Source organism: Cetorhinus maximus, chromosome 17, assembly GCF_964194155.1.
Source record: "Cetorhinus maximus chromosome 17, sCetMax3.hap1.1, whole genome shotgun sequence".
Taxonomy (NCBI): Eukaryota; Metazoa; Chordata; class Chondrichthyes; order Lamniformes; family Cetorhinidae; genus Cetorhinus; species Cetorhinus maximus.
Window position 1 is genome coordinate 11,539,995 of NC_135895.1, and position 144,179 is coordinate 11,684,173.

The 144,179-nt window shown below is 44.4% G+C and overlaps 1 protein-coding gene and 1 pseudogene across 5 annotated transcripts; both read right to left on the reverse strand.

Moving 5' to 3' along the window:
* Positions 1-227: 227 nt before the first annotated feature.
* Positions 228-19,194, reverse strand: LOC144692820 (interferon-induced protein 44-like; annotated as a pseudogene). Its single transcript, XR_013579399.1, has 8 exons — positions 18,984-19,194; positions 18,551-18,854; positions 18,422-18,461; positions 15,667-15,850; positions 11,567-11,719; positions 8,337-8,508; positions 5,343-5,443; positions 228-1,930 (listed from the first exon to the last, which is right to left on the reverse strand). The product of XR_013579399.1 is annotated as an interferon-induced protein 44-like (transcript).
* Positions 19,195-45,673: 26,479 nt separating this feature from the next.
* LOC144692166 (interferon-induced protein 44-like) lies at positions 45,674-93,685 on the reverse strand. 4 transcript variants are annotated; one of them, XM_078560684.1, is made up of 8 exons: positions 93,464-93,685; positions 81,608-82,111; positions 81,478-81,517; positions 77,344-77,539; positions 70,659-70,811; positions 61,444-61,615; positions 56,642-56,742; positions 45,674-46,455 (listed from the first exon to the last, which is right to left on the reverse strand). In XM_078560684.1, the coding sequence occupies exons 2-8, from the start codon at positions 82,101-82,103 to the stop codon at positions 46,282-46,284; spliced, it is 1,332 nt and encodes a 443-aa protein (XP_078416810.1). In that variant the 5' UTR covers positions 82,104-82,111; positions 93,464-93,685; the 3' UTR covers positions 45,674-46,281. The 4 variants fall into 4 exon arrangements, with proteins under 4 accessions (XP_078416810.1, XP_078416812.1, XP_078416811.1 ...); XM_078560686.1 differs by having other exon boundaries at positions 77,344-77,536; positions 93,464-93,676; XM_078560685.1 differs by lacking the exon at positions 93,464-93,685 and adding an exon at positions 93,274-93,376.
* Between the last annotated feature and the right edge of the window lie 50,494 nt (positions 93,686-144,179).

The following is a 144,179-nucleotide window of genomic DNA, read 5'->3' on the forward strand; positions in this document are numbered from 1 at the left end:
CACTCACGGGATAGTTATGAGGTGGTATGGGAACAGGAGTCATATATAGACCAGAATGGATAAAGATGGGAGATTTTCTTCCTTAAAGAATATTTGTATCTGGCTGCCATGGTAACCAATCTACTAATAAGCTACTGGATGGTCTGAATATACTTGAGAAATGGGTGGTACTCCTAAATTCTCAGAGGTACAATCACCAAGGTCTAAACATCATCAAAATAGATTGATGATAGGAATGTAGTGAATTCATTAAAAGACAAAATAATATCTAAACAATAATCCACACATTTATCAGTTACATACCACATAAAAAGCAATTTTATGAGATATTCAATTCCTCCCAAGTAAAATATATTCCAAAGAGGAAGAAAGATGGTAAGAGGGGGAAAAAGCATCCATGGCTAAGCAAGGAAGTTAAAGATAACATAAAGGCAAAAACTGAGGCATACCAAATTGCAAAGGTCAGTGGCAGGCTGGAGGGTTGGGAAACTTTTGAAGATCAGCAAAGGGTTGATAGAAAAATAATAAAAAGAACAAAAGTAAATTATGGAAGAAAACAAGTGAAAAATGTAAAAACTGATAGCAAAAGCTTCTGCAAGCATATATAAGGAAAGAGAGCAGCTAAAGTGAATGTTGGTCCCTTGGAGGATGAGACTGGGCAGCTAATAGAGGATATGTTCCTGCGAATGGGTTGGAGGGGGGAGGGTTTCCGGGCAGGGATGGTGGGAGAGAGGTGATCCTAAAGGGCGGGGATGGTGCTGTCTGGGCTGGGGTCCTGGGGATTGAACTGAGGGTACTGGGCAGCGGAGGGAACAGTCACAGTGAGATGGGGCTGCGGTAGGGTGTGGCAGGACAAGAGTCATGGCCAGGTAGCGGACAGTCTCATGGTGGTGGAGGGGTGGGGGGGGGTCGGTGGGGTGATCACAGGAATGGACAAAAACAGGTCCAGCAGAGCAGGAAGTGGCATGGGTGTCGACAGCCTGCCTGACCCCACAGCAGGATTCGCTGTGCATGAAAATCTAATGCACTGACCACCGTTTAATCACGTGAGAAAAGCCATCCTGCCCCCAAGTGGGAGTGTTGCTCACTTCTGTTCCTACCGCCAAACTTTTACTCCAGAACAAAAGATTCCGCTCAGTGTCTGAAAATTAGATCTTAAACTGCCCATTGCTCTAAGGTCAGTCTTAATTCAACAGTTCAGTGGGCACTGCATCAAAATTGGCCCATACTTCCTTATTGATCTTGGTCAGATGCTAAACTTACTGCAATGTAGGGAGAAATCAGCAGGGGTACAACATTAACAGACATTACAGCAGTCTGATGAATTCTTTCCTTACACTATCAACCGTAGTATCTCTCTCATTTACATTTAATTAAATAATTCTGCACACAACTGGGTGTTCGGGTCTGGAATGCACTGCCTGGAAGTGTGGTGGAGGCAGGTTCAATCGAGGCATTCAAGAGGGTATTGGATGATTGTTTGAATTGAAACAATGTGCAGGGGTACAGGGGAAAGGCAGGGCAATGGCACTAGGTCATAATACTTATTTGGAGAGCCAGCGCAAATACGATGGGCTGAATGACTTCCTTCTGTGCCATTAAAATCCTGTGATTCAGTGAAGACTGTGAGAAGGCGGAGATGCAAGTGGAAAAGATTGTTAACAAGTTTTTTAGTTCAGTCAGACTCGAGGGGAAACTATTCAGTTACTATCAGAGGAAAAATGGGACAGAGTAGTTAGAAACATATCTACTACGCTGGAGATGAATTACCAAGGTTCTCCAAAAAACCATCTGCATATCGTAACATTTGCTGCAGTGCAGACAGCATTAAAATATCTGTAGCACAATCTAGCTCATGACTTGACCAATAATTTTTCACTGGAATTATGCATGTAATTGGAATACTGAGTTGCTTCTCAACTTCCAACACCTAGGAAAAAAAACATTTCAATTATGATGGAGATATTATAAGGAATAAGACATTTGCCTCATCGAGCCCATCCTTACCCAGGGCAGTTCAATATCCGTTTAATCACATTATCCACATTTTCTCCACATCCCATAATTACCAGACTTCCCAAGTAGGTAACTATCTCCTTAGAGTACAGGAGGAGGCCATTCAGCCGATCTCATCTATGTTGGCTCTTTGCTAGATCGGTCCTTCCATTGTCGTGCTCTCCCTCCATGGTCACCGCAGGTGGTGTGCCCATCATCTTTCCTCTGCCAAGCCAGCTTGCCAGCAGCCAATTAAGGGCCTCATCTCGCCCCCCCTGCTGGCATTTTGCCAGCACTTGATGTGCCCTCTGCCATACGGAAGCCCACCAGGTAAGCCCTGACAGTCCCTGGTGGGCTCCTGGGTGGGGGGTGGGGGAGCCCTAATTTCCAGACACTTATTTGGCCCACATTGGAGTGCCCCAGTGGCAATGGCCACCTTGCAGTAATGGCACGACTGTCCATCTGCGCTTCCCACACCCCCTCTCCGCGACGGGGCCTGCCCAATGCGCCCTCATCCTCCAGGTGTAGCCCCATGCATGGCCACTGTGCCCAATGGCACTGCCAAGCTGTCAGCCCTTTGGTTGGCCGGCAACTCTTGGGGTCAGTTGACAGTCCTTAATTGGGAAGGCAGTCCCTGCTGCTACACTAACAATCTGCGGCCAGGGATCCGCATCCACTGAATCAGGTTCACTATCGAAACCTTCAGCCGGAGCAGTGGGGTCCCTGCCACCATCATTAAGTCCAGCCTCTTATTCACGTGACCTGAACCAGAGCTGCATCTTGAGTAACCACATTCTGCAGAGTGCAATCCAGAAACTCCTCCCGTGCTCCACATCTATGCTTTTCTGGAACAATGTACCCCTGTGTGCATTATACTTTAGCCATTTGAGTTCTAATTCCAAGCTACTGGATCCTTGTTTTTGCTCATTCACTGCAGGGAAGAGCCATTCCTTATAGACCTTTTCAATTACCTTCATTGTTTTACACAGCTCAATCAGATCACCCATTGGCCTGCTCATCTCCAAGAGATACAAAATCTGTTCACTGTTATCAAAGCCTTCATCCCAGATATCAATTGACCTTCTCCAAGGTTCATATGCTGCCACTTGCAACAAATAAAGGCTCAAATTTTAGTTAAAGTGCCATGAACACCTTGAACCATCAAAGAATTAGAGAATATTACAGCACAGAAAGAGGTCATTCAGTGCATCATACCTGTTCACAAGAACACAAGAAATAGGAACAGGAGTAGGCCATTTGGCCCTTCGAGCCTGCTCCGCTATTCAATATGATCATGGCTGATCTTGGGCTTCAACTCCATTTTCCCACCAGCTCCCCATATCCCTTAATTCCCTGGGAGACCAAAATTCTGTCTACCCCAGCTTTAAATGTATTCAACAATGGAGCATCCACAACCCTCTGGGGTAGAGAATTCCAAGTATTCACAATCCTTTGAGTGAAGTAATTTCTCCTCATCTCAGTTTTGAGACCCACCCCAGCTTTTTCCCAATAACCCTGCAAATTAGCCCCCTTCAAGTACATGTCCAACTGCCTTTTGCAAGCTCCCTTGGAATCTGATCTCACCATCCTTCAGATGGTGTGTTCCAGATCTTAGCAATCCTCACGTGAAGAAATTTCTCCTTAGTTATTTTCTTGTTATTTTCTTGTTATTTTGCCAATTATTTTAAATCTATGATCTCAGGTTATGAGCCCGTTTGCCAGAGGAAATGGTTTCTCCCTATTTGCTCCATCAAAACCCATTGTGGTTTTGAGTATCTGGGAAGTCTCCAGTAAGCTTCCTCTGCTCTAGGGAGGACAATCCCAGATTCTCCAACCGTTCCGCATAATTGATGTTCTTCATCCCTGATATTGTTGTAGGGTGGCTGAGTTGATACTCTATTAATGATAGAGTTGATCAGCAGACACTTCTTGTGTGGAAACATTAAGTTTATTTACAATATACTCAGCAGCAACTACACATGTGCTTTCAATTCCAACTCCATCTCTACACTGACTGCTGAGGTAGCCTGCGCTGCCCTCCTATTGGTTACTACAGCTTAACCAGTATTATTCTTAAAGTTACATTACACACTAAATAAAACCATAATTACTACAGATACCTCCTCTGTACTGTCTCCAAGGCCTTGACATCCTTCCTAAAGTGTGCCCAAGGTTGGACACAAGACCCTAGCTAAGGCCTAACCAGAGTTTTGTATATTTGTACAGGAAGGATGTCAAGACCTTGGGGACAGTACAGAGGAGGTTTCCCAGGATGTAGCAATTATGGTTTTATTTAGTGTGTAATGTACCTTTAAGAATAATACTGGTTAAAGAAGATCACATGATCCATAGTAACCAATAGGAGAGTAGCACAGTACCTCAGCCATCAGTGTAGAGATAGAGTTGGAGTTGAAAGCACACGTGTAGTTGCTGCTGAGTATATTGTAAATAAACTTAATGTTTCCACACAAGAAGTGTCTGCTGATCAACTCTATCATTAATAGTCAGCTCAGCCACCCTACAACAATATCAGGGATGAGGAACATCAGTTATGCAGAAAGTTTGGAGAATCTGGGGTTGTCCTCCCTAGAACAGAGAAAGCTTACTGGAGAATTCACAGATATTCAAAACCACAGTTTAGCACAGTTTCCTGATTTTTCTATTCAATTTATAAAGCTACATATCCCATATGCTTTCTTAACCACCTTAACAATTTCCCCCGCCACCTTCAACAATTTGTCAGGTCCCTCTGTTCTTGCGCCCCCCACCCACCCCCCCCTCAAAATAATACTATTTAGATCATGCTGCCTCTCCATGTTGTTTCTCACAAAGTGCTCACTTCACATTCATCTGCAGTAAACTGACTCTGCCACCCGTCTGCCCATTCACCAGTCTGCCTCTGCCCGCTTGAGATTTGTTACTGTCCTGCTCACCATTTAGCACTTTGCCACGTTTTGTATCATCTGCAAACTTCAAAAGTGTACTCCTCATAGCCAAGTCCTAATTCCAATGCCTGAGGGACCCCACTGCAAGCTTTTCTTCAGACAGGAAAGCAGCCATTCAGCACTACTATCTGCCACCTAACTCTTAGCTAATTTTTTTACCCAAGTTCCCACCATTTCTTTAATACCATCTGCTTCTATTCTCTGAATAAGTCTACTGTGAGGTAATTCAGCAAATGCCTTGTGTCCATATGTACATCAAATACACTGCCTTCTTTAAAGAACACAATTAGATTAGTCAGACGCGATATGCCTTGAACAAATCTGTGCTCTCTGCCCCTTATTAGCAAGCGCGCGTTGTGAATGATGAAGCCGCCACAATTGGCTGTACCATGGTACACGCACCTGTTTTTCAATCAGATCACTCCTATAGACATTTTCCACATTTTTCCAAACCAGGGAGCACTCTTTATCCACCTTGGTTAACAAAACAATCTGCGGTATCTCTATGTAATGAAAGAAATCAATTTTTTATTAGTATATCTGCCATTGGGATTGCTCACAACAGCTCAGAGGATAAGGACAGCAGTATCATATCAGGGAATGCACATTGAAATCTATTTTGTGGCATTAAAGAGATGGGATCTGATAACACACAATTCCACGATGGGAAGAGAATAACTGCACTTCACAAGCACATCTTCACGTCAAGTAGCGACCCATTGTTATTGGTCGAGCATGTCTTTTGAAGGTTCACAGCTGCTCATCCATAACCAACTCCTCCCCAGGGTCAGAAGAAACCAATAGCAAATGAGTGACTTTCTTTCTGATTTTTAATATTTTTTTAAAAATTATGACAGAGAGATAAGCAAGTGTGTTAAACAGCTCTGCCTCAAAGGTGTCAGACGTGCACTGGATGTAAGATGTGAAACGGACCTCTTTTGATATTGTCCTTAGTTTAAAAGAAAGCAGAAAGTAATTGCAATTATGTAACATCTCACATCTCCTTAGGAAACCCCAAAATGCCTGACAGTTAATGAATTAATTTTGAAGTTCAGTCCCTACTGTTGTGTAGGCAAATGTGGCAGCCTATTTAAAACCAGGAAGCTCCCACAGATAGCAACGGGATAATGACCACGTAAGTTGTTTGTCACGTGGGTCGTGTGAAAAATATTGGCCAGGATAGTGGAGAACTCCTTCCTTTTACTTGGTGCTATGGGTTTTTTTTTTACAGATGGGACCTCAGATAAATGCCTCAGCCAAAACATGATACCGTTGGCAATATACAGACTGTAATGCATGACTCCATTTTAAAATTCATGAAAAAACCTTTTCAATAATTCTACATAATTTGGAGTCTATATATTGTCTTTCATGTGAAAAGCACCATAAGTATGCAAGCTCTCACTTCTTTCTATGTCCAGCACAACAATCATTTATGGGGGAGATAGTGGTGTAGCAGTAATATCACTAAATCAATAATCTAGAGCTAATACTCTGGGGACATCCCACCATAATTAATTAATAAATCTTCAATACAAAGTAAGTCTCAGTCATGATAACTAACATCAATTGTTGTAAAAATACATCTGATTCATTAATGTCCTTCAGGGAAAGAAATTTGACATCCTTATCTGGTCTAGCCTACATGTGACTCCAGACCCACAGCAATATGGTTGACTCTTAACTACCCTGCCCTTTGCAATGGGCAACAAGTGCTGGCCTTGCCAGTGACCCCATATCCCATGAAACATTAAAAAATGTGACTGAATGGAGGGACTTCCACCATATATGAAATGTAAATTGTTAGATAATTACTAATATCAAAATTTGGAAATTACACTGAAGACATTTCCAATACAAATGGTTTAAATTAAATTCCATTTACATTGGATTGTGAGATTAGTTTTCCACTGTGTGGGTTGAAGAAAGGCAGAGGGGTTCTCCCCAGTGTTCTGGTCAACATTTATACCTCAAACAACATCACTAAAACAGATTATCCTGTCAATTATCTCATGGTTGTTTGTGGGATCTTGCTGTGTAAAAATTGGCTACCCCATTTCTACAAGGCACAATTCAGGAATGTGATAGAATACTCTCCAGTTGCCTGAATGAGTGCAACTCCAAAATTACTCAAGAAACTCAACACCTTCCAGGATAAAGCAGCCTTTTTGATCAGCACCCCATCCATCACCTTAAACAACTGCCCCATCCACCACCAACGTTCAGAGGCAGCAGTGTGCACCATCAACAGAATATACTGCAGCAACTCACCAAGACCCCCTCCACAGCACTTTCCAAACTCATGGCCTGTAACACCCAGAAGGACAAGGGCAGCAGATGCATGGGAACACCACCACCTGCAAGTTCCCCTCCAAGGCACACACCATCCTGACTTGGAAATATATCGTCGTTCCTTCATTGTCACTGAGTCAAAATCCTGGAGCTCCCTTCCTAACAGCACTGTGGGTGCTTCTACACCACGCAGAGTGCAGCGGTTCAAGAAGGGTCTCACCACCAGCTTTTCAAGGGCAATTAGGGATGGGCAATAAATGCCAGTGACACGCTATCCTATGAAAGAACAAAAAAGCCTAACGGAAACTTCACTAAGTATGGTTCATTGGCTGTGAGGTTCCTATTGTTTTGTTATCTGAGGCGAGAGAGTCATAGTGAGCAGTGAATTATTCCAGTGAATAATAAGGAAAGCAGATAATCATTCTTGAGCTAATACAAGTTATACTGTGTGTTGAGGCATAAAGGACGGGAATGCAAAAGGGGCAATGGACAATTGGTAACCACACCACCCGATTTTCTTCTCAGTTGAAGTCAATAGAAAATCAGTTAACTCAACTTCTCTGCTTGAGATTCCCCTCGGCCCTTTTGGCTAAAGATAAGTGTTGGAATGAAAAAGCTGTCGCTCCCAGAGGAACCACTGTGACTTTACATAATTGTGACTAACCTAATTGATCCCCTGTGAGACTGATTACTTTGCTCTAATCTTTACTCCGTCCATTCCAGTTAGGCTCTTCAGGATACCTACAATAGAGACTTTCCCAGAAACTTCTTCAGAAATATCCTGCTGATGGCAGGGGGGTGGGTGGTGGTCAATGGGGGGAGGGAGAATGAGAAGTGAGGAGTGAAAAATTCACCCTTAACCCTCTCCCAACTGAAATATGAAGCTCCCCTGAAAATTAGGCAAAATCCAGGTGAAAGCAGGCTCCATCTGTGTCCATCCCCAGCTTGTCTGGTGCCAGAAATTTCACACTTCAGCAACTTTGGATCTTGGAGACTAAAGCTGCTGTTTCTAGGTGTACATCAGTACAAGCTTGGCAGACCAGAGCACAGGCCGCATTTAGCCTATGTCCTACTTCCTGAACAGTCACGGACTACAACACTCACCAAGCCGATTTATCTGTGATCGAATGGCACAAATTTTCTTTTCCATTTTGTTAGAGAGGATGGTGCCTTTGTTTGCATCAAACACATACACAACACAGTGTATCTTCTCACTGACAGGCACATGTTTAATGCAGCTCTTGGTATCAGACTGAATTGGCAAAGTTGATTTAAACTGCAAGAAAAACAACATGATGTCAAAAGAATACCTTATTTTTAAATCATTTTCAGGATGTAAGCATCATTGACAAAGTGGGCATTGATTACCCATCCTACTTGCCCCTCAGAAGTAGGGCTAAAGAGCTCCAGGATTTTGACCCAGTAACAATGAAGGAACGACAATACATATGCAAGTCAGGGTGATGTGTGACTTGAAGGGGAACTTGGAGGTGCACCTTGTAGACAGCACATATTATGGCCATGGATACACCAGTAGTGGAGGGAGTGGGTATTTAAGGTAGATATTAATGGGGGATCGGTCCAGGAGACTGTTTCCTCCTGAATAGTGTCAAGCTTCTTTTGAGTGTTGTTGCAGCTGCACCAATCCAAACAAGCGAAGGGTATTCCATCCCACTTATGCCTTTTATGTGATGTTATGGAGGATTACCAGGGAAAGAGTAGGGCCCATTAGCGACCAAGGGGGCAATCTAAGGATGGAGCCAGAGGACATCGGTAGGTTGATGAACGAATACTTCACATCCATCTTCACCCCAGAGAATGAGGATGAAGGTATTGAACTCGGGGAGAGAGACTGCGAGGTTCTTGCGCAAATTGATATAGGGAGTGACAAGGTATTGGAGGTGTTGGCAGGCTTAAAAGTGGACAGATCTCCAGATCTGGATGATTTGTGTCCCAGACTGCTGAGGGAGGCAAGGGGGAAGATCGCAGGGGCTCTGACCCAAATTTTTAATTCCTCTCTGGCCACGGGGGAGGTGCCAGAGGACTGGGGAACAGCTAATGTGGTTCTGCTACTTAAGAAGGGTTGTAGAGATAAGCCAGGGAACTACAGACCAGTGAGTCTCATGTCAGTGGTAGGGAAACTATTGGAGAAAATTCTGAAGGAGAGAATCTATCTCCACTTCATCAGGGATAGTCAGTATGGCTTTGTCAGAGGGAGGTCATGCCTAACAAATTTGATTGAATTTTTTGAGGAGGTGACCAGGTGTGTAGATGAGGGTAGTGCAGTTGATGTAGTTTATATGGATTTCAGCAAAGCCTTTGACTAGGTCCCACAAGGGAGACTTATAAAGAAGGTAAATGCACATGGGATACAGGGTAATTTGATAAGGTGGATTCAAAAGTGGCTTAGTTGTAGGAGACAGAGGGTGATGACAGAAGGATGCTTTAGTGACTGGAAGCCAGTGTCCAGTGGCGTACCACAGGGATCTGTGCTGAGTCCCCTATTATTTGTCATTTATATAAACGACATAGCTGATTATGTGGGGGGTAGGATTAGTAAGTTTGCGGATGACACAAAGATTGGCTGGGTGGTTAACAGTGAGGTTGAGTGTCCTGGGCTACAGGAAGATATAGATGGTCAAATGGGCAGATAAATGGCAGATGGAATTTAACCCTGAAAAGTGTGAGGTGATACACTTTGGAAGGAGTAATTTGACAAGGAAGTATTCAATGAATGGCATGACACTAGGAAGTTCTGAGGAACAAAGGGACCTGGGTGTGTGTGTTCATAGATCTCTGAAGGCGGAGGGGCATGTTGATGGGGTGGTGAAAAAGGCATATGGGACACTTGCCTTTATCAATCAAGGCATAGATTACAAAGTAGGGAGGTCATGTTGGAGTTGTATAGAACCTTGGTGAGGCCACAGCTGGAGTACTGTGTGCAGTTCTGGTCGCCACATTATAGGAAGGATGTGATTGCGATGGAGGGGGCGCAGAGGAGATTCACCAGGATGTTGTCTGGGATGAAACATTTAAGTTATGAAGAGAGGTTGGATAGACTTGGGTTGTTTTCGTTGGAATAGAGAAGACTGAAGGGTGACCTGATCGAGGTATACAAGATTATGAGGGGCATGGACAAGGTGGATAGGGAGCAGCTGTTCCCCTTAGTTGAAGGGTCAGTCACGAGGGGACACAAGTTCAAAGAGTGGGGCAGGAGGTTTAGGGGGGATGTGAGGAAAAACATTTTTACCCAGAGGGTGGTGACGGTCTGGAATGCACTGCCTGGGAGGGTGGTGGAGGCGGGTTGCCTCACATCCTTTAAAAAGTACCTGGATGAGCACTTGGCACGTCATAACATTCAAGGCTATGGGCCAAGCGCTGGTAAATGGGATTAGGTAGGTAGGTCAGGTGTTTCTCATGTGTCGGTGCAGACTCGATGGGCCGAAGGGCTTCTTCTGCACTGTGTGATTCTGTGTGTGATGGTGAGACTTTGGGGAGTTAGGGGGCGAGCAAAACACTATAAAATACCAGGCCCCTGAACTTTCCTAGTAACCACATTGTTTATATGCATAATCTAAATGTCTTTCTCATCAATGGTAACCTTCATTTTGATGTTGATGATGTAGGTTTCAACAATGTTAATCCTCTTGCTTATTACAGATGGTTATTGCCTGGCACTTAACATGGCATGGATATTACTTGCACTTATCAGCCCAAGTCTTGCTGCATGTTGGCACCAACACCTTCATTATCTGCGAATCTCCTGTGTCAGTGTCTCTTTATAAGTACTCAAGTAACCATCCAATCAAATGCTCCCCACTTGTATATACTTAACTTCAATTCATATAATTAACACAAGTTTTCAATACTGCAGCTAGAATGTTGTCAGGGCCCAGAGACTTTGCTGTATCCAATGGCTTCAGCTGTTTCGTGATATCACGTGGAGTGAATCGAATTGGCTGAAGACTGGCAGCTGGGGACCTCCGGAGGAGGCCGAGATGGATCACCCACTCGGCACTTCTGGCTGAAGTTGGTTGCAAATGTTTCAATCTTATCTCTTACCCTGATACATTAAATCAGGACCAGAAAGCCGACCGCATTGTTTCTGTCAATCCAGAATCGACAAGTGCACTTTTATATTCAAGATATTAATAACTAGCTCACAAACCTTTAATAAAAGAATAGCAGAAAGCAAAACCAGTCTTTTCTCACAATTCTCAGAGTAACTGGTAATACAGAGCAGCACCACAGAATTCTGTTTACTTGTCTGGTCAGGGATGGTGCATGGGAAAAGAATAGACAGATGAAATATGATATTGTTAATAACAGATTACCTGATATTTGGTCGGAACAAGTCCTTCGATTATGTTGAAAATATCATCACTGTGTATCCCAGAGTCTGTGCCTTCTGTAAGTCCCATTGTATCACAGAGAATAAGAGGGGCGCATATGCCATCCTCTTCTCCTCTGAAGGAGTACGTTGAGTACTGCAATTAAACAAAGGTACCAGGGTGTTTTGAGTGCATCGTCAAAATGAAATCAGTGACAAAATCACTTGAAAACATACCAGAAAAATTTCCAAACTTCTAACATGAGAATTTCTTAAATTAAAAAAAAAGACAAGACCCATCTAGCTTTCCTTCTATCATCTGTGTTGTCACCTGATACAGCAATAACGGCTGATGTTGGCCGATTTTAATTGTAGGAATCAATATTTGCAGTCCCATCCTTCACCCGGGCAGATTGACTACTTGGCCAGCAGTCTGGAGTGAGAATTCTGGCAGCAGGAGGCCATGGTAACGTTCCCCAGCAGTTATTGCTTGAGGAGATTCCCTGACTTCCATGTGGAAGGAACAAGACAAGGTTCGAACTTCCTGACAGATCAAGGAATGGGTTTTCCCTTGCTGGGACATTGTGCTGGTGATGCCCCAAAAACTGGGAGAATGCCAGTGTTGGGGATACCCGAAGAATGTTAGTGTGCCAAGGCCTGAGGGGCTGGGAGGGGCCAGGGGAGTCCTCCTGTTCCTCAAAGCCTACAAAGAGTTCAAAAACAGGCAAAGCTTTTAAGCTTACCAACATACCAGTTGGTTACAATACCAGTCACATCATCAGCCAGCTCATTTTGAAACTTAAGTAGGTTCCTGTCTGCTTTTAGCAAAGGCTTAATGAGGAGCTTCCGTGAATATTACAATAGCTGAAAACATGGCAGCTCAGTTACAGGATCCCAATTTTTAAGATTTAAACCCCTCACACACAAGGACACAAAGAGATTGGACCAGGAGTAGACCATATTCCCCGTCGAGCCTGCTCTGCCATTCAATGTGATCGTGGCTAATCCTGCGCTTCAACTCCACTTTCCCACCCACTCCCCATATCCCTCGATTCCCTGAGAGACCAAAAATCTGTCCATTCCAGCCTTAAAATATTGAACGATGGAGCATCCACAACCCTCTGTGTTAGAGAATTCCAACGATTCACAACCCTTCCCAAGTGAGGAAATTTCTCCTCATGTCAGCCATAAATGATCAGCCCCTTATCCTGAGACTGTGCCCCGTATTCTAGATTCCCCAGCCAGTGGAAACAACCTCTCAGTATCTACTCTGTCAAATCCTTTCAGAATCATATATGTTTCAATGAGATCACCTCTCATTCTTCTAAACTCTGGCGAGTATAGGCCCAATTTACTCAACTTCCCATCATAGGACAACCCTCTCATCTCAGGGACCAATCTAATGAACCTTCGCTGTCCTGCCTCCAATGCAAATATGTCACAGAATCACTGAATTGCTGCAGCACAGAAGACGACCATTCGGCCGTCGTGTCTCTGCCACTCCCTGAATGAACAATGCACCTAGTACCACTACCCTCCACGTCTCCCCGTAAATCTGCAAATTCTTCCTTTTCAGATAATAATCCAACTCCCTCTTCAATCTCGATTGAATCTGCCTCCACCACACTGTCAGGCGGCACATTTCACGCACTGCCTGAAAATGTTTTTCCTCATGACTCTATTGCCCCTATTGCTAATAACCTTCAATCTTCTTGTTCTTTTCTTAAATGTGGAGACCAAAATTGCAACCAGTATTCCAGATGTGATCTCTCCAAAACCCTGTACAACTGCAACAAGATTTCTTTACTCCTGCACTGCAATCCCCTTGCAATAAAGGCCAAAATGCCTTCTGCCTTCCTAATTGCTTGCTATAGTTCCTTATTTGAGCATACCCAAAGTTCCCTGAACATCAACATTTACAAGTTTCATGCCTTTTTAAAATTATTCTGTTTTTCTATTCTTACAGTCAACGTGAATAGCCTAACACTTTCCCACATTATACTCCATATGCCACCTTGTTGTCCACTCACTTAACCTATCCATATCTCTTTGCAGCCTCTCTGTGTCCTCTTCACAATTTGCATTTCCACCTAGCTTTGTATCATCAGCAAACTTAGGTGCTACTCCTTGTCTCTTTGTCTAAGCCATTAATATAGTTTGTAGATAGTTGAGGCCCCAGCACTGATCCTTACTGCACTCCACTAGTCACAGCCTGCCAACTTGAAAATGCCCCACTTATGTCTATTTTTTGCTTCCTGTCTATTAACCAATCCTCTATCCATGCTAACTTATTACCTGCAACCCCATGAGCCTGTATCTTGCCTATTAACCTTTAATGTGGCACCATATCAAATGTCTTCTGGAAATCCAGGTATACTACATCTACTAGTTCTCCTTTATCTACCCTACTAGTTACATCTTCAAAAATACCTAATAAATTTGTCAAACATGATTTCCCTTTCATAAAACCATGTTGACTTTCCCTGATCATACTATGATTTTCTAAGTGCATTGTTAAGATTTCTTAATATGACCCTTTCATGCCCAGAGGGTGGGATGAGTCCACAATTTCCACAGATTTTTTTGATTTTACCCCCTTTCAAGCACAGCTCAGTCTGCTGATCTAGACAAGGAAAACTGACTTGTTATGGTCTATGTAATCTAGTCTCTTTAGTATCCTAAGAACCACAATCATAATACCTTTCAACCACCTCTTTTCAATTGTAAACGTGCACAACCTATATAATTGCTACTCGTAATCCATCTCTCCATCCCCTCATTTATTCTAATTGTTCTTTTGTATGTCCTCCCAATAGCTGCTATATCCTATTTTGCATTGTGATGACCATAATTATATTCCTTATTCTAAGTGTGGTCTAAGTATTGCTGAAAAAAGACACTTTGTTGAAGTTTTTCATCTTGCACTCATCAGGACAATCACAAGAATACCAATGTCAGGGGATGCAACAACTTTACATTGTATGAGAAGAGAGTACTGATTGGTTGGCAAGTGGACTCTGATTGGTAGAGGTGTTGCTTCAACAAAGCTTCAATAAAAAAGTCTTTTTTTCAGCAATACTCAAGTTCTGCGCTACCAAACGACTATTTATGATCTAAGTGTAAAACTCAGGATTCTCACTCTTGACCACCAACAATGGGCAGAATTTTACCGCTGGCGAGCAGGGGGCGGGGCCTGCTCGCCAACGTGTAAAACGACGCGGGATGATGTTGGGCGGAACCCCCGATGTCATCCCGCCCCATCTAAATTTACAGGAAGGCGGGGGCACAGAAAAATCAGCTGCAGGCCCGCCGACCTGTCAATGGCCAATTGAGGCCATTGACAGGATCACTTAAGCAATTAAAGGACCTGCCCGTCCAACTTTAAGCTTGGCGGGCAGGCCAGGAGCCCCAGTGGCAAATAGAGAAAACATGAAACCTCATCCAGCGGCGGGATGAGGTTTCATGTACGGTTTTAAAAATTTTAATAAAGTTATTATGTAAATTATGACCATGTCCCAGCTCATGTGACATTGTCACATGAGGGGGACATGTTAGGGAAATTTCTTTTCTATTTTTAATATTTTTAAAAGTGTAAGTGATCTCCCTGAGGCAGCACTTAGCCTCAGGGAGATGTGCGCTCTTTCATGCGCATGCGCGAAAGAGTGCACTCTCGCTTTTAGGGAATCCCCCCCTGCCCGCACAGGGAGCAAATAGCACTTCCCGTCGGATGTCATGCTGGGCGGGCCTTAATTGACCCGCCCACATAAAATGGCGGCGGGGCCCGCTTCTCCAGCGGGGATCAGCTCCCCGCCCACCGGAGATTGGGTCGGGCCCGCCCAACAGGCAGAAAATTCTGCTCAATGACCTATATTGATATAACATCTTTAACGTAATAAAATGTCCTAAGCTGTTTCACATAAAACAAAATCTGACATCAAGTCACATAAAGCGACATGAGACCAGGTAGCCCCCAACACATAACGTTGATGTTGACACGTAATTAACAACGGATGAATAAGCCCATTGAATTATATCTCAACATGGGATGGAAAAGAATGAAATACATTAGCAAGAAAAGATATAAAGCCCTTCAGGTTGGTTTACCATTGTTGTTGCTCCACTTCCAGCCAAAGCTTGACTAGTAACATAGCTACGGAAAACCGAACTGACAGAGTTGATGAAGCTAGACTTGCCTCCACCGACTGGTCCAATTAGTAAAACCCGTGCTTTAGGTACGGAACTTCCATACAGCTTAAAGTTCTTAATGCCGTCCATCAATTCTTGTCTTCTGTTGGCAAGAACATTTATATTAACAAAGACCATAATTTTTATAGACCAACCTGAACATAGCTCACAGTGAAATAGAACCAGGAAATACTGGAAAAACTCAGCAGATCTGGCAGCATCCGTGGAGAGAGAAACAGAGTTAACGTTTCGAGTCCGTATGACTCTTCATCAGAGCTAAAAAGCAGTAGAAATAAGATGGATTTTATACTGTTTAACAGGAGGTGGAGCAGGTGGAATGAGCTAGAAGGTCAGGGATAGGTGACAGCTAAGGAGAGATTGACAAAAGGGTCATGGACACCATGACCAAGGGAGTGTCAATGGTGGTGGTGAAGAGTAAAGAAGGTGCTGGTAGTGGCATAAAGGATAGCAGAAGATGTTAATAGCAGAGCAAGGGTCAATGCTCTGTGAAAGCAAAACATAAAAACAAGTGACAGGTAGGCATGTGAAGAGCCCAGGCGGCCTTCACATTTTTGAGGAACCCTCATCCATGGGCGGGATGGGTTTCCTGAAGGTTTTATTAAATTAATAAATAATTTTTGCTCAATTCATACACATGTGCCAGCTCATGTGATACTGTCACGAGGGGAGGTGTGTAAATAATTTTTAACTTTCTTTATTAAAAATTCTCAATATGTCCTTAATCTCCCTGAGGCAGCTACGTGCTCCAACTCTCCCTCCACCCCCCCCGCCCGCACAGGTACCATCTCAGTGCTACTGACCATGCATCACGCTGGGCGGGCGTTAATTGTCCCAGGTAAAATGGCAGCACCGCTCCCATTTGGGGCCCACCCAGCCTGACATGGGGAAACTTCTTCCCCTGGTTATTTCTTGCACATGGTGGTTTTCCCCTGGGTATACAGATCTTGTCCTCCTAGGTGGTAGAGGTCACGGATTTGGTATCTGCTGACAAAGGAGCCAAGGCGAGTTGCTGCAGTGCATCTTGTAGATGGTACACACAGCTGCCACTGTGCATCGGTGGTGGAGGAAGTGAATGTTTGTGGATGGGGTGCCAATCAAGCGGGCTGCTATGTCCTGGATGGTGTCGAACTTCTTGAGTGTTATGGGAGCTGCACTCATCCAGGCAAGAGTATTCCATCCAAGTACTCCAAGGGGTATTCCATCTCATGGGACTTAATTGGCCCACCCAGCAGGAAATCACAGCCTGGCCCCAATCGCTGACCACCGCCCACCCGCCCCCACCGAGCCCACCCGACAAGGGCAAAATGCTACCCATAAAGAATGCGCACTGGGGAAGGTGTCTGAGGGGCACTGGCACCTGTGGAATTGGACCTTCACCAGAGTAAGGAAGAAAAGGACACAGATAAATCAGATAATGACTAACTTCAACCTAAAGATCTACTATGTTTATCACGGCCACACTGAAATGGGTTATGGGCCCAAGCACAGAAACAGAGGGCTGAATTTTCCCCCCATCGGGGGGGAAGTTGATGGATGGGAGCATGTGGGCGTGCTTCCGATCGGCGCCCCCAATCGGAGGCGCGGCGCCATTTTACATGGGCGGACCAATTAAGGCCCACCCAGCATGACATCCGCAGGGAAGTGTTATGCGCTCCCTGTGCAGGCAGGTGGGGAAATCCCTAAACCTGAGAGTGCGCTCTTTCACGTATGTGCACGTAAGAGCTCACTCATCTACCTGAGGCTAAGTGCTGCCTCAGGGAGATCGGCTGTAAATGTGAAAAAGCTCAAAATAGAAAAATAAAATTTCCCTAACATGTCCCCTCGTGTGACAATGTCACATGAGTTGTGACATGTTCATAATTTCCAAAAAAGATTTTATTAAAATTTTAAAAACCCTACATGAAACCTCATCCCGCCAGTGGATGAGGTTTCATGCTTTTTCTAATTCCCGCCAGGGCTCCTTAAGGTTGGATGGGCAGGTCCTTTAATTGCTTATTTGTCTCTGTCAAAGGCCTCAACTGGCCGTTGACAGCTCGGCGGGCGTGCAGCTGATTTCGCTGCGCCCCCACCTTCCTGAAAATTTAAATGGGGTGCGGTGACATCGGGAGTTCCGCCCAACGTCACCGTGTGTCATTTTACGCGTCAGTGAGCGGGCCCCGCCCCGCCCCCCCTGCTCGCCGACAGTAAAATCCAGCCCAGAAACTAGAGAGTGAATAAACAAAAACAAAAATAGCGGGAAAAACTCAGCAGGTCTGACAGCATCTGCAGAGAGGAAGACAGTTAACGTTTCGAGTCCGTATGACTCTTCAACAGAGCTAAGGAAATAGAGAAATGAGGTGAAATATAAGCTGGTAGAGGGGGGGGTGGTGGGGGACAGGTAGAGCTGGGTGGAGGGCCAGTGATAGGTGGAGGCCAAGAAGAGATTGCCAAAGATGTCATAGACAAAAGGACAAAGGGGTGTTGACGGTGGTGATATTAGCTCAGGAATGTGCTAATGGGGACATTAAGGGTAGAAAGCAGGACATGTTAGTGGCAGATGGCCTTAGTGGAGGTGGGGTGGGGGGAAGGGATCAATAATGGGGACATTAAGGGTAGAAAGCAGGACGAGCAAGTTAGTGACAGAAGAAGCAGAAATGCCCATGAAGGAACTTACTCTGTCATCCAATTTAGACTTCTCCAGGGAGCTTTCAAATCTGGAAAACACGGGTAAATACTGCATGAAAGAAATTCAGTAACAATTAGGTGGTGCATCCCGTTCCCGGTATAAAGACGGAGTCCTCACCTTCCACGCATTAAATTTCACATTCTACAAGCTCCCACATCACATCCATACAGGTCACGCTGAGTAAAACTGAAGGACTGGTCAGAATACTGTTCGATCCTATTGCCGTGCTGCATAAAATCCCAAGACCTACGAAAATGGGACCAGAATCCGACATACGAACAGCTTTGGAACCTGGCTTCACAGGGGAACTTTAATGGCTCGCCCCTTGCCTCGCTTGCACGGACGAAAGAGAAAGGACTTATCATCCGGAGCTTTAACATAACGCTCCAAATCTTCACTTGTGTAACCTCCAAAAATGTAACTCTTTCGAGTTATCAACAGTCACAGATTGTAACTCTTTCGAGTACATTCACAGTTCTTGGTTTCCGGGAGTGGGACATGAACCCACAACCTTCTGATTCAAAGGCTAGGGTGCTATGAACTGAGCCACAGCTGACAGCCAGCCTCGTTGTACCCCACGGTTAATGTTGGTACTTGCTCTTCACATCTGGTTTGGACAGAGCTCCCACTGAAACCATGGACACTCGCTTTGAAAAGTAAATGTTAAGTTTACATTCTCGAGAAGCTGGCACCGTTGTTTTCCGATCTTGGTGTGTGAGCCGTGATGTTAACCCGAGACATTTCCGAAACCTACAAAACATTTGACGAAAATGGATATTTTAAGTGACCCGACGTAACAAAAAGTCGACCATAACCTGAGTGCGCTCGGCCTCGTCCCGGAGGAACACTTCACCTGGCCGTCCCTGCGAGATTCCTTTAAAGAACTCACTCTGCTAATTGCTCCGTTCGCTAAACACACTGGACGCTAAGTTGCAATCAGTAACAGTCACAGGTCTAACCTCCTCTCCCACAAACATCAAACGATCCAAGTTTCACAATCTGCAAGAAAAATAAAAGCTAGACTAACAGAATTTGCATGTACATGGCACAGTCTGACAACTGCAATGGCCAACCAAGATAAAAACAAAAAACTACTGCGGATGCTGGAAATCCAAAACAAAAACAAAAACAGAATTACCTGGAAAAACTCAGCAGGTCTGGCAGCATCGGTGGAGAAGAAAAGAGTTGACGTTTCGAGTCCAATGACCCTTCCACAGAACTGAGTGTAGTTAGGAGAGGGGTGAAATATAAGCTGGTTTAAGGTGGGGGGTGGGGTGGGGGGAGAGAAGTTGAGGGTGGGGTGGTTGTTTGATCCTTTTGTCTGTGACATCTTTTGATTCTCTGCTCCTATCACTGCTTGCTTGTCCCTACAACCACCCCACCCTCAACTTCTCTCCCCCCACCCCACCCCTCACCTTAAACCAGCTTAAATTTCACCCCTCTCCTAACTATACTTCAGTTCTGTTGAAGGGTCATTGGACTCGAAACGTCAACTCTTTTCTTCTCCACCGATGCTGCCAGACCTGCTGAGTTTTTCCAGGTAATTCTGTTTTTGTTTTTGTTATGGTCAACCAAGAGTCGTTTCAAATCCTTTGGCTCTGATTTAAGTGAAACGAAAGTGAAAGTGAAAGTGAAACTGATGTTCCCTTCTCGGGAACATGATGGTTTCTTTCAAGAAATGGTTACAAGTTCCTTTCCTTGACTACAAATTATCCTGAGATCGAGTTTTCAATCGTGACATTAAAGATGAAGCTCCAGAGAACTCGAATCTAACCCAGCAGATGAAACTGAGATCAATATTTTATTAATGATATTTCACATTGCACCCCCTGTAAATATTATCGCATCCCTGATCCCCTGTAAATATTAACGTACTCCACACATTGTAAATATTAACACACTCCACCACCTGTGAATATTAACACACTCCACACACTGTAAATATTAACGCACTCCACACATTGTAAATATTAACGCACTCCACCACCTGTGAATATTAACACACTCCACACACTGTAAATATTAACACACTCCACACTGTCTTTAAATATTAGTACACTCCACACTCCGTCTAAATATGAACGCACTCCACACTCCCTGTAAATATTAACACACTCCACACTCCCTGTAAATATTAACATTCCACACTCCCTGTAAATATTAACACACTCCACATCCCTTTTAAATATTAACACAATCCACAATGCCTGTAAATATTAACACACTCCGCACCCCCTGGAAATATTAACAATCTCCACACACCCTGTAAATATTAATACAGTCCACACCCCCTGTAAATATTAACACACTCCAAACCCCCTTTAAATATTAACACACTCCAAAACCCCTGTAAATATTAACACTCCAGACTCACTGTAAATATTAACACACTCCACACTCACTGTAAATATTGACACACTCCACATTCCTTGGAAATATTAACACACTCCACACTCACTGAAAATGTTAACACACCCCACAACCCTCTAAATATTAATACAGTCCACACCCCCTGTAAATATTAACACACTCCACACCCCCTTTAAATATTAACACATTCCAAAACCCCTGTAAATATTAACACTCCAGACTTACTGTAAATATTAACACACTCCACACTCACTGTAAATATTGACACACTCCACGTTCCTTGGAAATATTAACACACTCCACACTCACTGAAAATGTTAACACACCCCACAACCCTGTAAATATAAACACACTCCACACCCCTTGTAAATATTAGCACACTCCACCCTCCCTGTAAATATTAACACACTCCACACTCCCTGTATATATTAACACACTGCACACCCCCTGTAAATATTAACACACTCCACACTCACTGTAAATATTAACACACTCCACCCTCCCTGTATATATTAACACACTGCACACCCCCTGTAAATATTAACACACTCCACCCTCCCTGTAAATATTAACACACTCCACCCTCCCTGTAAATATTAACACACTCCACACTCCCTGTAAATATTAACACACTCCACCCTCCCTGTAAATATTAACACACTGCACCCTCCCTGTATATATTAACACACTCCACCCTCCCTGTAAATATTAACACACTCCACCCTCCCTGTATATATTAACACACTGCACACCCCCTGTAAATATTAACACACTCCACACTCACTGTAAATATTAACACACTCCACCCTCCCCGTATATATTAACACACTGCACACCCCCTGTAAATATTAACACACTCCACACTCCCCGTAAACATTAACACACTCCACACTCCCTGTAAATATTAACACACTCCATACTACCTGCAATTTTAACACACTCTGCAATCTCTGTAAATATTAACACACTCCACTCCCCCTGTAAATATTAACACACTCCACTTCCCCTGTAAATATTAACACACTCCACACCCCCTGTAAGTATTAACACATTCCAAACCCCTGTAAATATTAACATACTGTGCTCCTCCTGTAAATATTAACACACTCCACACCCTGTAAATGCTAACACACTCCACAGTCCCTGTAAATATTAACACACTCCACATTCACTATAAATATTAACACACTCCACACCCCTTGTAAAAAAACAATACACTGCGCTCCCCCTGTAAATGTTAACACACTCTGCACCCTGTAAATATTAACACACTCCACACCTTGCAAATATTAACACACTCCACTCCTGTAAATATTAATACACTCCACACTCCTTGCAAATGTTAATACACTCCACATTCCCTGTAAATATTAATACACTCCATGTAGACACACATATGGACATACAAATTTGAAGCAGGAATAGGCCACTCGGCCCCTTGAGCCTGCGCCACCATTCAATAAGATCATGGCTGCTCTGGTCGTAACCTCAACTCCACATTGTCACCTACCCAGATAACCTTTCGCCCCCTTGATTATCAAGCATCTATCTACCTTTGCCTTAGAAATATCGGAAGAATGTTCTTCCACTGCCTTTTGAGGAAGAGAGTTCCAAGGCTAATGACTTCCTGAAACAAAAGATTCCTCCTCACCTCTCTGTTAAATGGGCGATCATTATTTTCAAACAGTGGCCCTTTGTTCTGGATTCTCCAACAAGAGGAAACATCCTCTCCACATCCACTCTGTCAAGACCCCTCAGGGTCTCGATATGTTTCAATCAAGTCGATCCTAACATTTCAAACTCCAGCAGATACAGGGGTAGACTGTCCAACCTTTCCTCATAATACAACCTGCCCATTCCGGGTGTTAGTCTAGTAAATGTTCTTTAAACTGCTTCCAACACATTTACATCGTTCCTCAAGTAAGGAGAAAAATATTGTGCACAATGCAGATGTGGCCTCACCAGTGCCCTGTATACCTGAAGCATAACCTCCCTACTTTTGTATTCAATTCCCCTCACAATAAACAATTCCAATCTATTAGCTTTCATTATTTGGGTTCCACCAAGGGCACTCGGCTCCTGATCTCACTACAGCTTTGGTTCAAACAGGGGACTGAATTTTCCCAGAATTGCACTAAGTGCGGTAGCTGGCGGGAAAAATGGAATCCTACCTGCCGACGAAAATGGCGGGTTTTCACGCCGTATCGTCCTGAGCCCGCCACATTATTTATTCACTCCCGTGAAACGCGCCGTTTCCATTGCGGCAGGCTGTCATTCGCCCGCTCGCCATCACCCCGCTGTTGCATCACGCCGGCCGCCATCTTTAAAAAGCAGCCGCAAGCAAAGCGCTCATCGCCACCAGCTCACCACCGCTGCCCGGGAACATGGCCAGGAAGGGAAAAATGGCTGCAGCCCCCCACCCCACCATTTCAACGATGGGACCCTTGGGCGACTGCTGGATGCCGTGGAGGTCCGCCGGGATATGCTCTACCCCCGCTCTGGCCGCAGGATGGGTAGAAATGTCACAATCTGGCTTGGGAGGTGGTGGCAGCGGTGGTCAGTGCAAACACCCTGCAGAGGACAGCCACCCAGTGCTGCAAAAGGATGAATGATCTCCTCCATTCCGCCAGGGTAAGTCACTCTTTTCATCACTCCCGACTCACACCCTCACAAACCCATCACACATCCACAGGGCCCTCGCTCACTGCCAGTGCATGGGACATCACCAAGCACTCTTTCACACACACCTGCAATGTTCTCAGCCCGTCCATGGAACCACTCACCACCAAACAGGGCTACCATACTTATCATCTGGCCTGGCAGGCGTCTTGATACAGCCTCCCCATCTCTATCCATGCAGGACAAACTGGCACACAACAGGAGGGAAAGGTCGCAGACAGGTGGAGAGATGCCAGAGATCAAAGTTCTGACAGAATTCAAGGAGCCCTAGCAAAACTGGGGTCAATGGGAATCAGGGGGAAACTCTCCTACTTGGCACAAAGGAAAATGGTTGTGGTTGTTGGAGGCCAGTCATTTCAGCTCCAGGACATCACTGCAGGAGTTCCTCAGGGTAGTGCCCTCGGCCCAACCACCTTCAGCTTCTTCATTAATGACTTTCCTTCCTTCATAACGTCAAAAGTGGGGATGTTCGCTGATGATTGCATAATGTTCAGCACCATTCATGACTCCTCAGATACTGAAGCAGTGCATGTCCAAATGCAGCAAGATCGGGACAATATCCAGGCTTGGGCTGACAAGTGGTAAGGAACATTTGCACCACACAAGTACCAGGCAATGACCATCTCCAACAAGAAAGAACCTAACTATCGCCCCTTGACATTCAATGGCATTACCATCACTGAATTCACCCACTATCAACATCCTGAAGATTACCATTGACCAGAAACTGAACTGGACTAGCCATACAAATATTATGGCTACAAGAACGAGTCAGAGGCTAGGAATCCTGCAGTGAGTAACTCACCTCCTGACTCCCCAAAGCCTGTCCACAATCTGCAAGGCACAAGTCAGGAATGTGATCGAATACTCTCCTCTTGCCTGAATGAATGCATTTCCCACAACACTCCAGAAGCTTAACACGATCCAGGACCACATCCACCCTCCACCACCGATGCATGGTAGAAGCAGTGCATACCATCTACAAGGTGCACTGCAGGAATTCACCAAGGGTCCTTAGGCAGAACCTTCCAAACTCACAACCACTTCCATACAGAAGGACTAGGTCAGCAGATACATGGGAACACCACTACCTGGGAGTTCCCCTCCAAGCTATTCACCATCCTGACTTGGAAATATATCACTATTCCATCTCTGTCGCTGAGTCAAAATCCTGAACTTCCTCCCTAACATCACTGTGGGTGTATCTACACCACATAGACTGTAGCAGTTCAAGAAGGCAGCTCACCATTACCTTCCCAAGGGTAATTAGGGGTGGGCAATAAATGCTAGCCTAGCCAGCAAATTACTTGCTATACCTTCACACTAACCTTTTGCAATTCATGCACTAGGACATCTAAATCCTTCTCCATCTCAGTGCCCTGCAATATCTCACAATTTGGATAGTATGCTTCTTTTTTATTCTTCCTGCCTAAATGGACAATTTCTTCACATTTTCCAATATTGTACTTAAGCTGCCAGATCTTTGGCCACTTACTTAATCTATCTATATCCCATTGTAGCCTCCTTATGTCCTCTTCACATCTTACTTTCCTACCTATCTTTGTTTCATCAGCAAATTTAGCAACTATACCTTCGGTCCCTTCATCCAAGTCACTTATTGCTGAAGAAAGTGACGTGTCGAAGCTTTTCATCTTGCACTCATCAGGACACTTTGTATTATGACCGATGCAGTTGGTACAGCTGATTTATTTAAAAATCCCAGAGGGAAACTTTAAACAACTGTCATAACCTATAATTTTAAGTGTTATGTTTGAGATGTGACTCTAAATTCAGGAATCAGTCTACCAGTTCTCGAGTTTTTACATTAAACTAAATGAAACATTTTATTAATTTACACAGGTTAAAATATACATACACATGACTACAAATGACTACTTATCATAACTTTAAACAAATTCTGAAACTAATCTCCAACAAGGCAACAAAAACCCACAGACTTAACCAGACACTGGGCAAAGCCTTATGAATTCAAAATGAGGTTCTTTTCACTTTCGTTTCTGTGGAGACAGTGGGCGGATCACAGTTGCTTTGATGTTACATTGCCTCTGCTCTACACATACCATACTGCTGAAGTTATACCTAGCAAAGCCCATTGAATGTAAATTCTCATTGTTATCACCGACTTCTGAACTAAACCTCTCTAACAATCAAACCCCTTTCATAGTACCAATTTTATTAGTAATATAAACATATTGCTTGGTATCTGCTAGATAGGTATCAGTTTTCACCCCACTTCTTGAATGCTCTATTCAAAAAATGCAAATGCACGCTATCTCTCTTACATATCAAAACTAGTACACATCAAACCACCCGGACTAGCTGGCTTTAATCCAATTAAAACACATCCACAGACTAAACCTCTATTTTAAAAGAAAAATAGTTTCCAATAATATTATATACATTAATAGCTTCATGACACTTCACAAGAATTCCAATATGGGGGAAAACAACAATTTATACTGTATGTGAAGAGTACTGATTGGTTGGCAAGTGGACTGTGATTGGTAGAGGCGTTGCCATGGAGAGTGAACCAGTGATGGTGACTGACAGTTAACTTCCAAGCATCGTTTGAAATTTAAACTTGACAGCTTGACCTTGATTGGTCAAGATGTTTCCCTGAGGAATGAGTCAGCGAGTGGCTGTCACTTATTTTGTTTAGCTGAAACAGGCACAATGTGTGCACATATTCTTTCTTTCTGCAAAGAACAGTATCTGTGTATTAATATATGTAGCTTCCAGTACACGCAAATGTGCCATACTGCAAGCCTGACTGACAATCTTAAATTGGTTGTCAACATAATTCTTCACACACTGAGGATTATTTAGCAAATGTTGTCCAATCGCGGAATCACATCTAATGTTGGACACTGTGTTTTGAGTTTTGCAAGCATGGGCTGGTTGGGTACGGTCTGTATCCTGCCCATTGTGAACAGTGGCTGGGACATGCTGTTTGATACCACCCGCCAGTCTTTGTGACATATGGCCTACATACCTAGCATCACACTGGCACTGAAATTCATATACCACATTCCTCATTTGTGCGATAGGCAGAACATCTTTTTAGGCTTGACAGCAGCATCCTGTTAGTGGCGTGAAACAGCTAACTTCACCTGTTTCTCAACTTTTTGAGGCACCTTACCCTTCCAGGATAATGTGAGGTAGACTGGGCACTTTCCAGGGCTGAAAGTGATGGTCTCAGGCCCATTCATGAGTTTGCGTGATAAACAGCATGAAATGATCTGATCAGGGTAGCCATTATCTCACAGGGTGTGTTTGATGCACCCTATTTCAGCATCAAACTTGCATGGTGAGCAAGTGGCTCAGGCTTTATTTAGAAGGTTGCTGATAAGGCCAATCTTATAGGGTAGGAGGTTAGGTGTCATTGCGTCAAAACATGTTTCTTGTGGATCCCAACAAAGCGAGAGCTGTGTCCAAGTTTTGTGCTACAAAATGACTACAAGTTATTTATATAAATCGTAAAAAGTTGAGACTCCCGCACTGATCCCTATACCACACCACTCATTGCATCTTGCCAACCAGAAAATGATCCATTTATGCTTACCCTCTGTTTCCTATTAGCTAGCCAATCTTCCATCCATGCCAATATGTTACCATGAGCTTTTATTTTCCGCAATAACCTTTTACGTGGCAGTTTATCAAATGCCTTCTGGAAATCTAAGTACAGTGCATCCACCAGTTCCCCTTTATCCACAGCACATATTCCTTCAATAAATTGGTTAAAGATGATTTTCTTTTCACAAAGCCATGTTGACTTTGTCTGATTACCTTGAACTGATCGATGCCCTTCTTAATGTCTTTAATAATAGCTGCTAACATTTTCCCTATGACAGATATTAAGCTAAGCTGTGCTGTAGTTTCCTGTTTTCTGTCTACCTCCCTTTTTGCTATTTTCTAATCTAATGGAAGCTTTCCTGAATCTAAGGAATTTTGGAAAATTAGAACAAACGCATCAATCATCTCAATAGCCAGTTCTTTTAGGACTCCAGGATGAAGTCCATTAGGACCCGACGACTTTTCAGCCTGCAGCTTAATTTGCTCAGTACCACTTCCCTGGTGATTGTAATTTTCATGAGTTCCTCTCACCCTTCCATTTCCTGATTTACAGCTATTTCTGGAATGTTACTTTCATTCTCCATAGTGAAGACTAATGCAAAATACCTGTTCAATTCATCCACCATCTCTTTATTTTTTTCTTATTAATTCCCCAGTCTCACTTCTAATAAGACCATCGCCCACTTTGCTAATTCTTTTCTTTTTTACATATGTATCGAAACTCCTACCATCTGTTTTATTTTTCTAGCTAGCTTTTTCTCATTCTTTAATTTTTCCCTCCTTACCAATCTTTTAGTCATTCTTTGCTGTTTTTTTTTTATTCTGTTCAATCTTCTGACCTGCCACCCATCTTTGCACAATTATATGCTTTTTCTTTAAGTTTGATACTATCTTTAACTTTTCTAGTTAACCATGGATGGTGGGTGCTCCCCTTGCAATTTTTCTTTCTTGTTGAAATGTATCTATTTTGTGTATCCCCTTCAGTGTGTGCCACTGCATCTCTATTGGCCTGTCCCTTCTCTAATTTGCCAGCTCGCTTTAGCTAGCTCTGATTTCATGCCCTCATAATTGCCCTTTTTTAAGTTTAGAAAACTAGTCTTGAACCCACTCTTCTCTCCCTCAAACTAAATGTAAAATTAAATCATATTATGATCACTGCTACCTAGGGGTGCCTTCACTATGACATTATCAATTAATCCTATCTCGTTGTGCAATACTAGGTCTAGCCTAGCCTTCTCTCTGGTTGGCTCTAGAACGTGCTGTTCTAAAAAATATCCCAAAAACATTCTATGAATTCTTCATCTAGGCTACCTTTGCCCATCTGATTTTTCCAGTCTATATGTAGATTAAAATCCTCCATGAGTAATGCCATACCTTTCTGACAAGCTATCATTATTTCTTCCTTTATACTCTGTCTTACCGTATGGTTACTCTTAGCAGGCCTGTACACCACTCCCACAAGTGACACTTTGCCCTTATCATTTCTCATCTCTACCCAAAGCGCTTCTACATACTGGTCTCTTGTCCCCCTTCAGAGGTCCAAGGTACAGCAGCCATAGTGATGGTGAAGGCTGGCAACAAGGAAATGCAGCTAAAGGTGAGTAAATTGGTCAGTCAGTGAAGAGTCTTCCAAGCCTTCCCCACTTGGAAGTTTCACTGATGAAGATCACGTGCTCAGCACTTACCCCAGTGACTCGAGTGAATTTTTGAACTTCTGACAGCCAGTTGGGTGAAGGAAAAGGCCAGAAGTCAATCTTCAGTCAGATTTATTTATTCACTTTAGATTTATTCGCAAAGCGAAACATTACGAGTGGAATCTTGTGAAGCACCTGGGAGTGGGAAACAAGGCAGGCGGGAGCACTTCATTGACCAGGATGCAAAATGTCAGCTTCCCAACAGCAGGATGAAAGTTGATGAAGTTGGCAGCGGATTGAGGGCAGATCGCACTTCCCAGAGGGAAGCGATGGGATCCTCTCTTTAATACATTAGCATGTCATGCATACTCATTAAAATCCACATTCATTAACACACAACTTCGCCAGGTTAAATTCTATCTTTGGAATTAAGTATGCAGCAAATGAGAAACACCTCCATTCAGATTCACAAATGGTTAAGGTGGCGTGCAGCAAGCGAGGTAGTCTTCCTAGCGGAGTTGGACTGAGTACAAGTTGCTTTTCTTGTACAGGAAATTTTGTTGAACCAGGGGAGAGGAAGCATTGATGATTGAGATCGGACGGTGGCTGTGAAAGGGGAAATGGGCATGGCTGACCGAGGGAGGGAGGTGGAAGCCCAACAAAGGCTCATGAGGGAAGGTGGACTACACAGGGAAGACCAATGTCTACAGACGATAGGTCAAGCCTGATTGTGAGGAGATCAAGTATGATGAAGGTACTTCCACATTGTGCTGTTAGGTTAGGAGCTCTAGGATTTTGACTATTGATGAACAGACGTTGGCATATTTCCAGATTGGGATGGCGTGTGACTTGAGAGTGGTGGTGTTCCTGTGAGTCTGCTGCCCTTGTTCTTCTAGATGGTAAAGGTCACACGTTTGGGAAGGGTTATCAAAGAAACCCTGGTGCGTTGCTGCAGTGCATTTTGTAGATGGTGCACACTGCTGCCACTATGCTGTAAGGCATTTTGATATTTTGTGTATTTTTGTCATGCTGTAAGGCCTTTCTTTGTTTCTTTTTAACCTGCCCTATCTTTATACTTGTATTAAAATGTAACCAGTTGTGAGGTGGACCAACGTCCTGAGCTCAAAACTGGGCGACAGGAACAGGGAGTGCGGAGGACATCAGACAAAAGGAAAATAATTCACACCAAAGACATCGACGCCGAGGCTTATATCGAACTTTTAAAAGTAAAGACTGAACAAGTACACACAGACAGGCACAGACATACCAGGACAGGCCAGTGGGGCGGTGACTAACCACCAGACGCCCTGATTACAGAAACTGACCTGGACAATGGTCTCTCGGGAATGTATGACTGGCGCTCCTCCTGCCTTACCAAGATGCAGAAATCACACCCATCGCTGGAGACACACCTCCTGCTGAGAGCAGGAAATGACCACGCGCAGGTTGTGTTTGCATGGCCAGGGTGGGATTGATGATCCAATCAGATGACTCAGTTTTAGACATTGCCTTGTGTGCTGAGAGACCAGAAAGGGGCAGAAAGCCACAGATCCCAAGGGCATTGCTGCTGCAGCCAGGAAGCGTGACTTGGTCAGTCAGAGCAAGTCATGTAGAAGAAATCGTTCAGCTGTCCCACCACCCAAGAACGAGCTCCTGCATCTGGGCCTTATGAAGCAACTGGTGTTGTAAGTATATAGCATTGCTTGATAAAGGTTTTCCACATAAAGTGGAAATTATATCCATAGCTTGTTCCGTGTTGTTGATACCATGGTACACGGTAGGGACCTTGGAAGGTAGTGAGACCCCCTGCAGTACGCTGGCAGTGGAGGGAGTGAATGTTTAAGGCAGTGGATGGGGTATGATCAAACAGGCTGCTGTATCAAGCTTCTTGAGTATTGTTGGAGCTGCACTCCTCCAGGCAAGTGGATCATCAAATCGGTCACACCCTTGACTTATGCTTTGTAGATGGTGGAAAGGCTCCACCACAAAGTGGCACTGTGCAGCAGCTTATAGAAGTCTCTCTTCCTGACCCAGCCACCAGCTTCTTTTTGAAACAAAGTCATATTTTTCAACTGTCAACATCCAGCAATTTGCTGGTAGATTCTATATTTGTTGAGTAACTGTTCTCGTATCAACGAACTCCATTGTTAGCATTTTTACCTCTGAATCAGAAGGTTATAGGGTCAAATCCCACTCCAGCAATTGACTATTAGTTTTAGGTTGATATTCCAGGGCAGCACTGGGGTATTGCTGCATTGTTGGAAGTGCATTACTTTGGATGTGAAATAAAGACCCTGTCTGCCTGTTCCTTGTGGTTCAGTTGGAACTTATGGCACTATTTGAAGAAAAGCAGGGCGTTCTCCTGGTATCCTGGCCAACATTCCTCCCTATTGAATGGCAGAGAAGCAATTTAACAACCATTTATCTTGTGGCTGATTGGTGTGTTCAAACTGACTGTTTCATTTACCTGCATAACATTCTTTTAAAGCAGTTTGTTACTTTTGAAGTGTTTAAAGATGCTCCTGAGACCCCTGACATCTTGCCATATTCACGCAAGACCTTATTTATCTTCATAGCAGCAATGACATCGTAACACAGCAGAGACGAAATTTGGGGACCTTCAGGCCCCCACAACCACCAGGTTGACCTAAATATGGTTTAATATTTTTGTAGCTTCCCTCACATATCCCACAGAAGTACAACTGACATGTCCTTGTGAATGCAGTTAAGCAGGTTATTAGAGATTTCTGTCTATTTGATGCCAAGCTTATTCGTAAATACATTTTTCTTAAATTAATTCTTGGGATGTGAGCATTTATTGCCCCATCCCTAATTGCCATTGAGAAGGTGGTGGTGAGATGCTGTAGTCCGTGTGGTGTAAGTACACCTACGGTGCTGTTCGGAAGGGGGTCCCAGGATTTTGACCCATTGACAGTGGAGGAACGGCGATATTGTTCGTAGTCAGGATAGTGTGTGGCTTGGAGGGGAAATTGCATAAACATTAATGTTTCAGATCATTGACCTTTCTTTAATTAAAGGGTATAAGTCACTATAGATGACGACTGACCTGCTGAGTATTTCCAACATTTTCAGTTGATCCATTTTTAAACAACAGCTTTTTTTTTGCTCCCTCGATAGTTCATTTGGAAGAGAACAAATATTTACCTCAGTTAGACAAACCAAGAAGGCCCAAGGTCCTGGCTTGTGCTGTTGCCCACAGTAACAGTGGTGGATGCTACAAATGGCCTCAGTGCTCCCAAGCTAACAAGGGGCAAATCTGGCAGGTGTGTCTGGGTAGTCAGTGACCCTGGGAAAAACTCCTCTCTGAGTGCCAACTCTCACTACTCAAGCTCACAATGGCCACTTGGGTGAGGTTCCAGGAGGCAATTTAAGGAAATGGAAAAGGCAGAAAAACTGGTATAAAAGCTCAATCATCACAACCTTATTACTATCATACGATTTAAAAACAGCACCTTATTTCCTATTTTAGCTCGCCTTTGGCACAGTGGAGCTATCGATATTCTAAATTACACTTCTCCCACATCCTGAAATTTAGGCCAAACCTAAGGCCCTACATCTCAATACAGAAATTCAAAGCAATCAGAAGGATTCTGCAGAAGCTTGACTGAACTATCCACGTCAACTCAATGGCTACAAAGGCAAGACAGAGTCTGGATACTCTCTGTAGCTCACCTTCCGATCTTCAAACCCTCTCCACTATATTACACAGCTCAAATTAGGGGCGGAATTTTAGGACCCCTCCCACTGGCGGGATCTTCCGGTCCCGCCGAAGTTAATGGAGTTTTGAACGGCTCGCCAAATTTTCCGGCCCGGCCCCACTGCGCCAAGCCTGTAAGATTCCACCCAAGGAGTACAAAGGTTAAAAAGTTTAATAAGTTAAAGACAGCCTCAAACTTAAAGAAAAAAACGCATAATTATGCAAAGACAGGTGGCAGGTCAGAAGATTGGAAAGAATATAAAGAACAGCAAAGAATGACAAAAAGATTAATAAGGAGGGAAAAATTAGAGTATGAGAGAAAGTTAGCTAGTAATATGAAGACAAAGTAAGAGTTTCTATGGAAAAACAGTTAACAAAGTGAGTGTTGGTCTTATAGAGAGTGCGTTTGGAGAATTGATAATAAAAAGTAGGTAGATGGCAGGTGAATTAAACAGGTATTTTGCTTCAAGTCTTCGCTATAAGAGAACACAAGTAACATCCCGGAAATAGCTGTAAATCAGGAGATGGGAGGGAGGAACTCGGGAAAATCACCATCACCAGGGTTGTGGTATTGAGCAAATTGTTGGGGCTGCGGGCTGACCAATCAATCCCCGGGTATGGATGGGCTTCACCCTGAAGCCTCGAAAGAAGTGAGATAGTTGATGCACTGGTTTTAATTTAACAAAAGTTCGGGGAAGGTTCCATTAGATTGGAAAATAGCAAATTCTTTATTCAAACTCCTTTATTCAACTCCTTTATTCAAAAAGGGAGGGAAACAGAAAGCAGGAAACTACAGGCCTATATTATTAAAGATGTTATAGCAGGACACTTAGAAGCTTCAAGGCAATCAGGCAGAGTCAACATGGTTTTGTAAAAGGGAAATCACGTTTAACCAATTTATTGGAGTTCTTTGAAGGAGTCACATGTGCTGTGGATAAAGGGAAACCGGTGGATGTACTGTACTTAGATTTCCAGAAGGCATTTGATAAAGTGCCACATCAAAGATTATTGCAGAAAATAAAAGCTCATGATGTAGGGGGTCACATATTGGCATGGATAGAAGATTGGCTAGCTAACAGGAAACAGAGGGTAGGCATAAGTAGGTCATTTTCTGGTTGGTAAGATGTAACGAGTGGTGCACTACAGGGATCAGTGCTGGGGTCTCAACTTTTTATGATTATATAAATGACTTGCAGTCATTTTGTAGCACAGAACTTGAACACAGCTCTTGCAAACATCTTTGTTGGGTTCCATGCTTCGATGGAATGACAACTAACCTCCGACCCCTCACATATTTCCAATATGCATATGATACATTTGCTAGATTTAAATCCACAGCTGCATGTAATAATTTCCTCACATGTCTTAATGGAGAGTTGGCACAAATTGGTCTTTTTATGGTTGGCAGGATGTGATGAGCGGTGTGCCACAGGGATCTATGCTGGGGCCTCAACTTTTTACAATTTATATAAATGACTTGGATGAAGAGGCCGAAGGAATGGTGGCTAAATTTGCTGACGACACAAAGATAGGTAGCAAAGTAAATTGTGAAGAGGTCGTAAGGAGGCTACAAAGTGACAGCAAGGTTAAGTGAATGGGCAAGGACCTGGCAAATGGAGTATAATGTTGGCAAATGTGAAATCATTCATTTTGGCAGGAAGGATAAAAAGGAAGCTCTTTATCTAAATGGCAAGAGATTGCAGAGCTCTGAAATTCAGAGGGATTTGGGCGTCCTAGTGTATGAATCACAAAAAGTTAGTGTGCAGGTACAGCAGGTAATTAGGGGAGCTAATAGAATGTTATCATTTATTGTGAGGGGAAATAATTACATAAGTAGGGAGGTTATGCTTCTGTTGTACCGGGCACTGGTGTATTGTGTACAGTACTGGTCCCCTTATTTAAAGAAAGATGCAAATGCATTAGAAGCAGTTCAGAGAAGGTTTAATAGACTAATGTCAGGAATGGGCGGGTTGTCTTATGAGGAAAGGTTGGACAGGTTAGGCTTGTATCCACTGGAATTTAGAAGAGTAAGAGGCGACTTAATTGAAACCTTTCAGATCCTGAGGCGTCTTGACAGGGTGGATGTGGAGAGGATGTTTCCTCTTGTGGGAGAATCTAGAACTAGGGGTCACTGTTTAAAAATAAGGAGTCGCACATTTAAGACAGAGATGAGGAGAAATGTTTTCTCTCAGAGGGTTGTGAGTCTTTGGAACTCTCTTCCTCAAAAGGCAGTGGAAGCAGATTCTTTGAATATTTTTAAGGCAGAACTAGATAGATTCTTGATTAGCAAGTGAGTGAAAGGTTATCGGGGGTAGGCAGGAATGTGGGGTTGAGGTTACATTCAGATCAGCCATGATCTTATTGAATGGCGAAGCAGGTTCGAGGGGCCGAGTGGCCTCCTCCTTCTCCTAATTTGTATGTTCGTACATATAATCATGTGTACTCACTACTCTCTTGGATGAGAGTAGCCATGGCACTCAAGAGGTTTGACATAGGGCACTGAAATCAGCATCATCGCCTCCATGATTGGCACACTCACAAACCCATCACACATCACATGCCAGTGCAAGGGACATCACCAAGCACTCTCTCACACACACCTGCAATGTTCTCAGCCCATCCATGGAACCACTCACCACCAAACAGGGCTACCATACTTATCATCTGGCCTGGCAGGCATCTTGATACAGCCTCCCCATCTCTATCCATGCAGGACAAACTGGCTCACCACAGGAGGGAAAGGTCGCAGACAGGTGGAGAGATGCCAGAGATCAAAGTTCTGACAGAATTCAAGGAGCCCTAGCAAAACTGGGGTCAATGGGAATCGGGGGGAAAACTCTCCACTGGTTGGAGTCATACCTAGCACAAAGGAAAATGGTTGTGGTTGTTGGAGGCCAGTCATTTCAGCTCCAGGACATCATTGCAGGAGTTCCTCAGGGTAGTATATGCTATCCACAGGACGCACTGTAGCAATTCACTTGTTACTTCAACAGAACCTTTGCCCCCTGTAATCTCTACCACTGAGAAGGACAAGAGTATCATTATCGTGGAAAGACCAACTCCTCCAAGTTCCCTTCCAGATCCCATTCCATCCTGGCTTGGCTGTATATTGCTGTTCCTTCCTTCGTGGATCAAAATCCTGGAATTCCTTACCCAAACGATCATGGAAAACACCATCAGCACGAAAGACTGGTGTAGTTCAAGAACGTCCATCAACATCTTCCCAGCTGGACTTACTGATGGACAATAAATGCACTTTTGTCAATATTGAACAATTGAGAATGTTGAGAACCAATATAAAAAGATTAAGAATTTGGGCAGTCTCAATCCAGTTCCTTCTGGATCACAGCCAACTTCCTCCTATATCAACACCGAGCCACTCATATTAACTCTCAAAGGCAGTTAGCTGTGTGCCACAAGGTGTCAGGTGTAAGATGTAGTAAGTGGTACATTTCTGAAGTCGGAACTGAAGCTCTCAATGGGGAACAGTACTGGCATCTTTCATTTGTATCCAGCTATGTTGAGCCTGACGTGAGTGTGCTTGATTCAGGCAACTGGATGCCTGACATTGGAAATTTTTCTGTTTACCAGTCCTGAAATGCCTCATTTGATTAAGAAAAATTCAAAGAAAAAGCGCTCACCTTTAACCCTAATCTAAGCGGACACGGCTCTGTGTGTATCTGCAGGCCTCATAGAGTTGAATTAGTGACTATAAAATATTTACCCAGTACATTTGTGAAACTAAGGACGCAACAAAGCATCTGCATCACAGAGTAACTCACCTGCCTGAGGCATATTACTGCACTGAATGAGACGTGAAAATCAGGGCCAGGGTCTGCTCTCTCAGGCGGACTGAGAAACCATTATGGCACTATTTGAAAGAGAGCGGACAAGTTCTCTATGGTGTCCTGGCCAACACTTATCCCTCAATCAACATCATTAAACTGATCATTTGACCATTTATCTCATTGTGGTTTGTGGGATCTCACTGTGAGCAAAGTGGAGGTTGCATTTCCGTGCATTAGAACAGCAACTAACACTTTGACTGCAAAGCACTTACTGTCTTCCCGATGATGTGAAAGGCGCTGTTTAAACAAACACAAGCTCTTCCTGTTTTTCGTTCTCTATTATTGACTGCCACTGATAAAGGTAAGTAGGTAAGGACTTCCCTGAGATACATGGCGTTTTGGCTGCTACAGTAAGCCCCCAATCTACGAACGAGGACACTGGACACTCGGTTAGAAACAGTGGGCAGGATCGTCCCAGATTGGCACAAAGTGCGGGAGCAGGGGGGAAAACCGCACGATTTACCCGGCGGCTGCAATGGTGGCTTTTCGCGCCGTATTGTCCCGTTCCCAGCATTGACAGGGGACAGGCCAGCTTGCCGATGGGCGGGCTCAGAATTCCCCGCCAAGCCGTGACCTCAGCACTTCCTCGCTCTGGCCGCCATATTTAAAGAGAGCCCAGAGTGCAGCTCGCTTCACGGCCAGAATTTTTACCTCGCCAGGCCTGCGTGCGCCTGACCCAAATGCACGTAAAATGACGCGCGGCGACGCTGGGCAAGCGTCCCGATGTCATCGCGCACTTAGCGATATTTCGATCGGCAGCTGACAATTAACCGGCCTATTAAGGCCATTAAACTACCAATGAAATGTAATTTTTTGCTGCCCACTGGCGGGATGAGGTTTCCGACAGCAATTAAAAATAAAATAAAAATTTTAACTTTTCATCAATGACAAGTCCCTGCCCTTGTGACAGAGTCACATGAGGAGGCGTGTCCTTTAACCTTTTTAAATTCTTTAGTTTTAATTTTTTTTACATCTTCAGCTCCCTGAGGCAGCTCTGTCCCTCATGGAGATTTACCTGCGAGCATGTGTGAAGCTCCCCGCTCACCCTCCACACCCCCCACCCCCCCCAAACACACAGGCAGCGCTGAGCACTGCAGCACGCGTTTCACACTGGGCGGGATTTAATTGGCCCGTCCGCGTGAAATCGCGGTCACGGCCCAATCGCGGGCAGTGGTGGGCTTCCTGGCCGCTCCCGCTCGCCACCGCCAAGCCCACCCGACGAGGGCAAAATTCTGCCCCATGGCTTCAGACCAGGACTGCTCCAGGTGACAGGGGGCCCCAAAAGCAAAGAAGACAGCAACTCCCAAATTTACCAATGCCTCTCTGGGGCGCCTGCTGGGCGCAGTGGAAAGCCGCCGTGGGTCTCTTCTAATCCCGCTCGGGCCACAGGAGGCCCACCAGAGTCACCAATCCGGCCTGGGAGGTGGTGGCAACGGCGGCCAGTGTCACTGGAACACAGAGGAGGTCAACCATCCAGTGCAGGAAGAGGATGAATGGTTTCATCCACTCCACCAGGGTAAGTCAACCACCTCAACACTCCCAAACCCATCACACATTCACAGGGATCTCACACCTCAAGGGACAACACCACTAACTCTCTCACACACCCTCACATCTCCATCAGGCTCATATCCTCTGGAGCTTGTGTTCGCATCCCATCCATGGCTCCGCCCACCACACAAACATTCCACACGGTGCCAAGTGTCCTGCTCACACTCTCTCCATCTGTTTTCATGCAGGAGAAGCTGTCTCACAATAGCAGGGAGAGGCCCCACACCGAGGGTACAGTGGCCCACATTAGGCCCCTCACTCACTTTGAGGTGTGTGCCATCACACTGACTGGTGAGGATGGGGACCATGCCTGCGGTGATGGTGAGGTCGGTGGTGAACACCCACATGAGGATCCTGCACCACATCATCCCTCTCTCAATGCAAATTTGAGTGCTCTCTCTCCTACTTTTTACCCTACTGACATGCACTAATTATCGCTACTTTGGTCCACAGGGAGCTCTGCCAAGCGACTGACACCCTCAGCCAGCCAGTCCCTCAGCTCCATCCACGTCCTCACCTCCAGCCAAGAGGACACCTCCTCCATTGAAGAGCTGGAAATAAGCAGCCTGGAAGACCCGCCACAGCGCTTACCCACACCCTCCACCAGCGCAGAGACACACACCTCGGTGGGACCTAGATCTAGAGCAGGCTCGGGTCCACAATCTGGTGGTCACCACATGGACACGTGTCCACAGCAGGAGGAGGCAGGTTCAGCCGAGCTCCCCGGCACTCAGAGGACTGCTGGGGAAGAGGCATCTGTGAGGTCCGAGTCAGATGACGGGCTTCTGGCTTCAGCCTTCCAGCTCATCGTGGAGAGTCAGGAGAAGGCGGGGGAACATCACACAGAGCTGTTGGAAGCCCTCAACAGAGTGGCACGTGAGGAGTGTGTCCACCTGCTTTCTGATGAAGTAGTGCCCACATGTGCGTGTATGGAGGTCTCCATGGGAACAATGGCAGACATCATGGAGACCCTAGTCCAGCAGAGAACACAAAGATGTACACAGACTTGCACTCCATCGCAGTAGCCATGGATGAGTTCCTGCAGTGGCAACGTGAGAGGGAGACAGGGCACCTCAACATCCCTCCAGGTGCTCCTTCCCCTCAGGGTGTCAGCCCGAGGCCCTTAGACACCCGAAGGGAGGAGGAGCGGCAACTGGACATCCCTGGATCATCCACTCAGGAATCTCAGAGGATGTCCTCTTCCTCCGAGTCCCCTTTGCCTGTGACCCCCTTTTCACCACAGAGGGAGCCGTTGGCCCACAGGAGCACTAGAGTGCTGCTTTGGGCTGCATTAGGATGCTAAAGTTGGAACTTGGTGGGAGAGGGACTTTTAAGCGTTAATTTCTATCTAAAGTCTAGTCTTTCTATAATTTTGCAATTTACTAAAACTCGCTCTTTGGGTTTGGAGAAAGTGGGTTTTAGTCCAGCTTAAAACAGGGGTTATACAGACTCTGCTTACTGCTGCAGCTAGTTAATCAGATAACTAGTTTGAACAGCTTTCAGAAGCTAAATTCAGGCAGCATAAAAGCGGGCCATCTTACAGTGCTGCTTTTGTCTGTGCTGGAGTGCTGCTTTGGGCTGCATTAGAGTGCTACAGTTGGAGTTTGGTGAGAGGGGGAGTTCAGTGAAGAGGGAAGGAGGTGATCCTTTCATTTTCTTCCTTTCGTCAGAAAGAAGAGCAATGGCCTTGGTAAGTAGGACCTGGTGAGTATTTCTTCTGTCCTTAATATTCTCTAAACTAGAGGAAGTAAATGCAGAGGGGGTAATTTAAGGGTGAGTCATAGCAGGGCAGCTCGATCATGTGGAATGCTCCTCCTGTGCAAAGTCAGGGACACTTCCAGCGACCAGAATGGCCACATGTGCAGCAAGCGTCTCCAGCTGCAGCCACTCGAATTCCGCGTTTTGGAGCTGGAGCTGCGGTTGAAGTCATTGTGGAGCATCTGCATGGATGAGATCTTCGTGGATAGCACGTACAGAGAGGTGGTCACACTGCAGGTAAAGAGTGCACAGGCAGAAAGGGACTGCGTGACCATCAGACAGAGTGAAAGCACTAGGCAGGTAGTGCAGGAGTCCCCTGGGTCCATCTCCCTCTCCAACAGGTTTCCCATTTTGGATACTGCTGGGGGAGATGGTTTCTCAGGGGAATGTAGCAAGAGCCAAGTCTGTGGCACCACGAGTGGCTCAGCTGCAAAGGATGGGAGAAAAAAAGAGAGGGAGAGCAATAGTGATAGAGGAATCCATCGTAAGGGGAACAGGTGGGCGTTTCTGTGGCTGCAGATGTGACACCAGGATGGTATGTTGCTTCCCTGTCGACAGGGTCGAGGATGTCACTGAGCGGCTGCAGGACATCCTGAAGAGGGAGGGTGAACAGTCAGAGGTTGTGGTCCTTATCGGTACCAATGACATAGGTGAAAAGAGGGATGAGGTCCTGAAAGCAGAATATAGGAGATAGGGAGCTAGGAAATAAATTAAAAAGCAGGAACTCAAAGGTAGTAATTGCAGAGTTACTCCCAGTGCCACGAGCTAGCGAGATCAGGAATAGGAGAATAGACCCAAATGAATGCATGACTGGAGAGATGGTGTAGGAGGGAGGGATTTAGATTCCTGAGGCAAAAGCAAAATACTGCGGATGCTGGAAATCTGAAATAAAAAAAGAAAATGCTGAAAAAACTTAGCAGGTCTGACAGGATCTGTGGAGAGAGAGAGAGAAACAGAGTTAACGTTTCGAGTCTGTATGACCCTGTATGACAGGTGCTGTCAGACCTGCTGAGTTCTTCCATCATTTTCTGTTTTTATTTTAGATTCCTGAGGCACTTGGGCCAATTCAGGGGAAGATGGGACCCATATAAGCTGGATGAGTTGCACCCCAGCAGGACCCGGACCAATATCCTCACAGGGGTATTCCTGGTACTGTCGGGGACGATTTAAGCTCGATTGGCAAAGGGGGTGGGAACCTCAGCAGGGAGACAAAAGAGAAGGAAACAAAGATAGGAATGAAGGGCAGAAAAGTAGAAAGCAAAAGTGGAAGGCAGAGGAAACAAGGGCTAGCAGCAAATAGGGCCATAGTGCAAAAGAAATGTGTAATAATGTTTAAAAAAAACAAGTCTAAAGGCACTGTATCTGAATGTATGGAGCGCTCGCAATAAGGTAGACGAATTAACAGCGCAAATAGATGTAACCGGGTGCGATATGATTGTGACTATGGAGACATTTCTGCAGGCTGAGCAAGGCTGGGTGCTGAATACACAAGGGTTACCTAATAGTTAGGACGGACAGGCAAAAAGGGAAAGGAGGTGGTGTGGCGTTGTTAGTTAAGGATGAAATCAGTGCGATAGTGAGAGAGGATATTGCCTCAGAACATCTAGGTGTAGAATCAGTCCGGGTGGAGCTAAGAAGCAACAAGCCCCTTGGGAAACATTAGTGGGAATTGTCTATAGGTCTCCAAGCAGTAGTGATAAGGCAGGGAACGGCATTAAACAGGAAATTAGAGATGCATGTAACAAGGGTGCTACAGTAATGATAAAAGACTATAATATATATATATATATATATATAGACTGGGCAAACCAAATCAGGTTTGGGGTGGGATGAATTCCTGGAGTGTATACGAGATGGTTTTTTTAGACCAGTACGTCAAGGAACCAACTAGGGGACAGGTTCCCCTAGATTTGGAACTGTGCAATGAGAAGGGGCTAATTAGTCATCTTGTGCAGGGTCATTTAGGGAACAGTGACCATAACATGCTAGAATACTTCATCAGGATGGAAAATGAAGTAGTCCAATCCGAAACTAGGGTCCCAAATCTAAACAAAGGAAACTGCGAAGGTAAGAGGTATGAGTTAGGTAAGATAGATGGGGAACTTCATTAAAAGGAATGACAGTGGATGGGCAATGGCTAATATTTAAGGAACAAACGTACAAATTGCAACAGTTATGCACTCTTTCCTGGCACAAAAAACACAGCAGGAAAAGTGGCCCAACCATGGCAAACAAAAGAGACTAAGGATAGTATTAGACCCAAAAAGGAGTTATATAAAGTTGCTAGAAAAAGTATCAAGCCTGAGATTGGGAGCAGTTTGGAATGCAGCAAAGGAGGACCAAGAGATTAAGAGGTGAAAAATAGGGCAGAATTTTGCCCTTTTTGGGTGGTCTCAGCAGGAGTGGCCAGGAAGCTGACTGTCGCCTGCGATCGGGGCCGGGCCGTGATTTCACACTGCCGGGCCGGTTAAGGTCCGCCCAGCGTGAAACGCGCGTGGGGGGAGGGAGGAGAGGGGAGTGGGAGGAGCGTGAGCGGGAACTTCACGCATGCGCACAAGTGCGCGCTGGAAAAGCCCCCTGAGGGGGCACAGAGCTGCCTCAGGGAGGTGAACAGTTTTCAAAATAAAAAATAAAGAATTTTAAGCTGCAAAAAAAAAAACGTGTCCCTTCATGTGATTCTGTCACACGAGCAGCGACATGTTATGGACAAAATGTTTTCATTTTTATTTTATTTTTATCTGCTGTTAACCTGCCCGTGGATGAGGTTTCCTCATTTTCACCTGCCCACCAACCATAAGATTGGACTGGCAGTGAAAAATTTATTTCAATCCCCTTTTTAATGGCCTTAACAGGCCTTTTAATTGTCGGCGGACATGCTGCCGACTCCAGCACATGCCCGCTGACCGAAATATCACGCAAGTGTGCGATGGCATCGGGACGCTCAACCTGACATCATCGTGCATCATGTTACGCTCAAGCGAGTCAGGTGTGCGCCCGCCCAGCAAAAAATCCTGGCCGTAGAGCATGAGAGTAAACTTACAAGGAACATAAAAGCCGGACTGTAAAAGCTTCCATAAATATGTAAAAAGAAAAAGATTAATGAAGACAAATGTAGGTCCCGTACAGTCTGAAACAGGAGAATCCATAATAGGGAACAAGGAAATGGCAGAGCAATTAAACAACTACTTTAGTTCTGTCTTCATGGATTAAGACACAAAGAACTTCCCAGAAATGCTAGGGAACCCAGGGTCCAGCGAGAAAGAGGAATTCAAGGAAATTAGTATTGCTAAACGGTGGTGCTGGAGAAATTAATGGGACTGAAAGCCAATAAACCCCTCGGGCCTGATAATCTACATCCCAGATACTAAAGGAGGTAGCTATGGAAATAGTGGATGCGTTGGTTGTCATCTTCCAAAATTCTGTTGATTTGGAACAGTCCCGGCAGATTGGAGGGTGGCAAATGTAACCCCACTATTTAAAAAAGGAGGGAGGGAGAAAAAAGGGAATTATAGACTGGTTAGCCTAAAATCAGTAGTAGGGAAAATGCTAGAGCCTATTATGAAGGATGGGATAACAGGTCACTTAGAAAATATCAATGGGATTAGACAAAGTCAACATGGGTTTATGAAAGGGAAATCATGTTTGACAAACCTACTGGAGCTTATTGAGGATGTAACTAGCAGAATAGATAAGGGAGAACCAGTGAATGTGGTGCATTTGGATTTTCAGAAAGCTTTTGATAAAGTCCCTCATAAGAGGTTAGTGTGCAAAATTAAAGCACATGGGATTGGGGGTAATATATTGGCATGGATTGAGAATTGGTTAGCAGACAGGAAACAGAGTAGGAATAAATGGGTCTTTTTTGGAGTGGCAGGCAGTGACTAGTGGGGTATCAGAGAACAGTGCTTGGGCCCCAGCTATTCATAATATATTTCAATGGCTTGGATGAGGGAACCAAATGTAATATTTCCAAGTTTTCTGGTGACACAAAACTTGGTGGGAATGTGAGTGGTGAGGAGGGTGTTAAGAGGCTTCAAGGCGATTTAGAAAAGTTGAGTGAGTGGGCAAATACACGGCAGATGCAGTATAACATGGATAAGTGTGAAGTTATCCGCTTCAGTAGCAAAAACAGAATGGCAGAGTATTATTTAAAAGGTGATAGATTGAGAAATGTTGATGTAGAAGGGACTTTGGTTTCCTTGTACACCAATCACTGAAAGCAAGCATGCAGGTGTAGCAAGCAGTTAAGGAAGCAAATGCAATGTTGGCCTTCATTGCGAGAGGACTTGAGTACAGGAGCGAGGATGTCTTACTGCAGCTGTACAGGGCCGTGGTGAAACAACACCTGGAGTATTGTGTCTTCTTATCTAAGAAAGGATATACTTACCATAGAGAGAGGGCAGCAAAAGTTCACCAGACTGATCCTGGGATGGCAGGATTGTCGTATAAGGAGGGAGTGGGTGGATTAGGCCTGTAATCACTGGGGTTTATATGAATGAGAGGGGAATATCATTGAAATGTATAAAATTCTGACATGGCTGGACAAACTGGATGCAGGGATAATGTTTCCTCTGGCCGGGGGGTCTAGGACAAGGGGTCACAGCCTCAGGATATGGGGTAAGCCATTTAGGATTGAGAGGAGGAAAAACATCACCATTCAGAGGGTGGTGAACCTGTGGAATTCTCTAACACAGAAGGCTGTGGAGGCCAAGTCACTGATTATATTTAACAAGCAAATGGATTTCTAGACTCTAAGGGCATCAAGTGGTATGAGGAGAGAGTGGAAGTACAGCGTTGAGATAGAGGATCAGCCATGATCATATTGAATGGCGGAGCAGGCTCGAAGGGCCAAATGACCTAACCCTGCTCCTATTTTCTATGTTTCTATGTTTTAAGACCTTGGCTCTCCAGAGAACGCATGCCAAAGGCATCAGAGGCAACCATTGCACAGGCTGCCTCCAATCCTCCTGCGGATGTCAGGGCAGCACCTAGAAGAAGTGTTGGGCCTAGAAAGGTTAAGAAATTCTGATCACAAGTGTTTGCACGGGTGAACACATTTTGTCACTTTATAATCTGAAAATATATCCGCTTCCACTGAATAATGTGTAATGGGGTCTTTCAGCTTCATTGACAGGCTTCGCGAGTCCTCCCTCTGCATCCCTTAGCAGTTCAGCTGCATGCAGCCGGCCCACGAGTGATTCTGGAGGGAGAAGTGTGTTTGTGACAGGGCTTTTCAGAGCCTCGTGCAAGCACTCTCCCAAGCACGCGGAGCCTTCCTCCATCACACTCATCTCATTGTCCTGAGCATTTTCATTGCTCCCTGCCGGGGTTCTCTTTCAGTTGTCCATCTGAGCTGACCTGCTTCTCCGCCCACCCACTGATCACACTCCCATGCAGCACCTGTGCCCGTCCAACATGAGGCGCCGCTCACTTACAATTTGAAAAACATGGTCGTGGTAAAGTTTCTTCTCAGCTACCCCATCCTTTCCCCTACCCAGTCATCCATGTCCTTTCCCTCATCACTGTCAACCCTCCTGGGATCACCTTGCACCTCCCCACCGTCACCTATCAACCAGAACTCTTTTCTTTCCAGGATTTCCAGGTGAACATGAACTTTCCCTGCCTTCCTGAGAATCTCATTCCCCCTTATTCAAATTTACCTCCCCAACATCCTCCTTTCCACCCCCCAGGTCTGTGTTTGCCTCCGAGTTCCCACCAACCACCCTCGCCACCCCTTCCTCCGCTACCAACGCACCCTCACCTTCCCACTCTTCCGGTTCACTCTGACCTCTCTCATACTAACCATTCCTTCCTACCATGCCCACCCTCAGTTCACTCCCCAGGAGTCATCGGCTCCACAGACCCCTCTCTTGTACATTCACCAGAACATCTCCCCCCAAACTCCCTTCTCAGCCCTTACTACTTCCTCGACCCTTACTCCCTCCTCCCGCCGGACTCCTTACCCCCTCAGACTCCTTCCCCAGTTCCATACTAAGCACTGGCTTCTCAAAAGGATGATGTGTTTGCATATGTTTCCTCCTGTAGAACTTCTTATCAACAAATTAATGATCTCTCAAATGTACCAGTATGCATTAGAATATTTTTTAATAAGATATTAAACTGACCATTACATTAAGGTCAGTCATAATTCAACAGTTCAGTGGTTACTACATCTAAAATTACTTAACGGGCAAAATCTAAAGGTTACTACAGCTACAATAATAAAGATCATGCAACAGCATTCCCCTCCAAGACACTCGCCACCCCGACTTGGAAGTATATCGCTGTTCCGTCACTGTCGCTGGGTCAAAGTCCTGGAACTCCCTCCCAACACAGCACTGTGGGTGTACCTACACCACATGGACTGCAGTGGCTCAGGAAGGCACCTCACCACCACCTTCTCAAAGCCAATTAGAGATGGGCAATAAATGTTGGCCCAGGCAGCGGCACCCACATCCCAGGAACAAATAAAAAAAAAGCAGATTTCAGGACGTTCTGATTCATCCTTCCCTTAATATCAACACTAGGATTCCGCCTAAGCTACATCTTTAAAATTATTCTTTCCAAGAGTGCGAGATCACAGAAATGCAAGAGAGGGAATGATTGATAGCAGTATTTAAATTATTTCAAACCAAAGGTAAAACTATTCAGTAACTATTTATGACTCAAAAAAACACAGAGTCATTAGAAAGCATCCTAACAGGCTGCATGAAGATTCTCAAAATAATCATCTGCATATCGCAGTATCTGTACCAGCGCAGAGAGTATTAAAACATCTGTGGCATAATCAAGCTCATGATCTGACCAGTAATTTTTCACAGGAATTATGCATGAAATCGGAATACCGAGCTGCTGCCCAATTTCCGTGACCTAGAAAAAAAGCACAGAGCTTATTAATGACGTAAGAACACAAGTAAGACATTTGATTCATCAAGCCCGTCCTTACCCATTTCGATATCCATTTAATCCCCTTAACGAGCTATCTTTACTCCACGCCCTTTACAAACCAAACTGCCCAAGTGAGTATCGATCATGCTTAGAGCCACGGAAGTTCACAGCATAATAGAAAGACATTCAGCAGAATTGTCCCAGATTTGCACTAAAGTGGGGAAAAAGGACGTTTTACCCGCTGGCTGCAATGGCGGGTTTTCAAGCCTTATCATCCCATTCACGCCTCATTTATTATGAAGCCAGAGGAAACACGCCTTCTCACTGATGGGCGGCCTCCGATTTGCCCGCCACACAGTTACCTCACTGCCGCCTCATGCTGGGCGCCATATTTAAACTGCATCCATATGCACACACTTCTCAAAGCTTACAGCCCAGGAGGACACTGGTGAATACATGGCCCCAAAAGCCAAGAAGAGTGCAGCCCCCCTCACATCAACCTCCCCCCACCCAACCCCCACCCCCACCCCCCCACCCCCTCGATTCAGTGACGTATCTTTGATCTTTGGGACACCTTCTGGACATGGTGGAGGCCCACCACGATGTCCTCTACCCCCGCTCAAGCCTCAGGAGGCCCATCGATTTCACCACTCCAGCTTGGGAGGCGGTGGCAGAGGTGGGCAGTGCCAGTGCTGCACACAAGAGGTCGGCCATCCAGTGCAGGAAATGGATGAATGATCTCATCTGTGCTGCCAGGGTAGGGCAACCATCTTATTGTTCTAAACTCACACACTCACAAGCCCATCACACGTGCACTGGCATCTCACTCACTGCCAGTCCAAGGGACATCACCACTCACTCTCTCACGCATACCCTCACATCTCCATCTGGCTTCAACTCCTCTGGAGACTGCCTCCTCAGCCCTCACCATCTTGAGGCCACTTCCCCAGTCCAGCCCTCACCCTGCAGCCTCTTCCCTTGCCTGAGGTCACTTATCCCCCTTCCCCAAGCAAGCCCTAGCTTTGCAGCCGATGAAAAGCCACCCCTACCTTACGGCTGGCCTGATAGAGTAATAGAGGTCTACAGCACAGAAAAAGGCTCTTCGGCCCATTGAGTCTGGGCCGGTCAAACAAGTACCAAACTATTCTAATCCCATTTTCCAGCACTAGGCCCATAGCCTTGTATGCCATGTGGCATCGCAAGTGCACATCCAAATACTCCTTAAATGCTATGAGGGTTTCTGCCTCTACCACCCTTTCAGGCAGTGAGTTCCAGATTCCCACCACCCTCTGGGTGAAAAAAATTCTTCCTCACATCCCCTCTAAACCTCCTGCCCCGTACCTTAAATCTATGCCCCCTGGTTATTGATCCCTCCACCAAGGGGAAAAGTTCCTTCCTCTCTACCCTGTCTATGCTCCTCATAATTTTATACACCTCAATCATGTCCCCCCTTCAATCCCCTCTGCTTCAGGGAAAATAACCCCAGTCTGTCCAATTTCTCCTCATAACTAAAACTCTCCAGCCCAGGCAACATCCTGGTAAATCTCCTCTGCACTCTCTCTAGTGCAATCACATCCTTCCTATAATGCGGATTCCAGAACTGCATGCAATACGCTAGCTGTGGCCTATCCAGCGTTTTATACAGTTCCAGCATAACCTTCCTGCTCTTATATTCTGTGCCTCGGCTAATAAAGGCAAGTATCCCATATGCATTCCTAACCACCTTATCTACTGTCCCACTACCTTGAGGGACCAGTGGACAAGGTCTCTCTGATCCTCGGTACTTCCCAGGGTCCCACCATTCATCGAGTATTCCCGTGCCTTGTTTGTCCTGCCCAAGTGCATCACCTCACACTTATCCGGATTAAATTCCATTTGCCACTGATCAGCCCGTCTATATCCTGCTGTAATCTAAGGCTATCCTCCTGACTATTTACCACCCCACCAATTTTCGTGTCATCCACGAACTTCCTGATCAACCCTCCTACATTCAAGTAGGTAGAGACTTGCCCGGGAGCCCCCCTAAAAGTGATGTGGTGCTGCCTGTGAAGCCTGGCGCTGATGACTGTGAGGCTAATGAAGGCAGATAGTCAAACAAACCATGAAGTCCTGAGTGAAGTGCAGCTCGCCAGGTACATGTCGCTTATGTACAGTTCTGAAACACGGCGGCATAGTTGGGGGGGTGATTCCGGCGAGCAGGGCTTATCATGAGATGCTAAAGTATTGAAATGATGTTCCCGACGTAAGGTGTTGGGAAACGCAGCCACCATTGATGGGTGGAGTCGACGATCGCAAACTGGTTTCACAACGACATAAAACCAATTTTTGACCTTCTCACCGTATTGTCCTCCTCACCCGCCATGACACCCGACACCAACAGGGCCAGAAAATTCCAACCTTTGAGTCTAATGTTTCCACACTGGCCCTATGCTAGAACAATCCAAAATTGATCCATTGCCTCGTTCTCTCCCCATGGCTCTCTACTAATCCCCACTGTCCTGCTCTCTCCTCATGGTCCTGTAACAATCCAAAACTAATCCCATTCCTCAACTCTCTCTCCATCTCCCTGAATCTTTCTCTGCTACAAATATTTATCCAAATTTCCCTTAAAAATTCCAAAAGCCTCTGCCTCAAATATTCCCAATGACAAAAAGTTCCTCACTCCAATCATCCTTTGTGTAAAGACACTTTTCCTAACCTTTGCCCTCATTCTTCTCATGAGAATTTTAAATGCGTAGCCCCATCACTTATTCTCACAAGAATTTACCCTCAGGGTGTAGGCGATGCTGACACAGATGCGCTGGATGGCCAATGCACGTACACTTTCTTTCCTGAGTAATGTATTCAACCAGTTAGGACACCCAAAGGCTGTGAAATAAATGCATAGCTTGTATGGGCTGGGTTTAAAGTCACAACCTCAAGGCCTCCTAGTCTAGTACCACTGCCACTGCATTACTGGATCAATGGGGGGACAGTGGCATAATGGTATTGTTGCTAGACTGGTATTTTAGACATCTAGTGCTCTGGGGGCCTAGGTTCAAATCCCACCATGGCAGATGGTGAATATTAAATCCAATAAAAATCTGGAATTAAAAATCTGATGATGACCATGAAACCATTGTTGATTGTCATTAAAAACCCATCTGATTCACTAATGTGCTTTAAGGAAGGAAATCCTTACCTGGTCTGGCCTATGTCTGACTCCAAACCCACAGCAATGTAGTTGACTCTTAAAATGTCCCCTGAGCAAGAGCAATTAGGGAAGGGCAATAAATGCTGGCCTAGCCAGTGGTGTCCACATCCAATGAATAAAAAAGGATGTGCCACATCTATGCTTTTTCTGGGACAGCGTGTTCTTCAAACTTTGTGTGAAGATATTTTTCCTGCATTAACTTTTAACTAACTTTTATTTCTAATTAGAAGCTATTGATCTTCTTTACTGCAGGGAGAAAACATTCCCTGCCCATCCTTAAACAGCTTAATAACATCGCCCTTTGACTTACTCATCTGCAAGAAATGGAAAAGCGTGTTACAGCAGAGTGAGACCAACAGGGGTTTAATGAGTTTGGCGGTTTAGAGCCAGCCCTATTTAAAAAAAATCAAGAAAAAGGGGTCTCCTATTTAAGACAGGGATGAGGAGAAAAGAGAGCCATTAGTCTGTGGAATTCTCTTCCCCAGAGAGCTGCGGAGGCAGGGTCACTGAATATTTTTAAGGCTGAATTAGACAGATCCTTGACTGAAAAGGGAGTCAAAGGTTGTAGGGGGTTGGCCAGGAAAGTAGAGTTGAGGCTACATTCAGCCATGATCTTATCAAATGGCTGAGCAGGCTCGAGGGGTCGAGTGGCCGACTCCTGCTCCTAATTCGTATGTTCCTATGCTCAGGCAGTTGAAACCTGTCCCTTGCAATTCCTGTGCCAGGAGGGAACTTCATGACACTTCATGTGTCTTGGGGAATCACATCTGTCGGGAGTGTCTCCAGCTGTTTGAGCTCGAGCTCCGGATTCCCAAGCTTGAGGTGCAGCTGGAGTCGCTGTGGAACATCAGGGAGGATGAGAATCTCCTGGATCCCACAGGCAGTAAGAGTTCAGGATAGCAGATGGGTGGCTAGCAGGTAGGCTAGGAAGAGGCAGAAGGGCAGAAGTCTTCAGGGTGTGTACTACTCTCAAACAGCTGCCCAGCACTGGAGACTGCTGGTAGTGATGACACCTTGAAGGAATGCATTTCAGACCATGGCACCAATGGACAAGGGACTGCATAGGAGCGATGTGTAGAAATGCAGTCATTATGGGAGATCCCATAGTCAGGGGAACAGTCAAGCATTTCTGTAACCATCATTATGAGTCCCTCATGATATGTTACCTCCCTGGTGCCATGATAAAGGACATCTTGGGGAGGGTGAGAATACTCTGCAGGATGAAGGGAGTGACCTAGAAGTTGTGGTCACCTTGGTACAAGACATAGAGAGGGAAAATATTGAAGTTCTATGGTCAGATTTACAGGAGCTAAGAAAGAAGTTAAAAGGTAGGCCCTCAAAGGTAGTGACCTCTGGATTACTGGGTGGTGATCTCTGCTGCATACTAGTGAGAGTATAACTAGGAAGGTAGGGAGGATCAAGATGCAACTTGAGGCATAGCGTTGGAGGAAGAGTGTTAGATTCTTGTCATTGGGACCAGTTCTGGGACTATTCAAAAGGGATGAGCTTCACCTCAACAGGACTGGGACCAAATTCCTCACGGGGAGGTTCACTGTGTGACTGGGGGAGGGTTTAAGCTAAATTGGCAACAGGGAGAGCAGCAATAGCATATAGAAGTAGAAAAGAGAAATAAGGTGCATAAAGTGAATGTGCTAGACAGTACCAGAGAAGAAAGTAGTGCTGTATTAGATAGGAGCAGACTTGGTGGTGTAGTTAATAAGAGTGGTGAACTACAAATAGCTGTGTGGGAATATGTTGCAGTTGCAATAACGGAAACATGGCTTAAAAATGTGAAGACTATTCATTTAATATTCAAGGATACAAAGGGCAGGAATGAGAAAAGGGATGTGGGGTGGCTGTTCTGATTAGGGAAGAAATTGTACCGTTGGAAAGAAAGGATGTCGCTGGGGTGGGGGGCAAGAAACTCCATTTAGTTAAGAGTTGAGAAGTAAAAAAGGTATGATCACACTAATGGGGTGTTCTATAAACCCTCTAGTGAGGGAGAGAGATAGAGAAGCAAACCTGCAAGGAAGTCACAGAGATATGCATAAACTGCAGAGTGGCGATATTGTGGGAATTTAATAACCCAAATATTGATTGTGATAATGTCAGAATAAAGAAGAAAGAGTGGTGGGGGTGGTGGGGTGAATTTTGTGAAATGTGGTCAGAAGGATTTCCTTAAACACTATGTTCCTGTTACAATGAGGAAGGGAGCATTGATGGATCTGGTGCTGGGGAATGAAGTGGACCAAGGGGTGAATTTTACAGGCCCTCCCTTGCCACTAGCATGTTTGAAGGCGAGTATGCTCCTATAATGCAGCGTGTGATCTGTGTGCCACCATCCAGCCCACCCCTGACCTGGCTCTCATTTTACAGCGAGCGGTAAAAGTGTTGGATGGCCAGCACACCCTCGGGCCTACTGAGGCTCTGAGGTAATGAATTAATGGCTATTTAAGTGTCTCATGCTCCCTCTACTGCTATTTTACCCACAACAGGGGGGGGGTCCCACGCCATGCAGATAGCCCAGCAGCTTTTACTAGGCGAGCTGGTGTTGGGCGAAGTGGGGTAATTCCCCCTTTGGAGCTCCACTGTGCGTATCGGAGGCATCCCCACTCCAGGTCATATCCACACCCCCTCCCCCAAGCTTTAGCCCCACCCCCATGGCCTCTCAAACCTGAACGCCAATCCCCTCAACTTCCCAGGGTCTGCCAGCCAAGCCCCCCTATCACCCAGGGCTTTCCTTCAACCCGGCCTCCATAACCTCCTCTTCTTTGGCACTGCCAGTAGTCCCAGTAGTGGTCGCTGCTCGAACCAGGTGCTGCTGGAACTACCGAGCTGCCAGCCAATCAGATTGACCACCAGCTCTCTAATGGGGCTTCCTCCCCAGATGGGGGCAGAAGTCCCACCCTGAGCCAATTAATGCCCCGCCGAGTGTAAAATGCCTTTTTGGTGGGCAGGCTTCCGACCGATTTTTTCGTTGAAGGGGGCAGGGAATCCAGCACTCCATAAAATCCAACCCCAATGTATGTGAGGAAACACTGGGATAAGGGTATCATCATACCCTAGGGTTGAGAGCAGGGATGGAGAAGAGCAAGGACAAGTTAAAATAGGGCTTCTAAATTGGAAGAGGGCTAATTTCAATAGGATGAGAAGGGATTTAACCAGGGTAAAATGGAACCAAAGACTGACAGGGAAAACTGTAAAGGAATAATGGAATAATGGGGGAGGCGGTGGCATAATGGTAATGGCGCCGAGCTTGTAATCGTCTGTTGTTAATAGTCGGGGGCGTGGGTTCAAATCCCACCATGGCAGCTGGTGGAATAAAAACTCAATTAATAAATTTGGAATTGGAGGCTAGTCTCAGTAATGGTGACAATGAAACTATCCTGACTTGGAAATATATATCGCCATTCCTTCATTGTCACTGGGTCTAAATCCTGGGATTCCCTCTCTAGCAACACTGTGGTTCAAGAGGGCAGCTCACCACCAGCTTCTCAAGGGCAATTAGGGAGGGGCAATAAATGCTGGCCCAGCCAGCGACGCCCACATCCCATGAATTAATATATATAAACTATCATCAATTGTTGGAAAAACCCATCTGGTTCACTGGTGCCCCTTTAGGGAAGGAAATCTGCCATCCTTAATCTGGTCTGGTCTGGCATACATGCAACTCCAGACCCCCACAGCAATGTGGTTGACTCTGAAATGGCCTAGCAAGCCACTCAGGTCAAGGACAATTAGGGATGAACATACATAGGGAGCAGGAGTGGACCACTCGGTTGGCTTTGCCAGCGATGCCCACATTCCATGAAAAGAAAATAATGGGTGGTCTTTAAGGTCAATGTTTCAGGTACCTTTAGCATAGGGGAAAACAAACTTGGATGACTGAGGGAGATGGGGAATATGATGAAACAAAAATGAGGGAGTACGATGCATAATCAGGTGAATTCTTCAAGGGAGAACCAGGCCAAATACAGTAAGTTGAGAGGGGAAAGTGAAGAGGAAAATAAGGCAAGCAAAGAGAGAATATGAGAATACAATGGCAATCAACATAAAAGGGAACCCAAAAACCTTCTAATGTGATGCAAACAGTAAGAGGCAGAGTGGGTCCTTTCAGGGACAAAGAGGGAGATATAAGCTTTGAGGCACAAAGCAAAGCCAGAATACCTAATGAGTACTTTGGATGTCAACGTTTACTAAGGTAGAGGAAGCTGACAAGTATTGGTCGAAGCAGAGATGGTAGAGCCAATGGATGAGGAGAAAATTGATAAGCAGAAGCCACTGGAAAGGCTGGTTATGCTTAGAGTGGACAAGTCACATGGTCCAGATGGCTTATATCCCAGGTTGTTAAAGGAAGTTGGGATGGAGATAACGGAAAGGCTTTCCATAATCTTTCAATCTTCTGTAGGATTAGGGAGAGGATTGAGGAGTGACAACTGTGGCACACTTATTCAAGAAAGGCCTAGAAACTATAGGCCGGTCAGCTTAACACCTGTGGTACATAAAGTTTTAGAAACAAGAATCAGGGAAAAAAATTGTAAAGAAAATATCATTTTTCCAATATTACTGTGGGATACTGTGAAGCAGACTTGTGGGGGCTATGTGTATGTTGTGTGTTTGTTGTGTATGTGTTGTGTGTGACTAATTTAACAAAACTGAAGACAGTGAGACTGCAAGGTTTCAGTTATCAAAGAGTTAGGTGCAGAAGCAGGCATTTTGAAGTGGAGATGGACAAGCTAAGATGGGAAACCAGTAGAGAGAGCATGAATTGGAATTTGCATTAGGAGATAAATGGGGAGTGGATTTTTAGCTGTTGAATTTCAAAGAAAAAAGGGAAGTTTTAAAACTGGCAAAGATCATGAATGAATAAAGCATGGTTATTAAGTTGATTTTTCCTGGAAGTAGTGGCCATAAAGACAGCATGAAAAAATTTTATATTTTGAGAAAGGTACCTTCCAAAGAAAGTTAAGAAAATTGGATTTAAAGATGAAAGAGAAAAAACATATTTAAGGAAAGATTGAAAGCTGTTTGGGGTGTGTGACCATATGAGATCTTGAAGAGTGTGCTGTGCGAAGACAGACCTGTGAATTAATCAGCCTCTAACCACCCCAGAGAAGTGTTTTTGTTCCAGAAACAAGGTTTTGTTATAAGCCTTGGATTTCCATGTTTGAGTGAGAGGGAGGTAGAAGCTTGTGAAATACCTCCCCTACAGCAACAGTGGGTGCCTTGCGGTAACACTACTGGATGTTTTATAGATTAAGAATCTATGGGGACTGTTGCCTGGAAAAGGGTATTTATTTGTGAGTCTAGCTAAGTAGAAATCTTTTGAGAAGTGCTATAAGACTAAATTTAACTGTGTAACTGTAAACTTGTGTGTTTAAGTTTTTTTTCTTTTGTTAATAAATATTTTAATTTAATATTTAAAATCTCCAGAAGTGGTAGTGGAATCTTTACTTCTAACTTCAGTACACATACCTTCTTGTAATAAATACAAATTGCAAATCGTTGTGATATCTTTACCAAGTTTCCCTTTGGGATTTGATCAGCCCGGCAATCACCATCTGCTACATCAGAACAAAATCAACAGGTACTTGGAGAGGTTAATTAAGGAGAGCTAGCACGGATGTGTAAAAGTCAGTCGGACTAATCTAACTGAATGCTTGATGAAGTAACAGAGTAAGTTGATTAAGGGAATGCAGTGGATGTTTTCTGAATGAATTTTAAGAAAGCATTTGACAAAGTACCACATAAAAGGCTGGTTGGCAAAATTGGAATAGGAGAGTCAGTAGAAACTTGGATAAAAAATTGACACAAGGACAGAAAACAGTGAGTCGTAGTAAATGGTTGTTTATCAGACTGGATGATGGTAGACAGTGCTATTCCACAAGGTTCACTGCCAGGACCACTGCTGCATTTGATATATGTACAAATGACTTGGATACTGGAATACAAAGTAAAAGTTAAAAACTTCTGATGAAACCAAACTTGTAGGAGGGGCAAACAGTGGGGATGATATGACTGCAACAGGATATAGATAGGCTAACAGAATGGGCAGAAATGTGGCAGATGGAATTCAATACAGAAAAGCGTGAATTGATGCATTTTTGCAGAAGAGATAGGGAGAGGAAGTTTGGCTTAATGGCACAGTTCTAAATAGTGTGCAGGGGCAGAGGGACCTGGGGTGCATGTGCATGGATCTTTGAAGGTGGCAGAACATATTGAGAGATTGATTAGCAAAGTAGAAGGGATCTTGAGCTGCATGAATTGAGGTATTGAGTGCAAAAGCAGGGAAGTTATGCAGAATCTTTATCAAGCTTTGGTTAGGCCAAAACTATAGTATTGTGTCCATTCCTGGTCACCACACCTTAGGGAGGATATGAGGGTCCTTGGGAGTGTGCAGAAGGGATTTTACCAGAATGGTTTCACGGGATGAGGGATTTTAGCTACACAGCTGAGATGGAGAATCTGGTGTTAGTTGTCTTGGAGCAAAGGAGATTGAGGGGAAATTTGGTTGAGATGTACAAAAGCATGACAGGTTTTAAATAAAGTAGACAAGGGGAAGCTGTTCCCATTAGTTGATCATAAAGGACAAAGGGATGCAGGTTTAAGGTTTGGGCAAGACGTGCAGGGGGAATGTGAGGAAGAACTTTTTTTATGCAGTTAATGATAACGACCTGGAATTTGCTGCCTGTGAGGAAGTGATTTCAAAAGGGAATTGGATGGAGTTTTGAGGAAAATGAACTTACAGGACTACAGGGACAGAGCTGGGAAATGGGACTGACTAGATTGCTCTACAGAGAGTCAGCATGGACTCAATGGGTCGAATGGCCTCCTTCTGTGCTGTAATGACTCTACGATTAGTATGGCACCACTTACTAGGAATAAAGAAAGCCCCAAATTCATACCTTAAACACCAACAAGTGCACATTGTGAATGATAACGCTACTGAACTTGGTAATATGGTAGAAATGGTACCTTATTTGAAATGAGGTCACTGCGATAGACCATTTCCAGATCGTTTGCAACCAAAGGGCATTCTTTATCCACTTTTGTTAATAAAACAATCTGTGGTATCTCTATAGAATGAAAGAAATCATTTATTTATTAACAGATCTCCCATGGGATTCTCACTATGACTTAGAGGGTAAGGACAACAATATTCCATCATGGAATGCACAGTGAATTATTATCTTTCAAAGGTGGAGCTGTGTATTATCAGGCCCACCTCATTAATGGCTTAAAGTCTAAGTTGCTCTCCATAGGCATAGCTTGAAGACATAGCTAACTGCTATTGGTGGGAACATGTCATCGTAGTTCACAGCTGATTATAAAGATCAACTCCTGCCAAGGACAGAACCAACAGTAGGGAATGACTGACTTTCTGATTTTTAATATATTTAAATACAACCCAGTGATAAGTGCTCTGCCTGAAATGTGTCAGATACACATCAGATGCATGATGTTAAGCAAAACAAATGGAACGTTGGCCTTTATTGCAAGGGGAATGAAGTAAAAATGTAGGGAGGTCTTGCTACAACTGTACAGGTCATTGGTGAGACCACACTTGGAGTATTGCATACAGTGTTTGTCCCTTTTGGAGGAAAATGTTGTATACACTACTTGCTGTGTGTGGTGGTGGTAGAATTGGTTGAAACAGGTCCGCGACGTGAACGCTTCTACCTTGGTCCCTCAGAAACCGTGAAGCCAAACGCCAGCTTAAAGTAACCTGGTGTGGAGCAACACTGACACATTGCGAGCACCCTATCTACTTAGGAGTCACCCTTAACAGATGCCTCACCTTCCAGAACCACATCGAAAAGACAAAGGCAAAAGTGAGCGCACGAAACAACATCCTGAATAAGCTCACTAACACAAAATGGAGAGCAAGCTCAAAAACATTGCGAACCAGTGCACTTGCTCTTTGCTATTCCACTGCCGAATACCCCTGCCCTGCATGGGAAAGATCTACTCATGCTAAGAAGATGGATGCCATTCTGAATGCAAGCTGCCGACTTATCACAGGTTGTTTAAAACCAACAAACACCAACAGCCTATATATCCTGGCGGGTATCGCTCCCCCTGATATAAGAAGAACGGTAGCCAGCAGAAAAGAGCGACTCCGTCAAACATCAGATGAGAGGCACCCTCTACATGGTCATACACCTACACCCAGCCACCTAGAATCAAGGAAGAGCTTCATGAACAATGTTGTTCCATTACAATCAATCCCATCTGAAGCTCGCATCGCCTTGTGGAAAGATCGGCTCGCCAGTCTCAAACAACCCCCAGCGATGGAAATGCTACGGATGAAAGCCTTCCCCCAGGAGCTAATTGCAACTGGGCAACCTGGAAGTGCCTTAACAGACTTAGGACTGGTGTAGGTCGTTCAAAGCTGTCACTAAGCAAATGGGGATATACAACCTGCCTGACGACTTGTGAATGTGGAACTGAGCCACAGACTATGCAACATCTCCTGCAATGCCTATCGCTAGGGGAACCCTGCACTGTTGCAGATCTTGCCGAATTCAACAACAAGCCGCAAAAATGTGTCCAGTTCTGGCTGGACCACGATTAGACTGTCCATGGACATGATAAGAAGAAGACTTTGGAGGAATATACTTGCATTGGAAGCACTTCAGAGAAGGTTCACTGGGCTGATGGCTGGGATAAAGGGATTGTATTATGAGGCAAGTTTGAGCAGATTGAGACTATATTCATTGCAGTTTTGAAGAATGAGAGGTGATCTCATTGAAACATGAAGCTTCGGAGTGGGCTTGACAGGCTGTTGCGCTCATGGAGGAAACTAGAACTAGTGGTTTCAAAATAAGGGGGTCTCCCATTTTAGACAGAGATGAGGAGGAATTTCTTCTCTCAAAAGGATCATTAGTCTTTGAAATTCTCTTCCCCAGTGAGTATGGAATCTGGGTAATTGAATATATTCCAGGCTGAGTTAGACAGATTTTTGATCGACAAGGGAGTCAAGGGTTATGGGAGACATGCAGGAAAGTGGAGTTAAGGCCACAATCAGATCAGCCATTGCCCTACTGAATGGTGGAGGAAGCCGAATGGTATCTCCTGCTCCGACTTCTTATGATCTTATGATCAGACCTCCTGTGGCATTATGCTTAGCTTGCAAAAGAAAGAGGAATTGAAAGAAGGATTTGCATTTATGGGCGGAATTGTCCAGTCCCATTGACACCAGGCATCATGCAAGCATGAGCAGACAATATGGTGATCAGGCCAAAAAGCAGATTTAGGCCATCATGAAACCATCCACTCCACCCATCAATGGCAGGCCACATTTCCCATGGCTGCACGTCGGGAAACTAATTTCAATACTTTAGCATCTCATTATAAGCCCTGCTCGCCGGAATCATCGCCCCCACCGCTGGACCATCTGGGCACTTTCACAAATGTAATAAGTGACGTGCACTGGGCGGGCTGCACATCGCTCAGGACCTCAAGGTTTGTTTGCCTACCTTGCTTCGGGCAGCACTCACAGTCATCAGCGCCAAGCTTCACAGGCAGCACCACATCACTTTTAGGGAGGCTCATGGGCAGGTCTCTGCCTACCAGATCAGCCAGAGGGCAGAGGCAGCTTTGTATGGCTGCAGGGCTTAGGCTTGCTTAGGGAGAAGTGGCCTCAGGCAAAGGGAAGAGGCTGCAGAGTGAGGGCTGTACTGAGGAAGGGGGGGTTATCCCAGGGCGTGTGTGAGGGCACAAGTTGATCTGTGCAAGTGGCCTTAAGATGGTGAGGGCTGAGAAGGCAGTCTCCAAAGGAGATGAGGCCAGGTGGAGATGTGAGGGTGTGTGTGAGAGAGAGCGAGTGGTGGTGTCCCTTGAGCTGGCACTGAGTGAGATGCCAGTGAATGTGCGATGGGCTTACAAGTGTGTGAATTTAGAGTGATGAGACAGTTGCCTTACTCTGGAAGAATGGATGAGGTCATTCATCCATTTTCTGCACTGGATGGCCGACCTCTTGTGTGCAGCATTGGCACTGACCACCTCGGCCACCATCTCCCAAGCTGGAGCGGTGACACTGATGGGCCTCCTGCGGCCAGAACGGGGGTAGAGGACATTGCGACGGGTCTCCATGGGGGTCCAGAAGGCATCCCAGGGATGCATCACTGAATCGGGGGGTCTGAACTCTTCCTGGCTTTTGGGGCCCTGTCTTCACTGAAGCAGTCCTGGGCTGCTAGCGTTAAGAAGTGCTCACGCAGCTGCAGTTTAAATATGGCGCCCAGCGTGAGGAAGCGGTGAGGTAACAGTGTGGCGGGCAAATCGGAGGCTGCCCGCCAGCAAGATGGCGTGTTTCCTGTGGCTGCATAACTACTGAGGAGGGGGAGGCGATGATATGGTGTGCAAACCCCACCATTGCAGCCGGCGGGTAATACGTCTTTTATCACACCCACTACTGCATGTAGTGCAAATCTGGGAAGATTCCACCTTCTTTGACGTCTTCCATGTTCTCAGGATGTTGCAAAGCACCTGCCAACTAATTACTTTGGAAGTGTAACCCCCTATTATTGTTGTTAAATGCAGCAGTAATTTGCATGCAAAATGATCAATTAACTTGTTTCTTGTGTTGGTTGAGGGATAAGTATTGTCCAGTACACTAGGAACATAGGAAATAGAACAGGAGTAAGGCCATTCGGCCCCTTGAGCCTGCTCCACCATTCAACTAGATCGTAGCTGATCTTCTACCTCAACCCCATCTTCCCACAATATCCCCATATTCCTTTACTGTCTAGAAATCCATCAATCTCTGCCTGGAACATACCCAATGACTGAACCTCCACAGCCCTCGGGGGTAGAGAATTCCAAAGATTTTCCACGCTCTGAGTGAAGGAATTCCTTCCTCGTTCTCCTATTCTCAGACGGTGTCCCACACCACCACCCACCATAACCTCCCCCGCCCCACCCCACCCTATCCCCAGCCAGGGGAAACATCCTTCCTGCATCTACCCTAGGATAACCCTCTTTCCACAGCTTAGTGCCATGAGATCTTTTACACCCACCGAAACAGCGGATGGGGCCTCAGTTTAAAGTCTTGGCCTAAGGACCTCTGACAATGTACAAATATAGTAATGCGTGATTCATTTTCAAAACAAACAGACTTTTAAAAAAATTCTTCATAGAATTATAGAATCAAACATAGAAAACAGTGACAATTTTACACATGGCGCCTTCACATGAAAGATAATATACGAATTAAAATTCTTTCCATGTCCAGTGCAACTTTCATAATTTGGGCTTAATGGACAGACCCTCATCATATATAAAATGCAAATTAATGGACATCCACTCATCCCAAAAGTTTGGACAAAACAGTGAAGACATTTCCAATAGAAATAATATAAATTAAATTGAATCTTTAATGGATTCAAAAGTTAGTTTCCTGTCTCACAATTTGAAGAAGAGCGTATGTGCCCTGTTCAATATTTATTCCTTAACTAGTGTCATGGAAAAAAGATCATTTGGTCAATTTTTATCATTGTTGTTTGTTGGATCTTGCTGTGTGCGTATTGGTTGCCAAATTTCCTACATAATGACAGCAACTTCACTGCAAAAGTTCTTAATTGGTTGTGAGGCATTTTGAAATGTGCAATGGTTGTCAAAGGTGCTATATAAATGCAGGACCTTTCTTCAGATTATCTAAGGTAGGAGAAGAGCAGTGGACAGGACAATTGGAATCAATTGGTCGTGGGCCAGGTCATGAGCTGCATTTGAACTCTGATCTATTTCTTAGACAGTCAGTCTTGGAATACAACACTCACCCAGTTGATTAATCTGCGATTGAATGGCATGAATTTTCTTTTTCATTTCAGGGGAGAGCATGGTGAGTTTGCTTGCATCAATCACATATGCAACACAGTGTATCTGCACACCAATAGTTGCTGATTTAATGTAGCCATTTGTATCAGCTTGAATTGGACAAGTTGGGTTAAACTGCAAGAAAAAGAATATATTTTTATTCATTCTCAGGATTTGTTACAAAGTGTAAATGCAAGATAAACTAAATCTAAAAGTAAATAAAATATATAAATCCACCCAAATACTTGATTGAAACATATAACATAAGATGCTGAGGGTAGATGTGGAGAGGGTGCTTTTAGAATAACTTAACTATTATCTATCTTAATGTTGGACCCCCTTTGTTTGAGAGATTCTTAAAGATCAAAATCACGTTTCTCTAAATGCAGGTGCATCTGTTCAACTGCAAACAGATTCAAAGCCTGTCTCCCTGTCTAGAAAAGCCTCTCCTCCAGGCCTTTGTGTCTGCAGGCGTATGTGGAATCACTGGCCAGAATTTTCAGGTGGGTGGGTGCGATTGGCTGGCCTGGGGAAATGGACTGCCAACCGTGATCGCCCCCCCCCCCGCCCCCCCCGATCGCGATTTCACGCTGGCTGGCCAATTAACGGGCAGCCAGCGTGAAATACGCGCTGAAATGCTCAGCGCCGCTGGGGCGGGAGGAGGGCGGGCGCTGACGTAAGCGCTGGAGTGGGTAAGCACAGAGTGAAAGCATCCTGAAGGCAGAGAGCTGCCTCAGGGAGCCGAAGACTTCAAAACAATTAAAGATTTTAAAGTCAAAACAAAAATGCCCAAGCATCACAGACAGTCACCTGAACATACGCATGTTAAAAATTCTGTCCATAGATTCTTTTTTTAAATTTAATAACGGAAACCTCATCCCACCCTTGGACGAGGTTGCATGAAAATTGCAACGGCCGCCTGGCCGATTCGCCTGTCCGCCAACCATGAGGTGGGGCAAACCACGAAAAACCTTGGACAATTGGAACTTTAATTGTCCTCTTTAATTGCTTGACCATAAGACCATAAGACCATAGGACATAGGAGCAGAAATTAGGCCAATCGGCCCATCGAGTCTGCTCCGCCATTCAATCATGGCTGATAAGTTTCTCAACCCCATTCTCCTGCCTTCTCCCCGTAGCCTTTGATCCCCTTACCAATCAAGAACCTATCTATCTCGGTCTTAAATACACTCAATGACCACTGCCCTCAGGACAACATCGGGGTGACCGCCTGACGTCCGTCTCCTGCGATTTTGAGTCCACTCAGGTCAGGCGCGCACCCACACACTGATCTGAAAATCCTGCCCATTGTGTGTGAATTTTTCCAAGAATTTTTAGCTGAGCTTTTAGCCGAATTAAATGTTTAACCCATTCATTAGCTGGGTCAACCCCTTAACAGAATAAACTATAAATGCTAAGCATTTAATTATAAAGTATACACACATGAATGCTATAAGTATTGAAAAGGAGATACGTGAACATGGGATACCTGAACTTCAAACTCTTTCAAAGGCCTTGACACACTTTCTTAAGTGGAATTCCCAGAATCCTACACAACACTCCAGCTCAGACTTAATGAGTATTTAGTTTAAAATAAAACAGAAAATGCTGGAAAAACTCAGTAAGTCTGCATGGCAGCATCTGTGGACAGAGAAACAGAGTTAACATTTCAAGTCCACATGACTCTTCTTCAGAGTCATATTGTAGTAATTATAGTTTTGATAAACTTAGGACTGTAGCTTTAAGAATAATCCTGTGTTGTAAGATCACATGATCTATGTAAACCAATTAGTTAGCAGCACTGAGAACCTCTAGGCGGAGCTCTTCTTTAGTTATAGAGTTTGATGCACACATGTAGCTGCTGCTGCTGTCTTATAAATAAAGTTCAATGTTTCCACCAAGAAACGTTGCCTAGAAAATCAACTCTAGAGCAAACTAGCCATGAGGATGGGATCAGATCCAGTACTGTCCCTTGCCCAGCGATTGTGAGTATCAAAGGTAATTAAAAAGAAAGGAAGATATGCTCATCTGAGATGCCACAGTTTGGCAGAATCAATCCCTTTGAGCCAGCCACAGACGACGGGTGTCAATATATAGAACAGCTTCAGTTCTGCTTTCAATCCAATGAGATTATGGGGGAGGAAAAGAGGAGAGTAATTCCCCTGAGTATTTGTGGGAGCAAGACCTACAGTTTCATTTGAAGCTTGGCAGCTCCCAGTGCCCCTGATTCGAAGATCTCCAGTGAATTAGTAGACCTTGTTAAGCGACATTTTCAACTCAAGCCCTCAGTCACAATGCAGAGGTTCAGGTTCAATTCACAGAATAGAGGGCAGGCCATTGCTACCTATGTGGCGAAATTAAAACAACTAACGGAATATTGAGATTTCGGTGAAACCCGTCATGAAATGCTCAGGGAATGTTTGGTCTGTCGTGTGCAGAAGGATGCTATTGAGCGAAGATTGCTGGCTGAAGCGGATCTTGATTTTAAGAAAGCGCTAGAAATAGCGCTTGCGATGGAAAACGCTGTAAGGGATTCACAAGCAATTCAAGGTACACAAAATGGTGCCGTTCTCTTAGTTGGATGGGAACAGTCAGCCAAAAGCGGTGTGAAAAGCCAGGACTCTGTCGCGGATTGGGAAACAGCCCCGCTAATCGAAAATTTAGAGGAAACAGCTCAGCAGCAAATTCGAAAACAACATGGAAACCATCATACTCCTAACGATTGGCAATTTAAAAAGGTGGAATGTTATTTTTGTAACAAAAGTGGACACACATTGAAACGTTGCAAAGCGAGATTAAAAGAGGCTTCAAGGCAACAAATGAATCCCAGTAAAGTATATAGTGTGGAAGAGCCAGAAACAAACAATTCTGACATTTATTCCTTATTCAACATGAAAGTTGGGAAGACAGGGCCAATTATTGTCACAGAGCAGGTGAATGGTAAACCCTTAAAAATTGAAGTAGACACTGGTGCTTCTACCACTGTAGTAAGAGAACACACTTTCAGATATTTAAATAAAGGTGTCAACAAATAAATTTGGAAACTTCTGCCAAGTTGAAAACGTACACAGGTGAAAAAACCCAGGTAAAAGGCATCACCAGAGTAACTGTTCATTACAGACGCCAAACAGCACAACTACCAGTGATGGTATTAGAAGGCAGAGGACCAAGCCTTCTAGGTTGAAATTGGTTGAGGGAAATTAACCTTGACTGGCCAGTGAAATTTCACAAGGAAGCAGGAAGAGTTCCTGGGTTGGAAAAGGATCAAGGCAAGGTACTTCAGAAAGAGCCTGGAGAGTCCAAGGACTGCAATAGGATGAAAAAGGTGTGTGTAGCCATTCAGCAACCTGAAGAAATGAAGACTGTCTTAAACAAGGACATAGAAAAACAGCAGAATAAACTCAAGGAGACTCTGCTGAATGACTGGATTCAAGATGAAGTGAGTGAGTTTTGCAAAGTAAAGGAAAACCTGTTGAAAGACCTTCACACAGTACAAAGATCACTCAGGTCAATTGTACCTCCGAAGAATTACGAAGAGAAACAGGGAGAATTTAATGTCACTCTGAGCAAACTGAAGAACCAACTGGCAGAGAAGACGCAGCAACATTCAAGTTTCCAGGAGGAAGACAACAGATACAAGAAGGAGACAGAAGAGCTGAAGAATCAGTTGAATGAAGCTAAAGAGGCTTTGAAAGCAAAAGTCGCAGAACTTTCCAAGGTGTGAGTAGATAATGAAATTAAGGGTAGCTCAACTACCGAACGAAGACAAGTTGAGATTTCACCTAAGAGAAGTCTGGCCGACAGTGAAGTCAAAAAGAAGGCCGAGACTAAATTCTGTGGTAGAAAGGAGACACGTAGGAAAAGGATGCAGAATTACTGATGAGGCTCAGTCTTTGAACAAGGGTAAGCTTGATGCTTCCCAATTTGGAGGGGAAGGTGGAGAAAAGTCAAGGGAACTAAAAAGCAACTCATGATTTGTGCAGTCATGGACGACAATTTATTGCTGGAGAAGCAGTTTATGTAAGGAATTTCTGTGGAGGACTGAAGTGGTTACCTGGTAAAGTAAGCTCTGTGATCAGACCATTGTTGTACCCCGTGGAAGTGGAGGGCCATGTGGATCATTTAAGAAGAAGAGAGATACCCCAACAAAATGATATTCCACCTGTAACCATTGCTGAATCTGTGGTTCCTGTTGAAGTTGCTCAACCAAGGTTAGACATGCCCAGTGTCTCTGTCAGAGTGGAAGACACTGAACTGCCTGTGCCTAATGATATACCTAATGTTAATGCGGTTCCTGAGAATGTGGCTCCTGTCAAAGATTCGGAAGTCGTGGAGCTACAATAGAAACATAGAAACATAGAAACTAGGAATAGGAGTAGGCCATTCGGCGCTTCGAGCCTGCTCCGCCATTCATTATGATTGTGGCTGATCATCCAACTCAATAGTCTGCTCCCGCTTTCACCCCATATCCTTTGATCCCTTTCGCCCCAAGAGCTATATCTAACTCCTTCTTGAAAACATATAATGTTTTGGCCTCAACTACTTTCTGTGGTAACAAATTCCACAGGTTCACCACTCTCTGGGTGAAGAAATTTCTCCTCATCTCACTCCTAAGTGGTCTACTCCATATCCTCAGACTGTGACCCCTGGTTCTGGACCCCCCCTACCATCGGGAATATCCTTCCTGCATCTACCCTGTCTAATCCTGTTAGAATTTGATAGGCTTCTATGAGATCCCCTCTCATTCTCCTGAACTCCAGCGAATATAATCCGAACCGACTCAATCTCTCCTCATATGTCAGTTCTGCCATCCCAAGAATCAGTCTGGTAAACCTTCGCTGCACTCCCTCTATAGCAAGTGCATCCTTCCTCAAATAAGGAGAACAAAACTGCACACAATATTTCAGGTGTGGTCTCACCAAGGCCCTGTATAATTGCAGCAAGACATTCCTGCTCCTGTACTCGAATCCTCTGGCTATGAAGGCCAACATACCATTTGCCTTCTTTACCGCCTGCTGCACCTGCATGCTTACCTTCAGCGACTGGTGTACAAGGACACCCAGGTCTCGTTGCATATTTCCCTTTCTCAATTTATAGCCATTCAGATAATAATCTGCCTTCCTGTTTTTGCTACCAAAGTGGATAACCTCACATTTATCCACATTATACTGCATCTGCCACGCATTTGCCCACTCACTCAGCTTATCCAAATCTCACTAAAGCATTTCTGCATCCTCCTCACAGCTCACCCTCCCACCCAGCTTTGTGTCATCTGCAAATTTGGAGATATTACATTTAGTTCCCTCATCTAAATCATTAATATATATTGTGAATAGATGGGGTCCCAGCACCGATCCCTGCGGTACCCCACTAGTCACTGCCTGCCATTCGGAAAAAGACTCGTTTATTCCTACTCTTTGTTTCCTGTCTGCCAACCAGTTTTCTATCCATCTCAATACACTACCCCAAATCCCATGCACTTTAATTTTACATGCCAATCTCTTATGTGGGACTTTGTCGAAAGCCTTCTGAAAGTCCAAATAAACCACATCCACTGGCTCCCCCTCATCAACTCTATTAGTTACATCCTCGAAAAATTCCAGTAGATTTGTCAAGCATGATTTCCCTTTCATAAATCCACGCTGATTCTGTCCGATTCTGCCACTGTTTTCCACATGCTCAGCTACTGAATCTTTTATAATGGACTCTAGAATTTTCCCCACTACTGACGTCAGGCTGACTGGTCTATAATTCCCTGTTGATGTTCCACATGGATCAGGAAACCACCTGAAAGACTGAACTTGTAATTTCATGACCTGTGTAAATATTGTAATGTCATGAGATCAATATCCTTGTAAATGCAGAATGTACAGAAAAGTTAAAGGGGGAGGAATGCAGTAATTATAGTTTAATAAGTATAGGACTGTAGCTTTAAGAATAATCCTGTGTTGTAAGATCACATGATCTTTGTAAATCAATCAGTTAGCAGCGCGGGGAACCTCTGGGAGAGAGTTTTTCTATAGTTATAGAGTTAGATGCACACATGTAGTTGCTGCTGCTGACTTGTAAATAAAGTTCAATGTTTCCATCAAGAAAAGTTGCCGGGAAAATCAACTCTATAATACAAAAACAGAATTACCTGGAAAAACTCAGCAGGTCTGGCAGCATCGGCGGAGAAGAAATCAGTTAACGTTTCGAGCCTTCATGGCCCTTCGGCAGAACTGAAGCATAGTTAGAAGAAGGGAGATATATAAACTGGTTTAAGGTGGGTGGGGTGGGGGGGGGGGGAAGAGAGACATTGAGGGTGTGGTGATTGTGGAGATGAGCAGATAATCAAAAGATGTCACAGACAAAAGGGTCAAAGAGGTGTTGAAGTTGGTGATATTTGTCTAAGAAAAGTGCTAATTAAGAATGGAAGACAGGATATTGAAAGTACAGCTCTAGTGGGGGTAGGGTGGAAAGACTAACGAGGTTTTAGTTTTAGATTTAAAAATAATGGAAATAGGTGGGGAAAGAAGAATCTATATAAATTATTGAAAAAAAAAAGGCGGAGGGGTGGGGGGGAGAAACGGGGTGGGGATGGGGGGAGGGAGTTTAAGATCTAAAGTTGTTGAATTCAATATTCAGCCCGGAAGGCTGTAAAGTGCCTAGTCGGAAGATGAGGTGCTGTTCCTCCAGTTTGCGTTGAGCTTCACTGGAACAATGCAGCAAGCCAAGGACAGACATGTGGGCAAGAGAACAGGGTGGAGTGTTAAAATGGCAAGCGACAGGGAGGTTTGGGTCTTTCTTGCGGACCCGCAAGAAAGACCCAAACCTCCCTGTCGCTTGCCATTTTAACACTCCACCCTGTTCTCTTGCCCACATGTCTTTCCTTGGCTTGCTGCATTGTTCCAGTGAAGCTCAACGCAAACTGGAGGAACAGCACCTCATCTTCCGACTAGGCACTTTACAGCCTTCCGGGCTGAATATTGAATTCAACAACTTTAGATCTTAAATTCCCTCCCCCCATCCCCACCCCGTTTCTCCCCCCCACCCTCCCGCCTTTTTTTTTTCAATAATTTATATAGATTCTTCTTTCCCCACCTATTTCCATTATTTTTAAATCTAAAACTAAAACCTCGTTAGTCTTTCCACCCCACCCCCACTAGAGCTGTACTTTCAATATCCTGTCTTCCATTCTTAATTAGCACTTTTCTTAGACAAATATCACCAACTTCAACACCTCTTTGACCCTTTTGTCTGTGACATCTTTTGATTATCTGCTCATCTCCACAATCACCACACCCTCAATGTCTCTCTTCCCCCTACCCCCTCCCCCCCCCCACCCCCCCACCCACCTTAAACCAGTTTATATATCTCCCTTCTTCTAACTATGCTTCAGTTCTGCCGAAGGGCCATGAAGGCTCGAAACGTTAACTGATTTCTTCTCCGCCGATGCTGCCAGACCTGCTGAGTTTTTCCAGGTAATTCTGTTTTTGTTTTGGATTTCCAGCATCCACAGTAGCTTTTAGCTTTTTGTTTTTAACTCTATAATACGTATGGACTCAAAACATTAACTCTGTTTCTCTCTCCACAGATGCTGCCAGATCTGCTGAGTTTATCCAGCATCCTCTGTTTCTATTTCAGATCTCCAGTCCTGAGTTTATCGCTTGTCACGTGCGCGTGATCAGTGGGCCCGGGAGCAGACAGGAAACTGTCCCCCCAACCACAATCGGCCCCCAGCCGCAATTTCATGCTGGCTTGGCCAATTAACAACCAGCCAGCATGAAGCGTGCACTGAGAAAGGCTCAGCGCTGCTGGTGGGGGTTGGAAGAGGGCGGGTATTGACGTCACCGCGGGTGCTGGGTGAGCGCTTCCAGTGAGCACCCTGAAGGCAGACAGCTGCCCCCGGGGAGCTGCGGACCCGCACAGAATAAACAAAACAACAAAAATGCTGCAAAATACGTCCGTGCATCACAGCCGAGCACCTGAAATCATACCTCATAAAAAAACCCGTCCCCAGATATGTCTTCTTATTTCCCCATGAGGATTTCACCCTGCCCTGGATCGAGGTTTGAGCCAAAAACGTAAAGGCCGCCTGGCCGATTGGACCGTCCGCCAACTGTAAAATTGGACAGGCCGCGAAAAATCGCTTTCAATGGGCTTAATCGCCTGCTTAACTGTCAGCCGGGGGCGCTTCCCACAGCCACATGCGCCTGCCAAGGGAGATAGCGTGCAAGTGCGCAATGACGTCGGGATGCTCGCCCATTGTCATCTTGCGCTAGTTTGCGGCCAGACAGGTCGGACGCGCAGCCGGACAGGTTGGGTGCACGCCTGCCACTCCCTGGGACTTGGAACTCTGGCCCCTGTGTTTAGTTTAACTTCCTTGATTGAGGAACATTGGAAAATAGGGGCAGGAGTAAGATTTAGTTGGAAGGTTAAAAATTTGGTCCGGTGGGGGGAGAAAGTTATAAGCCAAATGGATAGTTTTAAGAATATTTAGTCAAAGCTAACAGCGTGAGTATATGCTACTCTCCAACAGGTCAAAAATAAGGAGATTATTTATGCTACGAAGTTATGAGCGAAGCGATTAATTTAAACAGGAATCTCAGTTGGAAAAAACTAGGTGGTTCAGAGTATGAGTTAATAAATATCACTTACGGCTGCTTCACAAGCTAATTTGTCAGGGCACCCATTAGATTTTAAACTTAAAGGAGCAATTGAGTAGGCTCACTGGCTTGTGATCCTCCATGTCCAGCTGGTCCCAGATAAAGAACCAGGTAAACCTACCTCGATGTCTCACTCCTGCAATCATTCTCCCCGGCTTGAAACTCGCTGATTGAACTTACACAGGCTGAACCCATGATACTATCCGGGAAGGGATACTGGGGAGGTGCTTATCCTGATCAATGCATAAGGACTGGAAAATCACCTAGAAAGTTCCTGTAAATCCAGCTGTAGTGATTGTATCTCTGTCTGCACCGACATTCAGAACATGAACAAGCAGTTAACAAGCCCTTAACAACAGTATAGGCAGTAAAGTGAGGGCATCAAGCCCACCTTTCTCTCATACCTTTCAGGGTAACTGATCATAGAGCAGTAACACAGAGATAAGACTGTTTGAATGTTTAGCAAGGGGGATAATACATGAGAGAGAGAGAGAAAAGCAGAAGAAATATGATTTTGTTAATAACATTACCCGATACTTGTTAGGGACATGGCCTTTGATGATGCTGATAAGATCATCACTATGCATCCCCGATTCTGTGTCTTCTGCAAGTCCCATTGTATCACAAAGAATAAGAGGAGCAGATGTGTCACCCTTTCCTCCTCGGAAGGTATACGTTGAGTACTGCAATTAAACAAATACACCAGGGTGTTTTCAGTGCAGAATGAAATCACTTTCAATGCTAAAATCGCTTTAAAACATACAAAGAGAATCTGTCAACACAGAATATGGCAAATGCTTAGACAAAAAGAGACAAGGGCTGGGATTTTCTGTGCCCGCTGGCGTCGGGCGTGTTTGACGGCATGAGCGGACAATGTGGCGAGAAGGCCAAAAATCGGTTTCACAATGTCGTGGAACCAGTTTGCGATCGCCGCCCTGCCTGCCGATGACAGGCCGCATTTCCCGCCATCAGACGTCGGGAACCTCGTTGTAATACATCTGCAGGTCATTATAAGGCCAGCCCGCCGGGATCGCTCACCCCCCCTACCCCCCCGCTGGACCGTCTGCCCACGTTGGTGTGATTGCATGTCAACGTGTTTCACAACAGCATATAAAAAGCGTGCACTTTGAGGTGAACTCGGAGGTGAGTGCAGAGTAACACGGATCACCTGTTGGACTTCAAACCTGAGGTGCGTTGGGGGGTGGGTGGGTGCCAAGGGCTGACCTGCGGTTGAAGGTGCCGCACAAGCAGGTGCAGGGTGAGGGGTTTCATGAGGGAAGCAACCACGCATTAGGGAAACCTTGTATAAAGTGACCATTCCTCTGCAACTGAGGCAGTTCAGGCACAGCTACCTTGACATGATTGGAGTCGGGCCTCTAGCTTATCTGCCCACTCAAGCAAAGCAGGGGCATCAAAGTGCCACCGAGTGCTGCAGAGCTTTTCACGCCTCGGACACAGACTGCAAACTAATGAGCATTTTAGTGGACTGCAGAACAGTTGGAGGACTGGGCACGTTGTATAATCTCCTTGCTAAACCTAGCCATGGAGCAGTCACTGGTGGAGGTGCTCACAACCCCTTGCAATGTCAGCATCCCAATTTGGACAAATCTCCCCCCGGTTCAAGTTAACCCACCTTGCAGCGTGGGTTAGGAGAATGCCTGAGCCTGAGCTGAGAGCACAGCATGCAGTCCAATGGCCAAAGCTGCCACCAATCGGTCAGATGGAATGGGACGGAGGTGGGTGGGGTTTTGGGCAGCCATGCAGTGCACTACACTCTGGCCATCCAAGTGGTGGCCAGCGGTCTCCAGGATGTGTCAAGGGTCTTGAAGACTTAACCAAGAGAAGTTCTTATAGCACCCAAGCTAACCCACACGTCCCTCTCTTCCATCCTGCAGGAGGAGTACATCAGGATCATAAAGCCTGGTGAACTAGCTTTTTTTTAATTCATTTACAGGATGTGGGCTTCGCTGGCTGGACCAACATTTATCGCCCATCCCTAGTTGCTCTTGAGAAGGTGGTGGTGAGCTGTCTTCTTGAACTGTTGCAGTCCATGTGGTGTAGGTACACCCACGGAGTTGTTAGGGAGGGAGTTCCAGGATTTTGACCCAGCGACAGTGAAGGAATGGTGATATATTTCCAAATCAGGATGGTGAGTGACTTGGAGGGAAACTTCCAGATGGTGGTGTTCCCAACTATCTGCTGCCCTTGTCCTTCTAGATGGTAGTGGTCGTGGGTTTGGAAGGTGCTGTCAAAGGAGCTTTGGTGAATTCCTGTAGTGTATCTTGTAGATGGTACACACTGCTGCTACTGTGTGTCGGTGGTGGAGGGAGGGAATGTTTGTGCATGTGGTGCCAATCAAGAGGGTTGCTTTGTCCTGGATGGTGTCAAGCTTCTTGAGTGTTTTGGGAGCAGCACTCATCCAGGCAAGTGGAGGGTATTCCATCACACTACTGACTTGTGCCTTGTAGATGGTGGACAGGCTTTGGGAAGTCAAGGGATGAGTTACTTATCACAGGATTCCTAGCATCTGACCTGCTCTTGTAGCCACAGTATTTATATGGTTAGTCCAATTCAGTTCCTGGTCAATGGTAACTCCCAGGATGTTGATAGTGGGGGATTCAGTGATGGTAATGCCATTGAGCATCAAGGGGTGATGGTTAGATTCTCTCTTGTTGGAGATAGTCATTGCCTAGCACTTGTGTGATGCCAATATCACTTGCCACTTGTCAGTTCAAGCCTGGATATTGTCCAGGTCTTGCTGCATTTGGACATGGACTGCTTCTGTATCTGAGGAGTCACAAATGGTGCTGAACATTGTGCAATCATCAGCTAACATTCCCACTTCTGACTTTATGATGGAAGGAAGGTCATTGATGAAGCAGCTGAAGATGGTTGGGCCGCGGACACTACCCTGAGGAACTCCCACAGTGATGTCCTGAAGCTGAGATGACTGATCACCAACAACCACAACCATCTTCCTTTGTATTAGGAATGACTCCAACCAGCGGAGAGTTTTCCCCCTGACTCCCATTGACTCGAGTTTTGCTAGGGCTCCTTGTTGCAACATTCGGTCAAATGCGACCTTGATGTCAAGGGCAGTCACTCTCGCCTCACCTCGGGAGTTCAGCTCTTTGTCCATGTTTGAATGAAGGCTTTAATGAGGTCAGGAGCTGAGTGGCAGTGCCAGAACCCAAACTGGGCATCAGTGAGTAGGTTATTGCTAAGCAAATGCTGCTTGATAGCACTGCTGATGACCCCCTTCCATTACCTTACTGATGATCGAAGGGGCGGCTGGGGCTCCCACACACGCTGGTGAAGAGCCACCACGAGCTGTCGCTGGTCGGCACCTAGCTAGAACCAGTGTCTACAGACGCCGCCTTCAGTCCTGTAGGTGACCAAGAACCAGTGCCCTCAAAGACTGCACATGTCTAGGGAACTTGTCTTTTGAAAATAACGTTGAGGTTTGAAACTGTCAGCAATCAAGATGGATAGACTCACTGCCAGAGCCAGCAGAACAGCTCCAAAGGGTTTTGCGATCCAACTATTCCACATTGCAAGCCTGCTTTAAGCGCTCTCAAAGGGTGGTGACAGCTGGTTAACTGAAGTGTTCTGTTTCTGACAGTGGTGCTCTAGTTTATTCCAAAAAAACAAATTTCTTCAAGAGTAAACTGTCTCTATTTTATCGGAATCGACATTTTAAGAGACATGGAAGGGGAAAGCTTCAATAAATCTGCATATTGACTTCAGCATTCTGACTCTTGCCTTAGTTACGCTCTGTCACCTGCCATTTCTGAACTGTGTCCAGACATTTCATAGACTGTTATCTCATGGCCAGCACTCTATAACTTCTCCTTTTACCCCAATTGCATTCTATTTCTTTCAATTACTCATTTCAACAGATCTATTAAGATGAAGCCTGGGCACATTTGGAGGTGGCTGCACCACTCCAGCTTGCCAAGGTTACACATTTCAACCCTCATCGGCAGCCATTCAGCACAGTCCATCGCTCACACACCTCAACTGTTAAGTGAACACTGCCAACTACCACCTAAGCAAAACCAAATTCTTCAGTTGGCATCTCCTGGGTCACTAGGTTCTCCGTGAAAATTTCAAGAACAATCAGACCACTTTTCTTCTGAAGGCTGGTCCTGCTTTACAAGCACTTCACAGAGTGGTCTCACAGGTGTAAACGTATCATCATTTAGAGGGAGAACAGGAACAGAGAAGGTAACAATCAGTGGACTATTTTTCTTGTTTCCTTGAGGAAGTGCCCCTTCTGCTTCCAGGTCACTAGAAACCTGAAAACTGAACTATATTCTGACATTTTATATACTGCATTTGTTGGGCAGATGGTAGTGTAGAGGTAATGTCACTAGGTTGGTAATCCAGAGGTCCAGGCTAGTTCCCAGAGCACAGGGTTTCAAATCCCAGGATGGTAGTGGGTGGAGTTTGGATTTGAAAGCTAATTTTGGTAATGGTGACCATGAAACTATCATCAACTGTTGTAAAAGCCCATCTTGTTAATGCCTCCTAGGAATGGAAATCTGTCATCCTTACCAAGTCTGGCCTACATGTGTACTCCAGCGATGTGGTTGACCCTAGAATGGCCTTGTTCACACAAAAACCTCTACGGAAAAGTCAAAAGGATGAAAACAGAACTGACCAACTGGTGACAAGGGCACACCCAGCCTGTCGACCCTTCAACATCCACTGGAGAAGAGACTCTGATATATCTGAACCCTGATACATCATTAGTCAATTTAATGGTCTCTTACCTTTTAAGGACAGTGACCTACGATCAATCGTTTTAGTGAAAATATACTGAAATAATCATTGCATTATGACAGCTGAAGTTAGCAAGAGCTTTTAAACTTACTCGTCAAAAGGTTCTTGTAAAGTGGCTTGCACCAGCTGTTTTTCATGGCATTACAAATCTTTTCAGTGATCTCAAGAGAGTATCATCGGAAAACCGGTAGTAGGAAGTGATCAAAGATGGTTTTTACCTGTGATAGGCACAATGGGAGCTGTGAAGCCATGTGAGATAGTGAAGCCAAGTGGGTGGCCCAAATATGGGTAGGGGAGTTAATATGAAAGTAGAGACAGAGCAAGGATGGCAGGGCAGTGAACTCAAGAAGAGAGAGAGATTATGGGCAGGAATTTCAGCTCGGCGTGCAAGAGCGTGAAATAGCGCGCGCACTCGTGCAATATTTTGGCCGGCGGGCAGGCACGACAGTTGGCAGGACGCCAGCCGGCAATTAAGAGTCCTATTAAGGCCCTCAATCAAATGATTATCAGCTATTTTTCGCTGCCCGTCCAAACCTTAATGGCTGGCAGGCAGGCGAATCGGCCAGATAGCCTTTGGATTTTTTCATGAAACCCCATCCACGGGCGGGATGAGGTTTCCAGCAGTAATTTTCCAAAAAAAATTTTACATGCCGTTTTTAATATGACCCTGTTCACGTGACTGGGTCACGCGTGGGGACACGTTCCTCTCATTTTTAAATTCTTTATTTTTCTTTCCATAATTCGTCAGCTCCCTGAGGCAGCTCAGCGCCTTTCCCCGCGCAGGCGCAGACTTTGGCACTCGCACTCCTCCCACACCCCGCGGCAGCGCTGAGCTCCTCGGCGGGCCTTTCGTGCTGGCTGGCCGTTAATTGGCCTGCCAGCCAGCCAGCCAGCGTGAAATCGCAGTCGGGGCCCGATCGCGGGCAGCGGACGGTTTCCTGGCCGCCCGACGACAGGAAAATCCTGGCCCATGAGTTGAGACAGAGTTTGAAATCATTGTATCCCGTCAATATACAGGGGAGGTGGTGGCATTGTGGTAACGTCGCTGGACTAATGACCCAGAGTCCTCAGGCTAATGCTCTGGGGACATGGGTTTGAATCCCACCATGATAGCTGGTGGAATTTGAACTCAGTTAATAAATCTGGAAAATAAAGCTCGCCATAGTGACCCTCAAACTATCATCAATTACCACAAAAACCCATCTGGTTCACCAATGTCCTTAAGGGAAGGGAATCTGCCGTCCTTACCTGATCTAGCCGACATGTGACTCTAGACCTACGGCAAAGTGGTTGGACCTTAACTGCCCTCTGAAATGGCCTAGCAAGGGTAATTATGGATGGGCAACAAATGCTGGCCTTACCAGTGATGCCCACGTCCCATGAAAGAATTTTTAAAAATGGCTGCAATATACTTTCTTCAATGAGCAACCAAAACTCTACACAGCGTTTTCAGTAATTCCCAGTCTATATAATACAACCTAAACTATCTTTAAAAAGCTCTAAATTGCCTTTAAAAAAGCACAACTAAATACGGCATCCAGTTCTGTTCACCACACACTTTAGGAAAGATGTGAAGGTCGTTGAGAGGGTGCAGAGGAGAATTACCAGGTTGGCTTCCAGGGATGAGGGATTTTATCTACAAGATTAGAAGAAGCAGGAATTGCTCTCCTTGGAGCTCAGGAGGTTGAGAGGACATTTGATAGAGGTGTGCTAGATTATGACAGGTTTAGATAAGGCGGACAGTGAAAAACTGTTTCCATTAACTGGTAGTAACAGGACAAGGAGACACAGATTTAAGGTTTTGGGCAAGAGATACAGGCAGGATGTGAGGAAAAACAATTTTAAGCAACGAGTGGTAATGGCCTGGAATGTGTTGCCTACAAGGGTGGAGGAAGCAGAGACAATCAATCATTTCAGAAGGAAATTGGTTGGGCACCTGAGGGAAATAAACAAACTTACAGGGCCACAGGGACAGAGCAGAGGAATGCAGTCGAGTGTCAGCAGGGAGTCGATGGACCGAATAGCCTCCTTCTGTTAGTAATGTCTCTGGGCCAAACTATCCAGTCCCCAGATCACTGAAGACTGGGCGTACAAATGAAGATGCACATCATGACTATATGGAAATTCTGACTTGCGGAGCTACCTTGGAATTGCCCAGGAGTTTAAACTTTTGATGGACAATTCCTCTGCTGCCTGACAACCTCTGCGAATGTCTGCAACTTTGAGCTAGAATCGGAGACCATGGGGAGTGTTGGTGGGTTTTCCATGTTGGATTGAGACCCCCTCCGCAATGTTCACTATCGGTGTTGATACATAATGAGCAGTGTATCAAAGGACGTCTGAGTCTACTCCACAATATCTCAGCAAGGGATGGAAGGGAGCAAAATACATTGACAAGAGAAAACATTCTGGCTGCATTTCTGGATTTACCATTGTAGTTGTGCTTGTCGGTCCGCTTCCAATCACAACCCGATTGGTGACATGTCCACGGAAATTCGAATTGACAGAGTTGATGAAGCTAGACTTTCCTCCTCCAACTGGTCCAACTAGCAAAACCCGTACCTTAGTAGCAGAGCTGTCATATGGCTTATAGCCGCTGACGAACTCAAGCAGTTCTTGTCTTCTCCTGAAAGCAAGGATATTTATATGAAAGAAGTCACTAATGGATCTGCCTTAGCATTGCTCACAGGAAGCTGAATGATACTCTGGTTGATAAGAATAGCGTTATTTCAATGGGGCTGATTTTAACTACTGGCTAAGAACAGAGCAACAACGGGCAAGGGATCTGAGTCACTCTGTGGCCAGCATCTTGTTTACATTCCACCGGTGAACTGCAACTATCAAGCAGGCACACAACTGGTTCTGGGAGGGTAGAGCATTAGCTGACTCCATCACACTGCCCTCTTTGCTTTAAAACTCTTATGATTCTATAGAAATAAAACATAGGACAGGGTTTTTAGGATGGCAGGATTTCCCTTCCTGTACTCCGAAGAGGAACACATCCCCGCCAACACTGCCTGCCCCTCAGCGATTTCATGCTCCAACGAGCACCCCTCCCTCAGGAGGAAGTCCCGCCTCAGAGAGCTGCCGGTCAATGTGATTGGTCGGCAGCTCTCTAGTCTATGCAGTGGTTCGGGCTGGGACTGCTAGCAACCCCCGGTGTCTAAGTCCAGGGATTCCAGGAACAGGTAAGTTTTGGGCGTCTCAGAGTGGGGAGGCCTGGGGGGAGTTGACAGAGGGGGATTGTGGTGACGACGGAGAGGCTGGGGGCCAAGGGAGGTCCTGAGTTACCGGACCGTATGGGTGGAGGCGCCCGATGTTATAAGGAGGTGACCCCCTGCCCTCTCGCCCCCCCCCATCCTGTCCGAGGCCCGAACCTGATTCCTTTTCCGGCTTCCCCTATACCCCATAACCCTTCCCAGCCAGCCTGAAAATTGAGGCTGGCAGTAAACGGCCCCAACGCGTTCAATACTTGGCCACATAAGGGCCTCAATAGGGGCAAGGGCGGGCGGTCCGGCCAAGGCCTCGCCTGCCCCAGCGTAAAATAACAGGGAGGTCGAGGGGTGCAGGAACTCAACCGAGGCCTGAATTTTATGCTCACCAACCTCCCACCCACAAGCCCGGCGGTGGGGGTGCATAAAATTCTGCCCATAATCATCACTAAAAAAGGCAGCTGAGACAAGAAAATGTAAAAGAGCAAATCCATCCAAAAGAAAATCAAAAGAGAAAACTAATACAGCCAGTCAAAAAAGGCACTCAGTTTTAATCTTCAGCAAGCCGTACAAGATTGGACCCGTGCTCACTAGAGGTACTGATTCACACCGCGTGCATTACTTGGGCCTGGAAATATCAGAGGTACTTTCTGGTTGGGATTAAGAGGAGTGGGTGGTGAACATCAAAATTCAGGGCTGACATAATCAGAGATGTTGAGAGAACGGAGCCAAGTTAATGAAAATGGAAATGGGAAAAGATAGACAGAAAGAAGCCAAATAGATGGATTAAACGAAAGCATGTAAGAAAGGAAAGGTAAAGAGAAAAAAGTTGTTCTTTTCATTATTTCTTGGCAAATGATAGTATTTTTTGTTAAACTTGTGTTGGGAGGTATTTTTGCTTCTATGTCACTCTGGTAATACCAGTCACATAGGTTTTAGTTGTGATTACAATAAAAACAAATGTGCAACCCAACCTGTTAAATTTCAGGTATTGTCGATAATTATTGAGTCAATACTTCTGAACTCCAGGGTGAGTATATTTGGGAGGGTAGCCCAAAGATGTGCTGGGGAACCGCCCCCCTTCCCCTCACCCCGGAGGTTCCCAGGTAAGGATTGCATGGCAATTGCTTGGGAAGTGCAAACTTCCGATGGGCAACTTCCCTGCACGGGAAACCATCCAAAAATGAGATTTAAATCGTAAACTTTGGATTGTTCCGACTGTATTGCAGCAAGAGCTACCCAGCAAAAGATAGAAACATTAAAACCGCTTCTAGCTTCTGGGTAAATATTGTACTTACCCCACCGACGACCACCGACTAGACACCACCACCACCCACCCCAACTCCCCCACGGACTCCCCGCAGCCCCCTGCTATCCACCTCCAAGCTACCCCCCCCCACTCCACCGACTACCCCCCCAACCTGCGAATACTCTCCCACCTGCCAGGCCTAACTCCCCCCACTCAACCCCCGACTCTCCGCCCAACCCCCGACTCTCCGCCCGACCCCCCCACTCCCAAGCTCGACTCCCGAACCCAGCCTCCCGACCCAATTTCCCCCACACCCCCACTAAGGACCACCCTCACCCTACCACTTGTCAAAGGCCTAGAGGGACAAGGGAAGCGGACACATCAGAACACCACCACCTGGAAGTTTCCCTCCAAGCTACACACCATCCTGACTTGGGACTATATCGGCATTCCTTCACTGTTGCTGGGTCAAAATCCTGGAACTCCCTTCCTAATAGCACTGTGGGTTTGCCATGAAGCTATTAATGTATATAATGTTGAATTTTTTTTTAAATAGAGATTAAGTGGGTGTGTCTGTGTGTGTCTTAATTGGATTAAAACCAGCTAGTCTGGGTGCTTTGATGTGTACTAGTTTTGAGATGTAAGAGAGGCAGAGTGCATTTGCATTTTGTTGAATAGAGTATTCAAGAAGGGGAGTGAAATTTGGCACCTAGCTAGCAGAGACCAAGCAACGTTTATATTACTAATAAAATTGGTACTATGAAAGGGGTTTTATTGTTAGAAGAGGCTGGTGACTCAATGAGAATTTACATTCAATGAGCTGTGCTGGGTATAACCGATAGCAGTTTTGTGTGTGCAGGGCAGAGGCAATGTAAGATCAAAGCCTGTAACCTTACCATTGCGTTTGCAAAGGAGCCAAAGTGAAAGGAACCTCATTTTGAATTTGTAAGGCGTATGTGCTTTGCCTGGTATCTGCTTAAAGTTTATGGGTTGCTGTTGCTTTAGTGGAGATTAGTTTGGGCATTTGTCAAAAGTTACGGTAGTAATAATTTGTAGGCATGTGTATATATCAAACGTGTAAATTAACAAATGTCTCATGTGGTTTGATATAAAATCCTCTCGAGAACTGGTGGTCTGATTCCTGAATTTAGAGCTGCATCTCAAACATACCACTTAAAAATGTAGGTTATGACAGTTGTTTAAAGTTTCCCTCTGGGATTTTTAAATAACTCAGCTTTACCAACTACTGTGTTATAACAGTGTACCTACACCGCATGGACTACAGCGGTTCAAGAAGGCAGCTCACCATCACTTTCTCGAGGGCAGCTAGGGATGGGCAATAAATGCTGGCCCAGCCAGCAAAGCCCACATCCCTGAAATGAATTTAAGAAAACCTTTACACTTGGCTGGACCTTTAATCTTACCTGCTTAATGGAAGCTAGTGCCATAAAAAAGTGGGTGTGACTTATTTACCTGTGATTGACCTGGCCTCGACTGCAGGCCCCGGGAGCACGCTGCACTGCATAGATTTCACCCATCCTGAGTGGGAAGGTCAGGCAGGATAGATCGTCTGGATTTCTAGGTAAATAATTTTGAGCGGACTGGCAATCCAACTCAATTGCCACTCCATCATAGCTTAAGGCCCATTGTATTCTGGGAAACTGTGCACATGTGTCATTTTACAATTTAATGGAAAAGTTGTTTTTTCAAGTGGGGAGGGAGTGTCGTACATTGTAAGAGCTGCTGTCTCTGCTGCCCTCTCTGCTGGAGCGGTGTAAATAAAGTGCCTTCAACATGGCTGCTTACAACTGAGTCCACATGCATGAGTATTTTTTTAGTGCAGTACACAACATGGACCTTCTTGAGAGGAAAGGAGAAAACCAGTGAAGATAAATCGGATAATGAGCAGCTTCAACTTAAATATCACATTCATCACAGCTACATCAAAATAGATTCTGAGCCCAAGCAACAGAAATGGAAACTAAAGGATGAATAGTTAAATTATTAAAATACCCAATGAGGGGTTTTCATTTATATTATCTCATTTTTTTAACTTACTTTTGCACCTATTCATTAATCAGAAATGCCCATTAAGAAACTTACTTTGTCGTCCAAGTTACATTTCTCCAGGGAGCTCTTAGCTCTGGAAAACACGGATAAATAGAAATCAGAGTTAGTGTCAGAAACGTAACTGCACCTCAGCCATTCCTGGAAAAAATGAAGGAGTCCTCACCTTGCACGCGGTAAACTTCACATTCCACAGCATCTACATCGCAGCCAGAGAGGTCACCTTCATATAAATTGTAGGACAATGGATGTTTCAATTGGAGTACAACAGCTTTGCCTTTGAACAGAAAATGAAGTATTCCTCCGAAATTGGGACCATAGGAAAGATGATTACGAATAGCAACAGCACCTTGGTTTACGGCAAACTTCTTTGGCGTTCCTCCTGCCTTTTTGGCACTTAGTCGAAAGAGAAAAGCCTTGTTATCCTTCACTTCACATCCATAAGTATCAAAATCTTCACTTGTGTAACCTCCAAAAATGTAACCCGCTTTGTTGTACCCGACAGTTAATGTGGGTCCTTGGCTATCACATTTAGCATGGAAAACATCAGCTCCAAAACCTTGAACACTTGCTTTGTAAAGTAAATGTAAGTTTACTTTCCCAAGAAGTTGAGACAATTCTTTCCGATTTGCTGCGGTGAGCCAAGGCTTTACATCAGGCATGCTGAAACCTAGAAAACATTTGATTAAAATATATTTTATTCAATGCGATGGCTTGAATTTAGTTTGCCCAAAAAAAAACACCTCGTGGAAATAATCCATCGGGTTCTGTAAGGGGCTCTCTGTGGTGTTAACGTTGGCTCAGTTGTAGCACTCAGGCCTCTCGGTCAGAAGGCGGTAGATTCAAGATCTACTAGAGAAACATTATCACATAACCCAGTCCAGCAGTTCAGTGCAGTACTGAGGGGGAGCTGCACTACTGGAGCTGCTACCTTCTGGCTGAGACGTTAGGGCCCCGTCTGCCCTACATGATCCCATGGCATTATTTTGAAGAAGTTCCTTCACTGTCGCTGGGTCAAAATCCTGGAATTCCCTCCCTAACAGCACTGTGGGTGTACCTACACCACATGGGCTGCAGCGGTTCAAGAAGGCAGCTCAGCACCCCCTTCTCAAGGGGCAACTGGGGATGGGCAATAAATGCTGGCCCGGCCAGTGACGCCCACATCCCGTGAATGAATTTTTAAAAAGTGCAGGGGTATTCTCCCCGGTTTCCTGGCCAATGTTCATGCGTCAAATTTTATGATGCATTTCCTACATTACAATAGTGACAACACTTCAAAAAAAAGTACTTAATTTGCTGAAACTTGAATGACCTTTTTAAGCGAAATGGCCACAGGTTTGCACTAAATGCGGTAGAGGGCAGGAGAAAGAATGTTTTACCCGCCGGCCGCAATGGTCGGTTTTTCACGCCATATCATCCCAATCCTGCCTCAATAATCAAGCTTCCTGGGGAACATGCTGGGTCACTCACTGGCAGTTGGCTTCCAATTCACCTGCCTCAAGGTCACCTCGTTGCTTCCTCACGCTGGGCGCCATACTTAAAGTGCAACTGCACACACACCTCTCAGTGCTTCCGGTAACACAGAAGACAAGGCCCGAAAGGCAAGGAGGCTGCAGCCCCCCCCCGCTTTCACGTCACTGGAATGCCTTTTGGACTCAGTGGAGTACTGCCGCAGAGTCCCCTAACCCCCCCTGCTCTGGGCAAAGGCCAGCAAGCAAGGTCACCAATCCAGCATGAGAGGCGATGGCAGCAGTGGTCAGTGTCAGCGCCCTGCAAAAGTGGACAGCCAACTGGTGAAGGAAGAATGGTCTCTTCCGTTCCACCAGGGTAAGTCACTCTTCTCATCACTCTCAACTCACACACTCATAACTCCATCACACATTCACAGGGATCTCACACCTCAAGGGACAACACCACTAACTCTCACACACACCCTCACATCTCCATCAGGCTCATATCCTCTGGAGCTCGTGTCCTCATCCTGTCCATGGCTCCGCCCACCACACAAACATTCCACACAGTGCCATGTGTCCTGCTCACACTCTCTCCATCTGTTTTCATGCAGGAGAAGCTGACTGACAACAGCAGGGAGAGGTCCCAGACCAGGGGTGGAGTGCCCCACATTAGGTCCCTCACTCACTTTGAAGAGCGTGTCATCGCACTGAATGGTGAGGGCGTGGGCTGTGCCTGCGGTGATACTGAGGTCAGCGGCGAACACTCACGTGAGGATCCTGCACCTCTCTCAACACAACTGTAAGTGGTCTCTCCATCTCCTGTATTTGACTCTGCTGCCAAGCACTAATTAGCTCTAAAAGAAACAAAAATTGCTGGAAAAACTCAGCAGGCCTGACAGCATCTGTGGAGAGAAAGACAGAGTTAACATTTCAAGTCCATATGACTCTGAAGAAGAGTCATACCATTGACTCTTCCATTGAAGGACTAGGAATAAGCAGCCTGAAAGTCCCATCACAGCGCTTACCCACACCCTCCACCAGCGCAGAGACACACACCTCGGTGGGACCTAGATCTAGAGCAGGCTCGGGTTCACAACCTGGTGGTTACCGCATGGACACGTGTCCACAGCAGGGGGAGGCAGGTTCAGTCAAGCTCCCCGGTACTCAGAGGACAGCCGGGGGAGAGGCATCTGTGAGCACTGAGTCAGATGACGAGCCTCTGGGTTCAGCCTTCAAACTCATTGTGGAGAGTCAGAAGGCAGGGGAACATCACACAGAGCTGTTGGAAGCCCCTTATAGAATGGCCTGCAAATAGGAGTGTGTCCACCTGCTCTGTGATGAAGTGGTGCTCACATGTACATGCATGGAGGTCTCCGTGGGAAGGATGGTGCGGTGAAGTGAGGTATCCTGTCCCTTTAAGAGAATGCAAGTGTAATAAACATGTGACAGCACTGACGAATAAAGTGTGGGAATCTGTGAACTGTAAGTCTAGTCTGGGGGCACAGCCTCAGAGTAAAGGGAAGACCTTTTAGAACAGAGATGAGGAGAAACTTCTTTAGCCAGAGAGTGGTGAATCTGTGGAATTCATTGCCACAGAAGACTGTGGAGGCCAGGTCATTGAGTGTATTTAAGACCGAGATAGATAGGTTCTTGATTGGTAAGAAGATCAAAGGTTACGGGGAGAAGGCAGGAGAATGGGGTTGAGAAACTTATCAGCCATGATTGAATGGCGGAGCAGACTCGATGGGCCGAATGGCCTAATTTCTGCTCCTGCGTCTTATGGTCTATGGTCTTCTGGAGGTTTCTGAGTGAGCACATATGATCTGGTGCTCTGCCCTATGTCTCAATAAACCATCACTGTTTATTCTTACATCAGTCTCTCCCTATTATTGATTGCAAGCAGCAATTGAGAGAATGTAGGAAGGTGTGCAGTTAGAGCTCGGTTGGCCAATGAGCTCATTTACCCAAGACAGAAAAGTGACGACGAGGATAAAGAACAAAAGAAGATAAATTTCAAGACGGGTGAGCAAAGCATTGGAAAGAGCATCTGTGCTTATCTTGTAAAATAGGCGACAGCCGGAAATCGGAGCAGAAAGCAGTGCTGCAGTTTAAAATTTTTAAAAAACCCTGCAGAATCGCGATCGCAGGGATCCCGCCAAAACTCAAAAAGAGCATGAAACACAGCAGAGCAAAGTGAACAGCTGCAGAGACAGGGTTAAAATAAAAAAAGTAACTGCTCTTAAAGTGCCAATACATTTAAACTGGTAAATCCATGAAAAATGGCTATGGGCAGAGACAATTGTAAGAGATCCCAGAGAGAGTGAGACTCGGCGGTAAGTCAAACACCTAAATCCGTCATTACCTGGAAAGCCTATCGGAAGTGCAGTCCCCTTGCAGTCGTTCGCGATGCCGCAGTTCGGGCGTGTCGATCCATTCGACCCCTGGCCTCAGTGTGTCGAATGCCTAGCATTCATTTTTACCGCTAATGACATCGTGGGGAGGAGAGGAAGAGGGCAGTTCTTTTGTCCACATGCGGGAGCAAAACATATGGGCTAATCCGCAGCCTCCCGTCACCTAAACACCTCCCGACTCGAAGACTTTCGACGAGTTAATAAAAATTGTACAGAGCCACCTGAGACCAAAGCCCTCAGTTACTACGCAGCGTTTCAAGTTCAATTCAAGGAACAGGCTTCCAGAGGTGACAATAGCTGACTATGTGGCATTAACTGAGCATTGCAAATTCGGAACGTCCATTAGTGATATGTTGAGAGAACGGTTGATATGCGGGATTGGAGATGATACTATCCAAAGGCGTTTGCTAGCCGAACCTAGTCTAGACTTCAGTAAGGCATTAGAATTAACCACCGTGATGGTGAGTGCTGTTAGAAATTCTGAAGCTATAAAAGACACACAAAATGGCGCCGTCCATCCGGTTGGTTGGGACAATCCAGCAACAAAAGACACAAAAACTTTGAACTCCAGGGAAAGGCGGGAAACGGGCTCTAGCTCCAGGCCATTGAAAAACAACGGCACTGCAGTGAAAAACCCATGAAATGAGTGAGAGAAATACATCCAGGCCTCTAGTGAGCAAATGGCAACTCAAACAAGTCGAGTGCTTTTTTTTCTGCCACTGCTATTTGTCACATAAGGGGGCACTGCGGAGAAAGGCTAAAACAACACTATAAAGGCAGAAGGGAAAAGTCATGAAATATGCCTCATGGAAGAGCCAGAAGAAATAGAATCAGACGTCCATTCGTTATATAACCTCCAAGCAGGTAGAACCGAGCCAATCCAAGTAGCCATTACAGTTAACGGACAAGCCATTAGGACGGAAGTTAATACGGGAGCATCGATGTCCATCATTGGAGAGCGTACATTCAGATATCCAAGTAAAGGAATCGATCCTTTGAAGTCAGAAGTTTTGGACACAAAGCTGAGGACATACACAGGTGAAGAAATAAGACTGAAAGGGTTATGTCAAGTCTCGGTGATGTAGGGAGATCAATCTGAAAGGTTTGGTGGTTGGAGAGGGCCTCAGCTTAATAGGCCGCAACTAGCTCGAAAAGATTAAATTGAAATGGGCCGAAATTTTCCAAATTACAAAGAAAGGCCTACAGGAATTGTTGCACAAGTATACTTCCGTTTTCAAAGACGGGTTAGGAAGGATTCGAGGGCTACAGGCCGAGATCCATGTCGACCCAAACACAATCCCTAGGTTTATAAGAGCCAGACCAGTTCCTTACGCTCTATGGGACAAAACTGAAACCGAACCGGATAGAATGGAAAAATCGGGCATCTACAACCAGTACAATTCTCTGAGTGGGCGGCACCCATCATCGTACCTGTACTGAAGCCGGACCAAAATGTGCGTTTATGCGGTGACTATAAGCTAACTGTCAATAAGGTGGCCAAACCTGATAGACGCCCAATACCCAAGATTGAGGAATTGTATTCGAAGTTGGCAGACGGCACCACAAATTCGAAATTAGACATGAGCCATGCCTACCAGCAGGTAGAGTTGGAAAAGGAGTCTAGGGAATTCATCACCATTAATGTGCACCAAGGATTGTATCAATGCACACGTCTACCCTTTAGGGCCTCCTCGCGTCTGCTATTTTCCAAAGAACGATGGAAAACTTGCTCCAAGGATTGCTCCATGTTATCGTTTACTTGGATGACATATTGGTCACGGGACTGACCAACAATGAACACTTAGCAAATCTAGAAGAGGTGCTCAAACACTTCGCACAAGAGGGGGTGCGTTCAAAACGAGAGAAGTATCTGTTCCAAGCTGAGGAGGTAGTTTACTTGGGCCACAAGGTTGATGCGCAGGGCCTGCATCCTGTGGAAGACGAAGTCCAGGCCATTCGCAAGGCACCTGCCCCAAGAAATACCACCGAGCTCAAGGCCTTCTTCAGCATGGCAAACTACTACGGCCGATTCCTCCCAAACCTGTCGACTGTGCTGGCTCCATTGTACGGCCTGTTTAAGAAGGATCAGAAATGGAGTTGGCAAGCCCTGCACCAGGATGCCTTCCTGAAAGTGAAATGATTCTTAAGATCGTCGGCCTTGTTGGTCCACTTTGACCCCAAGAAATAATTAATTTTAACATGTGATGCGTCCCCCTATGGAATAGGGGCTGTCCTTTCACATTGGTTGGTGGATGGCTCTGAACGACCCATTGGTTATACATCTCGCACCCAGTGTCGCAGAGTGACGATATTCCCAGATTGAAAAGGACGGCTTATCTATTTTGTTTGGCATCCAGAAGTTTGATCAATATTTCCACGGTTGCCATTTCCATATTATAACTGACCACAAGCCCCTACTGGGATTATTTGGAGAAGATAAAGCGATACCACCTATCTCACCAGCTCACATCCAGAGATGGGCACTAATATTAGCCGCCCACGAATAGACTTTTGTTCACCGTTCGGGAACTCAAATCGCACAGGCTGACGCACTAAGCCACCTTCCCCTGCCAGCTAATAACAGGGAGGCTCCGATTCCCCAGGAACTAGTCTTAGTGCTAAATTTTCTGGATTCCTCCCCTGTTCAGACGAGACAAATCCCTGAGTGGACAAGCCAGGACCCATTATTGTCTAACGCCTGGGGGCAGGTCTTGAATGGATGGTCAGGTGGATCTAAATCCGAGGTGATGAAGCCCTATCCTGATCGCAGATATGAACTCTCCTGCCAAGACGGCAAATTACTCTGGGGAGCAAGGGTTATCATGTCCCCGAGGGGCCGAAGGCCAATATTAGCCGAGCTACACAACGCTCACCCAGCCATTAGCAGAATGAAGATGCTCACACGCAGCTATTTGTGGTGGCCAGGCAGTGACTTGGATATAGAAACCCTGGTCAAAAGCTGTCCTCAAAGCCAACAGGTGCAAAAGATCCCCCCCAACCCTTAGCTCCATTACACCCATGGGAATGGCCCGGGCGGCCATGGTTGCCCCACCACGTCGATTACTTGGCACCGTTCTTGGGCACAAAAATCCTCTGATTGATTGCCTGTCACTCCAAATGGATGGACGTCTATAAAGTCCGGTCATACACATCGGCTGCCACCATAGACCGTTTGCGGCAGGGTTTTGCAGTGTATGGGTTGCCGCAGCTCCTTCTGTCCAACAACGGGACCACTTTTACCAGAGGGAGGAGTTCCACAGGTTCACGACCCCTAACAGCATTACCCATATCAAAACCTCATCCTACCACCCAGCATCGAACGGCATGGCCAAGCGGGCAGTCCAAACCTTTAAATCCGGGATGGAAGGGGATTCCATCAGCACGAGATTGTCCCAGTTCTTGTTCATACACCGGACCACACCACACACGCCAACCGGCATTCCCCCTGCAGAACTACTAAAGAAGAGACATCTCCACACCCACCTGACCCTTATCTGGCCGAATTTAGGGGGTAGGGTGGAGAAAAGCCAAGAGGTGCAGAAGACCAGGCACGATGGTCATGGTCACGGATGGTGGGAGATGCAGTTCTTGCGAAGAATTTTGGAGATGGGCCCAATTGGCTGTTAGGCGAGGTGAGTGCAGTAACTGGACCCATCTCCTATAATGTATCGGTAAACGGCCGGATAATTAGACGACTCATGGAGCCGCAAAAGAACATCAGTCCCACAAGAAGAAATGCAGTCTTCATCTTGAGTTTGTGCCGCATGTAGAGGACAAGCCACACGATTTGGAAGCACTGGTGGGGCCTGTGGGACCCGAGGGGCTCGGGGAGACAAACCTGCCAATTTCCACTGAGGAACCAGTGGACAACTGTCCCCTGAGAAGGAGGTCTCGGAAACACCAGCCGAGGTTGTTGAACTGAGATGCTCCACACATCCTTGAAAGCCTCCTGAGAGACTTAACGTGTAAATAGTTATTGTGTAAATAGTTAAAATGTTTTAAGGTTGTTAGCTGTATTTTTGAGTAAAGGGTGTGGTAAAGTGAGGTGCCCTGTCCCTTTAAGATAATGCAAGTGTACTGATCATGTGATAGCACTGACGAATCGCTGTACAGTGCGGACAACTGTGAACTGTAAGTCTAGTTCTGGAGGTTTCTGGGTGAGCATGTATGATCTGGTGCTCTGCCCTATGTCACTATCAACCATCACTGTTTATTCTTACATCAGTCTCTCCCCCTTTTTCATTGCAAGCAGCAATTGATGAGAATATAGAAAGGCGTGCAGTTAGAATTCAGTTGGCCAACGAACAAATTTACCCAAGACATAAAAGATGGCAGATGCCATGGAGACCCTGGTCCAGCAGAGCGCGGAGATGCACGCAGACCTGCACTCCATCACAGTAACCATGGGTGACCTCCTGCAGTGGAAATGCGAGGGGGAAACGGACCACTTCAACGTCCCTCCAGGTGCTCCTCCCCCTCAAGGAATCAGGCCGGGGCCCTCAGGCACCCGAAGGGAGGAGAAGCAACAGCTGGACACCCCTGGGTCATCCACTCAGGAATCTCAGAGGCTGTCCACTCCTTCCGAGTCCCTTTTGCTGTGACCCCCTCAACCGCATCCTCTGTCAGCACAGAGGGAGCAGCTGGCCCACAGGAGGACAGCCAGAGCAAGCCGGGGCCCTCAAGGCCTCAGCACTCCAGAGGCTGCTCACCGAAGTCATCAGAGGCAACATGGCCACCATTGCACAGGCAGTCTCCACCCCTGCTGCGGATGTCAGGGCAGCACCTAGACGTGTTAGGCCTAGAAAAGTTAAGAAATTCTGATCATAACTGGTTGCATGGGCGAACACATTTTGTTACTTTATAATATAAATATATTCACTTTCAATCAACAATGTGTAACGGTGTCTTTCAGCTTCATGCACAGGCTTCACGAGTCCTCCCACTGCATACCCCCCCCACCCCGCTACCAGTTGTTTAGCAACATGCAGCTGGCCCACAAATGATTCTGGTGGGAGAAGTGAGTGAGTGAGTGTATGTGTATGTATGTGTGTGTGTGTGTGTGTGTGTGTGTGGTAGGGCCTCTCTGAGCCTCGTGCAAGCTCTCTCCCCTGCTCACAGATCCTTCCCCCATCACACGCATCTCAATGTTCTGGGCATTTTCAATGCTGCCTGCTGGGTCTCTCTTTCAGTTGTCCATCTGAGCTGACCTGTTTCTCCGCCCTCCCACTGACCTCACTCCCATGCAGCACCTGCTCCTGCCCAACACGAGACCCCGCTCACTTTCGGATTTAGAAGCATGGTGCTGGTAATATTGGTCTATAGCTCCCCCCAGTCACCCACGTCCTCTCCCCCATCACTGTCGAGCCCCCGGGCATCACCTCCTCACCGTTATCTACTAGTCTCAACCCTTTTCTTTCCGGGATGTCCAGGTGATCGTTCACCTTCCTTACTGGCCCAAAAATCCCAGCCCCATCCCCATTGACCACCCCAACCTCTTCCTCCCCACCCCCAGGGTCCGTGTCTGCCTCTGAGTCCCCACCAACCACCCTCGCCGTCCCTTCTACCGATACCATCATGCCCTCTCCCTCCCACCCTACCACCTCACTCTAGCCTTGGTCATTCTCACCATTCCCTCCTACCATGCCCACCCCATCCTCATTTTGCTCCTAAAGAGGCAGCCATTGGCTCCACAGAGCCCTCCCTTGCACCTTCACCTGGACATTCCCACCCCTTAGTCCCTCCTCCCCCCTTACTCCTTCCTCCCGGACTCCTTCCCCCCTCCGAACTTCTACCCCCAAAGTCCTGCCCCCCCTCCGAACTGCTTCCTCCACCTGAAGTCCTCCCCTCTCTGAACTCCTTCCCCCCTCCGAACTCCTTCCCTTACACCTTCCTCCCCCCTTACACCTACCTCCCCAGTTGCCGTATTCTCCTCCGTTACACCCTCCTCCCACCGTACTCGCTCCCCCCCGCAACCTCCCCCTCCGACACCATCATTCCCCGACTCCCAACCGACACCCCCAACACCATCGTTCCTCCCCTCCCAATCTCACCACCCCCCATCCGATACGCCTTCTTCTCCCAACCAAACCTGGGCCTTCCTCTCCCGCCCTTCTTGACGATAAGTCACGGCTTCCACACGTCACACTTGCATTCTACACCAGCGTGTTTTCCCGCCGACGTGGGCAGTGAATTTGACGTGGGGGGTGGCGGGGGGTGATTCCGGTGAGCAGGGCTTCTAATGATATGCAGATATATTGAAATGAAGTTCCTGACATGCGGCGGCAGTGGGAATCGCGGCTCGTCACTGATGCGTGGAGCGGACAATTACAAGCTGGTGGAAACTAATATTTGGCCTTCCCGTCATATTGTCTGCTCATGCCGCTGTGCCGCCCGACGCCAACAGGCACAGAAAACTCCGCCCTTAAACTCCCAAATGAATGTGCTAATTAATTATACATCAGCTAACACAAATTCCACAAACACAATCAGTTACTTATAGGCTCTCAGCATTCTCAATTGCCAGTGTTTTTAGCAAAGGCAATCCTCAATCCCAGCACTTTGCACCAACTATTCGAATTTATCTTAATATCTATACTACCGCCCCCCCCCTCCCCCACCACCCCAACCCGCCCCCCCCCGCCCCCCCACCCCCCCCGCCCCCCGACCCCACCACCACCCCCCCACCGGATTACTTTAGTAATCTCCACCTCCTGATTTTCTCATCGTATTTGAGTTTATGCGTCCTTGCTGTTATACAGCACTCTGGTCCGCAGCCAATCACTCACCTGCTGAACACAGATCACAGGTTCATCATTGTCACAGGGTGAGCTTCCTCGAGTTCTGTACCTAGCAGACCTATGAAAGCAGGTTCAGCACAAGAGCTGCACTGGTTTAAGAAAGGGGTGTATCGCCAACAGCTGGTGTAGCTTTCGGAATAGAATTTGATCCTTCCAGCATTTCCCACACCCCCAAGGACAAAGGTCTTTTTAAGCCCTCCCCCAATACTTCATCAACTGGGTTTCACCATCAGCAGCGACTGGCCTATCACTGTCAGGACCTATACAAAGTCATGTCAACATCAAAATAACTTGAACTTCAATCTAATCAATTGCTCCCCAATGCTTGGCTCAGTGCTGGACCCAGCACACAATGGGCAAAATTCAGGCAAATTTCTACTTAATTTAGTCTCCTCTTGCATAAAAAGACATAAAAGAGAGACTTGCATTCATTTAGTGCCAGGCGTCTCAAGCCAATGAAGCACATGTGAAGCTACACAGCTGTGAAGTGTAAGTCACTGTTGTAATGTCGGACACACAGCAGCTGAAAAATCGTGGAGCCAAATGCCAAAAATGGAAGGAAGATAATGAGCAGATAATCTATTAACTTTTGCATTGTTACTCGAGGGATAAATATTGGCCAGGACACCAGGGATAACTCTTCAGCTCTTCTTCAAAAAGCGCAATGGATCAGTTACAGGCTGGCCAGATGGGGCCTTGATTTAACATCTGATCTGAAAGACAGCAGCTCCAACAGTGCAGCGCTCCCTCAGTACTGCACTGGAGTGTCAGCCTTGATTTTTATGCCAACAAGCCCTGGAGTGGGACTGAAACCCAAAACCATGTGAGGCAGAGGCCGAGAGTGCCTTCAACTGACTGACATGCATCGCACTCGTTAAGTGCAACAGAGAGAAAAAAAAATCAAGGTTATTACATATATACCCTTTCAGTTCATTTCAGTACTTTACACACCACAATCAGATCCCCTTATTTCCAGAGAACATATGATCAGACGTAGGCCATTCAACATTCAAACCTCTTTGACCCTTAGGTTAGATTAACGGTGACCTGTAACGCAAATCTGTTTACCTGCCATGGGTCCAATTCCTTTAGCATCCTTACGTAAGAACTCTAGCATAAACGGGGAGTGAGTCTCATTTCTTAAACAAAAAACGATCACAGAACACTCACCCCTTAAAGCGTCCCTGTCTTTAAAAGATTGAACCTGTGGCTGCACCAATTCTCAATGCACAGGCGCACCCTGTTCTCAATGAGAGACCTGATGTGCCTGTCCCACACAATGCACAAACTCAGAAAAACCGTAACACCAACCAAAGCCGCTGATAACATGTTACCTTGACTTCAGCATACAATTACCTACCCGAGTTTTCGAACAGGCTTAGAAATCTGCAAGTGACTGTTCCGAAAACAAACTCCTGGCAGACTGAGATTCAGGATTAGTTTCAGTTTCATTTCCAGCAAAACCAAACCAAGAAATCGAAATCGCATCTTATAGAGGGATCCAGCTGCAAGTCATTTCATAATCTCGAAGAAACACTCCCTGTAAATATTAACACACGCCACACTCCCTGTGAATATTAACACACTCCACCCTCCCTGTAAATATTAACACATTCCACACTCCCTGTAAATATTAACACACTCCACACTCCCTGTAAATATTAACACATTCCACACTCCCTGTAAATATTAACACACTGCACTCTCCCTGTAAATATTAACACACTGCACCCTCCCTGTAAATATTAACACGTTCCACCCTCCCTGTAAATATTAACACGTTCCACCCTCCCTGTAAATATTAACACGTTCCACACTCCCTGTAAATATTAACACACTGCACCCTCCCTGTAAATATTAACACACTCCACCCTCCCTGTAAATATTAACACACTCCACACTCCCTGTAAATATTAACACATTCCACACTCCCTGTAAATATTAACACACTCCACCCTCCCTGTAAATATTAACACACTCCACCCTACCTGTAAATATTAACACACTGCACCCTCCCTGTAAATATTAACACACTCCACCCTCCCTGTAAATATTAACACATTCCACACTCCCTGTAAATATTAACACACTCCACACTCCCTGTAAATATTAACACACTCCACGCTCCCTGTAAATATTAACACGCTCCACACTCACCAAGACATAGCGGCAGGGTTAGGAATGTTAAGAAGGTGTAACTCTTGTGGGAGTCAACCAATTAAACTAAGTCAACAAAATAAGGGGTAAAACAAGCACAGCCCCTAAGTCAGGTCAGCTATAAAACCAAGGACAAAGTTTAAAGGAAACTTACAAATATCAAACCAAAATGTGATTAAAGGGGTCGATAAAACACCCCAGTTCCCGTGGTCGCCCACTGGGCACGGAAGGCCTCGAGGGTGCCGGCAGACGCCGCGTGCTCCCTCTCCAGGGACACCCGGCCGTGGAAGAGGGCCAAACAGTCGGGCGGGACGACCCCCTCGATCGCCCGCTGCCCAGACCTGCTAATGGCCAACTTGGCCAGGCCCAGGAGCAGGTTCACGAGGAGGTCCTCCTCCTTCCCGCCCCCCCCCCTCTCATCGGGTGTCCGTAGATCAGGAGCGTGGCTCCGAAGTGCAAACAAAACAGTAATAAAAGGTTTTTTAAGTAACTGAAAAGGGAGTGCAGCCTATGACACCCTATGTAAACGTAGTCCACGGACTCCACAAGACCACAAAAAGGGCAGGTATCTTGGGAGTCCGTGAACCTACACATTCTCCGATTGTAGGGGACTGCTGCGTGCAACACCCTCCAACCCAGGTCCCCGATAGAAAGCGGGAGGACACCTCTGTAGAGGGCCTCCCACCGGGGACCTCTGCCGCCGGACAGCAACAAGGCACGCCAGGGTGTGTCCGGACGGCGAACCAGGGCGAAAAAATGGAAGGTGTGCAGCAACAGCTCGTACAGAAAGCTCCTCCGCGCCGTGCCAAATGGCACAGAGGGCTCATATTATTGCGGGGCACCGGCACCCGAGGGATGGTTCAGGGCTTGGGGCCAATGTGGAATTCCGTCCGAACAGGGGAACGTTCAGGCGGAAGACCACTGCGCACCTGGGCCACATCGAGACCTAAAATTACGTCGGGTCCGAACACGACCGTCCTTAGGTTTAGGATGGCATCGGCCGCGAGCCAGACACTCACAGACGCGCCAACTCCTGCGGGAGCATCCAGCCCACTCCTCCACCACTCAGCACGTCCCCGATCCTGGTCACCCCGGCAGCCACAGCACTCCTCTCCGCCAGCCACTGAAAAGGACGGAGGGGCGGATTCCTGAGCAGCGGCTCTCTGACAATAGCCGCTACTCCTGATGGGGGAGAGCTGCGTCACGAGGCGACCACGTTCCAGACTTTGATCAGGTCCTGGTAAAAGACGGGCAATGCCTGCAAGGAACCACCAAGGCCCCTCTGCTCTATAAACAGGAGCTGCACATCATAATTCAGGCCATGCACCTGGCGGAAGAAATACGCGTGATAGTGGGGTTGGTAGGCACGCGGCATAGCCGGCACCCCCGCCAAGGGCAAAATCCTACCCAGAGTTCTCTCATTCCCTCGATGTGCTCTCAGTACCTCTATGGATGGGCTGTCCCCCATCTCTTCAGCGTCTGTGATCACTGATGCTGCGCTCCAGCTCCTGAAGGGCTGAGGTGCTGAAGGCAGACACAGCATCAGTTGCTTCTAAAGTTTCTTGGCTGCGTCTCTATGATCTGACCCTGATCATGGAGCACAAGTGAGCTGCCCACAGCCAGACAGGAGTCAGACATTCTCAGAGGCTATGTGAAGATCTATGGAGTGTCCTCACTGCATGTTGTCATGGAGTGACTATTAGGGCCTCCACTGTGTCCCCATGACAGGAGCATTCTCACAGAGGGTATTGGTGCTGCCATAAGCCAGACTGGAGTCAAATGTTCACAACTGCGATGTGAGGATTTATGGGGTCACCTCACTGCATGTCGTCATCATCCTCCACAAATCTGGCAGCTATGAGGGCCTCCCAAGCACACCTGCCTCATCTAGCCAGTGCGAGAGCCTCATCCCCATTCATTGTCGCCTCCGAGGACCTCCTCACCCTCATCCCCATTAGCGTCCCCCTCAGCGGAGGAGATGTGCAGCTCCTTCATCTCCTCCTCAGCCAGCTCCTCTCCCCGTTGCAGTGCCAGGTTATAAAGCGTGCAGCAGACAATGATGATGTGTGACACCCTCTGTGGACTGTATTGCAGGGCTCCACCAGACCGGCCCAGGCACCGGAATCTCATCTTCAGCATCCCGATGGTCTGCTCCACCAAGTTGCGAGTTGCTGCATGAGCCCCATTATGCCGTCGCTCTGCTGCAGTCTGAGGCCACCTCACGGGTGTCATCAGCCACAGCCTCTGCGGGTAGCCCTTGTCCCCGAGGAGCCATCCCTGCAGCTCCTGTAGACCCTGGAAGACTTCAGGGATCTGTGACTAACTGAGGATGTAGGTGTTGTGTACACTCCCTGGAAACTGTGCGCACACCTGCAGGATGTGTTTCTGGTGGTTGCACACCAGCTGCACGTTCAGTAAGTGGAATCCCTTGTGGTTGATGTAGTTCACCGAGAGTAGCGATGGAGACCTGAGCGCCACATGGGTGCAGTTGGTCGCAACCTGAACCTGTGGGAATCCCGAGATCAGGGCGAATCCAATGGCCTTTGCATCCTGGCTGTCCCGATCCCGGGCGAAATGCACAAAGTTGTGTGCCAAGGAGAAGGTGGTATCCGTGACCTCATGGATGCAGTTGTGGGTGGCGGATTGTGAAATCGCACAGAGGTCGCCTGTGGAGCCCTGAAAGGAGCCACTGGCATAGAAATTGAGCACCGCAGCCACTTTCACAGCCACTGGCAGTGGATGCCCTCCATGTCCCCTTGGCGCCAAGTCCTGCAGTAAGTGGCAGATGTGAGTCACCAGGTCCCTAGACATGCGCAGTCATCAACGACATTGGTTCTCAGTCATCTGCAGGAATGGCAGGCGGTATCTATAGACCCTGGGTGTCGCTAGGCACCGACCAGCTACGGCTCACTGTCGCTCCTGGGCAGCGTGTGTGGGAGCCCCTGCTGCCCCTTCTTCATGAGGTTGATGCTCCTGCCTTTGAGCAGCCAGGAGCCTCAGTCACTCTCTTCTATACCCTTTGCTCCCTGTAGGCCATCAGGCATACAGCTAGGTCACCAGGATCCATGATCCTGATGTGGTCCTCCTGCGGCATGAAATAGAGAGAGAGACGTGGTTATCATGGCTGTACTTAGCACCTTTCCTGGCCCTGTGTGACCGCCCCTCAACGCTTCCTGGAAAGTGTTGACCCCCATTGGATGCCACAGACAAGTGGGCTGCGTGGCTGCCTTGTCAGCCTGCAACGTGGGGGAGACAGGTCACAACTGGAGTGCTGAGATTGCAAAGGGCTGTGAGCACCTCCAGCAGTGACTGCTCCATGGCCAGTGTTGGTGAGGAGATTGTACAACGTGCGCAGTCCAACTGCTCTGCGGGCCAATAAAGTGGTCACTGGCTCACAGTCTGCCCCGGTAGGGTGGGGTAGGGTGGCAGGGTAAGGCCTGGAGCGCTGGGTGGCCCCTCTGGTGCCTCAGCGTTGCTTGCATGGGTGGGCAGGCTAGGAGACTGACCCCAGTCATAGCACTGTGGCTGCGCCTGATCTGTCTCAGTTGCAGAGGGTTGGTCAGTTTATACAGGTGTCCCGAATGCGTGGCCAGCCCCCTCGCCTACCCTGACCCCCACCTCGATTTCTTGTGCACGGGATCCATCGCCAGGATAGCAGTTACCCAACCACCCAACCACCTCTCCCCCCCTCTAACCTCTCCACTGCCCCCCTCCACCCCGCAGACAACAGCAATAGCTCCCTCCGAGCAGGGAAGCAATTGCCCCCGCCCCGGACATCACCGCCCTGAAAGCAGTCGCCTCCGAGGCAGAGTGGCACTTCAACCCAGGTGCCCCGGCACATTGAAGCCGGCAGAGTAACAGGCGACCCTGGCGAGCTGTGGAGAGCGATGCAGCTCAGTACCCCCTAAGTGAAGGCCGCCAATTGCACCTCGCCTGCGTGTTGTGGTGAAACATCGGCGTGCTTTCCCGCCGACATGGACGGACTGTCCAGCAGGGTCCAGGAGACTGGCGGGATGGCCTTTTAATGAGAGGATAATGAGCTCCCAGATGACCGTTGGCAGGAATTGCGGACCACCATTGGCGGGTTGAGTGGACAATCGCGACCTGCCTTCCTGCTGTTGTGAAACCGCTCACGCCATAGTGTCCGCGCATCAACTATCAGCGTCATTGGCAGCGGCATGGAAAATTCCACCTATTAACTCCACATTCCCTGTAAATATTAACATAATCAACACCCCCTGTAAATATTAACACACTGCACTCTCCCTGTAAATATTAACACACTCCACCCTCCCTGTAAATATTAACACACTGCACTCTCCCTGTAAATATTAACAAACTCCACCCTCCCTGTAAATATTAACACACTCCACCCTCCCTGTAAATATTAACACACTCCACCCTCCCTGTAAATATTAACACACTCCACCCTCCCTGTAAATATTAACACACTCCACACCCCCAGTAAATATTAACACACTGCACTCTCCCTGTAAATATTAACACACTGCACTCTCCCTGTAAATATTAACACACTGCACCCTCCCTGTAAATATTAACACACTCCACCATCCCTGTAAATATTAACACACTGCACCCTCCCTGTAAATATTAACACACTCCGCCCTCCCTGCAAATATTAACACACTGCACCCTCCCTGTAAATATTAACACACACCACCCTCCCTGCAAATATTAACACACTCCACCCTCCCTGTAAATATTAACAAACTCCACACTCCCTATAAATATGAACACGCTCCACATTCCCTGTAAATATTAACATACTGCACCCTCCCTGTAAATATTAACACACTCCACCCTCCCTGTAAATATTAACACACTCCACCCTCCCTGTAAATATTAACACACTCCACCCTCCCTGTAAATATTAACACACTGCACCCTCCCTGTAAATATTAACACACTCCATGTAAATATTAACACACTGCACCCTCCCTGTAAATATTAACACACTGCAACCTCCCTATAAATATTAACACACTCCACCCTCCCTGTAAATATTAACACACTCCACCCTCCCTGTAAATATTAACAAACTCCACACTCCTTGTAAATATTAACACACTGCACCTTCCCTGTAAATATTAACACACTGCACCCTCCCTGTAAATATTAACACACTCCACCCTCCCTATAAATATTAACACACTCCACCCTCCCTGTAAATATTAAGACACACCATAGCCCCTGCAAATATTAACACACTCCAACCTCAGTGCAAATATTAACACACTCCACCCTCCCTGTAAATAATAACACACTCCACCATCCGTGTAAATATAAAGACACACCATAGCCCCTGTAAATATTAACACATTCCACCCTCTCTGTAAATATTAACACACTGCACCCTCCCTGTAAAAATTAACACACGCCACCCTCTCTGTAAATATTAACACACTGCACCCTCTCTGTAAATATTAACACACTCCACCCTCCCTGTGAATATTAACCCACTCCACCCTCCCTGTAAATTTCAACATACTCCACCCTCCCTGTAAATATTAACACACTGCACCCTCTCTGTAAATATAAACACACTGCACCCTCCCTGTAAATATTAAGATACACCATAGCCCCTGTAAATATTAACACACTGCACCCTCCCTGTAAATATTAAGACACACAATAGCCCCTGTAAATATTAACACACTGCACCCTCCCTGTAAATATTAACACACTCCACACTCCCTGTAAATATTAACACACTCCACCCTCCCTGTAAATATTAACACACTCCGCACTCCCTGTAAATATTAACAAACACCACCCTCCCTGTAAATATTAACACACTCCACACTACCTGAAAATATTAACACACTCCACCCTCCCTGTAAATATTAACACACTCCACCTTCCCTGTAAATATTAACACACTCCGCCCCCCCCTGTAAATATTAACACACACCACCCTCCCTGTAAATATTAACACACTCCACACTACCTGTAAATATTAACACACTGCACCCTCCCTGTAAATATTAACACACTGCACCCTCCCTGTAAATATTAAGAAACTCCACCCTCTCTGTAAATATTAACACACTCCACCCTCCCTGTAAGTATTAACACACTCCACCCTCCCTGTAAATATTAACACACTGCACCCTCTCTGTAAATATTAACACACTACACCCTCCCTGTAAATATTAACACACTCCACAGTCCCTGGAAATATAAACACACCCAATACTCCCTGTAAATATTAACACACTACACCCTCCCTGTAAATATTAACACACTCCACAGTCCCTGGAAATATTAACAAACCCCATACTCCCTGAAAATATTAACACAAACCACACTCCCTGTAAATATTAACACACTCCACACTCCCTGTAAATATTAACAAACTCCACCATCCCTGTAAATATTAAGACAGATCATAGCCCCTGTAAATATTAACACACTCCACACTCCCTGTAAATATTAACACACTCCACCCTCCCTGTAAATATTAACACACTCCACCATCCCTGTAAATATTAAAACACTCCAGACTCCCTGATAATATTAACACACTCCATAGCCCCTGTAAATATTAACGCACTCCACCCTTCCTGTAGATATTAACACACTACACCCTCCCTGTAAATATTAACACACTGCACACTCCCTGTAAATATTAACACACTCCACACTCACTGTAAATATAAACAAACTCGACCCTCCCTGTAAATATTAACACACGGCACCCACCCTGTGAATATTAACACACTCCAGCCTCCCTGTAAATATTAACACACTGCACCCTCCCTGTAAATATTAAACACCCCACACTCCTTCTAAATATTAACACACTCCACACTCCCTGTAAATATTAACACACTCCACCCTCCCTGTAAATATTAACAAACTGCACCCTCCCTGTAAATATTAACACACTGCACACTCCCTGTAAATATTAACATACTCCACCCTCCCTGTAAATATTAACACAATCCACACTAGTTGTAAATATTAACACACTCCATACTACCTGTAAATATTAACACACTCCACCCTCCCTGTAAATATTAACACACTCCAGCCTCCCTGTAAATATTAACACACTCCACACTCCCCATAAATATTAACACACACCACCCTCCCTGTAACTTTTAACACACTCCACCCTCCCTGTAAATATTAACACACTCCACCCTCGCTGTAAATATTTACACACTCCACCCTCCCTGTAAATATTAACACACTCCACCCTCCCTGTAAATATTAACAAACTCCACACTCCATGTAAATATTAACACACTGCACCCTCCCTGTAAATATTAACACACTGCACCCTCCCTGTAAATATTAACACACTCCACCCTCCCTGTAAATATTAACACACTCCACCCTCCCTGTAAATATTAAGACACACCATAGCCCCAGCAAATATTAACACACTCCAACCTCAGTGTAAATATTAACACACTCCACCCTCCCTGTAAATATTAACACACTCCACCCTCCCTGTAAATATTAACACACTGCACCCTCCCTGTAAATATTAAGACACACAATAGCCCCTGTAAATATTAACATACTGCACCCTCCCTGTAAATATTAACACACTCCACACTCCCTGTAAATATTAACACACTCCACCCTCCCTGTAAATATTAACACACTCCGCACTCCCTGTAAATATTAACACACACCACCCTCCCTGTAAAAATTAACACACTCCACACTACCTGTAAATATTAACACACTCCACCCTCCCTGTAAATATTAACACACTCCACCTTCCCTGTAAATATTAACACACTCCGCCCTCCCTGTAAATATTAACACACACCACCCTCCCTGTAAATATTAACACACTCCACACTACCTGTAAATATTAACACACTGCACCCTCCCTGTAAATATTAACACACTGCACCCTCCCTGTAAATATTAAGAAACTCCACCCTCTCTGTAAATATTAACACACTCCACCCTCCCTGTAAGTATTAACACACTCCACCCTCCCTGTAAATATTAACACACTGCACCCTCTCTGTAAATATTAACACACTACACCCTCCCTGTAAATATTAACACACTCCACAGTCCCTGGAAATATTAACACACCCCATACTCCCTGTAAATATTAACACAAACCACACTCCCTGTAAATATTAACACACTCCACACTCCCTGTAAATATTAACAAACTCCACCATCCCTGTAAATATTAAGACAGATCATAGCCCCTGTAAATATTAACACACTCCACACTCCCTGTAAATATTAACACACTGCACCCTCCCTGTAAATATTAACAAACTGCACCCTCCCTGTAAATATTAACACACTCCACCCTCCCTGTAAATATTAACACACTCCACCCTCCCTGTAAATATTAACACACTCCACACTCCCAGTAAATATTAACACACTCCATACTCCCTGTAAATATTAACACACTCCGCACTCCCTGTAAATATTAACACACACCACACTCACTGTAAATATTGACACACTGCACCCTCCCTGTAAATATTAACACACTGCACCCTCCCTGTACATATTAACACACTCCACCCTCCCTGTAAATATTAACACACTGCACCCTCCCTGTAAATATTAACACACTCCACCCTCCCTGTAAATATTAACACGCTCCACCCTCCCTGTAAATATTAACACACTCCGCCCTGCCTGTAAATATTAACACACTGCACTCTCCCTGTAAATATTAAAGACCCCACACTTCCTGTAAATATTAACACACTCCACCCTCCCTGTAAATATTAACACACTGCACTCTCCCTGTAAATATTAACACACTCCACCCACCCTGTAAATATTAACACACTGCACTCTCCCTGTAAATATTAACACACACCACCCTCCCTGTAAATATTAACACACTGCCCTCTCCCTGTAAATATTAACACACTGCACTCTCCCTGTAAATATTAACACACTGCACTCTCCCTGTAAATATTAACACACTGCACTCTCCCTCTAAATATTAACACACTGCACTCTCCTTGTAAATATTAACACACTGCACTCTCCCTGTAAATATTAACACGCTCCACACTCCCTGTAAATATTAACACACTGCACTCTCCCTGTAAATATTAAAACAGTGCACTCTCCCTGTAAATATTAACACACTGCACTCTCCCTGTAAATATTAAAACGCTCCACACTCCCTGTAAATATTAACACACTCCACAGTCCCTGGAAATATTAGGACACTCCACAATCCCAGTAAATATTATCACACTCCATACTCCCTGTAAATATTAACACACTCCACCCTCCCTGTAAATATTAACACAAACCACACTCCCTGTAAATATTAACACACTCCACACTCCCTGTAAATATTAACAAACTCCACCATCCCTGTAAATATTAACAAACTCCAAACTCCCTGTAAATATTAACACACTCCACCCTCCCTGTAAATATTAACACACTCCGCCCCCCCTGTAAATATTAACACACTGCAACCTCCCTGTAAATATTAACACACTCCACCCTCCCTGTAAATATTAATACACTCCACACTCCCTGTAAATATTAATACTCTCCACAATCCCTGATAATATTAACACACTCCATAGCCCCTGTAAATATTAACGCATTCCACCCTTCCTGTAAATATTAACACACTCCACCCTCTCTGTAAATATTAACACACTCCACCCTCCCTGTAAATATTAACACACTTCACACTCCCTGTAAATATTAACACACTCCGCACTCCCTGTAAATATTAACACACTCCACACTCACTGTAAATATTGACACACTGCACACTCTCTGTAAATATTAACACACTGCACCCTCCCTGTAAATATTAACACACTCCACCCTCCCTGTAAATATTAACACGCTGCACCCTCCCTGTAAATATTAACACACTCCACCCTCCCTGTAAATATTAACACGCTCCACCTTCCCTGTAAATATTAACACACTCCGCCCTCCCTATAAATATTAACACACTGCACTCTCCCTGTAAATATTAACACACTGCACTCTCCCTGTAAATATTAACACACTGCACTCTCCCTGTAAATATTAACACACTGCACTCTCCCTCTAAATATTAACACACTGCACTCTCCCTGTAAATATTAACACGCTCCACTCTCCCTGTAAATATTAACACACTGCACTCTCCCTGTAAATATTAACACACTGCACTCTCCCTGTAAATATTAACACACTGCACTCTCCCTGTAAATATTAACACGCTCCATACTCCCTGTAAATATTAACACACTCCACAGTCCCTGGAAATATTAAGACACTCCACACTCCCAGTAAATATTAACACACTCCATACTCCCTGTAAATATTAAAACACTCCACCCTCCTTGTAAATATTAACACAAACCACCCTCCCTGTAAATATTAACACTCTCCACACTCCCTGTAAATATTAACAAACTCCACCATCCCTTTAAATATTAAAAAAACTCCACCCTCCGTGTAAATATTAACACACTCCACCCTCCCTGTAAATATTACACACTCCACACTCCCTGTAAATATTAACACACTCCATAGACCCTATAAATATTAAGGCACTGCACCCTCCCTGTAAATATTAACACACTCCACCCTCCCTGTACATATTAACACAATGCACCCTCCCTGTAAATATTAACACACTCCACACTCCCTGTAAATATTAACACACTCCACCCTCCGTGCAAATATTAACAGACTCCACCCTCCCTGTAATTATTAACACACTCCACCCTCCCTGTAAATATTAACACACTCCACCCTCCCTGTAAATATTAAGACACTGCACCTTCCCTGTAAATATTAACACACTCCACCCTCCCTTTAAATATTAACACACTCCACACTCTCTGTAAATATTAACACACTCCGCCCTCCCTGTAAATATTAACACACTCCACACTCCCTGTAAATATTAACACACTCCACCCTCCCTGTAAATATTAACACACTCCACACTCCCTGTAAATATTAACACACTCCACCCTCCCTGTAAATATTAACACACTCCACCCTCCCTGTAAATATTAACACACTGCACCCTCCCTGTAAATATTAACACACTCCACCCTCCCTGTAAATATTAACACACTCCACCCTCCCTGTAAATATTAACACACTCCGCCCCCCCTGTAAATATTAACACACTGCACCCTCCCTGTAAATATTAACACACTCCACCCTCCCTGTAAATATTAATACACTCCACACTCCCTGTAAATATTAATACACTCCACACTCCCTGATAATATTAACACACTCCATAGCCCCTGTAAATATTAACGCACTCCACCCTTCCTGTAAATATTAACACACTCCACCCTCTCTGTAAATATTAACACACTCCACCCTCCCTGTAAATATTAACACACTTCACACTCCCTGTAAATATTAACACACTCCGCACTCCCTGTAAATATTAACACACTCCACACTCACTGTAAATATTGACACACTGCACACTCTCTGTAAATATTAAAACACTGCACCCTCCCTGTAAATATTAACACACTCCACCCTCCCTGTAAATATTAACACACTCCACCCTCCGTGCAAATATTAACAGACTCCACCCTCCCTGTAATTATTAACACACTCCACCCTCCCTGTAAATGTTAACACACTCCACCCTCCCTGTAAATATTAAGACACTGCACCTTCCCTGTAAATATTAACACACTCCACCCTCCCTTTAAATATTAACACACTCCACACTCTCTGTAAATATTAACACACTCCGCCCTCCCTGTAAATATTAACACACTCCAACTTCCCTGTAAATATTAACACACTCCACCCTCCCTGTAAATATTAACACACTCCACACTCCCTGTAAATATTAACACACTCCACCCTCCCTGTAAATATTAACACACTCCACCCTCCCTGTAAATATTAACACACTGCACCCTCCCTGTAAATATTAACACACTCCACCCTCCCTGTAAATATTAACACACTCCACCCTCCCTGTAAATATTAACACACTCCGCCCCCCCTGTAAAAATTAACACACTGCACCCTCCCTGTAAATATTAACACACTCCATCCTCCCTGTAAATATTAATACACTCCACACTCCCTGTAAATATTAATACACTCCACACTCCCTGATAATATTAACACACTCCATAGCCCCTGTAAATATTAACGCACTCCACCCTTCCTGTAAATATTAACACACTCCACCCTCTCTGTAAATATTAACACACTCCACCCTCCCTGTAAATATTAACACACTTCACACTCCCTGTAAATATTAACACACTCCGCAGTCCCTGTAAATATTAACACACTCCACACTCACTGTAAATATTAACACACTCCACCATCCCTGTAAATATTAACACGCTCCACCCTCCCTGTAAATATTAACATACTCCGCCCTGCCTGTAAACATTAACACACTGCACTCTCCCTGTAAATATTAAAGACCCCACACTCCCTGTAAATATTAACACACTCTACCCTCCCTGTAAATATTAACACACTGCACTCTCCCTGTAAATATTAACACACTCCACCCTCCCTGTAAATATTAACACACTGCACTCTCCCTGTAAATATTAACACACACCACCCTCCCTGTAAATATTAACACACTGCCCTCTCCCTGTAAATATTAACACACTGCACTCTCCCTGTAAATATTAACACACTGCACTCTCCCTGTAAATATTAACACACTGCACACTCCCTGTAAATATTAACACACTGCACTCTCCTTGTAAATATTAAAACACTGCACTCTCCCTGTAAATATTAACACGCTCCACACTCGCTGTAAATATTATCACACTGCACTCTCCCTGTAAATATTAAAACACTGCACTCTCCCTGTAAATATTAACACACTGCACTCTCCCTGTAAATATTAAAACGCTCCACACTCCCTGTAAATATTAACACACTCCACAGTCCCTGGAAATATTAAGACACTCCACACTCCCAATAAATATTAACACACTCCATAATCCCTGTAAATATTAACACACTCCACCCTCCCTGTAAATATTAACACAAACCACACTCCCTGTAAATATTAACACACTCCACACTCCCTGTAAATATTAACAAACTCCACCATCCCTGTAAATATTAACACACTCCACCATCCCTGTAAATATTAACACACTCCACACTCCCTGTAAATATTAACAAACTCCACCATCCCAGTAAATATTAACAAACTCCACCCTCCCTGTAAATATTAACACACTCCACCCTCCCTGTAAATATTACACACTCCACACTCCTTGTAAATATTAACACACTCCATAGTCCCTGTAAATATTAACGCACTGCACCCTCCCTGTAAATATTAACACACTCCACCCTGCCTTTAAATATTAACACACTGCACCCTCCCTGTAAATATTAACACACTCCACACTCCCTGTAAATATTAACACACTCCACCCTCCCTGTAAATATTAACACACTCCACCCTCCCTGTAATTATTAACACACTCCACCCTCCCTGTAAATATTAACAGACTCCACCTTCCCTGTAAATATTAACACACTCCACCCTCCCTGTAAATATTAACACACTCCACCCTCCCTGTAAATATTTACACACTCCACCCTCCCTGTAAATATTAACACACTCCATCCTTCCTGTAAATATTAACACGCTGCACCCTCCCTGTAAATAATAACACACTCCACCCTCACTGTAAATATTAACACACTCCACCCCCCCTGTAAATATTAACACAGTCCGCCCCCCCTGTAAATATTAACACACTGCACCCTCCCTGTAAATATTAACACACTCCACCCTCAATGTAAATGTTAAGAACCTCCACCCTCCCTGTAAATATTAACACACTGCACCCTCTCTGTAAATATTAACACACTCCAACCTCCCTTTAAATATTAACAAACTCCACGCTCCCTGTAAATATTAACACACACCACCCTCCCTGTAAATATTAACACACTCCGCCCCCCCTGTAAATATTAACACACTGCACCCTCCCTGTAAATAATAAAACACTCCACCCTCCCTGTAAATATTAAGAAACTCCAGACTCCCTGTAAATATTAACACACTGCACCCTCTCTGTAAATATTAACACACTCCACCCTCCCTGTAAATATTAACACACTGCACTCTCCCTGTAAATATTAACACACTGCACTCTCCCTGTAAATAATAACATACTGCACTCTCCCTGTAAATATTAACACTCACCACCCTCCCTGTAAATATTAACACACTGCACTCTCCCTGTAAATATTAACGCACTGCACTGTCCCTGTAAATATTAACACACTGCACTCTCCCTGTAAATATTAACACACTGCACTCTCCCTGTAAATATTAACACGCTCCACACTCCCTGTAAATATTAACACACTGCACTCTCCCTGTAAATATTAACACACTGCACTCTCCCTGTAAATATTAACACACTGCACTCTCCCTGTAAATATTAACACGCTCCATACTCCCTGTAAATATTAACACACTCCACCCTCCTTGTAATTATTAACACAAACCACCCTCCCTGTAAATATTAAGACACTCCACACTCCCTGTAAATATTAACAAACTCCACCATCCCTGTAAATATTAACACACTCCACCCTCCCTGTAAATATTAACACTCTCCACACTCCCTGTAAATATTAACAAACTCCACCATCCCTTTAAATTTTAACAAACTCCACCCTCCGTGTAAATATTAACACACTCCACCCTCCCTGTAAATATTACACACTCCACACTCCCTGTAAATATTAACACACTCCATAGCCCCTGTAAGTATTAACGCACTGCACCCTCCCTGTAAATATTAACACACTCCACCCTCCCTGTACATATTAACACACTGCACCCTCCCTGTAAATATTAACACACTCCACACTCCCTGTAAATATTAACACACTCCACCCTCCGTGCAAATATTAACAGACTCCACCCTCCCTGTAATTATTAACACACTCCACCCTCCCTGTAAATATTAACACACTCCACCCTCCCTTTAAATATTAACACACTGCACCTTCCCTGTAAATATTAACACACTCCACCCTCCCTTTAAATATTTACACACTCCACACTCTCTGTAAATATTAAAACACTCCGCCCTCCCTGTAAATATTAACACACTCCACCTTCCCTGTATATATTAACACACTCCACCCTCCCTGTAAATATTAACACACTCCACACTCCCTGTAAATATTAATACACTCCACCCTCCCTGTAAATATTAACACACTCCACCCTCCCTGTAAATATTAACACTCTGCACCCTCCCTGTAAATATTAACACACTCCACCCTCCCTGTAAATATTAACACACTCCACCCTCCCTGTAAATATTAACACACTCCGCCCCCCCTGTAAATATTAACACACTGCACCCTCCCTGTAAATATTAACACACTCCACCTTCCCTGTATATATTAAAACACTCCACCCTCCCTGTAAATATTAACACACTCCACCCTCCCTGTAAATATTAATACACTCCACACTCCCTGATAATATTAACACACTCCATAGCACCTGTAAATATTAACGCACTCCACCCTTCCTGTAAATATTAACACAGTCCACCCTCTCTGTAAATATTAACACACTCCACCCTCCCTGTAAATATTAACACACTTCACACTCCCTGTAAATATTAACACACTCCGCACTCCCTCTAAATATTATCACACTCCACACTCACTGTAAATATTGACACACTGCACACTCTCTGTAAATATTAACACACTGCACCCTCCCTGTAAATATTAACACACTCCACTCTCCCTGTAAATATTAACACACTCCACCTTCCGTGCAAATATTAACAGACTCCACCCTCCCTGTAATTATTAACACACTCCACCCTCCCTGTAAATATTAACACACTCCACCCTCCCTTTAAATATTAACACACTGCACCTTCCCTGTAAATATTAACACACTCCACCCTCCCTTTAAATATTTACACACTCCACACTCTCTGTAAATATTAACACACTCCGCCCGCCCTGTAAATATTAACACACTCCACCTTCCCTGTATATATTAACACACTCCACCCTCCCTGTAAATATTAACACACTCCACACTCCCTGTAAATATTAACACACTCCACCCTCCCTGTAAATATTAACACACTCCACCCTCCCTGTAAATATTAACACTCTGCACCCTCCCTGTAAATATTAACACACTTCACACTCCCTGTAAATATTAACACACTCCGCACTCCCTGTAAATATTAACACACTCCACACTCACTGTAAATATTGACACACTGCACACTCTCTGTAAATATTAAAACACTGCACCCTCCCTGTAAATATTAACACACTCCACCCTCCCTGTAAATATTAACACACTCCACCCTCCGTGCAAATATTAACAGACTCCACCCTCCCTGTAATTATTAACACACTCCACCCTCCCTGTAAATATTAACACACTCCACCCTCCCTGTAAATATTAAGACACTGCACCTTCCCTGTAAATATTAACACACTCCACCCTCCCTTTAAATATTAACACACTCCACACTCTCTGTAAATATTAACACACTCCGCCCTCCCTGTAAATATTAACACACTCCAACTTCCCTGTAAATATTAACACACTCCACCCTCCCTGTAAATATTAACACACTCCACACTCCCTGTAAATATTAACACACTCCACCCTCCCTGTAAATATTAACACACTCCACCCTCCCTGTAAATATTAACACACTGCACCCTCCCTGTAAATATTAACACACTCCACCCTCCCTGTAAATATTAACACACTCCACCCTCCCTGTAAATAATAACACACTCCACCCCCCCTGTAAATATTAACACACTGCACCCTCCCTGTAAATATTAACACACTCCACCCTCCCTGTAAATATTAACACACTCCACACTCCCTGTAAATATTAATACACTCCACACTCCCTGAAAATATTAACACACTCCATAGCCCCTGTAAATATTAACGCACTCCACCCTTCCTGTAAATATTAACACACTCCACCCTCTCTGTAAATATTAACACACTCCACCCTCCCTGTAAATATTAACACACTTCACACTCCCTGTAAATATTAACACACTCCGCTGTCCCTGTAAATATTAACACACTCCACACTCACTGTAAATATTGACACACTGCACACTCTCTGTAAATATTAACACACTGCACCCTCCCTGTAAATATTAACACACTCCACCCTCCCTGTAAATATTAACACACTGCACCCTCCCTGTAAATATTAACACACTGCACTCTCCCTGTAAATATTAACACACTGCACCCTCCCTGTAAATAATAACACACTCCACCCTCCCGGTAAATATTAAGAAACTCCAGCCTCCCTGTAAATATTAACACACTGCACCCTCTCTGTAAATATTAACACACTCCACCCTCCCTGTAAATATTAACACACTGCACTCTCCCTGTAAATATTAACACACTGCACTCTCCCTGTAAATTTTAACATACTGCACTCTCCCTGTAAATATTAACACACACCGCCCTCCCTGTAAATATTAACACACTGCACTCTCCCTGTAAATATTAACACACTGCACTCTCCCTGTAAATATTAACACACTGCACTGTCCCTGTAAATATTAACACACTGCACTCTCCCTGTAAATATTAACACACTGCACTCTCCCTGTAAATATTAATACGCTCCACACTCCCTGTAAATATTAACACACTGCAGTCTCCCTGTAAATATTAACACACTGCACTCTCCCTGTAAATATTAACACACTGCACTCTCCCTTTAAATATTAACACGCTCCACACTCCCTGTAAATATTAACACACTCCACAGTCCCTGGAAATATTAAGACACTCCACACTCCCAGTAAATATTAACACACTCCATACTCCCTGTAAATATTAACACACTCCACCCTCCTTGTAAATATTAACACAAACCACCCTCCCTGTAAATATTAACACACTCCACACTCCCTGTAAATATTAACACGCTCCACCCTCCCTGTAAATGTTAACACACTGCAGCCTCTCTGTAAATATTAACACACTCCACCCTCCCTGTAAATATTAACACACTTCACACTCCCTGTAAATATTAACACACTCCGCACTCCCTGTAAATATTAACACACTCCACACTCACTGTAAATATTGACACACTGCACCCTCCCTGTAAATATTAACACACTGCACCCTCCCTGTAAATATTAACACATTCCACCCTCCCTGTAAATATTAACACACTGCACCCTCCCTGTAAATATTAACACACTCCACCATCCCTGTAAATATTAACACGCTCCACCCTCCCTGTAAATATTAACATACTCCGCCCTGCCTGTAAACATTAACACACTGCACTCTCCCTGTAAATATTAAAGACCCCACACTCCCTGTAAATATTAACACACTCTACCCTCCCTGTAAATATTAACACACTGCACTCTCCCTGTAAATATTAACACACTCCACCCTCCCTGTAAATATTAACACACTGCACTCTCCCTGTAAATATTAACACACACCACCCTCCCTGTAAATATTAACACACTGCCCTCTCCCTGTAAATATTAACACACTGCACTCTCCCTGTAAATATTAACACACTGCACTCTCCCTGTAAATATTAACACACTGCACACTCCTTGTAAATATTAACACACTGCACTCTCCTTGTAAATATTAAAACACTGCACTCTCCCTGTAAATATTAACACGCTCCACACTCGCTGTAAATATTATCACACTGCACTCTCCCTGTAAATATTAAAACACTGCACTCTCCCTGTAAATATTAACACACTGCACTCTCCCTGTAAATATTAAAACGCTCCACACTCCCTGTAAATATTAACACACTCCACAGTCCCTGGAAATATTAAGACACTCCACACTCCCAATAAATATTAACACACTCCATACTCCCTGTAAATATTAACACACTCCACCCTCCCTGTAAATATTAACACAAACCACACTCCCTGTAAATATTAACACACTCCACACTCCCTGTAAATATTAACAAACTCCACCATCCCTGTAAATATTAACACACTCCACCATCCCTGTAAATATTAACACACTCCACACTCCCTGTAAATATTAACAAACTCCAACATCCCAGTAAATAATAACAAACTCCACCCTCCCTGTAAATATTAACACACTCCACCCTCCCTGTAAATATTACACACTCCACACTCCTTGTAAATATTAACACACTCCATAGTCCCTGTAAATATTAACGCACTGCACCCTCCCTGTAAATATTAACACACTCCACCCTGCCTGTAAATATTAACACACTGCACCCTCCCCGTAAATATTAACACACTCCACACTCCCTGTAAATATTAACACACTCCACCCTCCCTGTAAATATTAACACACTCCACCCTCCCTGTAATTATTAACACACTCCACCCTCCCTGTAAATATTAACAGACTCCACCTTCCCTGTAAATATTAACACACTCCACCCTCCCTGTAAATATTAACACACTCCACCCTCCCTGTAAATATTTACACACTCCACCCTCCCTGTAAATATTAACACACTCCATCCTTCCTGTAAATATTAACACGCTGCACCCTCCCTGTAAATAATAACACACTCCACCCTCACTGTAAATATTAACACACTCCACCCCCCCTGTAAATATTAACACAGTACGCCCCCCCTGTAAATATTAACACACTGCACCCTCCCTGTAAATATTAACACACTCCACCCTCAATGTAAATGTTAAGAACCTCCACCCTCCCTGTAAATATTAACACACTGCACCCTCTCTGTAAATATTAACACACTCCAACCTCCCTTTAAATATTAACAAACTCCACGCTCCCTGTAAATATTAACACACACCACCCTCCCTGTAAATATTAACACACTCCGCCCCCCCTGTAAATATTAACACACTGCACCCTCCCTGTAAATAATAAAACACTCCACCCTCCCTGTAAATATTAAGAAACTCCAGACTCCCTGTAAATATTAACACACTGCACCCTCTCTGTAAATATTAACACACTCCACCCTCCCTGTAAATATTAACACACTGCACTCTCCCTGTAAATATTAACACACTGCACTCTCACTGTAAATAATAACATACTGCACTCTCCCTGTAAATATTAACACACACCACCCTCCCTGTAAATATTAACACACTGCACTCTCCCTGTAAATATTAACGCACTGCACTGTCCCTGTAAATATTAACACACTGCACTCTCCCTGTAAATATTAACACACTGCACTCTCCCTGTAAATATTAACACGCTCCACACTCCCTGTAAATATTAACACACTGCACTCTCCCTGTAAATATTAACACACTGCACTCTCCCTGTAAATATTAACACACTGCACTCTCCCTGTAAATATTAACACGCTCCATACTCCCTGTAAATATTAACACACTCCACAGTCCCTGGAAATATTAAGACACTCCACACTCCCAGTAAATATTAACACACTCCATACTCCCTGTAAATATTAACACACTCCACCCTCCTTGTAATTATTAACACAAACCACCCTCCCTGTAAATATTAAGACACTCCACACTCCCTGTAAATATTAACAAACTCCACCATCCCTGTAAATATTAACACACTCCACCCTCCCTGAAAATATTAACACTCTCCACACTCCCTGTAAATATTAACAAACTCCACCATCCCTTTAAATTTTAACAAACTCCACCCTCCGTGTAAATATTAACACACTCCACCCTCCCTGTAAATATTACACACTCCACACTCCCTGTAAATATTAACACACTCCATAGCCCCTGTAAATATTAACGCACTGCACCCTCCCTGTAAATATTAACACACTCCACCCTCCCTGTACATATTAACACACTGCACCCTCCCTGTAAATATTAACACACTCCACACTCCCTGTAAATATTAACACACTCCACCCTCCGTGCAAATATTAACAGACTCCACCCTCCCTGTAATTATTAACACACTCCACCCTCCCTGTAAATATTAACACACTCCACCCTCCCTTTAAATATTAACACACTGCACCTTCCCTGTAAATATTAACACACTCCACCCTCCCTTTAAATATTTACACACTCCACACTATCTGTAAATATTAAAACACTCCGCCCTCCCTGTAAATATTAACACACTCCAGCTTCCCTGTATATATTAACACACTCCACCCTCCCTGTAAATATTAACACACTCCACACTCCCTGTAAATATTAATACACTCCACCCTCCCTGTAAATATTAACACACTCCACCCTCCCTGAAAATATTAACACTCTGCACCCTCCCTGTAAATATTAACACACTTCACCCTCCCTGTAAATATTAACACACTCCACCCTCCCTGTAAATATTAACACACTCCGCCCCCCCTGTAAATATTAACACACTGCACCCTCCCTGTAAATATTAACACACTCCACCTTCCCTGTATATATTAAAACACTCCACCCTCCCTGTAAATATTAACACACTCCACCCTCCCTGTAAATATTAATACACTCCACACTCCCTGATAATATTAACACACTCCATAGCCCCTGTAAATATTAACGCACTCCACCCTTCCTGTAAATATTAACACAGTCCACCCTCTCTGTAAATATTAACACACTCCACCCTCCCTGTAAATATTAACACACTTCACACTCCCTGTAAATATTAACACACTCCGCACTCCCTCTAAATATTATCACACTCCACACTCACTGTAAATATTGACACACTGCACACTCTCTGTAAATATTAACACACTGCACCCTCCCTGTAAATATTAACACACTCCACTCTCCCTGTAAATATTAACACACTCCACCTTCCGTGCAAATATTAACAGACTCCACCCTCCCTGTAATTATTAACACACTCCACCCTCCCTGTAAATATTAACACACTCCACCCTCCCTTTAAATATTAACACACTGCACCTTCCCTGTAAATATTAACACACTCCACCCTCCCTTTAAATATTTACACACTCCACACTCTCTGTAAATATTAACACACTCCGCCCGCCCTGTAAATATTAACACACTCCACCTTCCCTGTATATATTAACACACTCCACCCTCCCTGTAAATATTAACACACTCCACACTCCCTGTAAATATTAACACACTCCACCCTCCCTGTAAATATTAACACACTCCACCTTCCCTGTATATATTAACACACTCCACCCTCCCTGTAAATATTAACACACTCCACACTCCCTGTAAATATTAACACACTCCACCCTCCTTGTAAATATTAACACAAACCACCCTCCCTGTAAATATTAACACTCTCCACACTCCCTGTAAATATTAACACACTCCACCCTCCCTGTAAATATTACACACTCCACACTCCCTGTAAATATTAACACACTCCATAGACCCTATAAATATTAAGGCACTGCACCCTCCCTGTAAATATTAACACACTCCACCCTCCCTGTACATATTAACACAATGCACCCTCCCTGTAAATATTAACACACTCCACACTCCCTGTAAATATTAACACACTCCACCCTCCGTGCAAATATTAACAGACTCCACCCTCCCTGTAATTATTAACACACTCCACCCTCCCTGTAAATATTAACACACTCCACCCTCCCTGTAAATATTAAGACACTGCACCTTCCCTGTAAATATTAACACACTCCACCCTCCCTTTAAATATTAACACACTCCACACTCTCTGTAAATATTAACACACTCCGCCCTCCCTGTAAATATTAACACACTCCACACTCCCTGTAAATATTAACACACTCCACCCTCCCTGTAAATATTAACACACTCCACACTCCCTGTAAATATTAACACACTCCACCCTCCCTGTAAATATTAACACACTCCACCCTCCCTGTAAATATTAACACACTGCACCATCCCTGTAAATATTAACACACTCCACCCTCCCTGTAAATATTAACACACTCCACCCTCCCTGTAAATATTAACACACTCCGCCCCCCCTGTAAATATTAACACACTGCACCCTCCCTGTAAATATTAACACACTCCACCCTCCCTGTAAATATTAATACACTCCACACTCCCTGTAAATATTAATACACTCCACACTCCCTGATAATATTAACACACTCCATAGCCCCTGTAAATATTAACGCACTCCACCCTTCCTGTAAATATTAACACACTCCACCCTCTCTGTAAATATTAACACACTCCACCCTCCCTGTAAATATTAACACACTTCACACTCCCTGTAAATATTAACACACTCCGCACTCCCTGTAAATATTAACACACTCCACACTCACTGTAAATATTGACACACTGCACACTCTCTGTAAATATTAAAACACTGCACCCTCCCTGTAAATATTAACACACTCCACCCTCCCTGTAAATATTAACACACTCCACCCTCCGTGCAAATATTAACAGACTCCACCCTCCCTGTAATTATTAACACACTCCACCCTCCCTGTAAATGTTAACACACTCCACCCTCCCTGTAAATATTAAGACACTGCACCTTCCCTGTAAATATTAACACACTCCACCCTCCCTTTAAATATTAACACACTCCACACTCTCTGTAAATATTAACACACTCCGCCCTCCCTGTAAATATTAACACACTCCAACTTCCCTGTAAATATTAACACACTCCACCCTCCCTGTAAATATTAACACACTCCACACTCCCTGTAAATATTAACACACTCCACCCTCCCTGTAAATATTAACACACTCCACCCTCCCTGTAAATATTAACACACTGCACCCTCCCTGTAAATATTAACACACTCCACCCTCCCTGTAAATATTAACACACTCCACCCTCCCTGTAAATATTAACACACTCCGCCCCCCCTGTAAATATTAACACACTGCACCCTCCCTGTAAATATTAACACACTCCATCCTCCCTGTAAATATTAATACACTCCACACTCCCTGTAAATATTAATACACTCCACACTCCCTGATAATATTAACACACTCCATAGCCCCTGTAAATATTAACGCACTCCACCCTTCCTGTAAATATTAACACACTCCACCCTCTCTGTAAATATTAACACACTCCACCCTCCCTGTAAATATTAACACACTTCACACTCCCTGTAAATATTAACACACTCCGCAGTCCCTGTAAATATTAACACACTCCACACTCACTGTAAATATTAACACACTCCACCATCCCTGTAAATATTAACACGCTCCACCCTCCCTGTAAATATTAACATACTCCGCCCTGCCTGTAAACATTAACACACTGCACTCTCCCTGTAAATATTAAAGACCCCACACTCCCTGTAAATATTAACACACTCTACCCTCCCTGTAAATATTAACACACTGCACTCTCCCTGTAAATATTAACACACTCCACCCTCCCTGTAAATATTAACACACTGCACTCTCCCTGTAAATATTAACACACACCACCCTCCCTGTAAATATTAACACACTGCCCTCTCCCTGTAAATATTAACACACTGCACTCTCCCTGTAAATATTAACACACTGCACTCTCCCTGTAAATATTAACACACTGCACACTCCCTGTAAATATTAACACACTGCACTCTCCTTGTAAATATTAAAACACTGCACTCTCCCTGTAAATATTAACACGCTCCACACTCGCTGTAAATATTATCACACTGCACTCTCCCTGTAAATATTAAAACACTGCACTCTCCCTGTAAATATTAACACACTGCACTCTCCCTGTAAATATTAAAACGCTCCACACTCCCTGTAAATATTAACACACTCCACAGTCCCTGGAAATATTAAGACACTCCACACTCCCAATAAATATTAACACACTCCATAATCCCTGTAAATATTAACACACTCCACCCTCCCTGTAAATATTAACACAAACCACACTCCCTGTAAATATTAACACACTCCACACTCCCTGTAAATATTAACAAACTCCACCATCCCTGTAAATATTAACACACTCCACCATCCCTGTAAATATTAACACACTCCACACTCCCTGTAAATATTAACAAACTCCACCATCCCAGTAAATATTAACAAACTCCACCCTCCCTGTAAATATTAACACACTCCACCCTCCCTGTAAATATTACACACTCCACACTCCTTGTAAATATTAACACACTCCATAGTCCCTGTAAATATTAACGCACTGCACCCTCCCTGTAAATATTAACACACTCCACCCTGCCTTTAAATATTAACACACTGCACCCTCCCTGTAAATATTAACACACTCCACACTCCCTGTAAATATTAACACACTCCACCCTCCCTGTAAATATTAACACACTCCACCCTCCCTGTAATTATTAACACACTCCACCCTCCCTGTAAATATTAACAGACTCCACCTTCCCTGTAAATATTAACACACTCCACCCTCCCTGTAAATATTAACACACTCCACCCTCCCTGTAAATATTTACACACTCCACCCTCCCTGTAAATATTAACACACTCCATCCTTCCTGTAAATATTAACACGCTGCACCCTCCCTGTAAATAATAACACACTCCACCCTCACTGTAAATATTAACACACTCCACCCCCCCTGTAAATATTAACACAGTCCGCCCCCCCTGTAAATATTAACACACTGCACCCTCCCTGTAAATATTAACACACTCCACCCTCAATGTAAATGTTAAGAACCTCCACCCTCCCTGTAAATATTAACACACTGCACCCTCTCTGTAAATATTAACACACTCCAACCTCCCTTTAAATATTAACAAACTCCACGCTCCCTGTAAATATTAACACACACCACCCTCCCTGTAAATATTAACACACTCCGCCCCCCCTGTAAATATTAACACACTGCACCCTCCCTGTAAATAATAAAACACTCCACCCTCCCTGTAAATATTAAGAAACTACAGACTCCCTGTAAATATTAACACACTGCACCCTCTCTGTAAATATTAACACACTCCACCCTCCCTGTAAATATTAACACACTGCACTCTCCCTGTAAATATTAACACACTGCACTCTCCCTGTAAATAATAACATACTGCACTCTCCCTGTAAATATTAACACTCACCACCCTCCCTGTAAATATTAACACACTGCACTCTCCCTGTAAATATTAACGCACTGCACTGTCCCTGTAAATATTAACACACTGCACTCTCCCTGTAAATATTAACACACTGCACTCTCCCTGTAAATATTAACACGCTCCACACTCCCTGTAAATATTAACACACTGCACTCTCCCTGTAAATATTAACACACTGCACTCTCCCTGTAAATATTAACACACTGCACTCTCCCTGTAAATATTAACACGCTCCATACTCCCTGTAAATATTAACACACTCCACCCTCCTTGTAATTATTAACACAAACCACCCTCCCTGTAAATATTAAGACACTCCACACTCCCTGTAAATATTAACAAACTCCACCATCCCTGTAAATATTAACACACTCCACCCTCCCTGTAAATATTAACACTCTCCACACTCCCTGTAAATATTAACAAACTCCACCATCCCTTTAAATTTTAACAAACTCCACCCTCCGTGTAAATATTAACACACTCCACCCTCCCTGTAAATATTACACACTCCACACTCCCTGTAAATATTAACACACTCCATAGCCCCTGTAAATATTAACGCACTGCACCCTCCCTGTAAATATTAACACACTCCACCCTCCCTGTACATATTAACACACTGCACCCTCCCTGTAAATATTAACACACTCCACACTCCCTGTAAATATTAACACACTCCACCCTCCGTGCAAATATTAACAGACTCCACCCTCCCTGTAATTATTAACACACTCCACCCTCCCTGTAAATATTAACACACTCCACCCTCCCTTTAAATATTAACACACTGCACCTTCCCTGTAAATATTAACACACTCCACCCTCCCTTTAAATATTTACACACTCCACACTCTCTGTAAATATTAAAACACTCCGCCCTCCCTGTAAATATTAACACACTCCACCTTCCCTGTATATATTAACACACTCCACCCTCCCTGTAAATATTAACACACTCCACACTCCCTGTAAATATTAATACACTCCACCCTCCCTGTAAATATTAACACACTCCACCCTCCCTGTAAATATTAACACTCTGCACCCTCCCTGTAAATATTAACACACTCCACCCTCCCTGTAAATATTAACACACTCCACCCTCCCTGTAAATATTAACACACTCCGCCCCCCCTGTAAATATTAACACACTGCACCCTCCCTGTAAATATTAACACACTCCACCTTCCCTGTATATATTAAAACACTCCACCCTCCCTGTAAATATTAACACACTCCACCCTCCCTGTAAATATTAATACACTCCACACTCCCTGATAATATTAACACACTCCATAGCCCCTGTAAATATTAACGCACTCCACCCTTCCTGTAAATATTAACACAGTCCACCCTCTCTGTAAATATTAACACACTCCACCCTCCCTGTAAATATTAACACACTTCACACTCCCTGTAAATATTAACACACTCCGCACTCCCTCTAAATATTATCACACTCCACACTCACTGTAAATATTGACACACTGCACACTCTCTGTAAATATTAACACACTGCACCCTCCCTGTAAATATTAACACACTCCACTCTCCCTGTAAATATTAACACACTCCACCTTCCGTGCAAATATTAACAGACTCCACCCTCCCTGTAATTATTAACACACTCCACCCTCCCTGTAAATATTAACACACTCCACCCTCCCTTTAAATATTAACACACTGCACCTTCCCTGTAAATATTAACACACTCCACCCTCCCTTTAAATATTTACACACTCCACACTCTCTGTAAATATTAACACACTCCGCCCGCCCTGTAAATATTAACACACTCCACCTTCCCTGTATATATTAACACACTCCACCCTCCCTGTAAATATTAACACACTCCACACTCCCTGTAAATATTAACACACTCCACCCTCCCTGTAAATATTAACACACTCCACCCTCCCTGTAAATATTAACACTCTGCAACCTCCCTGTAAATATTAACACACTTCACACTCCCTGTAAATATTAACACACTCCGCACTCCCTGTAAATATTAACACACTCCACACTCACTGTAAATATTGACACACTGCACACTCTCTGTAAATATTAAAACACTGCACCCTCCCTGTAAATATTAACACACTCCACCCTCCCTGTAAATATTAACACACTCCACCCTCCGTGCAAATATTAACAGACTCCACCCTCCCTGTAATTATTAACACACTCCACCCTCCCTGTAAATATTAACACACTCCACCCTCCCTGTAAATATTAAGACACTGCACCTTCCCTGTAAATATTAACACACTCCACCCTCCCTTTAAATATTAACACACTCCACACTCTCTGTAAATATTAACACACTCCGCCCTCCCTGTAAATATTAACACACTCCAACTTCCCTGTAAATATTAACACACTCCACCCTCCCTGTAAATATTAACACACTCCACACTCCCTGTAAATATTAACACACTCCACCCTCCCTGTAAATATTAACACACTCCACCCTCCCTGTAAATATTAACACACTGCACCCTCCCTGTAAATATTAACACACTCCACCCTCCCTGTAAATATTAACACACTCCACCCTCCCTGTAAATAATAACACACTCCACCCCCCCTGTAAATATTAACACACTGCACCCTCCCTGTAAATATTAACACACTCCACCCTCCCTGTAAATATTAACACACTCCACACTCCCTGTAAATATTAATACACTCCACACTCCCTGATAATATTAACACACTCCATAGCCCCTGTAAATATTAACGCACTCCACCCTTCCTGTAAATATTAACACACTCCACCCTCTCTGTAAATATTAACACACTCCACCCTCCCTGTAAATATTAACACACTTCACACTCCCTGTAAATATTAACACACTCCGCTGTCCCTGTAAATATTAACACACTCCACACTCACTGTAAATATTGACACACTGCACACTCTCTGTAAATATTAACACACTGCACCCTCCCTCTAAATATTAACACACTCCACCCTCCCTGTAAATATTAACACACTGCACCCTCCCTGTAAATATTAACACACTGCACTCTCCCTGTAAATATTAACACACTGCACCCTCCCTGTAAATAATAACACACTCCACCCTCCCGGTAAATATTAAGAAACTCCAGCCTCCCTGTAAATATTAACACACTGCACCCTCTCTGTAAATATTAACACACTCCACCCTCCCTGTAAATATTAACACACTGCACTCTCCCTGTAAATATTAACACACTGCACTCTCCCTGTAAATTTTAACATACTGCACTCTCCCTGTAAATATTAACACACACCGCCCTCCCTGTAAATATTAACACACTGCACTCTCCCTGTAAATATTAACACACTGCACTCTCCCTGTAAATATTAACACACTGCACTGTCCCTGTAAATATTAACACACTGCACTCTCCCTGTAAATATTAACACACTGCACTCTCCCTGTAAATATTAATACGCTCCACACTCCCTGTAAATATTAACACACTGCAGTCTCCCTGTAAATATTAACACACTGCACTCTCCCTGTAAATATTAACACACTGCACTCTCCCTTTAAATATTAACACGCTCCACACTCCCTGTAAATATTAACACACTCCACAGTCCCTGGAAATATTAAGACACTCCACACTCCCAGTAAATATTAACACACTCCATACTCCCTGTAAATATTAACACACTCCACCCTCCTTGTAAATATTAACACAAACCACCCTCCCTGTAAATATTAACACACTCCACACTCCCTGTAAATATTAACACGCTCCACCCTCCCTGTAAATGTTAACACACTGCAGCCTCTCTGTAAATATTAACACACTCCACCCTCCCTGTAAATATTAACACACTTCACACTCCCTGTAAATATTAACACACTCCGCACTCCCTGTAAATATTAACACACTCCACACTCACTGTAAATATTGACACACTGCACCCTCCCTGTAAATATTAACACACTGCACCCTCCCTGTAAATATTAACACATTCCACCCTCCCTGTAAATATTAACACACTGCACCCTCCCTGTAAATATTAACACACTCCACCACACCTGTAAATATTAACACGCTCCACCCTCCCTGTAAATATTAACATACTCCGCCCTGCCTGTAAACATTAACACACTGCACTCTCCCTGTAAATATTAAAGACCCCACACTCCCTGTAAATATTAACACACTCTACCCTCCCTGTAAATATTAACACACTGCACTCTCCCTGTAAATATTAACACACTCCACCCTCCCTGTAAATATTAACACACTGCACTCTCCCTGTAAATATTAACACACACCACCCTCCCTGTAAATATTAACACACTGCCCTCTCCCTGTAAATATTAACACACTGCACTCTCCCTGTAAATATTAACACACTGCACTCTCCCTGTAAATATTAACACACTGCACACTCCTTGTAAATATTAACACACTGCACTCTCCTTGTAAATATTAAAACACTGCACTCTCCCTGTAAATATTAACACGCTCCACACTCGCTGTAAATATTATCACACTGCACTCTCCCTGTAAATATTAAAACACTGCACTCTCCCTGTAAATATTAACACACTGCACTCTCCCTGTAAATATTAAAACGCTCCACACTCCCTGTAAATATTAACACACTCCACAGTCCCTGGAAATATTAAGACACTCCACACTCCCAATAAATATTAACACACTCCATACTCCCTGTAAATATTAACACACTCCACCCTCCCTGTAAATATTAACACAAACCACACTCCCTGTAAATATTAACACACTCCACACTCCCTATAAATATTAACAAACTCCACCATCCCTGTAAATATTAACACACTCCACCATCCCTGTAAATATTAACACACTCCACACTCCCTGTAAATATTAACAAACTCCAACATCCCAGTAAATAATAACAAACTCCACCCTCCCTGTAAATATTAACACACTCCACCCTCCCTGAAAATATTACACACTCCACACTCCTTGTAAATATTAACACACTCCATAGTCCCTGTAAATATTAACGCACTGCACCCTCCCTGTAAATATTAACACACTCCACCCTGCCTGTAAATATTAACACACTGCACCCTCCCTGTAAATATTAACACACTCCACACTCCCTGTAAATATTAACACACTCCACCCTCCCTGTAAATATTAACACACTCCACCCTCCCTGTAATTATTAACACACTCCACCCTCCCTGTAAATATTAACAGACTCCACCTTCCCTGTAAATATTAACACACTCCACCCTCCCTGTAAATATTAACACACTCCACCCTCCCTGTAAATATTTACACACTCCACCCTCCCTGTAAATATTAACACACTCCATCCTTCCTGCAAATATTAACACGCTGCACCCTCCCTGTAAATAATAACACACTCCACCCTCACTGTAAATATTAACACACTCCACCCCCCCTGTAAATATTAACACAGTACGCCCCCCCTGTAAATATTAACACACTGCACCCTCCCTGTAAATATTAACACACTCCACCCTCAATGTAAATGTTAAGAACCTCCACCCTCCCTGTAAATATTAACACACTGCACCCTCTCTGTAAATATTAACACACTCCAACCTCCCTTTAAATATTAACAAACTCCACGCTCCCTGTAAATATTAACACACACCACCCTCCCTGTAAATATTAACACACTCCGCCCCCCCTGTAAATATTAACACACTGCACCCTCCCTGTAAATAATAAAACACTCCACCCTCCCTGTAAATATTAAGAAACTCCAGACTCCCTGTAAATATTAACACACTGCACCCTCTCTGTAAATATTAACACACTCCACCCTCCCTGTAAATATTAACACACTGCACTCTCCCTGTAAATATTAACACACTGCACTCTCACTGTAAATAATAACATACTGCACTCTCCCTGTAAATATTAACACACACCACCCTCCCTGTAAATATTAACACACTGCACTCTCCCTGTAAATATTAACGCACTGCACTGTCCCTGTAAATATTAACACACTGCACTCTCCCTGTAAATATTAACACACTGCACTCTCCCTGTAAATATTAACACGCTCCACACTCCCTGTAAATATTAACACACTGCACTCTCCCTGTAAATATTAACACACTGCACTCTCCCTGTAAATATTAACACACTGCACTCTCCCTGTAAATATTAACACGCTCCATACTCCCTGTAAATATTAACACACTCCACAGTCCCTGGAAATATTAAGACACTACACACTCCCAGTAAATATTAACACACTCCATACTCCCTGTAAATATTAACACACTCCACCCTCCTTGTAATTATTAACACAAACCACCCTCCCTGTAAATATTAAGACACTCCACACTCCCTGTAAATATTAACAAACTCCACCATCCCTGTAAATATTAACACACTCCACCCTCCCTGAAAATATTAACACTCTCCACACTCCCTGTAAATATTAACAAACTCCACCATCCCTTTAAATTTTAACAAACTCCACCCTCCGTGTAAATATTAACACACTCCACCCTCCCTGTAAATATTACACACTCCACACTCCCTGTAAATATTAACACACTCCATAGCCCCTGTAAATATTAACGCACTGCACCCTCCCTGTAAATATTAACACACTCCACCCTCCCTGTACATATTAACACACTGCACCCTCCCTGTAAATATTAACACACTCCACACTCCCTGTAAATATTAACACACTCCACCCTCCGTGCAAATATTAACAGACTCCACCCTCCCTGTAATTATTAACACACTCCACCCTCCCTGTAAATATTAACACACTCCACCCTCCCTTTAAATATTAACACACTGCACCTTCCCTGTAAATATTAACACACTCCACCCTCCCTTTAAATATTTACACACTCCACACTCTCTGTAAATATTAAAACACTCCGCCCTCCCTGTAAATATTAACACACTCCAGCTTCCCTGTATATATTAACACACTCCACCCTCCCTGTAAATATTAACACACTCCACACTCCCTGTAAATATTAATACACTCCACCCTCCCTGTAAATATTAACACACTCCACCCTCCCTGTAAATATTAACACTCTGCACCCTCCCTGTAAATATTAACACACTTCACCCTCCCTGTAAATATTAACACACTCCACCCTCCCTGTAAATATTAACACACTCCGCCCCCCCTGTAAATATTAACACACTGCACCCTCCCTGTAAATATTAACACACTCCACCTTCCCTGTATATATTAAAACACTCCACCCTCCCTGTAAATATTAACACACTCCACCCTCCCTGTAAATATTAATACACTCCACACTCCCTGATAATATTAACACACTCCATAGCCCCTGTAAATATTAACGCACTCCACCCTTCCTGTAAATATTAACACAGTCCACCCTCTCTGTAAATATTAACACACTCCACCCTCCCTGTAAATATTAACACACTTCACACTCCCTGTAAATATTAACACACTCCGCACTCCCTCTAAATATTATCACACTCCACACTCACTGTAAATATTGACACACTGCACACTCTCTGTAAATATTAACACACTGCACCCTCCCTGTAAATATTAACACACTCCACTCTCCCTGTAAATATTAACACACTCCACCTTCCGTGCAAATATTAACAGACTCCACCCTCCCTGTAATTATTAACACACTCCACCCTCCCTGTAAATATTAACACACTCCACCCTCCCTTTAAATATTAACACACTGCACCTTCCCTGTAAATATTAACACACTCCACCCTCCCTTTAAATATTTACACACTCCACACTCTCTGTAAATATTAACACACTCCGCCCGCCCTGTAAATATTAACACACTCCACCTTCCCTGTATATATTAACACACTCCACCCTCCCTGTAAATATTAACACACTCCACACTCCCTGTAAATATTAACACACTCCACCCTCCCTGTAAATATTAACACACTCCACCCTCCCTGTAAATATTAACACTCTGCACCCTCCCTGTAAATATTAACACACTCCACCCTCCCTGTAAATATTAACACACTCCACCCTCCCTGTAAATATTAACACACTCCGCCCCCCCCTGTAAATATTAACACACTGCACCCTCCCTGTAAATATTAACACACTCCACCCTCCCTGTAAATATTAATACACTCCACACTCCCTGTAAATATTAATACACTCCACACTCCCTGATAATATTAACACACTCCATAGCCCCTGTAAATATTAACGCACTCCACCCTTCCTGTAAATATTAACACAGTCCACCCTCTCTGTAAATATTAACACACTCCACCCTCCCTGTAAATATTAACACACTTCACACTCCCTTTAAATATTAACACACTCCGCACTCCCTGTAAATATTAACAAACTCCACACTCACTGTAAATATTGACACACTGCACACTCTCTCTAAATATTAACACACTGCACCCTCCCTGTAAATATTAACACACTCCACTCTCCCTGTAAATATTAACACACTGCAACCTCCCTGTAAATACTAACACACTCCACCCTCCCTGTAAATATTAACACGCTCCACCTTCCCTGTAAATATTAACACACTCCGCCCTCCCTGTAAATATTAACACACTGCACTCTCCCTGTAAATATTAACACACTGCACTCTCCCTGTAAATATTAACACACTGCACTCTCCCTGTAAATATTAACACACTGCACTCTCCCTGTAAATAGTAACACACTGCACTCTCCCTGTAAATATTAACACGCTCCACACTCCCTGTAAATATTAACACACTGCACTCTCCCTGTAAATATTAACACACTGCACTCTCCCTGTAAATATTAACACACTGCACTCTCCCTGTAAATATTAACACACTCCACATTCCCTGGAAATATTAAGACACTCCACACTCCCAGTAAATATTAACACATTCCTTACTCCCTGTAAATATTAAAACATTCCACCCTCCGTGTAAATATTAACACAAACCACCCTCCCTGTAAATATTAACACTCTCCACACTCCCTGTAAATATTAACAAACTCCACCATCCCTTTTAATATTAAAAAACTCCACCCTCCGTGTAAATATTAACACACTCCACCCTCCCTGTAAATTTTACACACTCCACACTCCCTGTAAATATTAACACACTCCATAGCCCCTGTAAATATTAACGCACTGCACCCTCCCTGTAAATATTAACACACTCCACCCTCCCTGTACATATTAACACAATGCACCCTCCCTGTAAATATTAACACACTCCACACTCCCTGTAACTATTAACACACTCCACCCTCCATGCAAATATTAACTGACTCCACCCTCCCTGTAATTCTTAACACACTCCACCCTCCCTGTAAATATTAACACACTCCACCCTCCCTGTAAATATTAAAACACTGCACCTTCCCTGTAAATATTAACACACTCCACCCTCCCTTTAAATATTAACACACTCCACACTCTCTGTAAATATTAACACACTCCGCCCTCCCTGTAAATATTAACACACTCCACCTTCCCTGTAAATATTAACACACTCCACCCTCCCTGTAAATATTAACACACTCCACACTCCCTGTAAATATTAACACACTCCACCCTCCCTGTAAATATTAACACACTCCACCCTCCCTGTAAATATTAAAACACTGCACCCTCCCTGTAAATATTAACACACTCCACACTCCCTGTAAATATTAACACACTCCACCCTCCCTGTAAATATTAACACACTCCGCCCCCCCTGTAAATATTAACACACTGCACCCTCCCTGTAAATATTAACACACTCCACCCTCCCTGTAAATATTAATACACTCCACACTCCCTATAAATAGTAATACACTCCACACTCCCTGATAATATTAACACACTCCATGGCCCCTGTAAATATTAACGCACTCCACCCTTCCTGTAAATATTAACACACTCCACCCTCTCTGTAAATATTAACACACTCCACCCTCCCTGTAAATATTAACACACTTCACACTCCCTGTAAATATTAACACACTCCGCACTCCCTGTAAATATTAACACACTCCACACTCACTGTAAATATTGACACACTGCACACTCTCTGTAAATATTAACACACTGCACCCTCCCTGTAAATATTAACACACTGCACCCTCCCTGTAAATAAAAACACACTCCACCCTCCCTGTAAATATTAAGAAACTCCAACCTCCCTGTAAATATTAACACACTGCACCCTCTCTGTAAATATTAACACACTCCACCCTCCCTGTAAATATTAACACACTGCACTCTCCCTGTAAATATTAACACACTGCACTCTCCCTGTAAATTTTAACATACTGCACTCTCCCTGTAAATATTAACACACACCACCCTCCCTGTAAATATTAACACACTGCACTCTCCCTGTAAATATTAACACACTGCACTCTCCCTGTAAATATTAACACACTGCACTCTCCCTGTAAATATTAACACACTGCACTCTCCCTCTAAATATTAACACACTGCACTCTCCCTGTAAATATTAACACGCTCCACACTCCCTGTAAATATTAACACACTGCACTCTCCCTGTAAATATTAACACACTGCACTCTCCCTGTAAATATTAACACACTGCACTCTCCCTGTAAATATTAACACGCTCCACACTGCCTGTAAATATTAACACACTCCACAGTCCCTGGAAATATTAAGACACTCCACACTCCCAGTAAATATTAACACACTCCATACTCCCTGTAAATATTAACACACTCAACCCTCCTTGTAAATATTAACACAAACCACCCTCCCTGTAAATATTAACACACTCCACACTCCCTGTAAATATTAACAAATTCCACCATCCCTGTAAATATTAACACACTCCACCCTCCCTGTAAATATTAACACTCTCCACACTCCCTGTAAATATTAACAAAGTCCACCATCCCTTTAAATATTAACAAACTCCACACTCCACGTAAATATTAACACACTCCACCCTCCCTGTAAATATTACACACTCCACACTCCCTGTAAATATTAACACACTCCATAGCCCCTGTAAATATTAACGCACTGCACCCTCCCTGTAAATATTAACACACTCCACCCACCCTGTACATATTAACACACTGCACCCTCCCTGTAAATTTTAACACACTCCATACTCCCTGTAAATATTAACACACTCCGCCCTCCGTGCAAATATTAACAGACTCCACCCTCCCTGTAATTATTAACACACTCCACCCTCCCTGTAAATATTAGCACACTCCACCCTCCCTGTAAATATTAACACACTGCACCTTCCCTGTAAATATTAACACACTTCACCCTCCCTTTAAATATTAACACACACCACACTCTCTTTAAATATTAACACATTCCGCCCTCCCTGTAAATATTAACACACTCCACCTTCGCTGTAAATATTAATACACTCCACCCTCACTGTAAATATTAACACACTCCACACTCCCTGTAAATATTAACACACTCCACCCTCCCTGCAAATATTAACACACTCCACCCACCCTTTAAATATTAACACACTGCACCCTCCCTGTAAATATTAACACACTCCACCCTCCCTGTAAATATTAACACACTCCACCCTCCCTGTAAATATTAACACACTCCGCCCCCCCTGTAAATATTAACACACTGCACCCTCCCTGTAAATATTAACACACTCCACCCTCCCTGTAAATATTAATACACTCCACACTCCCTGTAAATATTAATACACTCCACACTCCCTGATAATATTAACATACTCCATAGCCCCTGTAAATATTAACGCACTCCACCCTTCCTGTAAATATTAACACACTCCACCCTCTCTGTAAATATTAACACACTCCACCCTCCCTGTAAATATTAACACACTTCACACTCCCTGTAAATATTAACAAACTCCGCACTCCCTGTAAATATAAAAACACTCCACACTCACTGTAAATATTGACACACTGCACACTCTCTGTAAATATTAACACACTGCACCCTCCCTGTAAATATTAACACACTCCCCCCACCCTGTAAATATTAACACACTCCGCCCCCCCTGTAAATAATAACACACTGCACCCTCCCTGTAAATATTAACACACTCCACCCTCCCTGTAAATATTAATACACTCCACAGTCCCTGGAAATATTAAGGCACTCCACACTGCCAGTAAACATTAACACACTCCACACTCCCTGTAAATATTAACACACTCCACCATCCCTATAAATATTAACACAAACCACACTCCCTGTAAATATTAATACACTCCACACTCCCTGTAAATATTAACACAGTGCACCCTCCCTGTTAATATTAAAAAACTGCACCCTCTCTGTAAATATTAACACACTCCACCCTCCCTGTAAGTATTAACACACTCCACCCTCCCTGTAAATATTAACACACTGCACCCTGTCTGTAAATATTAACACACTCCACCCTCCCTGTAAATATTAACACACACCACAGTCCCTGGAAATATTAACACACTCCACACTCCCTGTAAATATTAACACAAACCACACTCCCTGTAAATATTAACACACTCCACACTCCCTGTAAATATTAACAAACTCCACCATCCCTGTAAATATTAAGACAGATCATAGCCCCTGTAAATATTAACACACTCCACACTCCCTGTAAATATTAACACACTCCACCCTCCCTGTAAATATAAACACACTCCACACTCCCTGTAAATATTAATACACTCCAAACTCCCTGATAATATTAACACACTCCATAGCCCCTGTAAATATTAACGCACTCCACCCTTCCTGTAAATATTAACACATTCCACCCTCTCTGTAAATATTAACACACTCCACCCTCCCTGTAAATATTAACACACTTCACACTCCCTGTAAATATTAAAACACTCCGCACTCCCTGTAAATATTAACACAGTCCACACTCACTGTAAATATTGACACACTGCACCCTCTCTGTAAATATTAACACACTGCACCCTCCCTGTAAATATTAACACACTCCCCCCTCCTTGTAAATATTAACACAATGCACCCTCCCTGTAAATATTAACACACTCCACCCTCCCTGTAAATATTAACACACTGCACCCTCCCTGTAAATATTAACACACTCCGCCCTCCCTGTAAATATTAACATACTGCACTCTCCCTGTAAATATTAAACACACCACACTCTCTGTAAATATTAACACACTCCACCCTCCCTGTAAATATTAACACACTGCACTCTCCCTGTAAATATTAACACACTCCACCCTCCCAGTAAATATTAACACACTGCATCCTCCCTGTAAATATTAACACACTCCACCCTCCCTGTAAATATTTACACACTCCGCCCCCCCTGTATATACTAACATACTGCACCCTCCCTGTAAATATTAACACACTCCACCCTCCCTGTAAATATTAAGAAACTCCACCCACCCTGTAAGTATTAACACACTGCACCCTCTCTGTAAATATTAACACACTCCACCCTCGCTGTAAATATTAACACACTGCACTCTCCCTGTAAATATTAACACACTACACTCTCCCTGTAAATATTAACACACTGCACTCTCCCTGTAAATATTAACACACACCACCCTCCCTGTAAATATTAACACACTGCACTCTCCCTGTAAACATTAACACACTGCACTCTCCCTGTAAATCTTAACACACTGCACTCTCCCTGTAAATATTAACACACTGCACTCTCCCTGTAAATATTAACACACTGCACTCTCCCTGTAAATATTAACACACTGCACTCTCCCTGTAAATATTAACACGCTCCACACTCCCTGTAAATATTAACACACTGCACTCTCCCTGTAAATATTAACACACTGCACTCTCCCTGTAAATATTAACACACTGCACTCTCCCTGTAAATATTAACATGCTCCACATTCCCTGTAAATATTAACGCACTCCACAGTCCCTGGAAATATTAAGGCACTCCACACTGCCAGTAAATATTAACATACTCCACACTCCCTGTAAATATTAACACACTCCACCATCCCTGTAAATATTAACACTAACCACACTCCCTGTAAATATTAATACACTCCACACTCCCTGTAAATATTAACAAACTCGACCATCCCTGTAAATATTAACAAACTCCACCCTCCCTGTAAATATTAACACACTCCTCACTCCCTGTAAATATTACAAACTCCACACTCCCTGTAAATATTAACACACTCCATAGCCCCTGTAAATATTAACGCACTGCAACCACCCTGTAAATATTAACACACTCCACACCACCTGTTAATATTAACACACTGCACTCTCCCAGTAAATATTAACACACTCCACACTCCCTGTAAATATTAACACACTGCACTCTCCCTGTAAATATTAACACACTGCACTCTCCCTGTAAATATTAACACACTCCACCCTCCCTGTAAATATTAACACACTGCACTTTCCCTGTAAATATTAACACACTGCACTCTCCCTGTAAATATTAACACACTGCACTCTCCCTGTAAATATTAACACACTGCACTCTCCCTGTAAATATTAACACACTGCACTCTCCCTGTAAATATTAACACACTGCACTCTCCCTGTAAATATTAACACGCTCCACCTTCCCTGTATATATTAACACACTGCACTCTCCCTGTAAATATTAACACACTCCACACTCCCTGTAAATATTAACACACTGCACTCTCCCTGTAAATATTAACACACTGCACTCTCCCTGTAAATATTAACACACTGCACTCTCCCCGTAAATATTAACACGCTCCACACTCCCAGTTAATATTAACACAGTCCACAGTCCCTGTAAATATTAAGACACTCCACACTCCCAGTAAATATTAACACACTCCACCCTCCCTGTAAATATTAACACACTCCACCCGCCCTGTAAATATTAACACAAACCACACTCCCTGTAAATATTAACACACTCCACACTCCCTGTAAATATTAACAAACTCCACCATCCCTGTAAGTATTAAAACACTCCACCCTCCCTGTAAATATTAACAAACTCCACACTCCCTGTAAATATTAACAAACTCCACCTTCCCTGTAAATATTAACACACTCCACCCTCCCTTTAAATATTAACACACTCCACACTCTCTGTAAATATTAACACACTCCACCCTCCCTGTAAATAATACACACTCCACACTCCCTGTAAATATTAACACACTCCATAGCCCCTGTAAATATTAACGCACTGCACCCTCCCTGTAAATATTAACACACTCCACCCTCCCTGTAAATATTAACACACTGCACCCTCCCTGTAAATATTAACACACTCCACACTCCCTGTAAATAATAACAAACTCCGCCCTCCCTGTAAATATTAGCACACTCCCCCCTCCCTGTAAATATTAACACACTCCACCCTCCCTGCAATTATTAACACACTCCACCCTCCCTGTAAATATTAACACACTCCACCCTCCCTGTAAATATTAACACACTGCACCTTCCCTGTAAATATTAACGCACTCCACCCTCCCTTTAAATATTAACACACTCCACACTCTCTGTAAATATTAACACACTCCGCCCTCCCTGTAAATATTAACACACTCCACCTTCCCTGTAAATATTAACACACTCCACCCTCCCTGTAAATATTAACACACTCCAGCCTCCCTGTAAATATTAACACACTCCACCCTCCCTTTAAATATTAACACACACCACCCTCCCTGTAAATAATAACACACAGCTCCCTCCCTGTAAATATTAACACACTCCACCCTCCCTGTAAATATTAACACACTCCACCCTCCCTGTAAATATTAACACACTCCGCCCCCCCTGTAAATATTAGCACACTGCACCCTCCCTGTAAATATTAACACACTCCACCCTCCCTGTAAATATTAAGAAACTCCAGCCTCCCTGTAAATATTAACACACTGCACGCTCTCTGTAAATATTAACATACTCCACCCTGCCTGTAAATATTAACACACTGCACTCTCCCTGTAAATATTAACACACTGCCCTCTCCCTGTAAATTTTAACATACTGCACTCTCCCTGTAAATATTAACACACACCACCCTCCCTGTAAATATTAACACACTGCACTCTCCCTGTAAATATTAACACACTGCACTCTCCCTGTAAATATTAACACACTGCACTCTCCCTGTAAATATTAACACACTGCACTCTCCCTGTAAATGTTAACACACTGCACTCTCCCTGTAAATATTAACACGCTCCACACTCCCTGTAAATATTAACACACTGCACTCTCCCTGTAAATATTAACACACTGCACTCTCCCTGTAAATATTAACACGCTCCACACTCCCTGTAAATATTAACACGCTCCACACTCCCTGTAAATATTAACACAATCCACAGTCCCTGGAAATATTAAGACACTCCACACTCCCAGTAAATATTAACACACTCCATACTCCCTGTAAATATTAACACACTCCAAACTCCGTGTAAATATTAACACAAACCACCCTCTCTGTAAATATTAACACACTCCACACTCCCTGTAAATATTAACAAACTCCACCATCCCTGTAAATATTAACACACTCCACCCTCCCTGTAAATATTAACACTCTCCACACTGCCTGTAAATATTAACAAACTCCACCATCCCTGTAAATATTAACAAACTCCACCCTCCCTGTAAATATTAAGACACTCCACCCTCCCTGTAAATATTACACACTCCACACTCCCTGTAAATATTAACACACTCCATAGCCCCTGTAAATATTAACGTAATGCACCCTCCCTGTAAATATGAACACACTCCACCCTCCCTGTACATATTTACATACTGCACCCTCCCTGTAAATATTAACACACTCCACACTCCCTGTAAATATTAAAACACTCCACCCTCTGAGCAAATATTAACAGACTCCACCCTCCCTGTAATTATTAACACACTCCACCCTCCCTGTAAATATTAACACACTGCACCCTCCCTGTAAATATTAACACACTGCACCTTCCCTGTAAATATTAACACACTCCACCCTCCCTTTAAATATTAACACACTCCACACTCTCTGTAAATATTAACACACTCCGCCCTCCCTGTAAATATTAACACACTCCACCTTCCCTGTAAATATTAACACACTCCACACTCCCTGTAAATATTAACACACTCCACCCTCCTTGTAAATATTAACACACTCCACCCTCCCTGTAAATATTAACACAATGCACCCTCCCTGTAAATATTAACACACTCCACCCTCCCTGTAAATATTAACACACTGCACGCTCCCTGTAATTATTAAAACACTCCGCCCCCCCTGTAAACATTAACACACTGCACCCTCCCTGTAAATATTAACACACTCCACCCTCCCTGTAAATATTAATACACTCCACACTCCCTGTAAATATTAATACACTCCACCCTCCCTGATAATATTAACACACTCCATAGCCCCTGTAAATATTAACGCACTCCACCCTTCCTGTAAATATTAAAACACTCCACCCTCTCTGTAAATATTTACACACTCCACCCTCCCTGTAAATATTAACACACTTCACACTCCATGTAAATATTAACACACTCCGCAATCCCTGTAAATATTAACACACTCCACACTCTCTGTAAATATTGACACACTGCACCCTCTCTGTAAATATTAACACACTGCACCCTCCCTGTAAATATTAACACACTCCACCCTCCCTGTAAATATTAACACACTGCACCCTCCCTGTAAATATTAACACACTCCACCCTCCCTGTAAATATTAACACGCTCCACCTTCCCTGTAAATATTAACACACTCCGCCCTCCCTGTAAATATTAACACACTGCACTCTCCCTGTAAATATTAACACACTGCACTCTCCCTGTAAATATTAACACGCTCCACACTCCCTGTAAATATTAACACACTGCACTCTCCCTGTAATTATTAACACACTGCACTCTCCCTGTAAATATTAACACACTGCACTCTCCCTGTAAATACTAACACGCCCCACACTCCCTGTAAATATTAACACACTCCACAGTCCCTGGAAATATTAAGACACTCCACACTCCCAGTAAATATTAACACACTCCATACTCCCTGTAAATATTAACACACTCCACCCTCCGTGTAAATATTAACACAAACCACCCTCCCTGTAAATATTAACACAGTCCACACTCCCTGCAAATATTAACAAACTCCACCATCCCTGTAAATATTAACACACTCCACCCTCCCTGTAAATATTAACACTCTCCACACTCCCTGTAAATATTAACAATCTCCACCATCCCTGTAAATATTAACAAACTCCACCCTCCCTGTATATATTAACACACTGCACTCTCCCTGTAAATATTACACACTCCACACTCCCTGTAAATATTAACACACTCCATAGCCCCTGTAAATATTAACGCACTGCACCCTCCCTGTAAATACTAACACACTCCACCCTCCCTGTACATATTAACACACTGCTCCATCCCTGTAAATATTAACACACTCCACACTCCCTGTAAATATTAACACACTCCACCCTCCTTGTAAATATTAACACACTCCACCCTCCCTGTAAATATTAACACAATGCACCCTCCCTGTAAATATTAACACACTGCACTCTCCCTGTAAATATTAACACACTGCACTCTCCCTGTAAATATTAAGACGCTCCACCATCCCTGTATATATTAACACACTGCACTCTCCCTGTAAATATTAACACACTCCATACTCCCTGTAAATATTAACACACTGCACTCTCCCTGTAAATATTAACACACTGCACTCTCCCTGTAAATATTAACACACTGCACTCTCCCCGTAAATATTAACACGCTCCACACTCCCAGTTAATATTAACACAGTCCACAGTCCCTGTAAATATTAAGACACTCCACACTCCCAGTAAATATTAACACACTCCACCCTCCCTGTAAATATTAACACACTCCACCCGCCCTGTAAATATTAACACAAACCACACTCCCTGTAAATATTAACACACTCCACACTCCCTGTAAATATTAACAAACTCCACCATCCCTGTAAGTATTAACACACTCCACCCTCCCTGTAAATATTAACAAACTCCACACTCCCTGTAAATATTAACAAACTCCACCTTCCCTGTAAATATTAACACACTCCACCCTCCCTTTAAATATTAACACACTCCACACTCTCTGTAAATATTAACACACTCCACCCTCCCTGTAAATAATACACACTCCACACTCCCTGTAAATATTAACACACTCCATAGCCCCTGTAAATATTAATGCACTGCACCCTCCCTGTAAATATTAACACACTCCACCCTCCCTGTAAATATTAACACACTGCACCCTCCCTGTAAATATTAACACACTCCACACTCCCTGTAAATAATAACAAACTCCACCCTCCCTGTAAATATTAGCACACTCCCCCCTCCCTGTAAATATTAACACACTCCACCCTCCCTGCAATTATTAACACACTCCACCCTCCCTGTAAATATTAACACACTCCACCCTCCCTGTAAATATTAACACACTGCACCTTCCCTGTAAATATTAACGCACTCCACCCTCCCTTTAAATATTAACACACTCCACACTCTCTGTAAATATTAAAACACTCCGCCCTCCCTGTAAATATTAACACACTCCACCTTCCCTGTAAATATTAACACACTCCACCCTCCCTGTAAATATTAACACACTCCAGCCTCCCTGTAAATATTAACACACTCCACCCTCCCTTTAAATATTAACACACACCACCCTCCCTGTAAATATTAACACACAGCTCCCTCCCTGTAAATATTAACACACTCCACCCTCCCTGTAAATATTAACACACTCCACCCTCCCTGTAAGTATTAACACACTCCGCCCCCCCTGTAAATATTAACACACTGCACCCTCCCTGTAAATATTAACACACTCCACCCTCCCTCTAAATATTAAGAAACTCCAGCCTCCCTGTAAATATTAACACACTGCACCCTCTCTGTAAATATTAACATACTCCACCCTGCCTGTAAATATTAACACACTGCACTCTCCCTGTAAATATTAACACACTGCCCTCTCCCTGTAAATTTTAACATACTGCACTCTCCCTGTAAATATTAACACACACCACCCTCCCTGTAAATATTAACACACTGCACTCTCCCTGTAAATATTAACACACTGCACTCTCCCTGTAAATATTAACACACTGCACTCTCCCTGTAAATATTAACACACTGCACTCTCCCTGTAAATGTTAACACACTGCACTCTCCCTGTAAATATTAACACGCTCCACACTCCCTGTAAATATTAACACACTGCACTCTCCCTGTAAATATTAACACACTGCACTCTCCCTGTAAATATTAACACGCTCCACACTCCCTGTAAATATTAACACGCTCCACACTCCCTGTAAATATTAACACAATCCACAGTCCCTGGAAATATTAAGACACTCCACACTCCCAGTAAATATTAACACACTCCATACTCCCTGTAAATATTAACACAGTCCAAACTCCGTGTAAATATTAACACAAACCACCCTCCCTGTAAATATTAACACACTCCACACTCCCTGTAAATATTAACAAACTCCACCATCCCTGTAAATATTAACACACTCCACCCTCCCTGTAAATATTAACACTCTCCACACTGCCTGTAAATATTAACAAACTCCACCATCCCTGTAAATATTAACAAACTCCACCCTCCCTGTAAATATTAAGACACTCCACCCTCCCTGTAAATATTACACACTCCACACTCCCTGTAAATATTAACACACTCCATAGCCCCTGTAAATATTAACGCACTGCACCCTCCCTGTAAATATTAACACACTCCACCCTCCCTGTACATATTTACATACTGCACCCTCCCTGTAAATATTAACACACTCCACACTCCCTGTAAATATTAACACACTCCACCCCCCGTGCAAATATTAACAGACTCCACCCTCCCTGTAATTATTAACACACTCCACCCTCCCTGTAAATATTAACACACTGCACCCTCCCTGTAAATATTAACACACTGCACCTTCCCTGTAAATATTAACACACTCCACCCTCCCTTTAAATATTAACACACTCCACACTCTCTGTAAATATTAACACACTCCGCCCTCCCTGTAAATATTAACACACTCCACCTTCCCTGTAAATATTAACACACTCCACACTCTCTGTAAATATTAACACACTCCACCCTCCTTGTAAATATTAACACACTCCACCCTCCCTGTAAATATTAACACAATGCACCCTCCCTGTAAATATTAACACACTCCACCCTCCCTGTAAATATTAACACACTGCACGCTCCCTGTAATTATTAAAACACTCCGCCCCCCCTGTAAACATTAACACACTGCACCCTCCCTGTAAATATTAACACACTCCACCCTCCCTGTAAATATTAATACACTCCACACTCCCTGTAAATATTAATACACTCCACCCTCCCTGATAATATTAACACACTCCATAGCCCCTGTAAATATTAACGCACTCCACCCTTCCTGTAAATATTAAAACACTCCACCCTCTCTGTAAATATTTACACACTCCACCCTCCCTGTAAATATTAACACACTTCACACTCCATGTAAATATTAACACACTCCGCACTCCCTGTAAATATTAACACACTCCACACTCTCTGTAAATATTGACACACTGCACCCTCTCTGTAAATATTAACACACTGCACCCTCCCTGTAAATATTAACACACTCCACCCTCCCTGTAAATATTAACACACTGCACCCTCCCTGTAAATATTAACACACTCCACCCTCCCTGTAAATATTAACACGCTCCACCTTCCCTGTAAATATTAACACACTCCGCCCTCCCTGTAAATATTAACACACTGCACTCTCTCTGTAAATATTAACACACTGCACTCTCCCTGTAAATATTAACACGCTCCACACTCCCTGTAAATATTAACACACTGCACTCTCCCTGTAAATATTAACACACTGCACTCTCCCTGTAAATATTAACACACTGCACTCTCCCTGTAAATACTAACACGCCCCACACTCCCTGTAAATATTAACACACTCCACAGTCCCTGGAAATATTAAGACAATCCACACTCCCAGTAAATATTAACACACTCCATACTCCCTGTAAATATTAACACACTCCACCCTCCGTGTAAATATTAACACAAACCACCCTCCCTGTAAATATTAACACACTCCACACTCCCTGCAAATATTAACAAACTCCACCATCCCTGTAAATATTAACACACTCCACCCTCCCTGTAAATATTAACACTCTCCACACTCCCTGTAAATATTAACAATCTCCACCATCCCTGTAAATATTAACAAACTCCACCCTCCCTGTATATATTAACACACTGCACTCTCCCTGTAAATATTACACACTCCACACTCCCTGTAAATATTAACACACTCCATAGCCCCTGTAAATATTAACGCACTGCACCCTCCCTGTAAATACTAACACACTCCACCCTCCCTGTACATATTAACACACTGCTCCATCCCTGTAAATATTAACACACTCCACACTCCCTGTAAATATTAACACACTCCACCCCCCGTGCAAATATTAAAAGACTCCACCCTCCCTATAATTATTAACACACTCCACCCTCCCTGTAAATATTAACACACTCCACCCTCCCTGTAAATATTAACACACTGCACCTTCCCTGTAAATATTAACACACTCCACCCTCCCTGTAAATATTAACACACTCCACACTCCCTGTAAATATTAACACACTCCACCCTCCCTGTAAATATTAACACACTCCACACTCCCTGTAAATATTAACACACTCCACCCTCCCTGTAAATATTAACACGCTCCACATTCCCTTTAAATATTAACACACTCCGCCCTCCCTGTAAATATTAACACACTGCACTCTCCCTGTAAATATTAAACACCCCACACTCTCTGTAAATATTAACACACTCCACCCTCCCTGTAAATATTAACACACTGCACTCTCCCCGTAAATATTAACACACTCCACCCTCCCTGTAAATAGTAACACACTGCACTCTCCCTGTAAATATTAACACACTCCACCCTCCCTGTAAATATTAACACACTGCACTTTCCCTGTAAATATTAACACACTGCACTCTCCCTGTAAATATTAACACACTGCACTCTCCCTGTAAATATTAACACACTGCACTCTCCCTGTAAATATTAACACACTGCACTCTCCCTGTAAATATTAACACACTCCACCCGCCCTGTAAATATTAACACAAACCACACTCCCTGTAAATATTAACACACTCCACACTCCCTGTAAATATTTACAAACTCCACCATCCCTGTAAATATTAACACACTCCACCCTCCCTGTAAATATTAACAAACTCCACACTCCCTGTAAATATTAACAAACTCCACCTTCCCTGTAAATATTAACACACTCCACCCTCCCTTTAAATATTAACACACTCCACACTCTCTGTAAATATTAACACACTCCACCCTCCATGGAAATAATACACACTCCACACTCCCTGTAAATATTAACACACTCCATAGCCCCTGTAAATATTAACGCACTGCACCCTCCCTGTAAATATTAACACACTCCACCCTCCCTGTAAATATTAACACACTGCACCCTCCCTGTAAATATTAACACACTCCACACTCCCTGTAAATATTCACAAACTCCACCCTCCCTGTAAATATTAGCACACTCCCCCCTCCCTGTAAATATTAACACACTCCACCCTCCCTGTAATTATTAACACACTCCACCCTCCCTGTAAATATTAACACACTCCACCCTCCCTGTAAATATTAACACACTGCACCTTCCCTGTAAATATTAACGCACTCCACCCTCCCTTTAAATATTAACACACTCCAAACTCTCTGTAAATATTAACACACTCCGCCCTCCCTGTAAATATTAACACA

What these genes read in the sequence shown, in the direction of transcription:
- LOC144692166 (XM_078560684.1), bottom strand. Translation starts at nt 82,103, where the DNA reads ATGCCTGATGTAAAGCCTTGGCTCACCGCAGCAAATCGGAAAGAATTG. An exon ending in ATCGCAGATTAATCAACTGG is followed by an intron (nt 56,743 to 61,443) that starts GTGAGTGTTGTA and finishes TTCATTCTATAG; the next exon opens with AGATACCACAGATTGTTTTA. An exon ending in GTGACCTCATTTCAAATAAG is followed by an intron (nt 46,456 to 56,641) that starts GTACCATTTCTA and finishes CTTTTTTTCTAG; the next exon opens with GTCACGGAAATTGGGCAGCA.